Below are 144,179 nucleotides of genomic sequence, written 5' to 3' on the forward strand. Positions count from 1 at the left end.
CCCATGCAGGCCCATTACACAAGCCATCATACTGTACAGTTAGGATGATATAGCAGTGAAACAGATTTTTTTAAATTCAGTTGCTCAGTGTACACATTCTTGACCATATCCAGCAGTGACGTGCGGTCAGGAGCCTATCACGATGACAAATACAAAGACAAATGATATTTGTCCATTGAACTCTATTATTAATGTATTTTCTGTATGATTGTCATGGCGCCTGCTAGCTTCAGTTTGTCAGCATGTCGCCAATAATATAATAACAAATGTCGCAGAAACATTTATTATACACCGTGACTTGCTACAGCCTGTATAATGCCTTTAATGTAAGAGTGTCATTATTCCTGCTAATCAGACTACAAAGAAATATCGTATGGGAAGGACTTCAGCAGATACATTATTGATCACATCTTCAAGGAATTTGTTTTGTCGTGGGAAAATATTGTTTTTTTTGCTTTTTTCTTATAAACTGATTATTTTGGCCAAATTTTTCATCCACAGCAATAAAAAAGCCAGTTTCATGAAGCTGATTTCAATGTTTTTATTTGATGTAACCCCTTGCTACGTTCTTTGATTGTATACTTGTTTGCTACTAACAAAGATTATTACAAAATAATTGCAGTACCGCTGCATCCTGAACAGGTGGAGGCGTGCGTGAGCTGCAAGGTGCTTCTTCTCACTCACGTCCTTCCACAGAAGAAAAGCCAGCGGTTTTTTTTTTTTTTTTTTTTTTTGCTACTACGACTTAGCACAAAATCAAATGGTGAATGAATGAATTTGACTGCCAAGATGGAGGATTTATCCAAACTCACCAGGCCGATCAGACTTTTACAAACAAGTATCAGAACTTTTCCTAGAGAAGGAATGGCTGCATGTTCTTCATATACAAATAAAAGGTAAGAACACAAACGTTTTTCAGTTAATTCAAAAATAAACACATGGGACATGTATCTGAAAACAAATAGATTTTTTTTTTTACCAAAATGAATTAGTCTCTTCAGATTTTTTTTTGTTATCTTTTTAATGAGCAACCTGTATTAACATAAATAAATAAAAAACTCCAAAGGAGTCAATCACCAGCCATGAACCTCACTGCATGTTGCATGTCAATGCTGCAACCAGTACGTTCATCTTTCCACTGCAATTTAGTTTCCATGGTTTTGTGCTCCTTTCATTCATCATCAAGTTCTGCTTGTTTTATTCATAAGGTTTGCCACCATGCTTTAACAAAGTGCTTCTCCTCGGATGTGAGCCAGTCTTGATTTGTGCTTTGCGCTTATGTGCACACTTACCTTCGATTTAAATCAGTTGTAGTGGAGTTGATTAAGCGTTTGCGTCCTTGCGAATTTTCTGATTTTTGGGAAAACAGAAAATATAAATACAGTAATCCCTTGTTTTTGCAGTTAATTGGTTCCATGCACAACCATGATGAGTGAATTTGAAGTAGGATTCCTTATTCATAAATGGAAAAGTTTAAAATGCTTAATTTAGATAAATAGTACATACAATTTGCTTAAATATAGTTAAAAAAAAATAGGCCATGTTCAACCATGAAAAAAACATTTTTAAAAACGCAAAAGAGTGACAGTGCGGATTTTAAAGTGCGACATAGCGAGGGACGACTGTACGCCGCTTTGAGACAGCTAGCTGGGTCAACACAGCAGCCACTGCTAGGCGGCACCACAGGAGACGGAAGTGTGGTTGTAGCGCTAGCATGATGACCAGTCTATAGGCAAGACAGTGACTGATTGTATCTGTTCCATCTATCATCTTTCATTATCATTCATTAGTGGTAAGTAATAAGTGTGTGAGGCATATGTAGGGCTTTAACCTAGATTGTGGTACTATGCATTTAGTTGTTAGCTTCCTTTGTTGCGGGCAAACAAAGGCAATTGAAGAGTGACAAGGAGTGTTCTGGAGCTCAAGCTGATCTAATGATTACAACAGTTACTTTTATTGCAGATAATCAGAGGCAAACATCAACATTAAGCTAGCGTAAGAATAAAACACCGAAACAAGTTGTTTTAAGTCAAGTTGTTTGGTTTTTATTTTCTTTTGCCGTGTTCAGCATGCCTTCTGTAAGCACCTTCTCCTGCCGGGCTACTGTGGTGGGAAGAATGACGAGCTGCGATTGCAGCGCTCCTATTCAAAGGACGAGTGGACCACCTTCTCTTCCTTTTCTGTTGCAGCAGCAAATAAATACAACACAATTCCACTTCTTCATGAAGTGTCGCATTGTTGGAAGTCAAGTAAACAATGGCAAACTTCTTCCGCTCTAGTTTAGTACCGTGGTAGACGTGTGTTTTTGATACACTGCCCCCTGCAGTTTGGGAGCAGACGCCGCACGGAGTATAAAGTCACACACGATCTCTCCAGCGGATTTCCGCGCGGCTCATTCGAGCGGAAAGTATAACCCAGCCTTTAGAAGATGTTTTGCCTCTCGATCTGAGCAGGCTTCATCAGTTCATGCTCAAAGACTAGGTGGAACACACCAGACAGACTAGACAGGGCAGCTCTAGACCAGTGATCCCCAACCCCCGGGCCGTGGGCCGCTACCGGGCCGCACAGAAAGACAAAATAATTTCCATTATTTCATTTTTTAAAATGTTTTATTTTGAAAAGTGGCCGGATTCTTTGTGTTGCATCCGTCTCACTTGACGCATGTCCATTGTGCGTGTGCTAACTTTATCTCATGCAGCACAGATAGACTACTACAGTATTTTTACCATTTTTCTTTCACCTCATATTAGGTCTCAAATGCTGATACTATGTGGGAATGCATAAAGGTAAGTTTTGATCACTTATTGAGTGTTAATGTGCACATTTGTCTCAAGTTGATTCATGCTAGCGCACTGCCTTTTACCACACACATCAAACAGCGATGGAATAATCTTTCTGGAAAAACTTGAACTGGTGGATGGTGGGTCGGCATTCATTTTGTGCTTTTAATTTGATGTTATTCATGTCTTAGTTTTACACAATACATAATAAATAAGATCAATTAGATCGCTATAATGTACGAACCCCCCCACCCCCGTCCGTGGGATGTGGGAACACAAGCTGGTCCGTAGGTCAAAGGTTGGGGACCACTGCTCTAGACTACAGCTGTCCTAGAATAGAAGCAATGTGATTCAAGCAGTATGTAGAAGTAGACATCAACAACATGCTGTATATGCATTCCAGATTTGTGATGCTGTTATAATGCCCACATCCATCTATCCAAGCATCCATCATGACCCCCCCAGCTCTGTATCTACCATCCAATGTTGCATGCAACTGCAACCATCAATGTTTCCATTCTGCACCCCCATCTCTCTGTTGGGTGCTGAGGGGAGGGGGCTGCCCTTGATCTGCGCTCAGAACAAACAACTTGGTAAACATCATGAAACATTTAGAGGAGGCAGAGCTTTCTCTCTAACTCTAACGACGGAGGCTGCTCCTAAAGCTCGCCTCTACAAACCCCTTGCATACCTTTTATATGTGCAAAAGTATTCAATTACTCAATGGCGTATTGGGTTCAACCAGTCACGTTCTGCTTCACAATGTCACAGTACATGCTGGAATTTATGTTTGTGATGAACCACAGCTCGCGAGTGCCGACGGCACTCATGCAGCCCGACACGGTGTAGCAGATTTGGAATGCAAACAGGGTTAAAGAATTCCGCAGACACCAGCAATCAGGATATTTTCTACAAGAATTTAAGGTTAATATGTTCATCGAATGATAAACTGTATGTCAACTGTCGTATTTGGTTTGTACAAATAGAATATAGGATAACGAAGGAACGGATCAGCATCTTCCAGAGAAAACACCCCTCCTGAAAGATTCATTCCAACTCAGCCGACTCAGGAGGATGCCTCATGCTCATGTATGGTTATTTGTGAATCTGGATTACCTCCGAGGTTGGGTAAATGGAGCAGAGCTGCTTTGGGATCTAACCTGCATGTAAACACCATACCTCAAATGTTCTTATCTCCCATAAGCCTAGAGATATTTATGTCAAAATATGATTTCCCAGTGAAATGTTCTGCAGCGTGTCTTGTAAAGTTAATTAGCTCCGAGGAGGTTATATTTTCCGTGTCGTTTGTCTGTCCTGTCAGCGGGATGATTTTGGAAGGAGGGGTGAGGCCAAGTGGAGGAATCACAGGTAGTTTTTCACTGTCTTTAACAGTGTGAGCTTTAAGAAGAGCCAGTTGGCCTTGGCAGAAGATTGCAAGTAGACAATTCTTGTTGTTTTCTCCTCCAAATCAATATGTTGATTACCTTGAAAAAAATGTTTTCTTTGGCTCACATTGAATGTTGGCCAGTGGACCGATTTTCTGCTCTTTCCCACCCATTCACACTATAGGAAATATCCACTGGAATCAATAAGTAATGAATCCAGTCAAGCAGTCCCACATTTCGTTTCATAAAATGCCACAAGTGGAACAGTTTATCCAGGCAATCACACCTAATTAGCCGTGGTACCATGACCACCTTCGTGAAGGAAGACGCCTGACCTGCATTCCTGATCTTTTATTTCCTGGTCATTTCATCCTTTTGTCTTTGTCGTACATGTGTAACCTGCCAGCCCCGCCTTCTGCCCAGGCTCGGTCCGGGGTACACAGATTGAGAGTGAAGATGGCACACTGGACAACTCAGTGTCCAATAAAAAAAAGATTTTTGGTCCTTGCGATTTTCAACACATGCCCATGCGTGATTACGTAATCGTGAAGCAGCGTTCGCACACTTCTTGAGTAAACTACGGTAAAGCTGTCTTTGCAAAACGTAAGCTAGTACACTACCATTGGACACTATTCCTATTGCATTCTATATATTGGAATGACAATGAGCATTTTGCCGTTGAACCTGAACACTGTATGATATGATTGACATTGCAGCATGGTGGCACTGCTGTGTGGGCTTTGGCTGTAAAGCCACAGCTAGTCAGCTCCTGACACAACAATCAATGCTACTAGGCTCTGTTGGGAGGCAATCGATCAACTTAGGGCTGTGGAACAGTCTCTTTCTCTTTATATGTATGCATCTCTCTATATACTGTATATCCAACGCTCTTTCTCCATCGGTCTTCCTCAGTGTGCTTCCTCTCTGCTCTCTCGTTCCCTCTTGCACGCCATCATTGATCTTCAGCCATGATGGTGAACATGGCTTCAATGCAGGTGGAAGACGTAGCTGCTGCTTATAAGCTTCTACATTGATAATAACAGAATGAATAGAGTCAATATGATATAATTACTGTGTGCTAAGTTGTTTTCAGTGGATAGTAAATCTGTATTGCTATACCAGCTGTACACTGACTACTCTAAAGTATATCCACGCTTACTGTAGTATTGTGCTTTTGAGATACCCTGTGATAAATATGGTTGCTGACATATGAGGGGTGTACTGACTTTCTTGTACAGCCCTGCCTGTTCATTTATTTGTTTCCTCTGAAATTAATTCTTTATTGTAAAATAGTGAAGGAGAATTAGGAGCAGAGGTTGCAGTGTATCCAAAGTAGGGATAGGTACCGAAATATGGCACCGGTGCCAACGTAAACAGTAAAACTATATATCTGTGCCTCGTTTCAGTACTAAACTAATACTTATTATTAATTTAGTGGCAATAAAAATTAGACATAGATACCTCCAAGTCGACTGTCGTGACGTTGTTACGCTTGGCATTAGTTTTTCACTTGCACAGACAGTGGCGAGCATCTACTGTAGCGGAAATGCTCAGGCTGAAACAGCTCAAATATGGTTGTTGTTCACCTGAAAAGATGCAGACTCAGCGACCTGCAACAAGAATTGTGCAGTTAACTTTGTGTCAGTAACTTTCTTTTGCTCAATTAATACGCGACACTTGTAGGATTAACTATCAAACACCCTTAAAATGGTAGTCTATCATCACAAGAATTGTGTATCAGCTATCAATTTCTGCCAGAATTGTGTGGGAGGTACTGTCAAATCTTGTGATTTCCCCCCCTCTCTGTTTTCTGTATTGCTGCAACAATACAGCAATACAGCAGCAAAATGCAACTTGTAATGTTAGGTTATTAGTTCATAGTGTGTTGATTGTGCAGGTCACAACTTGTCGACAAGTGTTTTGGAGTTGTCGGATTATGTATTTGCTGAGGGTTTTTTTCATGATATTAACGTTAACATGTCAAAAATGTGCATAAACTGTGTGATGTGCTTACACATTAGTTCGAAAGTTGCAAGGCCATGTAAAATAAACACGAAATCCCCACGCTACGGGATGCAAAACTAGGGCACACGTCTCGTCACACCGGCGCCGCTTGATGCTAACGAGGAAGCTGCACGGCAACCACAGCTCATGTCTGTGAGGAATAACACAGGACATGACCAAGTATTTCTAGGAGCGGACCTCCCCTTTCTAATACCGCACAAACCACAATATTAGTGGTTTTGAAACCGTGGTGTTTTCATACGGTGGTATACCGGTAACATGCCCATGCTTAGTAGTGAAAGCACGTTTTTTGGAGAAAAGTGAAAGACAAGTGTACTGAAATGTTGTCAGAAGCAGTGCTTGACAATTTGACACTGTTTTACAAAAAAAGCTGTTCAAAAATAAATTAAATAAAATTGCTTTAAAGATGGCGAGGAAATAACTGCTGTTGTAAAAAGTGCAGCAAATTTACTTCGGTCTTATAAATGGCTTTCCTTTTGGCTTCTACCAAAATTCTTCCCCAAATGCCCATATAACCGTACAATTCATAAATACAACAAATAGCCTTAAGGCAGTGTTTATGTAAGCGTTATACAGCTCTACAGAGACTTTCTGCACTGATAGACTTGCTGACCACATGGTTGCAAACTCCAAATACAAATCTCAAAAGTTTGGCTTTAAGTCAGTTAGCTGTGGCCTCTATTGGAGTGCAACACAGTGCCCCTGCCTACCCGTAATGTAACTAGTCATTGATTTAATTAAGCCCTCTTGCATTAATTGCAAGAAGTATTATGAACTCCTAGTGTGCCTTATGTACTTGGAAAGAAGATCTAATTAGCCTGAAGTTGTGTGTTTTGAGAATGTAGACCACAGTTCATGCACGTGTTCTGTTTCCGTGTGAATATGGTTTTGTTGTAGCCAAAAGGGTTCCCCAGTCTTTGTCCCTCTAGAAACTTCTGCTGCTACTGATAACAAACATAACACTGACTTTCCACTCCTGTGATGCACAACTCTGACTTTGCTTCTATCGATTTTTTGTGTGTTGCAGCTCAACATTTTGTTTTATTCAGCTGCGTTCTGAAAGTGCTTTATGGACTGCGGGAATTAGCTACAGAGCCTCTTGAGGATGTGGAGGTGCCTTTATATCCTCTTTATATTGACCTGTAAAGCTACCCGTCATAGTGATTTGTTTGTGCAAAAACACAATACTTTCACTGTTCTACTATCAGTGCATGTATTTCAAGTTTCATTTTAGCAATCTCTTTAAGTGCAGTTTCCCAAAGAAATGCAATTAGGCCAAAGCAGACAGTCCCAGTACTCCTCTGGCTGTCTCAAGCCTTTTGAATTAACATTTCTTCTTGAGCGCACAGACAGAATGATATAAAAAATGACTTTTTCATTGTTCTTTGGCTCCCTTGTGCACCTCCAATGCTAAATGCAATACGGTTGTTAGGCAACTATAGTGAACAAAAATATGCATGTAACAATTTTGTTATTGCCGCCATCTTTCATGAGCTGAAATCATTTGATGAATTTGATGTACACAAAAGGCCTATTTCTCTCAAATATTGTTCACAAATTTGTCTGATGGTTATTGAACTGCACTCGGCACCAGTAACAACTTTCATTTGGGCCGAGGATCGTCCCACGTCTTGACGGACAGCCAATCGGATCCCCCGGCTCAGTGCCGGTGCCATTTTGGGTCAACCACTTGAGTTTTTTGTTGTGCGTTAATGCTCCAGCTTACCTACGACCTTAATGAAGACAAACGGTATAGAAAATGAATGGATGGATGGAATGTATGTCAATTGGAAGCAGGGGGTAATTTATTTCCGGAAACTGAAAACTGATTATACATACCAACATATTTTTTAACTTTGATGATAAATGAATACTTTTTGAACATGCTCAGTCTTAGGCAAAGCTGAACAAAAGAATAGTTTTGTATACCATATTGGCAAATTTTGCAAAAACCTGGAAAAGAAGGGTTGAATATTTGACTGAAAGTCAGCAGAATCTGCAATAAAACAATTAAGAAGCCTAAGGGGTAGACACTACAACAACACAAGGAAGGAGGAGGGGGGAACTTAAAACAACTGAAAAAAATTGCACCATCTCTTTCTCGTCCAAAATAGAAAAATAGTACTACTGTATTCCTTTTGCTCTCTTTTTGCCTCATTGTGACTCACCCTCTTTCTCATAGCCACTCAGCATATTCCATTCACCCTCCCCCTCCCTTGACTTTGCCTTTCCAACCTTTTCTGTGGATGGAAAGAATGAGAGGAGGGAGACATTATGCTGTTTGTGGGAATATGTGTCAGTTGGCCAAATAGACTCCACATGTTGCTCCACATGGCCCATGTACAACATAGTAATGCATTTTTTTGCTTTTTAATCGTGTCTTTGTTCCTCTTCTCCCTCTGTAACTTAATTTTGCTCCTCTCTTTATGAACGCTTTCCTTCTATTTTATAGAGCTCTATTTTGCACTCCCACCGCCCCAGTGTCACAACAACAAAATTAGACTTTAGTAACATAATACGATATATCTTTCCGGCCTTAAATCCGAAGTGCTCTGGTGTGTGATCACGTTGTAACTTAAAGCGGTCGGTTTGCTACAGCAGTGGGAGTCCTTCAGCTCTGCTTGGCATTTTAGCTTTATTCCATTTCTTATTGCAGCAATAATGCAGACCAGCAAGCTGCACAAACACACTTTTATTGATAGAAGTCTTGGTTACAGTCAGTCAACAAGTGTTGATAGAGAGAAGTGTGTGACTTTACTGGGTACACATATTTTTTAGTGATGGTTTTAAAAAGCAGGGGCCCTCGGTGCTCATTCAAGGGCAAATGCTGAAGGATGGTTTGCACATCTACAGCCATTTGCAGTTATGTGTCTAATTTTCACTGTGAATGTTTAAAGCTTGAGGGGAATGGATTGTGGAAAAATAAGCAACAAAAGGTTTGCTCCTTTTATTTCTGTAATCTAACCACAACACCCCCCCCCCCATCAGCAAGCCTTACCACCGTTTGCCCCCTTAGATAACATCCCCCCTGCCCTCTTTCACAACCCTCTTGCTCCCTCATCCCTCATCCTCTTAGTGGAGCACAAGAGCATGCAGTGGAAATAACTGAGCCAATAAAGACACTGCCAGAATCCATCCATTCCCTAGTTACTAAGGAAACGGGTGGGTATGAACGTTGAACGGGGTCGGTTAAGGGGAAAGACCCCTTAATATAACTCAGTGCTATGGATCTTGGATGATGTGGTGGAGGGTAGCAGACAAATGAGGGCAGAATGGAGACAAATGACTGGGAAGGATGAGTATGAGGATGACAAGAACTTGAGAAGGAAATATCACCAATTTTTAGAAAAGGTCAAACACCCAAAAATGGTAGAACTTGCTTTTCAGCCAAAGCTTTAAAAAAAATCCAAACAAAACTTGGAGTTGCAAAGGCTATTCCTTCTCTTTAGCCTTCCTTCCTTGTTGTTGGGACTGCATTGCCATCAGAGAAGTTGTCAATGATCACACAACTCAAAAGGTTTTCAAATTGTATTTAAAAAATACAGTATATTATAAAAATATAATATATTGGTTACAGCGCCGTACTAGACAAGGAAGACTGATGAGGAGCCCAGAGTGAAAGTACACATAGTAACTACAGTATATACAGCAGTTGCCGTGCCCCTCTAGAAAGTGTGTGTGTCTGGAAAGTGAAAGTTAATTTTGTGCGAAAGAGACTGGTTGTAATTATGCTCATAGCATGTTAGTTTACTTTTTTACTATACTTTTCCATGGGTAATCTGTGAGTGCTGTGCAAGTTTAGTTGTTGTGTGAGAGTGTGTCGAGAATGAGAATGATTCAAGCGAAAATGCAATGAGCTAATACACTGAATTTAAAGGTGTAATAATAATATCTTACAGAGTTCAAGCTGGCCTTATGATGTCGCTAGCTCTCTGCTTTCCGTTCAAGCTTTATGCACCCAGCAATACGTTTGCATTAAAGTGACACTTTTGCACACAACCATGCTCCATGCTTCCGTCAGGAAGTTTTTTATAAATTAACTTTGTTGCCGACGCCTCTCATTGCATCGTTGGCTCTCCATCTATTTGATGAACGGAAGACACGTACATTTAAACAGGAGCATGTTGTGAGCCCAAATTAAAGCCTAGGTCATTTTTTGGCCGTGTGAGTTGTGGCGTTCCGGAAATCACGTTTTTGTTGGGTTTTTTTTTCCTTGTGGAGAACGTAGTTGTGCTGACCATGAAGGAGTAACATCACTGCGTACCCAACCACGCACAAAATGTGAGGCTGCTCGGACATACGGCTGTCTCTTCATTCGTACAGCCAACACATGTAAGTTGTAAGACCAACTTCCGTCAAACTTACAATAAAAGTACTGACCTTACATTCCATGCAGGCTTCGTATGAAGGTTGTAAGAACTGCGCGCAAGCTATACGTTGTGCGTTCCAACAACGTAAGATCCATACCGGGAACATGATTGGTTCTGCACATGCATGCGTTTCTGCAATTTTTGACGACAGAGCTTCTGGGACATCATGTGCCGTGATATTTAGTATTATTTTTTTCTGTGTATGAACATATTGGGGGTTCTTTTCATTGCAACAGGAATCAACTTTTGCTTTATATACCGCGTTTTAGTGCGTTAATGCACTCTCGCCGTAATGGAAACACAGGACCGACTTACTCATCACCCATAGAGCACGTAAAAAATATCTGAAAGTGCGTTAGCTGAACATATTACGTATGTGGCGCATGACACACACACGGAGTCCGCAGGTGCGAAATACGAAAAAATTTAAGTTTTAACCAAACCAGACACCAGCAAAACGTCCGAAAGACACACGTTGACTGTACGGACGATGTACGAAGTGTGTAAGTCTAAAGTAATCTTACAGTTCATTCACTGTGTGGGGATATCTCTCATAAACCTTGTTCTTGACTACACCCCAAAAAAAAGAAATCCATTGGTGTCAGGTCAGATGAACATGGTGGCCATTCAACGCTGCCCGCCTTGCAAACCAATGCTGTGGAAAGGCTTGATGAAGATACTCTTACTGTCTGGCATAATGTGGAGGTGCTCCATCTTGCTGGAAGTACAGTTCAGAGTTGTGGTACTACCACGTCACGAAGCATTTCCAAATAATTGTGTCCAGTAACAGTTCTATCAAAGAACACGGGTCCGATAACACCTTTGCTGGACAACCCTACTTTTGGCCCACCCTGTATTTAGTATTTAGTAAGTATATATATTTAGTTATGCTGTTCTTTTGTTTTCTGTTTTATTATTAAGCATTTATGATCATGTTTCTCACGCTTGTCATTCCAATTTAGTCCCACCAGGCTAGAATATGAAAGGCTCCAATGCCAGTAGAGGCTTGCAGCATTTACATCTGTTCTTGTTGAAACTGTAGGTGCATGCTGTTATGTGGCCCGATTTCAGGGTGTAGACAACTCCATCACCATATGCCACTCACAGAGGGTGTCTGGAATTGCATTCATTGATATTGAAGTGAAAACAAAAAAAATCATTGGAAGCTCTGGTCTTCTCATCATGAACAGGCACTGATTACATAAGATTTTTTGGGTAATACATTGGGTATTGAGCTCTACAAAAAAGACACCAGTAGCAGAGAGATTTATCTTTGCTTCCCAAATCAATGTGCTCTCTCATTCATTTATCGGATTCTGATTTGGATTATAAACAAACCACAAACTCAGTTAGGACTTTTGTCTTTGTTGGTTTTTACTTTTTAAGTGTTTGCTTTGTTTTTATGTTTTCAATCTGTTTTCCTGCACACTGCGCTCAAAGGACCTTCCAAGCTTTAAGAAGTATAATGAGTCAACTATTCATTGGAGTCTATCGCTATTGTTGTAAGGATAACCTGAGTCTAAGATATATTATTAATAAATAATATCAATAGACGGTACGATCGATCGGCCACCAATCAGCATCGACCGATTTCTGTGAAAAATCACGTGATTGGCATATGCCAATAAATGCCTTGTGTATGATATGTTTTCTTGAAAAAGTAAGTAAAATGTTTGTTTTTTTTCCAAATTAAGGTGATTTTATGGTTCCATTTTTCATATCAGATAGCCAGTAGCAGTGGTGCAGCCAGGAATTCTGGGTCCGGTAATTTCCTATGTTTTGGGCCCCCGGCAGTCAAGGGACCTTGTAATTGTCCTGACTTTTCATCATTATACGGCACCCATGGCCAATAGCACTCATCATAAATACATTGATAAATGTATAATTAATCCATATGATCAATATCTGTATTGGCCAATTTCAGTCCTGGATTATCGGTATCAGAATCTGCAGTATAAAACCCTGATCAGAGCATTCCTAGAAAATACATAATATCCCTGGAGATCCTAGAGAGATTTATGCCAGTCTTTTTTTTTCCAAGCCATTTTGCCATCAGGACCAATTAAAAAATCATTATGACAAAAAGCTATGTAAATGTTATGTAAACATACTGGATTTTAAAGGCTTAAAAAATGTAATAAAATATAATTAGCATTTTATATGTATATTTGAAACTGATGTAATTTTTAAAGTGGGCTTGTTTAAATTTACTATACTGTACTGTACTGCATAATTGTACTATATAATTTCTTTTAGCAATTTTTGGAAAGCTAACATTTTTTGTCGTCATGGCAAATGAGTGAGGATATGTGAAGGACTTCTTTAATATTAATATATAAGCCACAACACAAAGTGCAGTATCATTTTGTTGTGTTTAAACATTGAAGTATTATTTGCCATGCACTGCATCACATAATATCCTCCATCGTCCTCATGTGCAAGCCTATGCAGTAATTTAAATATTTACTGAGCTAAAGGTTAAAGGTAATGAAAAAGCACGGAGGGCCCCTCACCCTGGTATATAAATAAATATGATATGAGCACTTCTCAGTAGCTACGCAAGGACACGAAGATAAATGCCAAAGTGGTATTTGCACATTGAACAATTTACCAAACGCAATTGATGTGGCTATTAAGGGTCTCTACATGGTCATGGGCTGCAAGTGGGGGCTCTATGGATTGCTTCAATAAAACCCAGCAATAAACAATATAGACACAAGAGCCATCAATCCAATGACGGTATGATGTATTTATAAATTATAATAGAGTGAATTCTTCTTAATAATGCAGCAGCTGTATGATCATAATCATCTATATAGTGTGCTTGAACCCAAGCCAGAACAGGAACATGTCTGCTTTAGCCTGCAGTCAGCTATGAATCAGACAGTGAGAGGTACGGAATAGGGAAAGGAAAGGCTAAGGAGAGGGCACAGGCCTAGAGGGAAGGATGCTTGCGAGATTAGAGACATGCGCCCAAGGCTCTGTGCCATGGACACAGTGACGTCATTAAAGGATCTCCCTCCTGAAAAGTCGGAGAAAAGGGGAAAAAAGCCACACGGGGGAAAAGAAGGAAGTGGAGACAGGGGGAGGAAAAGTCAGGAGATAGAAAAAATAGAAAAAAAGGAGAGGGAGAGACTTGGGAATTAACAGGAGAAAGGGGAGGGGAAAAGTTGGACACCCACTCTCGTTGTGACTTTTCCTCTTCTTCCTTTTTCTCCGTGGAAGAAGCCTCAAGACAGAAAGGAGCAAAGAAACACTGGATTACTTTGGACTTCCATTGGATTTATACATGCACATTGGTTGAAGGATTCATGTGTTTAAAGTTTGTGGACTTAATCAAAAGTTGAAGGTATGTCATTAAGTTTCTTAAGTTGTAACATGCATTGCAACAGGTTAAGTGTGTTAGGAAAAAGTATAATTAAATATTAATGCATTAGGCTTTGCCTTAAATGCCTGCACAAGATGCAAACTTTCACATCACCAAGTTTATTCTGAAGAGCTGAACTGAACTTTCAGGAGAAAAAAAAGCACATTTCAGGGTACAATGACTTGTCTCTTATCGAGTAGAGTTGACATAATTACCTTGAAGTCCATTAACTAGCTCTGTGGGAGGGCATGAATGTAGATTGTACCTCAATGGACAGAACTAGACTCATTTAGTTCTCACAGTAGTAGAACTCCTGGCGAAAGTGATGATGGTGGCAGCTTTTCCCCTGCTCTGTTGTCTAAGCCATATTTGATGTAGCCAAGATGCATGCTGCTGACTAAGGCTTGCATCCATGCCAAAGTAGTATCGTATTGAATGAAGCATTGTCTGTGTGAATGACTGCAATGAACAGAGAGTGAATGTCAGGCTCGTAGGAAAAAAGGATACCACAGTCACATCTGTTTTCTTTATTAGTCAGCCTTTTCATGTTTTCTGGCTTTTGCATCAGTAATGCCCGTGCAACTCCCTCTTCCTGGTACATCCCAGAGTACCAGAAAATAGTAACAGTTGCGTATGGCTCTCCGAGGACTCTTGACCCAAGGTTATGCAGCCCTGTGAACATGACACATTTCTAGCTATTAATTTAACTACACATTTTGTCCTTAACTTGCTGTGGGCCAAGCAGTCACCGCTTGAGTAGCCTCTCTTAGGGCTTGGAGCCAAAGTCTATTAGCCCTTTGACGTTTTGTTTATCTGGGTCAACAGTGAATAATATCATCAGAAATCAGCTTAAAGTCTAGAAATACTTGGTCAGGTTGATCAAACCATGCTCATTTTGGGCTCCGGGCCAACCAGCTTATGTCATCAGAGTAGTTTCATACTGTAAGCCGACATATTGAACGTCTTTGGTAACTTGAGACAGTCTGGACTAGACTCGCTGCGATTAACTGTCCTGCTTTTTTTTCCCCCTTTCTTCATCTTCTGCAACTGTGCTGGCCTGTTTCTCATTACCGAATATTCAAGCTCTTGGACACTTACCAGAATGTAAGACTCGTGAAAACTTGCCTCAGCTTCTCCTGAGCGTCACACACTTTGGGATATTGCCTCAGCTAGTTTCTATTACTCCCAGTTATTGCATATGTGGAGGATCTATCATAACTTCGAAGTAGCATAGGAAACTTTCAAGTTGAGGTGAGTCAAGTCCAGGCCAGTAAGCATTAAGCCTTGTATTTTCTGTCAGTACTTCTCAGGAAACAGCCCATGAAGTCAGTCTCTTACGGAAGATGCAAAGAAACGTGATACATCCTAAAAGGGCCTACACTTACTCCAGTGGAAAATCTGCCTTGCAACAAAAGGGCCCATGGGATGCTTCTTTTAAATGCACTAGCTGCATCTGTGTACTTTAGTGCATGTCCATACCTGTGCACAGTATTGGCTTGAGCTTTGCCAGTTTCCATCTGTTACTATATTTTTGAAAGTGTGTGTGTGTGTGTGTGTGTGTGTGTGTGTGTGTGTGTGTGTGTGTGTGTGTGTGTGTGTGTGTGTGTGTGTGTGTGCATGTACGTACATGATGGCCCTTTGTGTTGAACTTTTAGTGCACTCCCTGCTTTCAAGAGGTCATGAGGGGTCACAACCCCACAGGGTAATCAGGAAGTCGCTTATCATTGCTGAGCAACAGCTGCAAAACATCGCCTTTAATCTGACTGACGCATATTCACAACCCCTCCCCCAAGCATAGAAATACAGTATCTCACAAAATTAAGTACACATCTTACATTTCAGCTACCATTCATGACTCGACACACAGCCATTACTGTCCAAATAACTGGTCGTACAGTGGAACCTGAGTTAGCGAATGCCCTGGTTAGCGTGTTTTTCTTTTAACGTTGAAAATGTACATCACAATTTTGCCTCTTTTGCGTATATTCTCCAGTTAGCAGACAATATGGGGTGCATCTCGTCGTGTTGTTAATACACTGCATGAGTCCAACTGTGTTCTTAATGTTTTTTGTAATCACAAAACATCCTTTCTCGTTAGCATCCCATTAGCTAGCTAAACTGGCAACTGGAACCGGACCTCCGCTGCGTTAAGTCGCCCGTCTATGATGTCATCAGTGGTTGACTATCAAAAATGTTAACACAAAACCCGTTTTTATAGTTTTACAATTACAGTTTTACATGCATAAAATACTAAATGCCTATAAATGACGAATGTACGGCGTTACTTTTACTTTAATTAAAGATGTAATTTTTGACATGACTGTTCCCAAAGACACGATGTGGCAGCAAGATCAACCACCACCATCTTCCTGTTTTCGGTCACGTCCAGAATCATATCTTCAATGAAGGTAAAAGCAACCTTAAATATTCATTTATCCCTTTCAGTCATCATTTATATGTATTTATATGGATTTGAATTGTTTTCTGCATGAAAACCCCCAACTATAAAACTACAAAAAGTGTTCTCTGTTAACATTTTTGGCTTTCTGGAACCAATTCATTGGATTTACATTATTTCTTATGAGAAAAATTGATTCGGTTACAGTATGTTTCGGACCTTCTGGAACGAATTAATGACCCTAACCAAGGTTCCACTGTAATTTGTGTGAGCACCATCGTTTTTTAGCACACCTGTGATCCTTTTCGGCATGAATTTCACCAGAGCTGGGGGATGTTAAACACCTCCACCTTCCAATTGATTCCCCACAGGCGCTCAATTGGGTTCAGGTCTGGAGACATACCTGGCCATTCCATCACCTTCACCTTCAGCTTCCTTGAAATTCATGATTCCCTCAATGAACCGCAGAGCCGCAGTGCCGGCAGCATTCATGCATCCTCAGACCAATTCTGCCACCACCATGCTTGACTGTAGGCAAGACACAATTATCGTAATAAACTATTCAGACTTCACACATTAATGTAATGTTATAATGTGTGTTGATTCATTTATATTGTAAATGTACTATCTTTCCAAGCTGTACGCTGACTACTCTAAAAACTGTCCATCTCTCAGCATTTCTGTTGACACGCTGTAGCATCCTGACACTTTAACAGCTCTCCAGGAATTCTAGTAGAGAACTGTAAGTAGAAAGAACTAAATAACTAACTGCTGTGAGAACTAAAAGAAGAATAGAGGTTTCAGGTATCCAGTTTATCCTTGGTTATCACTCTCCAGCTTTACTCTCTTTAGTGCTTCTCTTTAGGCTTTTGCCTAAAAACTGGCATCTATATTGGCTTCACTTGCAGCGGCCTAAACATTCAGTGTTCTTCTTAATGCGCTCAGGGCCAGCGTGGCAGCAGAGTCCAGTGGCCCAACCGCATTCCGCTTTATCTGCTCCGGCCAGCTTTGTTGCCCTGAAACTAGTGGCTCGTGGCAGGCAACGAAAAAAGAGACATCATTTGCAACACATATCAGGAAGCCTGCAAAAATTGCTTTGGATTGTGGCCAGAAAATTATAGCAATAAAGTTTGCATCAATCTCAGTTCTGTGGAACATGATGCATTATGTATCGTGTGAACTTGCTTATTATTATGATTATGTGGCATCAGGCCTCCTATAATGCCTGCAGTGTTCAAATACAGCCATCTGAGGATTTGATTAACCATGCAGCTGGTAGTTTCATGACGTTTCGCTTGCAGTTACTTTTAACATAAAAACGTTTTGCAAAGGGATGGATTGGGCCTTAGGATGTACGGCAATCAAACATTTCATTAGGCTTTAAAGTGGTAAGCTGGCATTTTAGTATATAAGAGAACAAGACAACAAAGTTTAAAAACATGATGATGATGATTCAGACTGTGCCTATTTGAATAAATGTTCCTAATTGATCATTGGGAAATATAGCAAGCATTTATCCATTCATCATTTATTGCTGTTAAGTGTCATTAATTCATTTTGTATTTAAGTACCTTGAAAAGACAGCAGAACTTGAACCTCGTAAAAATCCAATGTACAAAATCCAACTGTTAGAAAACAAAGTATCGTGATGACCTGAATATAAGTACTTTTTCAGAAGAAAGATGGGTTGTGTTATATTCGGGGGGTCTGTACAAGTTAGCAAGCATAGGAGTTATGATGCTAAGACAAGCTAAGAGATAGAATTAATTTTTAAAATAATTTAAATAATTTAAAAATATAATTGTGTAGTTCTGAGCTGCTGTTTAGAGTGTGGGCTATAGAGGGCAGTGACGTTCTGCACGCTGGGTTATAGCTAGGTTTTAGGAAATAAGTCAGAAGAAGAAGAGAACTAGGACGTGTTGAACTATTCATGCTGTGTTTTGAGCACCTATTTACCTGTAAGACACGGTGGCCTGTGTCTGTCAAATCAAAAGGCTGACTAATTTACAGCCATCCTGACATAGTGTCTTTCACTGCCATTACATTACATTGATGAGACAATAGCCACCGAAGGAAGTACGCTGTCCAGAAAAACCCCCAACAAGAAACACTACCCAATGAGTGAGTTTATGCTATGTTTTATTTATGTCTGTGTCTTATTTTCACTTCCTATGTCTACTATATTTGGTAATATGAGTGCAAAGATGACTTTAGGGGTGTTATTTCATGTCTAGAGTGCTGTAATAATGTTAAAAATCATATTTAGAAGGTCGTAAGCAGGTTTTCTATGCTAACTACAATAATATTCCATTTATAAATAAAAAATCCTACTTAGTGGAAATTGACTTATCATGATCGGGCCTGGAACCAATTAACTGTGATAAACAAGGGATTACTGTATTAATATCCATCACTATTGTGATACAGTGTATTGTTGGCAGCATGTAGCTGTTCAGGCTAAATAGTAGTATCCACTATGAGGCAGAAGTGGCACACTGTGTAACCCTTGTGGACAAACTAGGTGGAGGTCATTACTTTTGGTAGACAGGACAGGTGTGTAGATGGGGGACACAGTCCGCCCCACTGCCTGCCTTGAGGGTCCCACTGTACCTGTTAACACTTCAGAGTTATGACTGCTCTCACACATGCTAAGGGTGAGCCTGGGTCAGTCGGTAATGTGCCCATGTGAGTCAGAGGGGGTGTGTGTGCAATCTCATGTTTTTCTATGAGGAAAAATGTAAAGGGACCGTGGAGATTGCGTGTAAATGGTTTTGTAAAAGTGGCATCTGGGCTTTCTCGTTGGGTCACATGCAAGCATCTGGTGCAATATTACCATGATAAATCCAGATGTCTAATTTGGACTGGACCGACTCTAGCACACATTGCTTATTTTGCACTTCTTTTCACTTCATACTTTCTCCAACATCACTCTCTTGGTGCGTGCACATGTCACCTCGTATTAGCATGCATGTGTCATTGTGTGGCTGCAGCCTAGTGAAAGCAGAACACATGGATGGCTTAATGACTATGATCAGGCCTCATCGACTTACACTCCTTAATGAGCGACATTGTGGGTAATTCATATGCCATGAACAAAGCCTGCATCATATTACATCATGAACGTATTGACTGTGGCTGCTCATACATACACATCAACATCCATGCCAGACTGACAGAATGGAGCATAATTTTACAGCTGTCAACAGTCAGAGGGGTGTGCAGGAATACCGGGAGGAGGCTGACGTTTTGTGTCCGTTCATCCATCAGGTGGTGGCTGAGGTGAGGCGACGCGTGTGAAACCATGTGGCTTCTCTGCTCCTGCCTGACACTGCTGGCCCTCAGCCTTAGATCATGTGACACGCTGGCGTCAGAAAAAGGTGAGAGCGATATTGTTTTCTGGATAATTTTTTAAATCATTACTTTACATAGTCCAGTGAGGTTCATTTTGTTCTAACATTCATCCATTCTAAACAGTTCTTTTTACAGACCAGAGAGATTATTTTACTTGCTGTCAACACAATACATGTTTTTTTATAGTTTCACATGCACAAAACAATTCAAAATCCATATAAATGCATATAAATGACAAACTAAAGGAATAAATGAACATTTAGGGTTACTTTTACCTTCATTCAAGACGTGATTCTTGCCAAAGACATCATGTGGCAATGGACACCACCTTTGTGTGTTGCCGATAGTTATTTTTTTAATTCAAAGATCTTTCTCTCATGCACTCCTGTTCATGTATCCCTTTCTTTCTTAATTTATATGATTTTAGAATTGTTTTATGAATGTAAAACTATAATTGGAAAACTAGAAAAAAATGGTTTTGTATTAACATTTTTGAGACTTGTGTAACTGTATTAGTTAGCAAAGACCTACAAAGTCAAGCACTAATAATGGATTAGATTTTATGTAGTGCTTTTCAAGGTACCCAAAGCACTCCTAAGCACTGGTGGTGGTAAACTAAATCTGTAGCTACAGCTGCCCTGGGGTAGTCTGACGGAAACATGGCTGACAATTTGCGCCTACGCCGGTCCAGTCTGAAGGCAAGGTGGGTGAAGTGTCTTGCCCAGGGACACAACAAAACAGTCCAAGCTAATAGGATGCTAACGAGGAAGTTTTTTTTGATAAAAATACATTAACAACACAGTTGCATTTACAGTGTATTAATAACATGTCATACTGTGCGCTAACCAGAAAATGCACACAACATTTTGGCATATATTTTGACATTAACCGTACTCTAACGGAGGTTCCACTGTATAAGCCATCTCTTCCAACTGATGGCATCACTGCTAACATCATTAAAAGAACAACTTATATTTTCAAGCATGTGTTTCTTGACCAACCAGTCCCACTATATAACGCCTGAGCTGATGTGGCTCAAAACTCCACATTATAAGGAGCATAATTATGGCCTACTTTTGTTGCAACTGCTGGCTGTTTGTGGCACGGTGGTTGGTCTGTGGCTCAAGTATGCGGTATGCCTTTCTCCTCATGAGCCCTCGATTATTCCCACTGTGATTTGAACAAAAGCCGGACCCTTTTTTATGACGTGAGTGTGTGCACGTGTGTAAGCGAGTCTGTAGGTTTGTCTTTGCAGCAGCGAGGTGACACAAATCACTTGTTTTTCTGAGCTATATTTATTTAACACACAACTGTCATGCTCCCTCATGGTGCTTTCGGGGGCCTACCCTGCCATATCACATGTCAGTCCCTCGTAGTTCTTTGAGGAACTCCTCTTGGGAGACCCTCATCATTGGCTAGTCAGACGAGACTGCGCCAGCTTGCAAGCTCCCTCGACGCATCTTCCTCAGTGGTTTGAGAGAAAGTACTTTCTCAAGTGCAGCTGTGATATTTTGCTGCACCCAAACATAGACCCGACTGTTCCTCTGACTCATCCAAGTCTCTACTTACTGGTAGTTTGCTGACATTACATCTGGGGAGCAGGTTTAATTAAAACTCGTGTTGAGGAATCGTGCTGCAGAACCGCAGCGTATCGGCCTAAGAGACTGGCCCTCTCGGGCATATCAAATTGCTTCGGTAAGGTGATATGTTTTTGTGCACCACAGTTCTGCCGCAGTCTCAAGTCTTATATTTGCGTATGGATTCATGTAGAAATCCTTTGGCAGTGCTTCAGCTACAATACATTGACTTTTCTGTTGCCAAGTGTGACAAACATTGAATTAGCACAACTACACACACAATTAAAAAGTCTAGAGCTCATGGCTTCCATGAAATAATTTACTCCCCTGAGGTGCTTTTTCAGGCCTTTACTGTCACTACCTTCAATAGCTGCATACTGTGACTTCCTGCTTTGTGAAATGTGAGAAAGCGCCCATTTGGATTCAGGATATTTGAAGAATGTTTAATTTCCGTGCATGAGAAGTTTACGGTTTGCTTTGGAGGCATGTTTCGGATCGTTATCCACCTCCACTGCGAAGCATATTTGCTATCAGTTTGGCAACATTTGTTTGAATGTAAGCAGATTTGGACACGTTCACTATTCATGATGTACTTCTATCAGCATGGGCATCATTAATAAGCATGAGTGAGCCAGTTCTATTCATACAGTAGCTAAGGGTAACGCAAAATACTGTGGCTATGGATAGTCCTTTGGATGATCTCCTCTACATTGTTCTCTTTCCTCAATTTAGTGCAAGGTAATCACAGTTTTAGCTGTCCATATAATATTGTTTTAAAAATAAATTCTGCCAAATCTAATCTGGCCATTTCGTTGAGACTGTGCATAGCAGTTTGCGGTAAACCTTTCATATTTTAGTCACAAATACGTCTTTTGATTGCAGACTGAGACAATACAGTACCTCCTTAAGTTGTTGTAAGAGTTGTTCCTGACCTCCTAATTGTGAATGATTGATTCCTCCATGAACTTACTGACCCTTTTTGTTTTGCTGATCTCACCAGTTTAATGCATTTTTGTGTCACGAGTGTATGTTGACACAGAAGTTCTGTTTAGTAGTGTTGCATTCTTTGGTTGGTTTGGTTATGGAGGGTTTATTATGAGAAACTGCATTCTAAAGCTGGAATCAACCCCCCTTTATCTATACAGTTACAGTGTTTAGCTTGCAGTGAAATAATAATCACGTCAACTTTCCAGTTGCTTTTACACATCCATCATAAGTCAACAATCTTATTTTTCCAATAATGAAGCCTCAAACCTCTATTCTCCAACCTGTATACACAGAAATCCACACTTTATTTCTAAAAATATGGCTATAACCACTCACATTTTCAAATGTTTATATTGTTGTGCAGGTCAACATTTGTGTGTTCTTATATAAGAATATTGAAATTAGGCCAGGGGTCCAAAAGGGGATGGTCTTTCCACTCCTCTGTACTGAAGTTTTATCTTTGGGAAAACAACCAGGAATGTACACTCTCGTGCATCTCCTTTGCCTGGAAGCACAAATGTCAGATACTCCCCTTACAATATTCTTATATTCCTCCATCTTATTGCCTGCTTAGTATGTCATTTCCCCCTTCATTTTCGTCTAATGTGGACAATTTTGAATCATTGTATTAAATCACTGGCATCACACATCAAACATGACTTTAATGGCCTGTGGTACTGGAAAGGCTGCAAGAAAGGCTGCTTTTTGCTGATCAGCAGCCCAGTCCAATTATCTGTGAATGCCACACTGTAAAGCATGTTCAATAATTCAGGAGCCTCTCTTGTTAACAAAAAAAAAAAACACACACACACACTGTGTGAGCACACTTCTGACCTCGTCTCCCTAATGAACACACACTTTGCAAGTGTGTTATCCAAGGGGAGCTCAATGAGAATGCAGTGGGTTTCAGCAACTGTGGACGTTAGCTGATAAAGCTCTTTGTTAAATATCACATCCTGCAGGTGTAGGTTGTGCGTGTGTGTGTCTGCTTCTTTTGCTTTATGTAACTATGCATGTACATCAACCTTTTCTACACAACCTCCATGTTCATGTTCCCTCACCCCTGTGAAGACCTAAAATGTCTTTAGCAGCTGTGTGTTGCATGATTGCGGCAGTGTATCATTACCTGGTTTGGCAAACACGACTTTTTAAAAAGGAGGAGAAGCTTGCCAAGTCTATCCCATCACTTCAAGGATGTATGCATGCCCCTGCTAGTAGGATCTTAGAGTGCCCTTCCTAATTTCCACTAATAAGCTTGTCAACAGGCTTTTTTTTTTTCTTTGATCGTGGCTAGACTGGAAATGAGGTTTAAATTCTGCTTTGTGTCCTCTGCCAAGTTCAACAGTCCTCTAATGTTACACAAAATAGGGTCGACTCCATGCCGTTCGGTCCTTGTACAACCACACCAGGAGCCTGGTTTGCTTTGCCAGCAAAGTCGAGCCTGTTCTCGGTGAACATAGGCCTCCGCCAAGGCTGCCCTTTGTCAAAGATTCTGTTAATAATTTTTATGGATAGAATTTGTCGACGTAGCCAAGATGTTGAGGGTGTCCAGTTTGGCGACCTTAGGATGTCATGTCTGCTATTTTCAGATGATGTGGTCCGAATGGTCTCATCAGGCTTTATTTAACCTTCAGCATTTACTGGGTGTGAGTGTGAAGCTCCTGAGATGAGACACTGCACCTCCCAAATCTGAAGCCAAGGTTCTCAGCCGGAAAAGGGTGGATTGCACCTTTTGGGTTGGGAATGAGATCCCAGGTGGAGGAGTTCAAGTGTCTTGTTCATGAGTGATGGAAGTCTGGCGCGTGAGATCAACAGGCAAATCGGGCAGTGTCTGCAGTAATCGCTGTACCAGACCATTGTGGTGAAGAGAGAGCTTAGCAACCTCACCTATCGTCATGACCTTTGAGTCGTGACCGAAATAACGAAATCGTGGATATAAGTGGATGAAATGAGTTTCCTCCATAGGGTGGCTGGACTCACCCTAAGAGATAGGGTGAGGAGTTCGGTCAACCGGGAGGAGCTCAGAGTAGAGCCGCCGCTCCTTCACATTGAGTAAAGTCAGTTGAGGTGGCTCAGGACGCCTCCCTAATGAGGTGTTCCGGACATGCCCAGCTGGGAGGAGGCCCTGGGGCAGACCTAGGACAGGCTGGAGGGATTATATCTCTCAGCTGGCCTGGGAACGCTTCGGTGTGGCCCCGATGGAACTGGAAGTGATGGCCGGAGGTGGAATTCCTTCCTGAAACTGCTGCCCCCGGACCCGGATAAGCGGAAGAAAATGGATGGATGGATCTTACATGATTTAGAGTTGGTACTGTAATTACAAAAACACACAGTTAACTCAAAATTAAACAAAATGTTAACTCACCGAATGGTCGTAGGCCAGTTATACTATAGGGCAAGAATAGGAATAAAGTTTGTTATGTAATGTGTGTTTTGAGGACAAGCTCCTCCTCCCCAAGTGGCCCCTCCTTTATCTTCTGCTGATTACCATTCATCTTCCCTCTGTCCCATTCTTTTTTCAGCTGTTGTTCAACTTTTCATGGTTCCACCTGCCTTGCTCGCCTCTAGTCAGGATCTCTTTATGCCCGACAAGGCTTTCATCTCAACTGTGGTGCTAAAAAACTAAAGAATAAAGAAAAAATAAGTAGTGAACTTTAGATTTCTCTACATCAAAATGCCACAGTTGGGAGACACTGAATGAAGATATAGGCTCTGTGTTTATATGTGCATGTCTGTTTGACAGGCAGTCTTTGAGAGGCTGCGGAGATGTCAGTTGGCGCTGACTTTGCAAAAGGGGTAGACCAAGTTAAAAATACAGTGTTTTGATTCTCTCTTTTTCTCTTGCTGTTTGTGTTTCTCCCTGTTTCCCAATGCATCCTTATGTGACATCTCTTATCCACAGCTTGATTTGTGCGTGTAGACAGCACCAACACAACGACTCGCCGAGCATGCAGACGGGCTAAAATGTGCTATGCTGTGCATCACTATCTTGTGTCTTGGAAACGAGATGAGCAGATGCTGCAGGGTTTCAAGATGAATGTGTCTGCGAACTAAAATCAATCTTAATTACCTTATTTCCTCAAATAGCCGCCGTCCCTCTAATAGAAGCCTTGCCCCAATTAGTCGCTGCATGCGCCATCCACTTGAAACAAACACCTGCCACACATAGAGGCTCCTTTTTTTTATCTCAAAAAAGGGCAATAACTGTAATTACCTCAGTTCATAGACACTGTTGATCATGCATTGCTGCTTAATTGCCCAGCCCATTTGACCTCCTAAGATAGTCTTACGTTAGATGAATACGATACCTTTTACGGCAATTTGTGTTCTAGTAGACTGACAGTTGGTCACTCTACAATGTTGTATGCACAGCTACTGTACATTACTTTGTAGTCAGTAAACATATATTTCTAAAATACGTACACCTTGGTTAGCGTGTTTTCGGTTAACGTCGAAAACCTATGCCAAAATTGGTCACATACATTGTTCAACTAGTGTACAATATGGTGTACATCTTGTTGTCTTGCGTGAATCCAACTGTGTTCCCTAATGTATTTTTACTACAAAACATCCTGGCAGCATCCTGTTAGCTTACTACTACATGGAAACAGATACCGGAAGTCAGGTCTGTCTATGATGTCATCAGTGGTTGATTCTGAACACAGTTACGCCACAAGTCTCGTTTTTTTTAATCACAGTTGCAAAATAACCCACAATTGAGCCAAAGAGAGTTGCAAGTGCCAGCATTATGATAAAGAAGATGAAATAACTCATAGCAAACCACAAAGGTAGTGCACAAGTGGATCTCGCTGCCACATCACCATCTTTGTCAACAATTACGTCATCAGTCTTGGTAAAACTGACATTATATGGTCATATATCTCTTTCATTCACCATTTATATATGCATTTCTGTAAGTAAGTGTTTTCTGTATGGAAGACTAATTGTAAAACAATAAAACGGTGTAGTAGTACGTTTTGATTAGAGCAAGGGTGTATAAAGTGTAGCCCAGGGGCCATTTGCGGCCCATGACTCGTTCATTATTGGCCTGTGGAAACTTCGTTAGCGTCAGTAATTTGTTCCAGAAGGTCCGACACTAACCGAAACGGACGCTAACTGAATCAATTTTCCCATAAGAAATCATGTAAATCCAATTACTCCGTTCCAGAAAGCCAAAAATATTAACACTTCCAATTAGAGTTTTACATCTAGAAAACAAATTTAAATGGTTATAAATTCATATAAATGTTTTGCCATGAGTTATTTCTTGAATTCGGTCGTATTTCTCACCTCAATAACCCAAGATGGAGCCAAAGAAAGTTGCAATGTGCCGGAATTTTGATAAAGAAGGTGAGAAACACTCCCACATTCCCAAAAACATGCAGGTGAGGTTAATTGGCGACTCTAAATTGCCCATAGGTAAGAATGTGAGTGTGAATGGTTGTTTGTCTATATGTGCCCTGCGATTGGCTGGCGACCAGTCCAGGGTGTACCCCGCCTGTCGCCCGAAGTCAGCATGCCCCCGCGACCCTAATGAGGAAGAAGCGGTATAGAAAATGGATGGATGGAAGGTGAGAAACACGACTGAGTTCAAGAAATAAGTCATGACAAAACAGGAAGGTGGTGTTGAAGAGGAAGGTGTCTTTGGGAACAGTCACGTCTTCAAAGAAGGTAAAAGCAACCTTAAATGTTCATTCAAACCGTAAACATTTTTGAGAATGAACTGCTAATGACATCATAGACGGCGACATGGCTGACTTCCGGTTGCCATTTTGTTATCGAACTAAGGATGCCAAGGTATTGTGATCGACAAACATCAGGAAGATAATTGAACTCATGCAATGTATTAATAACATGACAAGATGCGTGCTATATTGTACACTTACCGGCAAATGCAGTCAAAACGAGGCAAAAGTTTGCCGGAAATGTTGAACGTTAACCAAAAAACATGCCAGCTTGGGTGGACACTAACCAAGGTTCCATTGTAGTTCTAAAAATGTGTGTAAGTACTAATAAAGCCCCCAGTTCAGTAAATAAACTCCCCTGGTTTCTACGTATATTAGGAAACACAATATTCTTTTATTTTAAGAGTAATTTTAGGTCTTAACATGATTAAAAAGCATTTTGGTAGCACTGCTGGCATACTACAGAGAAACCTAATGTGCCCTGCACTTGCTATTGCATGCAAAATCTAAATTACTGATTTTACATCCTCAATACATTTGGAATTCATCATCTCAAATTCATCTCAAAAAAGGGCAATAACTGTAATCACCTCAACTTGTGTTCTAGTAGACTGACAGTTGGTCACTCCACAATGTTGTGTGCAGAGCTACATGCCTAAAGAAAAATACATTTGGAATACAGAGAGAAAGACTTTGACTTTTCAAATTGCACCCAGCAGCAGTCTGTTGGCAGCTTTAAATACAACAAAGTTTCCACCCGAACACCTTTTTATTGTATTTTATTGATATTGGGCTTTTCACCATTAGCAGATTATTAAAGAATGGCAAAACAGAAAGAATGTTGGGCTCACTGCAATGTCTTGCATAGGCCCATGATACCCGGCCCCAAAGAGATCAATTAACAGCAGATCACAGTGATTCACAGGGTCCATGTCTACCTGTAATAGCCCAGTTTTTCCACACATCTCACATTGACCTCCCTCACCCCCTTTTAGTCTGTCAGGCTCAACTGACAGGCACTAGTTTCCCAATGTAACCCCCCCCTTGACAAGGTGAGAACTTGTCCATCAAGCATGGTGCGAGACAACCTGTCAGACCAAGCTGTGTTTTTCCCTGCACAGCTTTGACCTCATTTCATCTCGCTCAGAGTGTTTTACTCTCTTTTGGACTCCCCTCACCCTTCTCAACCCTTTCCTGCACATCAATATTTTTGTACATCTCACATACACTAGACAACGCTGTCTGTCTTCTCCAGGAGTATAGGTGTTACAAGGCAGCTCAAGAACGTTTGAATTGAATGTGAGATGTCTTCCTTGTCTTGACCTTCAACCCATTCTTTGTCTCCCCAGATGTACAGTGCCCATCCTTACAAGTGGAAGAATGGAAGTTTCCTCTTTCATTCGGGGACAACATCACAGGTGATGCTAGTCTTTGCAAGCCCTGTTCTATTTAGTTTTATTTGCCAGGAAGTTGATGGAGGCCAATGCTATCTGCAGGTTTTAATGTGATGAGGCGGTTCTTCCTACTCAAGAATCCAGATGTCAAGAAGATCCGCAACCCTCGTGGACCCATCATCCTCCGCCTGGGCAAGACCCCCCTCCTACGCCCTACTGAGTAAGTCTCCTTATGTCTTCAGCACTCACCCACGGAGACCCACGCACAAAAACCCATGGTTCACAACTGTGGGAGTGAGCGATTGTGTCATTGAATATGTTTTTTTTTGTTCTGTGTTACGGTCTTTTCACACCATCTCTGACCAAAGAAAATGCCGATCCTCCAGTTAAGAAGCCTCTGAACCTTCACTCAACATATTAAGACTGTGCAATCGCGGTACTGTACAATGCAGACACTTGGAAAAAGCATACCCCCACAGGTCGAGCCCTGTTTGCATTTCCAGATAAACCGCTTCCTTTCCCTCGCCACTGACACCGGCTTGTAAAATTGGACATAACAGCCCTTTTGGCTTACTTTCATATCTGACTTCCCTGCATAAGAACATGCAGTGGGAATGAGCTATGCCTGCTATTTAAAATGTTGTAAAAGGAATAAAGGTTTCAATGTAATAGAGGCATTTCAGAGCTTGCTTTCTCATGGGTCGTAAGAAATGGTATGAAAAGTTTAGCACTGTATAAAGTTCAAACTGGCAAACTGAAAGCAGAGCGATCTCGGTTACATTCCACCTGTCACCCTATAGTGCACATTTGAGAAAACACTTCTGTTATAGTATATCTCCTCGAGGGACAGTATTATAGAAATTAAACGTGCATATACTTTTGAGTAGTCAGTGTACAGCTTGTATAGCAGTATAGATTTACTATCCACTGAAAATGAGTCAACACACGGCCATTATTTTCTAAATAGCTGGCAACACAAGTGAGTACCAAGATAATTGCATTGCCTACAGTCCAGCATGGTGGTAGCATCAAAGTTTGGGGTTGCATGCTGTTGCGCTGGGGAGCTGCTATTCATTGGGGGAAACGTGGTTTGCAACATGTACTGAGGATGACTCCCCCCCTCGGGAACATTTTGAAACTGATAATGTGCTTGATCACACCTCCAAGATGACATGAGCGTTGCTGAGAAAGGTGAAGGTGATGGAGGGGTCATGTATGTCTGAACCCAACTGAGCACCTGTAAGGAATCCTCTAGTGGAAAACGGTGGCGTGCCGTAATGTTATCACGGAGGAATGGAAGAGGATTTCAATACCAACCTGTGCAGCTCTGATGAATCCCATGCCCAAGAGGATTAAGGCAGTGCTAGATAACAATGGTGCTCACAATAATATTGACACTTTGGACACAATGTGGACATTTTCACTGTGAGGTGTACTCCTTTGTGTTGCCAGATATTTAGACAATAATAACTGTATGTCGACTTATTTTCAGGGGACAGGCAATTTATTCTGTGTTGCAAGCTGTCCACTGACTACTCTTACTTATATTGAAGTTCCTCTTGTATTGTCCCTGGAGAAATGTGAGGAGTGTACCCACTTTTGTGTGAACTTGTATGCTTGCTGGGCTAGGCTCCATCCTTTATATAGCCCTAAACATTATAAGTGGTAGCAGAGAATGGTTGAATGGATGAACAAATGCACATTTTCACTTACTAGTGTGTTTACATTGCACCATGTGTTTGAAATATCAAAAATAGCAGTTATGTGCTGCCTTGATAGCTGAATTATAACTGCTCCTCAGACAGCTCTGCCTCTTCCAAGTCAGCAATAAAGCACTCTTCACAACATGACAATTGTGTCTGCACTGAGTGGTTTATCAGTCTGTCCAGTGCTGCTAGCTCTGCTCACTCTACGGCCTAATAAAGCTGTCTGCAAAACATTCTTTTTGTCCAATGAGGCACTTTGTTCTTTAAGTATCTCACATATTGTTAATATGTTAATATGTTAGTATAGTTAGTATTTGCAGCCTGCAGCACCGTTCTTATGCCTACTGAATGATGACAGCATGCTGCTTTCGTCTTATACACTATTTTTTGTCCATTTGAAGAGTTGAAGTGTTCAAAATACGGTCCGCCACACCTCGACGTCCGGGCCAAGAGGCAGGTGGTACGTAGCTGAGGAGATACACCGGGTCAGAGTTGCCTTTGTGCATCGCTGACACGGGCGGGGCTCCGTGGCTGTTGTAGCTTCTACTCTTTGATGTATACTCGGTCCTATACTCCATTTCGGCCGCTTTTAGGCCGACTGTCCCTCACTTGAAATATGTACAGTGTGCGAAATGAGACATTACGACGCTGGGAGGGCTTTTCACCATGCATGCACACACAAAACAGAATGAGGTGGATTGTACCTTGTAGGGCGGACCAAATGGTACACGGTTTAACCGTAGTAGACACGTGTGCGTATACGTCATTGATCAACATATTTTAATAACTTCTGCAGCAACTAGGTATATCCAATCTGACCCATATGAGATTTTGAAGCACATTTAAAATATGCTTGATTCCAATCTGATAATTCAACATGTGAATTTGTCTTAATGTTGTCATCGCCTATATTCTTAAAAAATGCAATTGTGAGTGTTAGAGATGAAGGAATTTTCCCTCTCAAGACTTTGATAAGCACCAAACGAGCGTACTGTAATTTTCCCTTCATTTATTTATTTGCTTCTCTCGTTCACCCTTGCCCATACGCTTTGGGAAAATGCCTCTGGTTTTCATAAAACAAGAGTGGAGGCGGGGAGCAGATGATGATCAAAGTACAAAAATGTTAGTGAGTTAACAAGAGTGTTAAAGGTTCCAATCCAGGCAATAAGTGAAGGGATGAAGCCTAAGGTGTGTTCTATGGCTTACCTGCTATGTGTGTTGAATCTGTATCTGTGTGCTGAAACCATATTCAGTAGGACATGGCGTGCTGTCCCTCAAGTAGCTTTTTAATTCATCAGCAGTGTGATTAAGTGAAGGCTGAAATGTGTGTACAGTAATTGGAGACCAATGGTTTGGCTTTGTATTCGAGACTAATCCATTCTCACACAAATGAGCGACAGCCACATGAAGACACTTGTTTCTTGGGCCGTCTCAGTTGTACGTTGCCAGTGAAATGGGCACCACTCAGCAAAACTGGGTTTCATTGCTTGAGGCCAGTTTCTTTTATGTAGCTCTTGTGCGTCTAGAGAGGAGGGAAAAGCAATTCTCTGATATTATGGCTTGCGGTCCAGATAGCAATCAAAGAATTTCACATGTATTAGCACTGTGATGTACAATTCAGCACAGAGAAAAGCCTTGAGGCCAAACATCCTCTGGGATCTAAGGCGAGATCAACTGCCCTGCATGATGTTTTTATTTGTTTATGCATTAAACATGTTTAGTGAGATTGATTGGAGGATTAAAAGTCAGTAGGAGTAACTTGTCAGATACATTTTTCATTAAATAAAAAGTTCTGAAGAGTCTGAATAACTAAATTGTATGATCATTTTTAAGGTCTCTGTGAGTATAAAAGAGCAAGAAGTAGGTGTGGATTAAAACGAAGTGAAAAATTAAAAAAAATTATATTTACAGAGGCGCAAACATAAGCCACCTTCAGATGAGCTTTCCCCTTGGACAGTATTAGCACCACCAACATTGGATGGAATTATTAATTATGAGCTTCACTTTCTTTCCAGCGCCCAGATTGGCTCTTATGAACTCCAAAATAGAATTTGCTGATGCATGTTTGCAGTGAAATTACTACGTAGCAGCATTGCAAATGGATGGATGGATAATCATAATAATAACACAGGCTACTGTTGTGGCCGTAACCCATGCCAAGGTAAACTCTCAATCACCGATGTTATTTCCTGTCCTCCATACATCCATAACACATTTATTGCGGCACAAGCACAAGTCTTATTTATGTCTTAAATGGCCTACTTTGTCTGATTATATCTACTACATTGGGTAATACTAGTGTACAGGTGACTATAGGGGTGTTATTTAATGTCTAGAGGGCTCTAATAATTGTGGCTGTAGCCTGAAATGGTCAGCAAATCTTACACCATACATTTCATTTGAAGTCATTCCTTATTCAAATATGTGCAGACTATCAAACATATGTATTCATATACTGTATGTTTATATTGTACAGTATGTATGGTGAAACCCAAAATTATGCATATCCTCATGGAGTTTAAAGTGAACTTTTATTTATTAAATTAATATATATCTGTGTGGAAATAAGAACAACAAAATGGCAAATGAATTGTTGCATATAATAATGAAAATATTCATCTTCTGGTGAATTCCACTTGCTATAATGGTGCCAACACGCTATGTCGCTATGTCGCCTTGTGATATACAACTTGACTTTTATTGTCCACCCCTTCTCCTGACATTAATTTCCTCAGACAAAAATGGATTTGAGATCTGAATCTTACTGGTTTATCTCCCTATAGCATATTTTTGTGTGCATACTGTATGTACACAGGCCTTATACTTTTTTTTTCCCTCGTGTCCTGAATGTAAAGACGGCAAGTCAGGTACCTTCAACTTAAAAAGTCAATAACTTGTGAGTGCTTTTGTGCCCTGAAGCTCACATTGTAAATCAACAGGACAAAACAAATCAACTTGTACTGTCATATCGCAAACATCCTCAGAAGGTCTAGCGATATATGTGGAGAATATTAATCCACCATCAGAGTTGGGAAGTTTTGAAACAACTCTCCTTGGCCGCTACATTGTTTGCATTCTCTCTGTCTCTCACCTTTATTTCTACCCATCCTCACTTTGTTTTGACGTCTTGTAGCTGGACGTTTTCCCTTGGATCTTCCCTCTGTCATAAATCACTGTCACCCCACTTCAAGGGGTAGGGAACCAGCTTGAAGCATGGGCCATCTATGTGTATGTGTGCTAAAACACACACACACAGCAATATATAGGAAGAGAGAATATTTTATACTGTTTGCCATCTCAGTGAACATGCGTTTTGCTGGGGTTGTTTGTGGACCCTTCATCCCTCAATACACCTTCATGCAGTGAATAATTGTCTCTGTGAATTTGTGTGTTTAGATGCCCTTGACCAAAAGTGAGGGATGCGGCTTGCTGGGCTGTATCTGCTATGAAAATTAGTGCCAAGGGGTTACTTACTCAACGTGTGCTTTGCATTGTAATGCTGGCTCGAGCCACAATATGTGGGGGAGAAAATAAACGGAAATAACCAAACAATCATTGCATATCAAAAAGCTCACACAGGCACAGACCTTATCATTTTACCCTCAAGCACATCAGAGGAGGCCATTTGCATCTGAAAGTCACTTTAATTTTTAGAAAAAAGCCTAACCGAACGTGATGTAAATGCTCAACTTTTAATAGTACAGGGGATCGCCACACATTCGCGATTCACCATTTGCAACCTTTTAAATTTGTGAATTTTTGTACAAAATTTTATAATAATATTTTTTTTGTCCAATAATAAGCACCTTTGTCCACAGAAAACACATCTCATTCATCCTAAATTGGTAGTAATTTATACATGTGATAATACAGGTAATATGTACAGAATACATGTACCAGTTTCCAATATTTTACATGTTTATGTCTTCACTGCTAAAGGTTTTTCACCAAGCGTTGAGATGTCGCACATTGTTCGGCTGTCCTTGAATGCACCATAGTTAGCTGCATGCTGCAAAGCAACATTGACACTAGTATAACTTTCGTTGATGCTACCACAGCTTAATAAATCCATCTCTTTACCGGTCATCTTACATTACCATTCATTACATCATCTCCTCTTGGCTTAATGCACAAGCCCAGCCTACCGTCTGAGTACACTCAGTGAGTGCACTGCGTAACATCATGACACCTGACAGTTTCTGTCAGTGTGTGTCGCCAATAATATAATGTTGCAGAAACATTTGTTATACACCATGACTTTTTACAGCCTGTGTAAAGTATTTGATATAAGTATGATTAGTCTGCCAGTGCATACAGCAGAGTCCTGCTTTTTCCCTAAAAACGTAATTTTATCACTAAGTATACTTATGAACGTAGGTAGTGGTTATGGTCAGAGGTGTCTTTAATTTTCTTAGTTTTTACCCACAGGCTGTTTATGACCTCCTGAACCACTGCAGACCTTGCACTTAGGATGATCTTGGCTTATACCTTGTCTTCAAGAAATACATCCCCATGTGCTCTAAGTTATGTATTCAGTCAAAACTTTAGTAAAACTTTTCTCAACGAAAGCAGAACCTGTCAAAATTGTCTCACAGCTAAAATAAGTTCAAATGCTGACAACCTCACAACATTGCAAAGTGTTGTGCTACGACAGACTTTGCCATTGTATTCCTCGCTTAAACATTCCGTACTTTTTCCAGTGACGTTATGAAGTGGCAACTACATTCCTAAGGCTTCTGAACTTTCTTGTCGTAGCGAGGTGTTTCCTGATGGTCTTCCCGAGGAGTTCACGCTGATATTCACCTTGGCATTAAAAAAGGCGGCCCTGAGGGACACCACCTACCTAATTCAGATATCTGATGAGCAGGGATACCCTCAGGTGCAGTGCCTTTCCAGACATCCCTACATCCCTTGCCTTGTCTGTTCTCTTTTTTTCTATGTGTCCCACACTTACATGATTCTTTCTACCGCTCCTTATGTCTTATACAAAAGCCTTTGTCATATATTTTATGCTTCTGCCCATCCTTCCATTGCACAGTCATCAAATTTGCGGAACCTTTTCAATTCTTCCCAGTTTCATTCCCCTATTCTTCATCTGAACCTTCCCTCATGTCCTCTTCTTCGTGTTCATCCTTTTGAACATCCTTTTTTTGCATTCTACCTTGTAGCCCCCTTCATTGTTATTCATGCATGTGTGTTGCATGATGAAGCACAGGGGTTCCTCGGAGTACATATAATCACTAGAAGCCAGATTTAAATACTCAATATGTATGATGAATAGAGGCCAGGTCCCCTCATTAGGAGTGATTTATTAGGTTACTGCTCTTGTGTGTAATTATTACTCTATGTCTTCCTTTTTAAAGCCTCCTCGTGCATGTGTTCAACAACTCTGAAGTGGTTGCTGCATGTACACATTACTCTTTGTTGACACTGCTTCTTGTTAGATTAAGTAGATTTATTACTATCTCTTTTTTTAAGACCCCACACCTACATTCCCGATGACATCTCTACCTTAAATCTAGCTCTCTGTAGACCTGAACGGCCCAGATGGCACCCTGTCATTGAGAGCCAGAGGGGAAGACCCTGCGGCTGATCTGGTGAGCTGTGTCTTCGCCAACGAGGGTGTGGAGTCTCTGATGGATCTACGCTGGCACAAGGTGGCCCTCAGCGTGCAACGAAAATCTGCCTCCCTCCATGTGGACTGCAGCTCCACAGAGACAAAACCCCTGGAGCCTCGTGGAAGATTGGCCACTGATGGACATACTCTTCTGGGCATTCGAGCTTCTGATGCCGGGCCTGTACAGGTATGTGCAACAAGAAGATCTGTTTCTGAAACAACTGTGCTTTTCTATTAGGAAAAGTTGGTACTACAGGGTACTACAAGGCACTGTTTCTGTCACAAGGGCGACACAGCCTTGTGTTTGGACCTCATAGCAGACAGACAGGTCAGGTAGCAAAAAGATGAACAAAAAGTGTTTGCAACAAAACGCTGTAGAACAAAACACCACAGCCAGACAAAAGTACAAAGCAAGGCAATCATACAAAGTACAAAATGGCAAGTCAGGGAGCATGTGGTCATGGAGTGGTGCAGAACGGCATCTGAGTGTGGCAAACACCAGGATACGAAAGACCTGATGCAAGATGAGCAGCAGGTGGCTCTTTCCCAGGAACTCCAAAAAAGTACTGCAACAGAGAAGAGAGCGACAGCAAACCCAACTCAACCAGGATCATGACAGTTTCTTGTCTGGTCTGATTCAACTTGAGTGATGTCAGTCACTGCATTGTCACTGTATACTGCAGTATTACCCCCCACAGTCTCCATTTTGCTGCCCTCAGTCTCCTGTAGGAAGTGAAACCTGTGTCCTCTTGGCCAATAGCCTCTCATCCATTATTGTTGTTTATTAGCATATCTTGTTTCAAGACTTGTTTCAAAGTGGTGTGTTTTTCACTGTTTCAATGCATCTTAATGCAAAACATAACTCAAAACAACAGCATTTTAAGCTCTAAAAAAACAGAACCAGATATTTACGCACATCAGCTTTGACTTTGGAAAACAGTGATCAACATTTTTGCCTCTTTCCTGATACGTTGCAGACTAATCCACTAAGTTTGTGTTTGGTGCATACTGATTTGGTCCATCTCGGGCCTAACCGACTACTCAATTATTGAAAACAACAAGCTTCAGATGAATCGACTCAGAAAAGAATTGTTAATTGCAGCCTTTATACCGTCAGTGTTTTTTATGATTTGTTGAACTGTTAGACATTTTGTTCTTATGGTAAGCTTTGGTGTTGGAATTTTGAAGTATTTTCTTGTATTGGGCTTACTGGTGACAACATATCACAGTCTGTCATAGTTTAATAGCCAGAATATTTGAAGAATGACAGAATAACATGTTTGTACTCAGATAATAAACTCTTTGTTCCCAAGAAATGTCCCCTCTGTGTGCACATGTGTATATTAGTATATGAGTGTGTGTTTTGGACCACATTGTCTGCTCCTGGGTGCAGTTTTTTTGATGAGGCAATCTTGTTCAGTCATGATTAAAAAGCAAGCCGACTACCTGGGAGAATATGCCTGCCGTGAGCCAGGGCTATTAACGCTGAATAGATCCTGTAATCCCGGCATTTATATTAGTTTAAAGATCAATTAACTTCATTAGTGAGAAAGCATGCAGGGTGTTTGGTTAACACAGGACTGAGGTACTCACACATACACACAAAAAAAACTCCCAACAAAGTGCTTTCCTAACACTAAATATAAATGAACACTTAATTGGCTCTCAACTATGTTTACCGCCTCATTTACACTTGGATTATCTCTCCCCTTCCCGCTGTCTCCCTCTCAGATGGACATTCAGCAGGTGATGCTGTACTGCGATCCATCCCTTGCCAGTCAGGAAGCCTGCTGTGAGATACCAGGAGCTCGGGTGAGACTTTTCATTTAATGATTAATGACACTTGTTTCCAAAAATCAAATTATTGTCACTGCTTTTATCTTCACCTGCTTATTCCGGAATGTTGATTAAACTTCATATATGCACAAGATAGAATCGAATGAGAAGTAAAAGAAAGGTCAACAGCAGCCAAGGGAAATGCTTTCATATTCTCCAAGACATGTAGCTAAAGAACTGACCCTTTGTAGTTTGCTAGTTCAGATGCAGTATTACATGCACTAATACACAAGTATTAGCTTGGAGCAACTTCCCACTTCATATGATTATTGTATCTGAGGCTTTTTTGCACAGAAATTATTTTACTAAGACCTAAAAGTTCTCTTTACTACTTAAACTCTTCAAAATGTAATAGTTACCTTAAATTGTCCAAATGCTGCCATCTGTCGGTCATGAACAAAACGGCTCTTGGAGCCGGCTCTTTGAAGTGAACAAAGTGAAGAAGCCATTATTTTTTTCTAGTATTTTTTTCCTGTTAAAGCCATAAGTGATTGATTAAAATATGTGGTGCCGTATGTGTTGACGCTATGCAGAAGTGGGAGGGAGGGCTTACACACACAAGCAAGCTGGAAAGGTGAGGACATTGAGCAGCAGGAAGCAACAGCTGATACACTTAATACAGCAATACAGTCATCCCTCGAATACGGTCTATTATTAGTAGAATAATATGCATACTGTATCAAATTGTGTGTATTTTTTACCTAAATTAAGAATTTACTAGCGTTAAAATGTTTAAATGAACTCACATACATATACAGGTATGTGAATAAGGTATTCAGAAGACGCAGTCAACGACCCTGTGAATGATATGTAGTAATCTACACTTGTCACTAGGTGTCAGTAATGTTACTGTACTGTTCAGTGACATGCACAATAACCAGGCTTAATCGCCGGTACAGGCTTTTAGGTTTGAATTATCTAACAACAGGCACAATAACTCCTATTAAAAATCCCTAATAAAACAGGCTACTGTTGCGGCCACAATCCATGCCAGGCTGAAATTTAACTCTGAAGCCCTGACGTCAGTTCCTGTCCGCCCGCCGCTCAGCTCCCCTAGGTAACACATTTACAACAACACACAGATATATAGTCTTATATGTTTACTATATTGGGTGATACGAGTGTAAAGAGTGACTATAGGAGTGTTATTTCATGTCTAAGTAATGAATTCTACTTTGTGGAAATTCTCTTAACACGGTCGGGTCTGGAACCAATTAACCATGATTAATGAGGGAATACTGTACACTTAATAAATTACCGTGTGGTCAAAGAGAGTGTTACAATCTTCCTCGTGCATTCCAAATCATTAATAAAGCAAAATAATACCATTAGTGCTATGTCCTCTTTGCAGCTTAGGTAAATAAATGCCCGTGCTAATAATAATTAGAGCATTTACGGTATTAGCATTAACATGTGTATTAGAAGTCCTGGAAAGTGATTGGTTTCAGTTGAACGGTTTGAAGCCACAGAGGGACAGAGAAAAAGAAATGTAAATGAAGCAGCATCATTGTGCCATTGTGTTCTTATGCACAGCAAACCTCCAATTTAACTTGTGGCAATATGCATATTTTTGAGTGGTGCGTGACTTATTTAATTTGATTAAACCCAGGCAAAAAGTCAAACTAATAACAATTGTTTATTTGGAGCTGCTTCACAGATGTCTCAAAGGTTTTACTGCAACAACAGCTCCAGGACAAGCTGAGTGTGAATGAATTGCTGAATTAAAACAATGAACAACTCTGCATTCGCCTTGCGGGCCTTCAAGTGTTGTTAATCACTACTACTTTATCCTCCTAATGTATTATACTTTTTTTCACATTTTTCTGGTGGTTCAACTATACCATATGGGAAATCGAACTTTGTTGTGCTCAACCTGTTACCGACTCCCAAACCCAATATCTTGTTAACATACTGTAATATTCTTCCGGGTCTTTTTATACAGAAATGAGGATGTACACCCACTCAATTGGCTTGGGAGTAATTCCATAGTGTGCAATTATGCCACATCAGACGTGGATGGCCAATTTGGGAGTGTGAAGTGACAAAAATTTGAGGATTTTCAATTGTTTGTTCTGCCCTAATTCCTTCTGAACTATCCATATGTTTTTAGAGCATATGCGACATCCTGGTACGTTTCTCAAGATGTTTGAAGTGTTGAGTTGCCTGTACAAAATGGATTATAGCGCAGTAATGAAGAAAGAAGCATCCTTACGTCAGCTATTTGAAGTGCAAACTCATACAAGCTATTATCGTAGTGAGTAAGGATGCTCCGATTGATTGGCCACCGATCAATATTGGACAATTTCCATGAAAAACACGTGATCGGCATAGGCCGATAAATGCCTTTCAAAGCTATTCACAAACAATGATCGCCGTGCAGCAGCAAATCCGACATGTCTGCTGTGTGACGTAGGGTTGCCAGCAAAATGAGGCATCACGTATTGAGCGGGCAAGGGACGCATTTTGTCCGGTATTGCAATGAGAATCAGAACTAGTCTGTAAAACCTCAGTGGCTTCAGTTTGACACCTTCCCACAGGCTACACCAATCGCTGCCAGCATGTTTAATCACTTTATTAGCAAACCTATTGCCATTTGACTTTTCTTACATCTTTGTTTGCATGCTTTGCCCAGCTGTCACTGGCTGTACCTTACATTGGGGCAGGGGCGGACTTACCATTAGGTAAACGCAGGCAATTGCGTAGGGTACCGAGATTTCCAGGAGCCCACAAACGTCTCATTAAAACTGATTATTGATTTGTCCTTCTTCCTTTTTGGACATGCAGAACTACGAATTGTGTTATGTGATGTGCGCCAGTGTGCGCATGTTCAAGATGAACCATTACCATTACCACTGTGGCCGAGTGGTTAGCATGTTGGCCACACAGACGAGATCTGGAAGATCTGGGTGTGAATCTTTGTTAGACATCTCTCTGTGGTGTTTGCATGTTCTCCCCGTGCGTGCATGGATTTTCTCCAGGAACACCGGCTTCCTCCCACATTCCAAAACATGTTAAGTTAATTAGCGATTCTAAATTGTCCATAGGTATGAATGTGAGTGTGAATGATTCTTTGTCTATATGTGACCTGCGATTGGCTGGAGATCCAGTCCAGAGTTTATGCCCAAAGTCTGCTGGGACAGGCTCCAGCATAACCCGATTATACACTGTTTCTGGTAATATAAGCACAATCAATGTACCGCATTTGTATACCAATCCAAAAATAGACCACACCAAATAGATAGATGATTAAAGTAGACATGATGTGGTTGAAAAATTTTATTTATACTATGAATTGGTATAAATCATCATAAAACATCATAATTTTGTTCAAATGTTGGCGATCCATATGACCTGTACTATATTGTAGAGAGTGTTCGATATTATTCGTTACAGTCTCTAATGGAAATGTCGCATGGAGTTTATGGAGACAGTTGTCAGAGTAGTGATTGTGTGCTACATTTGATACAAAAGAGTGTTGTTTTGAATATCTTAATGAGAATCTGTCGCAGGATTATGTTGTCGTCATGCTGTATTAAATGATTTCTCATTGCATGATTACAGTGTCCGCCAGATGCCTCCAAGAGCCGACGGGCTGCAGAGAATGACTTGTGGGAGAACTCCTTTAACCAGGTATTCCACATAATTTATATATACGAGCCCATTGGCTGTTTCCCAAGTATCATAGTTGTTGTTGTCCCTTGAAACTATTGCACCTCTCTCTTTAGAAATTATTGTTGGGTTTAAGTTGCAAACAGCAATTGTTCAGTACCCGCAGGCCATGTCAAAACATTGCAAATGGTGCCTTATGCAACCTATGGGAGTTATTTATCTCCACTAATTTCCATGGTCAGTTTTATAGCTGTCAAATGTTGATATATCAAGTTCTTCCAGAGCAACATAGAGGCGATTTATTTTTTTTGCAGTCCCGCTTTTTTCATCACTCATACTAATGTTGTACAGAGTATATCCAATTATCTATTCATTACAAGCTGATGTTTATCTTGTAAAATCCCAGTTTGCCTTAAAAACTCTGGAACTTCCAGAACCGCTAGTCAATCCCAAGTACAGTACCGGCAAGCAACTGGAGTGTCCCTCACCTGTCACCCTCTTCCCATCTCCAATCAGTTCCTGAAGACTCCGCCTGCATAGTAATGCCGTCATAAGCCTTATATAGTCAAATGTTCCAGGGGGCTTCCTCTTCCTGACATTACCACAGATGAGTGCAGCTGAGATACAGTTCTGTTCCATTTCTATTCCTTTTCCTTTTCATAAACATATGTGCACACAGAAGGAGATGTAATTGACTTATGTGTAGTTCCAGTAAATTCTAAGATATGTTGAAAACATTGAAAAGTGGAAAAATTCAAATTGTTTACTGTTTGCTTGTTTGTTTATGGTGGATTAACATACATTTATTATTTTAATACATTTGTTTCCTGCATGACATGCTAAGCTAACCAATTTATTTCAAAGACTTTTAACATACTTGAATTATATGTTTTAAATATTTTTATTTGAATCAACACATACAATAATAATAATAACCCAAGATTCTTTTGGTTTGGTTTGAAAATTGAAAAATTGAAAAAAAAAACAGTCTTAAAACAAAATCGGTACAGTGGTACCTTGGTTTTTGAAAAACAAAATCTTTCGATTTTTCCCTTAAAAAATAATGTAAATCCAATAAATCTGTTCCAGGCACTCAGAAATATTAGCAAAGAATAAATTTTAATAGAGAACAATTATAGTTTTTTACGATTAAAGCAATACGAAATAATTATAAATGATAAATAAAAATACCATCACCTTTATTGAATCTTTATTGAATACTTTATTGTTGGCAAAAAGGAAGAGGGGAAGGGAGAGGTACCTTGTTGTTTGCTACAAGTTCATTCTTGAATTCAATCGTGTTTCTCACCTTCTTTATCAAAGTGCTGGCACTCACAACTTTCTTTAACCCCATCGTGGGTTGTTTTGCAGTCATACTCAATTAAAAAAGAGGCTGAGTCATTAATGTGTGGGATGCTTTGTTTAGGCACTCCATTCTTTGGAATCGAAAAGAATGTTAAAGGCATAGTTTGGATTTTTTGACATGAAGTTGTATGACATCCCCATCAGCAGTGTAGCCCAGCAACAGCGACTTACCCCCCAATTGGGCTCCAAGTCTAGTTTTCGTCAGATTTTGGTGATGAAGAATGTAGTTGCGCTTAGTTGCTGGCGACATTTAAATAAAGAGTTTGGCTCCTCAAAACAGTGTGTGTTCAAAAGAGAAGACCCAGTGGAGGTATGTCGCTGTTGTTCGACTACACTGCTGGTGGGGATGTCATACAACTTCATGTCAAAAAATCCAAACTATCCCGCTAACATCAAACCAGCAGGAGGAGCATCATAGTGCAGACTTTACTAGAGTGTCAGAAATATACATATTTATGGGTGTTTCAAGTACTCACCTTTATTTGCTGTTTGTGGGGCTCGACTGTATTTATTTTCTTGCTATTCTGATGCAATGAATCGTGATGACAGCACACGTTCAAGTGGTGCACTGCACGTGTAACAGGAACATCTCACCAATGCCAAAGATGCTGTTTGATGGTGATACTTTGACTCATGAACGACTACAAAATTGCTACTGACGAGGAATGCGAATAGCGCACTTGTTTCAAATTACTGTTTTCCTGACTGAGCTTTCTCTATGATTTTTTCACTGATAGGAAGTCTTCTCATCCAAGGATCTAGCTGAGAAAGTAAGTCTCACATTTATCACAACCTTATCATTTCATTGAATTTTGCAGTCTACAGTTTTTGTGTTGTAGTGTAATTCTTATATACACATTTTGTGTGGCTTCAGGTGACCTGATTTAAGGTGTATAAGTGTAGGTGATGCATAATGTTACAAAAATAACTAGTCCTCTATTTTTCCCTTTGTGACTGACTGAGGACTGATATACACCTCATTATGCGCCACCCTCGGGATTTTTGACTACCTAATAAGTTTTTTTTTTATTCACCTACAATAGGAATGTTATTTTCACAAATAGAATACAAAACTCTAGATGCTTCATTATGTTGCTCCTGTGTGTGCTTACTAGTAAACCTGGCCAATATAGTTGGGGCCGTGTCACTAAGGGAGCCTGGTACAAAAAAAAAACAAAAGTAACTTTATATTCTGACATGTATTTAATGTGGACAAATTGCACAGACAGGTGTTTTTCAGAGCAAAAATAAGCATTGCACCTATAAGCATCTGATAACATACTTGATATATCAAAGGCAAATACCCCAAGCAGGCTTCTCGTCTGTACTGTATTAATGTGATTGTTTTCATAAATCTAATCTGAGGTCGATTTGGCTTCTATTGAGCCCCCTCTAAAGTGCAGTCGGAAACCAATTTCCATCACAGTGTTCTTGTCAAGTTGCTCAGCAAACGTTTAATAGCATCACTGACTTCATTATATAAGCCAAAAGGCTGGAGTCCACAAATCAGCAGGAATCTGTTTACAAAGGAGACTAATAGGGGAACAGAACTCCAGACTGTTCTTCCTTTCTTTGCAATCAAATAGTTGTAACTTACAGTAGGAGCCAGATCACGCTTGTATTGAGTGGGATTTTGCAGTACAGTAAGGAGTATTCCGCAAAAGTTGAATTGTGGCATTTTGACAACATGATTATTTTCCCAGAACAACTTTGAACATATGTAAAAAAAGAAAGAAAAAAAATATCTCCTGTAGCATATAAGGAATGTAGTGTTTTAAGCAAAGTGCAACTGTACTGTACTGTATGTACTGTATTATATTATACTATATCACGATACAGTATAAGCAACGTGTACTGTGCAATTTCTACCTTACTATACAATGCCATATTATACCGTAAATACTACACCCTATAGTGCTACACAGTACCTTGTTATACCATACTGTTAGCCTGTGCTGTACGATACTATACTATACTATACTACTACTACACTACACTGTACGAAGAGTTTAGTGATTTATTTTTAGAGTTTATTTTTGTAACCTTACTCTTAATGCCGTACTATACTATTTTATACTACACTGCACTATACTATACCATACTATATTATACTACAGTATATTGTTAAAAGCAAAATCTTAAACATTAGCAATTTTCCCAAGCTAAACCTAAGATATCACAACTTCATATCCCCATTTTTCAGAAAACTATAGTATAGTTAAAGTACTTAAAGCTGATCCACTAACAAGGTGCACTGAGGATTGCATCTGTCAAATGACCAAATAATACTGTCAATCCATTTTGTGCCTTTGCCTTCATGATTATGCTGTATATGATATGTGCAGATTATCAAAAAGTGCAAAATAGTGGGAGGACCATTTACTGCCCACAATGTAATTTATCAAACCGAAACCTGTTTGAGGTCGGCGTTTTTGCGTCTATATTTACCACATGTGAAAGGCAGGTGCAAACTGGCACAGCGTTACGCACAAATGGCTGCAGTCATTGTGGTGAGAAGGAGGCAGGTACAATGACAGATGATGGAGAGAGAGAATCTTCCGTGCACTTGTGAACATATTTGGACTGTCAGAAATAAAAATAGTAGCGGCATACAGTATCATCTATCCAGGAATGCCATTTTAGAGCTGATTTGAAGACAGTCACAAAAATGAGCCATGCCATATCTCCTGTGGAAAAAAAAAAGCATTTTCTTGCGTCTGGATCATTCTCGCACACCATCGCAGTTAGTGCCAGTGTAATAATGACACCCTGTGCACCCTGTTGCCTCCCTTAGCACAATAGTGTGGATTTTAGTGTGGATTTCAGCTGGCTATGCCACCATCGAACTAAAGTGTAAGTAGGTAATGCTATATAAGTACATTTTCCACATATTCACATGAATATCATAACCTAATAAATCTTAAATTTAGGTTGTAGTGTAAACATGTCATATTGTAAAACATGTACAGTATATTAAATAACATATACGGTAATATAGTATTATTATTATGGTGATGCAATGCTGATAGACTTCACCAATGTGTTTATTTGCATCCTCCACTTAAACCTCCAATTCCGTCGCTTCAAACCTCATTTTTTGTTTATTAGCCACACTGCTCTCCCAAACTCTTCATGATGACAGCCGGTAGCAGACGCAAAACCCTTATTTAAATAGGGCGTCCGCTTTGCTTTTGCACCGGTTAAAAGTTGCGCAAGCAGAAAAGTAGATCACCCGCAACACACCCACTGGTGGTTCGTGTAATTTTTTTGTTTGGTCATGCAATGTAGCGCTCGTTATTTGGGATCTTAGTCGATCAGGCCCCAAGTGTATATAACGTTACAAAGTTTATGCAGACTTTTTTTTTTTTTAAATCAAAACCATCATTATTGACTAAGAGTACTTGATATTCATAGCATATACGATGAAAGCTGCCTCCCTGCTCTTCCCTGTAAACAACATTGGCAAAGCCTCTGAGGTTTTAACTACAAGGGCCCGACTGAGCCCACTATCAGACACAAGAGCCCAGGAATAGTGAGTCATCTCACCATCCATTGATGGCTTTAGGTGTAGATTTCAAAACAAAGAAAGAGGAAAGCAATACATTGTGTCTGTGCTGCCTTGCCTGCTTGGGTCGTCCTAGCAAGCCCACAGTTGCAGCGTCAATAAGCTGACTTTATGGTGTGTGGAAGCTCACACAAACAGCAGGTGGAGGGTGGGGGCGTAAGTGACTGATTTAATTACTTTATTACGCTAAAAAGACTTCAGTTATTTTTTTAATGGCTATCCAGATTTGGTGTTGGCACCCTCCTGTTGCATAGCAGCTGCTCCACTCAATCGTGTATTGAGGGAATCAAACATTCCCACTGATCCCTGTCTCCCATGGGTGCTATGTGTTAATGTGTGAGTGCCCACCTCATATCCCTTCCAACACATACTGTAGCAGAATAGTTTTTTTTTTTTATGAAATAGTGCCACCACATGGTTACAACATTAACTGAAACACTCTCGCCTCCTCAGTTAGGCTTTGAATGGGGAGAGTGCATTATGAAAGAGCATAATTGTGTTAAAAAGTGTATGTCACGGACCATTCATGATAAACTTATAGCAGAAAATGACCTCAATTAAATGTCTGCATATAATTCACAAATGTTTTCTAGACATAATAGGAATTAAAATATCAATATAAATGATCTATAGCTCACATTTAAGTCATTTTACATGGCATCATTTGATGACTTTGGGGTGTTAACTGTGTGGTATCATTTGTGTGTTTCAGGTTATAAATCTTGCAAGAGTTTCTGGGCTCAAAGGGGAAAAAGGCGACCGGGTGAGTCATATTTTGTGTGAAAGTGTGTGCAGCAGGGCTAATACTTGTATCAGCGGAATGTGTGACATCATTACATGCCCTGACATGCCTTGTGCTGTAAAGTGGTGCATTGAACCAAAGAAGTCGTACGTACCCACACACACACTCGAATGCATATAAAAAGCAATAGCTATTTTGTTTGCCTTTCTATCCTAGGGTGATGGCTGTTCTGGCTCACATTCAGGTTCAGTAAGTAACTTTCACCATTTGATCACAGACACACATACACACTGCGTCATGATGTGCCAAAAAAAGCTTTGTCTTGTTATTTGGCACGCAAAAATCTAGCCAAAACCCCATCCTGCGTTAAACATGCCAACCATGTGTCTCTAACCTCAGTGTATGGAGGGACCTAAGGGCCAGAAGGGGGAGAGAGGAGAGATGGTGAGTGCCAATCCTCTGCTACAGGTCACCGCGCCACCGCCCACTGCATGCCAATCCTCCTAACCCAACAGTAACTTAGCACTACATTTATTTTCATTGTGAATGATTGTGTGCTTTATGTGTTTATTCACTGGTGAGTCAGAGTGGCCGCACCGGAAGCTTGAATATGATTTTACTGCATCTAAATTGTAAAGCATACCTTAGTTTCATGCCTGCATTATGCATTCTTGCTCACAAGTTGTGTGTGTAGCATAAGTTTCCTGCTGGTTGTTCTCCAGGATGGCTGACTGGTTGCAGCGTTGTCTGCTTTGCACCAGCGGTGTGTGTGATATGCCCTTTTAAAACCAGGTCATTGATTTGAGCCGTGGACATGTTTCTTTTTTCTGCAGGTGCTTCCTGCCAACTGGGGTGAAGCAGCTGAGTTCAAGGTGAAAGGTTTAAGAAACTATAACTAATCAACGATGGAGACCTGACCTTGTTCTGATCTGTTTCATTTTTGACCCTGTATTTTTTCTTCCTTCCTCTTTTGGTATATACCTCACCCTTTTCAACTGCCTCTTGCCAGGGAGTAAAAGGTCAGAAGGGAGAGACTGGACCACAGGGCCTCACAGGCACTCCAGGGAAGGATGTAGGTGTTTCTCTCAATTTGCTGTTACTTTGTTTTCAATATATTCACAAGTGAATTGAGTAGGAAATTGTATAAAAGCTACTAAAAGACCATTTTCCAGCAACATGAGCATTACTGCGCATGCATCAGTGCACAAAATACCATATTCCACAACTTCTACAAGAGGGGTGTCCAAAGTTTTTCCACCGAGGGCTACATACTGAAAAATGAAAAGATGCAAGGGCCACTCTGATATTATGTAAAGCAACAAATATAGTTATGCTAAGAAGTTATTAACATTTTAAGAAAAAACTGCATATCAGCGTTGTGGTGAAAAAGCATATTATCAGTACAAATGTCAGTCTTTGCTCTTTTTCCCTGTTTATGCTGTACATTTTCCAAAATAGTTCTACTCTCTACTTTCTACTTTTCATAATATTGTAACTTTATTCCTATAGTATAACTTATTCCCCAACCTAATTTTCCAAATATTACAACTTTATTTTGTTTTGTTAGTCATAATTGTATGACTTTTAAAAATAACATTTTTTTTTTTATATATTTCATTAAATGAGTTTATTCTTGTGAAATTGCGACTTTTTTTTGTTAGAATGCAACTTTGTTCTTTCTGGGTTTTTTCCCCCCCATAATGTCATGATGTTATTCTCATAAAAGTACACCTTTTTCTTGTTAGATTTCTTCTTTCTCATTTTTTGCTGTTTTTTTTTTTTTTTTTTTTTTTTTTTACTTTTCTTGTTAAATTATATTTTTTAGAATGTGCCGTGGGTCAATAAAAAACAGCTGTGGGCCACAAATGCCCCCCAGGACACCCCTGCTTTTCAGGTATATTTTGCAACGGAAACACTTTATTTTTCCATTTCCAAGCAATTTTGTGATTCGGATTAACATATTAAAAAAAAACCATTAAATTCCCAAAAATTCATTTTTGTACTAATTGTAATGCAATACTTTTTTGTATAATATTCGTATCCAACTACTGTGAGAATAGGCTCTTTTTTCACTAATGTGAGCTTGACTTTTGGCAAGTCAAATTGATGTTTGTAATGATAATTGGATTCCCCCAGAGTGACAAGATTCAGCTTGGTCTGTCTGGAGGTAATTGGGGTCAAAGATCAATCAGTATGTTAAATAAAGTCAAAATTAAATCAGTGTATTTTCTTGTCAACTCTTAAACGCTCACAATTTTTAACAGATAGTCTCCAAACCCTCCCAGTATCTGTGGTCAAATGTCCATACAGTTTTTTTAAGATTGCAAATTTTAACCAGTTTTTTTCACATGGATTATAGCCTCATTATAATATATCAGTTTTGTTGTTTTCACAACCAAACTGCTTACAAAGCGCACTCATAGGCAGACATGCACTTTTATCAGACTTAGAGCAGATACTCACTAAACTTATTCAGCATTACTCTTTTAAGCTCAGACTCCCATTGATATCTCTCCATTCCCGTCTGCCACAACTTTAAGTCAGCTTGGTAATGCCAGTTAGATTAGACTAGAGCAACAAAGCTTGCACAATCAATGCTGCCTCATTGACCGGGCTGTTCGTCTCGCACGCAGGCAGCCCCCTATTCAGGAAGATTTAAACCTTTTAATCTTGCCCGTTCAAAGCAGTGATCCTGCAGACGCAATGGAAAGTTTTTAGGAACAAATTACAACGTGGGCGCCTACAATGAGATATTCCCCTGGTTCCTGCATCGCATTCAGCCGTTCACCAGGCTAAGTGGGTTTTTGCGAACATATGGATTTGGCTGAGGATAGATTTTTCTTAAGCCCCTATCCATCCAACATAGTGAATATGAATGTGCTTGCTGATGTGATAGGAATTAGGCAGGCAGAAGAGGTTACAGATTCTTTGCTAAAGATAATGCTTCTTACATTTCCAATTTTAAGAGGAAAATCAACAGATGCCCTCACAATTTTGGGAGATTGAGGTTTGGAGAGCCTGTTCCCTGACTCGGGCTGACACCGATTATGTCACTGACCTGTACTGATGCTGTCACTTTTCTGTCTGTCCATCATCATTTCCCAGGGTCGAGCAGGCTCCATCTGTGTTGTCGGCCCCAAGGGACAGAAGGTCTGTGTGCATTAAGTCTAACACTCTGAGCTACAGTACCTATCTATCAACCTGTATGCAACATCCTCACTGTTGCATTAGCATGAAACAGCGATGTGAGCTTTTTTTTTTTTTTCTCAGGGCGCCTCTGGTTCAGTGGGTCCTGAAGGCTTGGCTGGGGAGCCAGGGATGCCTGGACATCCAGGCCTGCCGGGGATTGGAAAGCCAGGTCCAGCAGTGAGTAAATTAAATGCAAAAAGAAGCCTCATCACTGATTTTTTTGTTTTACATTTTTGTGATTCCAATTCTCATGAGCATAAATATATTGTAAGAAAATAATTGTGTCAATCTAATTGAGGGCCCTCCCGGTGAGCCTGGTGGTGCAAAGGGAGACAAGGTAGGTTTTCCACTTTTAAAATGTTTTTACAGTTATCACTGTGCTAGTATTAGTATTGCTTTACTGGTATGAAGAAAAACATACAGTGGAAGTCAAATATAATCCCATCTATGATAATAATTTACCATCAACAAAATAAATAACAATCATTTTAAGTTGCATCTAAACATTCATCACACAGGTGTAAAAAGAAGTCAACCACTGTAAAATAAATCTCAATACAACAAAAATAAAGTAAAATTACTCCTGTCTTGCACCTGACAGATGTAACGGTGAGGAGGACAAGAGGGTGTTTGCGTACTGTCACCTAATGGTCTTTTCTTGGTATTGCTGAAATAAACAAATGTCTGTCAGTCGACAGGCAGAATAAAGACACATCTTGATTTTTGTACTTGTTTTGGTGGTACAATTGTCCCTCGCCAGTTTGCGGGTTGAATTTTGATTTTTCACTCTATCACAGTTTTTCTCAAATATATTAATTAATAAATAATGCTATTTCATGGTTGAATATGGCCTATTATTAATAAAAAATATGCATATTTAAGCAAATGTTACATATTTTTTGCCTAAATTAAGCGTTTTCAAGCATAAAAATTGCTATATGAACAAAAATACAAATGTAAGGCTTTCAAAAGACGCATTCAAAGATGTTGATGAAATGTAGTATTCTCCACTGGTCACTAGGTGCCTGTACGGTTCGGTCAAACACAAGGGGATCAGACTCAGGCTTTTATTTCAGGTTTGAATGAAGTCATAGTAAGCACAATAATCACTAATAAAACGGGGTACTTCTGCGGCCGTTACCCACGCAAAGCTAAAATTCCACTCTGAGCTCCTGACGTAACGTACTATCTGCCCCTTAAATGTCTTATTTACTTTTATTTAGTCTACTATATTGGCTAAAACGAGTGTAAAGGTGACTATAAGGGTATTATTTCATGTCTAGAGGGCCCTAATAATGTTATAAACCGTAATTAGAAGGTTGTAAACAGGTTTTTTTATGCTCTAACTACAAAAATATTCAATTTATACATAAAGAATCTTACTTCGCAGAAATTCACTTATTACCCATTAAACGCGATAAATGAGGGACTACTCTATCGGTACCATTTCCTTAATTGTATGTTCAACATAGAATCAGCTTGGTAAAATGTAATTGTGTATATAATGGGTTGAAGTAGTCTCATTGTTTCTTTCCTGTGGCTCAGAAATTAAAATTTCTGGTGCTGTGGTTATGGTCACACCTTTTATCATATTCGTTGTGCACCTCTGTAAAGTTAAAGAACATATCTTTCTAGAAAATCTACTTTAACTCCACAACGTACAACTTTTGGACTGTTCAGCTTTGGATGTACTCTTGTCCACATTCATTTCAACATGTATAATGCTGTGTCCTAACAGGGGGACATAGGACCTCAAGGAGATGAAGGATTGCCCGGAGATCCAGTGAGATATCTTTAAGATTACATCTCAGTAATGTATGCATTAGCTTCAAAAATACGGTATTCAGGCATTCTGCCAACTCTTAGGGGCCGAGAGGACCGGCAGGGCCTAAAGGAGCAAAGGTATTACAGTCAGTAAACATTGTCTTTAATCATTTTTCCTGCATATCATATGTTTTTTTCTTTTGTATAATATGTGTTTGGCTCCTATTTCCAGGGTGACCCATGCGAAGTGTGCCCCATGCTACCAGCTGACATCAGCAACACCGTACCTCTGCAAGGTATGCCGGGTCAGAAAGGAGAACCCGGATTACCAGGCATTGGAGAGATAGGACCACCTGTAAGTGGAATAGATCCACAGTATTCTGCACCTGCCCTTTCTGTTATGTTTAACATTTCTACAGTCTAGCTGCTGTTTTCATTAGACCTAACCAGCTCAAGCGGATCTTTGAGCATTTGTCTCTGGAACATATGCTTTGCATTTTTCTTACCATTCTGCAGAAGGATATTGGCCTTGGGCTTCTACCTATCCTTAGAAATGTCACTGTGTTGCATTGGCTCTTAGGAAAGACATTTCTTCTTGTGTTCATTTAGTACCATCCAAATGGAATGGAAAATGATAGGTGTGTGTGGGGCCTATGCGATTCTCTGCAATGATTTCCAATATTGCAAGCATCCATTTAGAACAAGACGTGCAAAATTTGGGATTTGAACTCACTCACTGACAACCTTGACAAGTGACACATCTTTTTTATGTTTGTCACCAGGGACTTGAAGGTCTGGATGGACAGAAGGTATATATCTCCTGTTTGTTCATTTATAACCTATGGTTCTTTCATATTCCATGAAAGTGCTGCATAAACACACTCATCTGCATCCTAACACATTCAGATATGCATTGGCTTTTGCAGAGGGGATCTCTTTGCAAGCAGATGGAAAGTGCAATCATTCCCTTTTGAGTGCACACACACATGGCTGACTTGCTAGATGTACACATATACCCACATGTGCACAAAGCCCACCCATGCACTTTGTCATGCTCGCAGACTCCCACATCTGCCTAATTACAGTGACCCGTATGCTGTCGATGCCATGTCTCGACACGACATCCCGAAGCAAACATGTTCATCAAGGGGAAGTCAGCATTATAAATTATATCTTGGATGTTTCTTTTGACAGGGACAACCAGGATCAGATGGCGCTAAAGGGGAAAAGGTCAGTGTGGCGTTGTCATAGCTACAGTAGATGTAAGATGTTTATTTTGTATGTTTTGCTAAAATACATTGCTACATAATAGCAATAAGGCCTATGATTCATTACCGTATTTTCCGGACTAGAAGACGCTCCGATATATGTAAGGCTGGACTATAAGTCGTTTTTATTTACAAATTTATTTCACAAAACAGAACAGACATTTCATCTGGAAAGGCAAGTTATTCAACGACACAACAGCACACAGAACACCAGGCTGAATACGTGTCTGGTATGTTGATGTAACACATGAACACTTATTCAGTTATACAAAAGCATAAAGAACATACCTGGGAAGCTGAATAGGATAAATTAACATAACAAGCCAGCGAGTCCAACAAGCAAGTTTCCGGTAAGCGAGTTCACCAATCTCCCGACCTCATTTCACATCATTGAAACCATTGATTTCATGGCTGAAGTGCTGTCGACGGTAATGTTCACTCCTTAGTTCATGTCAGTCAATATGAATTAGCATTTAAAAACATGTGAAATTATATATATTTTGATCTATTAAGTCACAGGACCAGCCAAACTTGGGAAAAAAGGGCAACTTACAGTCCAGAAAATAAAGAAAAATGCCTGATTAAATAGTTTAACCTGTTATAATGTGGTTAATTGTAGTTCCTGCATGAAAGGCCAATTGATCCGATGTGTCAATTGAGGTTTTGAGATTTTATCCAAGCTCCTTTAGACTTTCAGGGATTAGATTCTCAGGGCAGGACCCCTATGAATTTTAATGAAATTGGACAGAAGATGCCCAGGGTAGTTGGGGTCAAAGATCCAAGTTTTGTGCCTGTTCAACGAGCTAATTATCAGACTTTTTAATCACTGCGTGTCTATTTAGGGTCAGTGCCCTACTTGCAAAATGTAACAAATTCTCCAACAAATTGCTTATCTGTGATTGGCTTGTAGCGACGGCGCTCTCTGGTCTGTAGCCATGTTCCTGTTATTCAAAGGCATCTCTGACCCACATCGGATTTGTCTGTAGGGTGAGCCCTGTTCTGTGTGCCCCACCCTGGGAGAGCTACCTCCAAACCTGGTCCCAGGTGTCATGAGTCAAACTCTGCAGGTGAAGGGCCAAAAAGGGGAAGCAGGCTTTGGAATTAAAGGAGAGCAAGTACGTATATTTGTTGAGTTCTGTAATAATTACCCTTGCTAGTTTGTAGAACCTTCCAGAAACAACAAGATATGGTAGCATGGAATTGATTGGGTAATGGTCTTTGGACTATACAGTATGCATTTTTTGTTTTTGTTTGCATCAGTGGTTTTTCTTGCATGTGTGAGCCGCAATAAGGACCTTCATTAAAATGATGCATTGTTTCACTTTTTCTCCACCACAGGGAGAGGTGGGAAATGTAGGACCACCTGGTCCTAGAGGAGAGAAGGCAAGTAAAATAAATAAGAAACAAGACGTGGAGTAGGTGACCTCAATAGCAGGATATGCTTAAGTCTTGCATAGGGGGAATTCATTCAGTTGGTTGCTAAATGGGTCTTTTAATAGACTACATGAGCAAGATATTCACTGTGGGGCAATAATTTTTTGTCTAGACGGTGTGCTATAGGGATTTGAAGTTAGTAAAAATCCTAGATAGTGAAGAACTAAATGCATTTGACATGGTTTCCTGTGGGGTGCATCTGAGGATGAAACATGAATTACCAATTCAAAAGACCCATCCCTTTTCATTAATTTTCGGAATTCAGTTTTTTTTTGGCTTGTCTGCAGGGTAATGCAGGGCGAAGAGGAGCTGATGGTAAGCCGGTGAGTTCAGATTAAGCTCCTTTAAACAGAATGTTCTGCTTCACATCAGTCAGTTGTAAAAAGATGTGCATCCGTAAAACAGGGAAAACTTGGGGTGAAAGGATCTGCTGGAAAGAACGGAGAGAAAGGTGAAAAGGTAGGAAAATTAGAGCTGATTCTTCATTATTTGCCAATGGTGCCAACTCATTTAAAAGACAAGATAATATCTTGAGTTATTATTTGCAGGGAGATACTGGACTTCCTGGTTTTAGTCTTCCTGGCCAGAAAGGAGAGAAAGTAAGATGTACTTGTCCTTTCTGTGCATTAGAGTGATTGTCATGCACACTAACCATCCTTCCTCTCCCTCCATCTCAAGGGCGAATGTGGTGTGTGCCAACCATACGAGGTTGGCAGCGGACCGGCCAGCATCAAAATACCTGAAGGAACAAGAGGCAACCCAGGCGAGCCAGGCCCTCCCGGTTCCCCGGGACCTCCAGGGCTTGGTGCAGAAGGCAAACAGGTTCAATGATCTTGTCATCTTAACAGATCTCAACAAGAAAGCGCTGAGAGATTTCAGAGTAAAGAGTTCGCCTATGATATAAAACAGTCACATTACTGTGTTACACCCACACAGGGCCCCCCAGGAATTGCTGGAGAGAAAGGAGATAAGGTAATCTCCCTAATAGATTTTCTCCCAAAGCTGCCATGTGTATTCACTGATACCTGCAAAGACACATTAACCACTTCAAACAACATTAAGCAGGTCTTGACAAACAAAATGCATAAATGAAACATTTTCTTCATAGTCTGAGTATCTTTTTGATACATAACAGTCCTGATATAACCAATGGATCAAGTAAACTAAGGTGATCTAAACTTATAATATGAAACTGTGATTTAGGATGCTTCAAGAAACCCTGCCCCATCATAGATAATGATATCACCAAGCCAGTCACATGGTATTACCAACTGGTAAATACATCATCAGCCAGGCTGCATTCTATTGCTGTGAATGACTCTCCTTGAAGTTAAAAGTACTCCAATGCTGTGGACATTTGCCATTACCGATACACGGTATATTAAAAATACAACAAACCACACTATACATCGGTATGGTGAAAGGTTTTGAATTGCATGCTTTTTTATCAGCTAGAAATAATGTTATAAGCAAACACACATTTCAAGTTTTATACACATATCATATTTTTGTTATTTTTCACATTATAAAGATCAAAGAACCATACAGGAATGATTATTTTAGACTGATTTCGACACTTTGACTGTATTATCAGGGTGACCAAGGAGAACAAGGAGATAAGGGAGATGATGGCGCTCCTGGAGTCCCAGGACTGCCTGGAGTGCCTGGACGAGATGGACTAATGGGCTGGAAGGGGGAGAAGGTACAACCACACTTTTGATATTGCATGCATGATGTTAACAGTAACGTTCAATATTTGTCGTAGAACTTCATTAAAATGTATATGAAATGCCAGTGTTAGATGTTTGACATAGATGGCCTAAATGGGGTTGCTAACTATAGTTTGTTCCTCAAGGTTTCTGGATCTGAATTTGATCTGATCTGTTTTGCCAGGGTGATGCTTGTACCAGCTGTTCATCTTTGGGCACTGCGGCGGGTGATGGTGTAGCTGTGCCTGGGCCAAAGGGAGAGAGAGGAGAGCCTGGTGCCCCAGGAGAGGGGAAGCCTGGCAGAAATGTCAGCCAAGCATTAGTTTGAGTTTTTGCTACTTGTACCTTCAAAATAGATGACGATTTGATCACATATATTTGTTTTTTTAAGGGTAAACCAGGCTTACCGGGTATACAGGGGCCTCCTGGTCTCAAAGGGAGCAAGGTATAAGTGTCCATTTCTTGTTGTTTGAAAGCATTTAAAGTTGGGATTACCTGACATTGACAGGATGAAACGATTGATAAGAGAAATATTTAGTTCTCAACATGCAGACATGCAATTTTGTGAAGAAGAACCAAAATCGAAATGTCACTGGCTTCTAAGTATTTGCATCCTCTGCCCCCTCCAGGGAGAATCTGGACTTGCAGGAGTTGGCCTTCCTGGTCCACAAGTAAGGCGGAATTCTTAATAAAAACCTAAAAACTTGTAGATAGATGTGACCCTATTTATATTTTTACTGAATACCACATCCCTCCATGATATCGGTGCTTACATTTTTCATATCTGCCACATGTATTGAATTGGGCTGTAAGATTTCTGTTATAAATAATCTCTCTTACAGGGTATCAAGGGACCAAGAGGACTTCCGGGTCTTGTTGTAAGTTTGTCAAATCTTGAATGATCTACATTTTGATACTTTAAAATTTGGTCTAAAATATGTGTGTTTTCTTTAGGGACCTCCTGGATCCATTGGATTACCCGGCCCTGCTGGTCCTGCTGGTGAACAGGTTGCATAAAATTACTTGGTCGCGAAAGGAGACTTTTAAGTAAAAGTAACACATTGGTGTTTTCTTGGTCACAGGGCATGAGAGGGGATGCTGGACCTCCAGGACCACAGGGGCCAATGGGCATCGGTGTAACAGGGCCCCCAGTATGACATAATTGCATGTTTTTGCAAGTGTAAAAGTGTGACCACTGAATATGCATGTGTTGTTGTCAAACACACTTTTACTTATCTCTCGCAGGGTAGAGACGGAGCCCCCGGCTCCCGTGGGTTGCCAGGAGCTGATGGAAGACGTGTGAGTCTTTATTTAAAGTTATATTTACATATTCTGTGTGGCTGTATCTGCAATTCAAAAATATGCTATTTGTAATTTGAATTGTTGCCTCCTTCTGTTAGTTTCTGTCAAGAGTGTACTTTTTTTTTTAGCTTCAGTTAGAATTGCCCTTGATTTTAAGTTGCATTGGTAACCAAGGATGTCTGCCTCTAGCAGACATCCTTGGTTACCAATGTCTTCCACCATCTCATCTTGTGTCCCCTGATCTGTGCTCAGCTCACGGCCCTGTGATCTTTCTTCTGGATTAATAAACAATCGTGTGTGTGCATTGTGTGTGTCTCCTCTTGCAGGGAGTTGATGGAGCTAAGGGGGACAAGGTAAGTCTACCATTTTGTTTGGATGAAGTGATCTCTGAGGGGTTAGAATATGAGAGGGTGGAACAGATGGTAATCACGCACACACACACACACACACACACACACAGGCACACTGGCTGTAGGGCATAGATAGAGAAGCAGCAAAGGTGACACATGTGTTGTAGCTGGCAGACAAGAGTCCTTTCATGGTCTGTTGTCAGTAATTGTGTAAGACCATTAATTACCATATTCACCAGATTCCCCAATCCAGGCTGTACGTGAGTAAATTAGTCAAGAAAATAGTGCCAGTTGTACTTTCAACAGTTGTACGGGTTAACATAAAGTTCTGTATAAGGAGAAAAGTTAGCTAAACTCAGCAGCAAAGCGCAAATGATGTTTCGTTAATACATTTACTTGATGTATTGTGAAGGCACGCTGCTGTTTGGGGGGTTTACACCTGTTTTGCATAGTGCATTTTCCGATCCGCTATGTGCTTGCACAGCATAGTTTTGGTTGACAATTTCATCTAATGCAACTCTGGGAGGTAATGAAGTGTTAAAAATATTCAGAGTGTTTAATCTTCCACAGTTATGAGCGTCACCTAATGCCTAACATTGCGGGATTAAAACTACTTTTTAAAAAGTCTAGAGTTGTATATGTAATAGAATGCATCTAGTTTTGAAGGCTATACTGCACTTTAATATGTTTTGTATATTCATATCTGTATGTTTTACATTTTAGGGCGACCCTGGAGAGTGCAACTGTATAATGCCAATGCACTCAGGCATTGGTGGACCAGTGAGTATAGTCATAAGCATTCATTTTAACAGCACCAGCAGTCTGTACTGACCCGAATATAAGACAGGCCCTCTTTTTTGTAAATAAAAAAATTCAGACAAAATCAAACAGAATAATTAAACAAAAGCATCCCACTTTTGTCCAGCGGGTCTCTGCTGCAGTTGTCACTCCAGATCACTAGTGTCTGTGTGTGACAGGAAGAAAAGCTCTGACTCACCATGACTAGTCTTTTTGAGATGTTAAGGAAAAATGATACTGTCTTATACTCGGGCAATATGGTAATTATTAAGGATGTAACGGTACACAGTAAAACCATGTACTGCTCCGCCCTTATGGTTCACGGTTTTTCAATACATTTTACACTGTGAGTGTGTGCGCCAGCCTGGTTGAAAGCCCTCCTAGTGACGTAATATACTGACTTACATTGGATTGGCTTCACCATCTGTAATGTACACATCAAAGTGGCCCCCGCATCCTTCAATTGTTCTGTATGCTATATCAATATTTGTATTTTTTTACGGACCGAAACTGGAGCCCAAATACTGAGGTATGGACCATACCATGGATTACCTGTACCGTTGCACCCCTAGTAATTAGTGAATGCACTTATATACATTCTTTTAGTAAACGTACTCATGTTGCTCTGAATTTGATTCCTCTTGCCTTCTAGGGAGCTCCAGGAGCTGCAATAAGCCCATGGCAGCCTGGGCCTCAGGTCTGATTTAACCATCAGAATTCATTGTTTTTTTTAACTATGAATATGCAATGTCATGTGTTAGTTGTCGCAATATGTGCGTACTTATGTGTTGCAGGGACCTCCAGGACCTCCAGGCCCCCCTGGTCCACCTGGGCTTCAAGGTTTTGATGGACTGCAAGGGCCACAGGTAAGAATCATGGGCGGTAGGGTGGTGAAGAATTCTCTCTAAAGTTTAATTCAGCCGACAGTCCATTCGCCTGAATTGAACTTTAAAGTTAAGGGTTTGGCTTGGTTGTTTGGGATCTTTAAGTGAGGGTTGACATGCTTTGCAAATTAGAGGTTGATAAAAATGCATGTTGAACTGACTTCACTAAATCGTAGATGTGGCCAACAGCTTCATTTACAATAAAACCAAGTTAAGCAAGATGGAACAATAAAAATGCACTAACCCATCTGGTGCTTCATGCTTTAATGCATGTAGACAGCAACTGAGGAACTTTGGGAAATGTCAGTCAAGACATAAACAACTATTTGAAGGTCTTCTGTAAGATGTTGGCTAAAAGTAAGTGCATTATTAGCTGCTGCTGTCGTAGTTTGCTTGATTTTTGAAATGCCTTCAAATAAAGTGTTACTGTGGTGAGTCAAAGGTGTAAAAAAGACAGCATAAGTGGCGATAAGGGTGCTTTTTTAATAATGACTAAATTCAAACTACTACAGGATACAATTTGTTTTTAATTCATTAAAAAGTTATTTTATTATAACCCGTAAGAGAAGGAACAGGTTTAATCATTTTTCACCTTGACCCTTTGACTCTGCCTCGAACTCTGGTGGAGATGGGAGCGGCTATCCCTCGATTGGCAATCAGTTCAACCTCAGTTCCTTCTTTCAGGGTATCCCTGGAAACGACGGGATACCGGGGAAACCGGGTTTGCCAGGATACGTTGTAAGTAAAAGTAGAGAGAAAAGGAGGAGAGGTGGCACACTATTGTACTGGTTCCCTATGTACAACAGACACCCAAGAACAGTCTACCTGTGAGTGTGTAAAGGTAGTCCTAGGGTTTACTACGTACGAGTTCCGTTCCTGGATTGTGATGTAATGAGGTTTTTATGTAAATCGGATACCATAAATTGACTTCGAAGTTACTCACACTGTACACAGAATTATCCCTGCGGTTTTCTTGCACACTGGGGGGGTCTTACAAGTAGTGAGAGACTTATTGAGAGGAGGTTGTCTCAAGAATGAGACCGCTTATGCTGTTATCACAGTTTATTTCATAGGAGCAGCTCTGTTTACATGTACCATCTTCATGATGGTCATCGTGTTTCATCGTCTTGGACTGGGCATGTACCAACGTCGACGATGAGCGTCTTACGTCTTATTTGAATTTCACTTTCACTTTTATGTGCTGCCACAGGACGAGGCTGATTCACTGCCTGTCATAATGGAGATTAAACATATAGATATGTAAAAATAACAAAAGTAGTGTAGTTCTTCCTCTCAGTGTAGTGACATGACTACGTGTTATCCCGATAGTCCGCTCATGTATTCATCCGCCTACGGATCACTCCAGTACAGTATTAATAATTAATGGCAGTGCGTACTCAACCACAAATTTGCAATGCCGTAAACCGAGGACCACTTGAATTAGAAAAACTCAGTGGGTACACCTTTCACATTTCAGCAGTCATTTTATAGCATCTTCTGGCTAACACTCCACAAATGAAACTCGGAACTACTTGTATAACTTGGGGGGGTCAGCCACACACAGACTGTTCATGATTCTCTCACCAACCGTTATGAGGAGCCTCATTCTTCTACACATCAAAACTATTTTCCCATCTGTGGTATAACTCTGAGGGATCAAATTGCTGAAATGTGAAACACGTTTTGTCTTGGCAATTTCCCCCATAGGTGGACATGACATTCCAACAAAGAAGCATCATTTGAGCAGTCAAATGCACAAAGGAGTATTGTTAGGCACTTTACAGTCAATAGTAGGCAATATAAAAAAATGCTCTGATCTGTATCTGAACAATGTCAAATGGGTTAGTAATGGCTTTGAAAGCAGGCCAAAAGCTATTGATACACTCTTAGCTGAAAAGATCTCATTGCTTTGATGGGGTGCAACCTGCCTCTTACAGTAAATGTTGCTGGGCAATCATGCTGTAAACACACAGTGAGAGTGAGGGTTTTTTCCTCAGTTTTTATACTAGTCCATCATTTTTTGTGTGTTTTGGAGACTATTCTATGCGTCCCTTTTCCGGCTGTTGTTTCAATTTTATTTTGTTGCTCAGGTTTATTTGTTTTTGTTTAAAGCAACTCACAGTGCCTGGTGATAAGGCAAAAAAACAATCAGCGCACAGCACAGTATTGTTGGTGTTCTATCAAATCTCATGGGTTCTTTCTGAAGCTATACAGCAACTCAAATTTTCTATTGTGTGAGGTGTGTTTGTTTTGGGTAAGAGGTGTCACTTTGAAGTTAAACTCGATACTATATAATGATTAATGGTTCTGAATTAATAGTGTTAGGTATTATTATAACATCTTTAGATTCAGTCTATTAGCTCAGTGCATTTTCAGTCTAGTAGCTTCTCATAAAAGGCCTTCTTAACAAACACACACACTCACATAGCACAATCAGACTTGTGCAACACTTACGTATGACTCATGGAAAAATACTGGGACAAGAGGCAAACACACAACAGGTGTGTTGTTATGTCTCTCTCACACACAAGCCTAACTTTCACTTTCTCTTTCCTGAAGGGTGTGGCGTCTGCTTTATGTGCTCTGGGGTCTTTCGTCAAAGTTTCTCGCTGTAAACAAAAATATATTGCTCTTACTGTTTAATACAATTTGAAAACCTTTTAAATTAAAAAAGTTAAGGAAAATAAATAGCTTTTACAATAGCAAGGCGTATTACGACATTGCATGTATGTGTAAAAGCAAGGTATTTCCTTTAGCTTTCAAATTGTATTAAAAAGTAAGAGCAATACAGTACAGTATTTGGTTATGGCACTGGTCTCAAACATCAACGAGGAGGTTTGACAAAAGATCCCAGAATGAGAGTGCACAGAACATATGAAGTAGTTGCAGCGCCCCTCAAGAAAGTGAAAGTTAAGCTTGTGTGTATGTGTGAGAAAACAACTGTTTTGTGTTTGCCTTTTGTCCCGGTGTTTTTCTATGAGTCATATCTAAGTGTTGCAGAACTCTGATTGTGCTATGTGAGAGTGTGTGTCAAAAAGGCCTTCTATGAGAAGCTATTACACTGAAAACATAATGACCCACTAGAGAGAATCTCAAGATGTAATAATGCTATCTAACATATGTATGCTATTCAATTATTCTGTACAGTCGGGTACTAATACGCTATATTTGGTAATAGCCCTTTTGTATTGTTGCCCAAACATCAACAAATCACTCAACTTTTCAAATAAGAACTCAATTGATCTAATTAAACTTTGTTTTGTTTGTCAATTTGGTTGATTTAGTAATAATAATCTTTAATGCCATTCAATTTTGAAGTAAAATCTTAATTTTTGCAGAAGGCTGACCTGCAGATGCCATCCCAGGATGCCTCTGAAGAAGATGTAAGTGCATCCTTTTTTTCCCCTTTTGCATGCATGATGAAAAAACGTTTTCCATTTATCCATTTTCCATGACGCTTATCCTCATTAGCATCACGGGGGTATGCTGGAGCCTATCCCAGCTGCCTTCGGGTGAGAGGCGGGGTACACCCTGGACTGGAAAAAAAAAATATTTTCTTCTTCTTATGTTTGTGTTTTTCTTCTATTCTGTAATACAGAAGGCATGTGTTGGGGACTGTTCCCAAGGGATGCCGGGGGTTCCAGGTATGGTAGGTGCCAAAGGAGAAAAGGGAGACCAGGGCAAGCCGGGTGTAACCCCTGTGGAAAACTGTGACAGTGTAAGACATTCATGCATTCAAAGGGTCTTTGTTATGCGTAAATACAATAATATTTAAATTAAACTTATAACTTGTCTGCTTGCAGTGTGCGGGCAAACTGCAGGCAACTCAACCAAGGGTCAGATAAGACTCCCAAGTCACACAAACACATACACACCACTGCATACAGATGTCGTTTTTATTCCATTCTTGGACATTGCAGGATGACTGTACCTGTACTGGACAACCTGGAGTTCCAGGAGTGCCTGGATCACAGGGAATAAGAGGGGAGCCTGTGAGTTGGTGCTTGTTTTTCACATTTTGTGATTTTTTTTAAAAATTGGATTTATTGTATTATTTGTTTATTGTATTTCATTTCTTATTCCTTGCTGCAGGGTATACCAGGAGAGAGAGGCCATGCTGGAATTCCAGGAATGATGGTGATAAAACCAGATAAAACTTAAAAACATGTGGTCTTTAACAATGTGCAAGTTCAATAATATTTGACATGAAGAAAACATGAAATGCTGTTAGACTACTGTTAGACTGCTATTATTGTCTTCCATTACTTGTCAATAATGTAATAGTAGTAATTACTTTTGGCAGGAAATGAATGTACTACAGTAGTTAATAGTGATGCAAGGCTTGCAGCCATATGTGTTGATATTTTATGCATGCCGTCTTTTCACAGGGACCTCCAGGTTTCGCAGGTCCCCAAGGCCCACCTGGTTCACCTGTAAGGTTCACTTATATGCTCCTTTTTTAAAACTCCCTTGATAATAGTAGTAAAGGTCTGAAACATTTGCTTCAGAAGTGCTAAAATGTACAAAAAAACCGACAAAATCCTTAATCTATATGAAGCCTCCTCTATAATTTTTGTTTCATCTGAAATGCTGATCATCTTAGGCCTGTGATTATGCAGCGGCATCACTCTATCTTCTGCATTTCCATGTGGCTTTTTAATGAAAAGTTATTTCAGATGAAGGACTGATTGAGTCATTGCTTCTTCCTGATGAGAGCGAGAGCCCCCCCAATCTGTTCCCCTCTTGATGCAGATTTATAGTGTTCGTCGTGTAAATGAGTGAGCTGTCAGAGTGGATGTCATTTGCAGTGTAGTAGCACTTGAAAGCACCTGCTAGCTTCCTCTGCATGTGTTGGTTTGCACTGTTTGGGTGCGACAAGGAGAAAAGCCTCACCTGAATACATTAGTCATCATCATTGTTTCTGAATTTGCTCACAATGGCCAGCTGCCAATCCTCTGACGACCAATTAACAATCACTTTCTCTAAATTACGATCATCAGTAATCACATTGTGATGAAGGCAATTATATAACACATTTTTTGTGATGTGCATGTTTATTTTCCTTTAAAAGTTTCAACAACATAAAAAAAAATCTAAACTGCTCATTGCCAATACATAAGATCTAACCGTTTATTGCGATTAATTGGTTCCAGACCTGGCTGCAGAAAGTGAATTTCCGCGCCTAGTTAGAGCATAAAAAACCTGCTTACAGCCTTCTAAATACTGTTTTTTAACATTATTAGAACCTTCGAGACATGAAATAACTTCACTATAGTCACCTTTACACTCATATTAGCCAATATAGTAGACATAGTTGGAGAAAATAAGACGTATTGGAACTAAATAAGACATAAGAGAGACTCACATGCTAGCATTAGGAGAGTTCCTTGTTGTTATTCTTTTTTTTACTTTGGGTTTCTGTACAGTACTTCCTGCGGTGGCTATTGTCTCATCAGTATAAAATTACTGACAACTAGCGACTAGTGTAGAATACTACATTTCATCACATCTTTGAATGCGTCTTCTGAATGCCTTATATTAGTATCTAAGTTTATTTAGCTATTTTATGCTTGAAAATACTTGAATTAGCTTAAATGTGTGTATTTTGGGGGTAATAATAATATGTATTCAACCACAAAACAGCAATGATTTTTTAATTAGAATATATTTTTGAAAAAACGTGATAAAGTGAAACTGCGAAATTCGAAGAGTGGCAAGGGATTACTGTATACGCAGTCTCAGAGAGGCTAACAACAATTAGCAGTCATGGCTGAGCAGGAAGATGGTGGAGTATAGTACTTTGTACATTGCAGTAGTACCTTCAATTCCAGTAATTCCCATGACAGTGACAGTATCACTAGAAAACTTCTCCATTACAACTCTGTCAGGCATCTTCAAAGACTGGGAAGTTAGCGTTATTATATTGTGGTTTTTTTTTTTATATACTGGTGTAACAGTATAATGTCTGTAACTGTAACTTAACGTCAAGACTGAAGGTTTTACGAAGGCAACAATGTGAAATTGTAAACAAATAATTCACTGTCCATTTACTGTATGTTATTTTCAAAGGGAATAGTTGAAAGATGCCCAATGCTAAGAAATGGATTGTGATCGACTTTTGGAAGTTCCACTGTAGTATATCTTGTATAATCTGTAACTTTCATAAAGGGTGAAATTTTAAGGATGTTACACAAGTAAAACAGTATTTTCGTTGGGGGAAATGTGCTTCAGCTGCTGATTTTGGTTGAAAACCTCTGATGATCACCGTTATAGCAGACATGAAATCCCATCCCTTTCATGTCGACCTGACTTGTTCTTGCATTTTGAACCAAACATACATATTACGTCCTCTTCGCAGGGTCAGCAAGGCGAGCAAGGGTCATCAGGACTGGCTGGACTCAAGGGTGAACAGGAAAGTATCTGCCAATCAATATCTCTGAAATGATATCGTGTAGAAAACAACTCATTATTTCCATCCATCATCTTCACCTCAGGGCCCTTCAGGGACGCCTGGGTATCCAGGTGCCATGGGGCCTCCTGGAATGCCTGTAAGCTCTTTTCCTAGCCTCATTATATAAGAACGATGGGGTTGACAGTGACCTGATACCTTGGATAAATGCATTGATGGTTACTTTCATATGTGACCTGGAATTGATTATCTGTGGCTCTCTTCTTTTCTACAGGGATTGAAGGGGGAACGTGGGAACCCAGGGACCAGCGGTGAGAAAGGAGAAATGGTACGTCACAACACCGATGATCTCTCTTATTAAAAGCATTGTAGCTGTAGCTCGTGTTTTACATTTTCACCTCTGCTGCAGGGTCCCGCTGGTCTCCCCGGGTACCAAGGACAGGCGGGCGCACCGGTGAGTCTTTCATTATAATTTTTTATTTTTTTTTGGTTTTACCTTTCAGTCGATGCAAAGGAACTGACCCCTTATTTGTTTGTAGGGAGGTAAAGGAGACACAGGACCAGCAGGACCTGAAGGACCAAAAGGGGATCAGGTAGGTGTGGCCAAATAGTATAAAAAACAAATTTCAAACTATTTAACTAAAACATATTGTGTTTTCTTTGAAGGGCTTCCAAGGACAACCAGGATTCCCAGGACCACCAGTATGATTTTAGGCTTTCACTCATAGATACAATATATGATCCACTTAATATCGCTGTTCATTTAACCACCGAGTCTCTTATAGTCGCTGGTTGCATAATCTACAAAAGCAAATAACCAGCCGGATCTCTAATTAGTGCCACGTCAAAAAATATTGGCATTTACAGCTGTGACTGTAGGCAACCTGATGTACGTTTTTAAAAATGTTTTAATAACTCCACAAGTTGCATTTGAAGAATGGAAGTCCAGCAGCTTAATTTACCTCTGCAAGCGCTTTAAAATGTTGGCTGGGCTACTCAGTTGTGTGAAACCCATGCATGTTACACGTGTGGTGCCGTTTTTCACGATCAACTCATCAGTTTGCTTCTTACTGCTGTTACAACATCGGTTCTGTTGCTGCAGTGTTGTGGAATACAGTGGAACGTTGATTAGCGTACACCCTGGTTAGCATGTTTTTGGTGAACGTCGAAAAGGTACACCTCGGTTTCCTCGGTTTGCATACATTTTCCGGTTAGTACATTAAGATATTAAGGTACATTAAGACGCATCTTGTCGTGTTATTAATACACTGCATGAGTCCAACTGTGTTGTTAATGTATTTTTATCATCAGCTAGTTACCAGACGATTAGCTTGTTAATTCATGGAAACAGGAACCAGAAATCAGCTCTGTCACCTGTCTATGATATCAGTGGTTGACACTGTAGTTCTTTGCTAACTAACAGGCCACAAGTCTCAGCTTTTCAAAAGTGAGAAACACTAGTGCTGTCTTTATCAACAATCACGTCTTAATACTTATTAATAAATGACCATGTGAGCTACATTTTCCTTTCCACTTTCTCACACGCTTAAAGTGAAAAATGTAAGTTGTAATATATAATGAGTTTCCATATTTTGCCATCCTGCATTTATTGGCTGCTTTCAGTTATAATTACAGCCTTCACTGATTTACTCTATATTACTTTCTTTCTCCTAAATAACTAATTCATACTCAGGGTCCACCAGGTCCTGCGGGCAAAACGGGAAGGGAAGGACTCCCAGGGCTCAAGGGTGAAAAGGTGATTACAAATTGTGGATGCCATATCTGTGATACCAGTATTTGTAATGATTATTTCCTTTCTTTTTCACTCCCTCACAGGGCAATGATGGCAACCAAGGTTCTCAAGGACCAACAGGACCTCCAGGCTCGCCTGGCTCCCCAGGGCTGATGGTACACGCAGTAAACTATGAAAAAACGTTTGTTTTTATTTTGCTGTGAGAAGTCAGCTGCTTGTGCTTGTGCTTGTAATCAAAGGGTCCTCCTGGCATAGAAGGAATAGATGGCAAAGATGGAAAACCAGGGCTTCGAGTAAGTAATTGGCACAAGATGGGATTTAAAGTACAGCTCATACGCTTGCTGTAAAAATGCTTAATTGTGACTGTTTATTTCCTTGTCAGGGAGAAGCGGGTCCCCCAGGTCCTGCAGGTCCACGAGGAATCCCAGTAAGTATCGCATTGCAACTGATGCATCACTTTATCTGTCTCTTATGCTTTAAACCAGGGGTGCCCCAACTTTTTACACAGAGCGCCACATACTGAAAATGCTAAGAAGTTAATTATATTTCAAGAAAAAATAGCCTGCATCTCTGCTTTGTGATATAGGTGAATTTGGTCTATGCTCTATTTTTCCCAATTTTTTCTCTTGTTTTTTTCCCAAATAGATTCTTTTTACATTTTCTTCTCGTAATATTATGACTTCATTCCCATAATATTGGAACTTTTTTCCCAACCTCATTTTCCAAAAATTACAAATTTATTTTGTTTTGTTTGCGTCTCACAATATTATGACGTTAAAAAAAATAACAATTTTTTTTCTTTAATATTTCAACTCGCTTATTTTTCCTCATAATAATGTGAGTTTGTCGGAAAATTGTGACTTTTTTCTTGTTTGAATACAACTTTTATTCCTCTTCTTGTTTTTTTTTCTCATAATTATGACGTTATTCCCATAATATTTTGACTTTATTCTCGTTAGATTATAACTTTTTCCGCAACCTAATTTTCCAAAAATTACAACTTTGTTGTTTGGTTTGTTGTTCATATAATCGGGACTTAAAAAGAATAATGTCGTTCTTTAATATTTAAACTTTATGCTACTAAAATGACTTTGTTTTCATAATATTAGGTTATTGTTGTAAAATTACTGCTTTTTTTCCCCCATTTTTTAATTTTATTATTTTTTTTTTTCTTGTTAAATTCTATTTTTAGAGTGTGCCAATAAAAAACAGTCACCGGCTGCATATGGCCCAGAGGCCTCACTTTGGTCAACCGTGTAGGCTAATGATCAGTAAAAGAGCTGCAATAATTGCAGCTGTTCATTGCACAGTGTCTCAAGCCCATAAAGTAACAATGATTGTGTGTTTTCAACAACAAACTATCAAAAGCAGGGGTGCACGCTTAAAACATATTGTAAATCATGACTGATGGAAACAATGCACAAAGGTAATAGCGATGTGATCGGTTAAGCCAACATGCCAATCAAATTGAAACAACATGATTACATATGCACAGCACACGTTGTTCAATTTCCCGCTTGCGTAAAACAAATGAAGCATGTTGAGTTGTTGTGTACTAAATGCAAATAAGTGCACTCTGATGATTAGTACAATGTTTACAAATAGGGTGGAACTGGCACACACGGTATAATTCTCATTGAACTGAAAAGTCATTCAGACATATGTGGAACCAGCTCGTTTTGTTTGCCTTGATATTTAAATCAGAACTTATATTGCATCACTAGTAGACGGGCACACACGGCAGACAAGCATACAAATCATTGTGTGTAAATAAACAAATTTACATGCAAGTCCTACCTAAACCAGACGGCAGCACTGACACGCAGACGACATGTTTGTGTCCTTGAGGTTTTGGCTTGTGTTTCATTTTATTTCATGGCCCTTGCAAAAAGGCTAATCCTGTTTGGTGTATGGTCAGTGTTTTATCACCAAATATTTTGTAATCTAATGAGCGTCACATCAGCCTCAGCTGCAAGGTATTGTGTTTTGTTAGCAATTGAAAGTGTGCAAACAGAATCAGGGATGGATGACCATCATGTTTGCAATTATCAACCAAGCATTTGCATATTAATAGTTCTTTTGACCATAATGGTGATGCTAGCATTAGTGCTCCTGGCAATTTGTGATTAACCTAACTCATCTTAGCACATTTTTCCTGACAGTCACTCATATATAATCTGAATATTGCCTGCAAAGGACTATAAAGATTATTGGCCTCATGCTCTTCATTTGCAGTTATTGTTATTGTTGCTCAACATGCTGCAATTCATTCTAAACAGCAAAGCAAGACACCTATTGATTTTGAACAGGTTGGACACAAGGTAGCAAAGGTAGCTGAAGTCAAAGCGTCATTTTAAGCACTTCATTTAAACTTTCATGGATTCATGTTGTGTCAGAAGTCACATTGATTTAGAGAAATCCCTTGCCACTTAACGCTTCGAATTTTGCGGCTTCAAAAAAAAAAAAAAATTAACTCATTCAATCCCAGCCATTTTTCAAAAATCAACCACTTCAGTACTGGCCATTTTTGACGATTTTGGACTGATTTTTCAAGGCAAACAGAATATTGTGTTCTATGGCTATATACTGTAAACATGCAACCTACCAAAAGAAAGATTAGAGAGACACACAAGCGTCAGATGTGATCATCGGAACAACAGGCTTTTTTGCAGGTTTGAATTATCTCACAACAGGCACAATAATCCCTAACACAGGCTACTGTTACAACTGTCACCCACACCAAGCTAAAACTCAGCTACACCACCGACATCACTTCCTGTCCACCCCCAACTCAGCTCCCTTAGCACTGAAACACATTTACAGCACACATTAATGTCTTAAATGTCTCATTTTCTGTTATGTCTACTATATTGGGTAATACAAGTGTAAAGGAGGCTATAGGGATGTTAGTTCATATCTAGAGGGCTCTAATAATGTTAACATCTGTATTTAGAAGGCCGTAATCAGGTTTTCTATGCTCTAACAATGAAAATATTACATTTATAAATAAGTAGTCTTACTTTCTGGAAATTCACTCATTACGGTCAGGTCTAGAAGCAATTAACGGCGATAAACGAGGGATTACTGTACCGTCACCAGCCACTTCATTGGGTACCTACACAATGAAATCCAATGCAGGAGCCACTCTTATGAGCTAAATTAGACCAGACTAAAACAAACAGCTCTGAAGAAGGTGCAGTGCAGTTGTACAACCACAATAATAAACATATTGTTAAATAAATGTTGCACTTGTGCACTCAAATATGAGCATTCTTATCTTTGCTGTAACACTTGTATTAGATCTCATTTGATTGTGCAGGCCTACAAGCGTATGTTTTTACATGTATTCATATCAATTTCTCTCACTACTACATGTAAAATTGCTTAGTGGAATCAATTTAGAGGTGTGTAACTGCTAGTGTGACACCGTTTGAACCTTGGAAACGTGTGCTCTTTAAAGTTTGTGTTCTCCTCAAGAGCCTGTGTTGATGATTTCAAAGTCTTCTTAGTCTGTTGTGAATCCTGTACCAATCTTGTCCTCTCTCACATCCTCCCTCAGGGATTCAAAGGCAAAACCGGCCACACTGGCTTCCCGGGACAGAAGGTTGGCCAATGTTTTATTACTTTATTTGCAAACGGTGTCGTTTTTATTACACTAGTAATCGTGTAAAAGTGATTCCAGGATTTTGATAGGACGAGTTTATCACTAACACAGTAAAATAATTTGATCTCTGCTGTGTTTTCTATCCAATTCTTCATTACCTGAGGTATGAATTCCACTCATAGTTTCTATGTAACATTTTTATTACCCTCTTATACCTCCAGGGTGATGTTGGACCTTCAGGTCCACCTGGACCACCAGGTAGACCAGGACATGAGGTCAGCTTTTCTTTCTACTTGAAAGAGAAAATCAATTATCTATGCAGACAAAGGCCCCTATAGTAACGGCTGTGATCTAAATCTGTGGCCTTTTCAGGGTGATCCTGGAGCACCGGGAGCTCAGGGACGACCTGGACCATCTGGCCACATTGTAAGTTCACTGCTATTTTTGACTCCCGTTTTTTTAACCTCCAAATTTATGTATATTGTTTGATTTTCTCCTACAGGGTTCACCAGGTCCGGCTGGACCCCCAGGACCTCCTGGTCCATCAGGAGTGGTGAGACTTGTTATCATGATGACCTGAATGACTCCATTCAATTAAATGAATTTGTGTTTGGCAGAGGGCCAGAGCGACAAAATACGCTTGAAATGTTGCATAGAAATTAGTATTCACTCCATCTCTCTGCAGGGTGTAAAGGGGGATAAGGGTCAGGCTGGAGAGAGGGGTCTCCCGGGAATGTCTGGAGCCCCAGGTCCACCTGGTCACCCAGGGCTTATGGTCAGTCCTGAGTCATATCCAAGTATATCAAAATATGCCACTTAACTTGTGTCCTGCTTTGTCCTTCAGGGAGAGCCAGGCAATGATGGTTCTCCTGGTAAAGATGTGAGTCAGAGCGGATGTTTACTTTTTGTGTTCAATTCTTGCGTGGCTATTTAATTTATTTTTCTTCCCAGGGGTTGGCAGGCCTGCCAGGAGGAAACGGGCAGCCAGGCCAAAAGGTAAGAGTCATCTCTCCACCTCATCTCCATCACCTCACTGCTTTTAGTTATGCTGAAGCTCAGGCTTAAGTCGAAGCGCTGCAGTGCTGAACATGCTTTCTCTCAACAATTCTGCCCACTCAGCGTCCAAGGTTTACATAGTTGTCAGTTCTTTAACCCTCAGACCCTCCCGCCGACAACATCTTCACTTCTCACCCCGCTTTACCTCTCTTCACACTGGCAGCCGGCCACCTACTTCCAACAACCTCTTCTTAGACGTGATTCCAGTCAGTGTATGCAGTGATATAGCTATTCTCTGCCTCTGGGATAATGCTATTAAGCATGAGAGGAGATGCTAGATGAGGCTATTTGTCATGCTGACAGGACGCCATTGTCAGGGTTTTAGCAGCACAGAGGAGAAAGACAAGAACGGACTCCTCAATTCTTCCGCACACTCTCTATTTCAAGAGCTGCTTGTCTGCGGGTGACACGTAAACATTGGATGTCCATTACGGGCTGCTTTGTCCTCGATAAATCACTATCACTAATGTGGCAAGTCTGTTTTTCACTGTGTTTTTATGCATACTGGCTGAAGGGTGCTGTTGTGGGGAAATTTATATATATAGAATTTATATTCTGGCCAAATTGGGTTGTCTTTTCTTTAAAACGACATTCAAACTGTTCACTTACTATTTTAAGTTGACACTAAAAGTAAACAACGTAGGACACATGTAACTTTAATGTTCTCCAAGGGTGAGCCGGGGGCTACTGGTCAAAGAGGACCAGCAGGGGAGCGAGGCAGACCGGGGCCCCCTGGTGGAGGTTTGGGATATCACTCCAAAGACGCACAACCGATAATCGGCCCGGTCGGACCCAGAGGGGAAAGAGGAAGCCCTGGCTCAGCCGGTCCACCCGGACCGCCTGGATCTCAGGGAATGCCAGGAAGTGATGTGAGTTATAGTTTCATCACTGCTGCTTCACTTACACAATTATTGTAAGAATATTTTGTATTTGTTTGATCCTTTTTACCAACTACTGTATGTCCATCATTTCCTAGGCTGTGGTCAATTATGATGAAATCAAGAACTTCATCCGCCAGCAGGTCATTAAAATCTTTGACGGTGAGGAAAGACAATATTATAATATTATAATGGACCCAAATATAAGACAACCTCCATTTTTAGGACCCGTTTTTGGACAATCAAAGACACAAAGACAATGACTTCTTTTATTAGAAACGAAATGTCATCAGTGAACTAACAACAGGTAGCTTGCAATAACAAAAGGCTGCATCTGTGTGAGTGACAGGAAGAAAAGCTCTCAGTTGCTTGGGGAGAAGTTGTTTCACACCACCTGCTGATTTGCATGTACCGGTGCATCTCAATAAATCGGAGTATTTGAAAAGTGACCTTTCAGTTGTTCAATTCAAGAAGTGAAAGGTTTATATTCTATAGCAGGGGTGTCCAAACCTTTTTCCACCGATGGCCGCATACTAAAAAATAAAAGGATGCAAGGGCCACTTTGATGTTTTGTAAAGCAACACAGTTACAGTATATATGTTACAAATAAAGTTAGAATATTTCAGTTATAATATTCAAAAAACTACATCTGAGCTTTGTGATGTCGGTGAAAAAACGTACTAGTAGTACGAATTTCGGTCTTTTGTCTTCTTTTTCACCCATTTTTGTTCGTTTTTTTTCAATTGTCCAAATAATGCATAATATTATAACTTTTTTCCCCAACCTAATCAAAAATGATAATGATAAAATGATAAAATGATAAAAATCAAAAATCATAATAGTATAACTTTAGAAAATATTTATATATTATATTTATATATTTTCACCTTATTCTTGTAAAATTATGGCTGTTTTTTTTTCCATTTTTGCTGTTCCAAATATTTCAACATTTTTAATGACTTTATTCCCATAATATTTTGACTTGGTTTGTTGTTTTGTCCTGATAATGCAACTTTAAACTATCTCAATATCTCATGAAATTAGAAAAAAATTCATATTATAAACTACTAGTTGATGCTCTAATGTACACGTGTCAAACTCGCGTCCTGGAGGGCCGAGACGCTGCAGGTTTTCTCTCCAACCAGTTTCTTCAGCAGGTGATTTAATTGATGAGCTCCTTCCCTCAAACTGAAGGTGTTGATCATTAAAATCACCTGCTTTAGTGACTGGCTGGAAGGAAAACCTGCAGTGTCTTGGCCCTCCATGGCACGAGTTTGACACCCCTGCTGTAATGTAACCTGCAAAAACTTCATGGCCTTTTAGTAGATCTTTTAATCTGAACTGCACTTTTGCACTATATTCAAATTTGGCTTTGGCCTTTAGCTTTTTCAGACTTTTTTTCTTATAGTCAGGTGTGATGGCTGTCTTATTATTTTATTATTCAGGTCCATACTGTACGCCCCGCACATTTATAGCACTCACTTTCTCCTGTAGGCTTGAGTTTATGTTGTTACAAATCCTTTGAATGCATCTCTTCCCCAGAGAGAATGGCCTACTACATGTCTCGCATGCAGATGCCTGTAGAAATGGTAGCATCTCCCGGTCGACCCGGACCTCCAGGGAAAGACGGCATTCCTGGTAATCCCGGGGCACCCGGCGCACCTGGAATACCCGGGCATATCGGTCGGCAAGGAAGGTCCGGACCCCAAGGACCAGCTGGTGAGAGGAGAAGACGCACACACAATGTAATTGTCACCAGAAGTTTAAAGGTTTCACGAGGTCACAATATTATCATTCTCTTAGGGCCGAGAGGACCGGCGGGAGCAAAGGGAGATAAGGGTGTAGGGGAGATGGGAGACGCAGGACCACCAGGAGCACCAGGTAATGTGTCATAATGGACAACTCTTAAATCAAGCATACTGTAGCTGTTCTCGATAGAAAAGGTAGGGATCACAGTTTATCCATGCTTATTACAGTCATCCCTCGCCACTTTGCGGTTTGAATAAATCATGCTGTTTTGTGATTGAATATGGGCTATTATTCGTCAAAAAATATTAATATTTAACTCATTCACTCCCAGCCATTTTTCAAAAAACAACCGCTTCAGTACCGACCATTTTAGACAATTTTAACTGATCTGGTCAAGGCACACAGAACATTGTTTTCTATGGCTATGTAAACATGGAACCTACCAAAAGAAAGGCTCCCGTCTTTCATCAGGAAAAAAAAAAAAGTTTGTGTCTCCGTTTATCTGTTTTTTAGTAATCAGCAGTAGAACATACAGTAGGTAAGTTTCAGGAAAGTATCAGTTCCTGACTAGAAAAGGGAGAAAATCAACTTTTTCTTGAAGCATAACTTTGCACTATACACATCGAAATAGCATGCTAACAATGTAATCAATTGGTGGCAACGCTGACGAGGCTAACTGAGCTCAGCAGTTAGTGACCAGCTCGGCGGCTGGATGCTTAAGGCACACAACGCATACAATATCACGGTGCAAACAGCGTCTAGCATTGAATGAAAGAGAAATAACCAGGTCACTCACACTGTTAGTTGAACATCAAAAGCAAGGTCCGTGTTACAACAACAACTCCCAAGCTCCGGTGCATTCATGTGCCCATCTCGCGTCGTAACTGGGAGATACGTTTAATCACATGTCAAGTTAAAGGAACATAGGAGAATGGACACTGCTAAAACAGCCCTTGTACAATTTTTAAAGTGTTTTTTTAAATATATTGTCTTTCCAGTTTACATGTAAGTGTGATTTGAACAAGAATAGCAACCAAAATAAATTTGATGCAGCTCGCAGGTAAGTGGTACATTTGATCTGTCTTTCCAACAGGCTGGCAAGCGACTGACGTGGTCCTTAGGGGGCACCTGGTACCCGTTGGCACTGTGTTGGTGACCCGATTTAGACCACACATACATGCATAATAAAGGAGTGTCTGTGAATGGATCTCGCAGTCTGTCTAGTGACAACGAGGAAGTGTCGTTGCAATGACGAACGGACTCGAGACGTTTATTTGGTGTTTGAATTGCACTACTGTTGATGTGTTCGGGTCAGAATAAAGTTATAAAGGAGCGACAGACTCTGTGGGGAGCTACACTGTGCTGCTGTCGGTCGTCATAACAGAGAGCAGTGCCTTGCCATGATGCGTATGCGTTAAATACGCTAATAAAATGAATGTTGACTAAAAACTAATGTCTTGCAGATCACTTATACACATACACAGTAAACATAACGCTGATTAATAAGAAATAAATATAGCAACTTCGGAACAATCCATGTAAATTTCACTTAAAATAATGTACAGCTTTAAGCCTCACCCAGTTCTGATTAGACCACGCCCACGTCCGGCTTATGCCCCGCCCATTCCGAGTACACGGATACAGATCATTTAGATGGGTGAACAGATACAGATACAGATAGTGGTGTACTCGCACATCCCTACATAAAACTTGACTAAATGAACTAAAATACAAATATAAGGCATGCAAAAGACGCATTCAAGGATGTTGACTTAGTGGTCTAAACTGGTCACTAGGTGTCAGTAATGTTACTGTAATATTCGGTGACAGACACACACACACACACACACACACACACACACCAGACATGACTGCCGGCACAACAGGCACAATAATCTCTCATAAAAGTCCAGAATCAACACGCTACTGCGGCTGTAACCCACGGAAAGATGAAACTCAACTCTGAACCTGAAATTGAGCAATCAAATCTCCAACAATTGCGTGCTAGTTGTTCACTGAACTTAAAGCATGTGTGGAAACAGCACCTGACACTTATGTTAATGCTGCTTTCAGAGTTTGTGCCGTCGCTGATTAGAAATTGCCAGCGTGATTAAGCCGGTCTGTCTTCATCCTCAAATAGTCACGATTACCATCATAATTAAGTCAACATCTGGGATGCTTAAATCACAGACTTCACAGAGCATCGCCTCTATTTACAAGTAAACATCTGTAGTCACTTATTGATATTGTTTTATCCATTTTCAGACCATCATCTTGTTTACGAAAAGCATTCCGAGCTAAATGGAGTTGCACCACAGCGTCATTAAAGTCATTAGAACTTTAGGGGAACGGAATTTACATGTATCGAACCTCAGTAGTTTTGAACATGAATTTGAAGCACAATCACTATAATATATTTCTATGGTGTTTGATTTTCAGGTGTCCCAGGTTCCCCAGGCTATGGTAAAATGGGACCCCCAGGTTCGGTTGGCCAGCAGGGAGTTCCTGGAATCCCAGGCCCACCTGGACAGCCTGGCTCGAAGGGAAACGACGGCCGGTGTAATCCTTCAGACTGCATGAGCCATCAAGTAGAATACAGCCCCAAAGGTCCGTCTGTCAAGGGCCCCTGGTAGATGAGAGGGGGACAGAGGAGCAGAGGTGGGGGACGAAAGAGGATAGCAAGGCAAAGACACAAAGGTGTTATTTCTGACCACAAGGTTAAATATAGGAACTTCCTTTGTTGTTGAACACATACCCTTCTTTTCGTGTAGTGCTCTCCACATTACGTTTTCTCTCCACTGAGGCCTGTCACGACACATCAGCAGTATATTTTTATTGCATCGTTCTTTTTCCTCCTATAAATTCCTCTTCTTTACCTTACCGTTACCTGCTCTTTTTCCCCCCTCAGATTTCACTCCCTTCTGGAGGTGAAAAGGTGCACGATGTTTTCATTTTTCAATTTTCTTTATCAAGTTCAGGAAGCAGAAGCACGTAAACTTACTCCAGCTCTTTGCTGACTTCTTCCATATCTTTGTCTTTTCTCTCAAAGTAATCGAGTGCTTCCAATGCATTTGCAATAGCCACAGTGCTTGTGGTGCCACCCATATAGTTGAATTTGGTCCGTAAGCGATGGATTTACTGTTTTGTATATATTTATATTTATATATAGCAGCGTTTTATACTTTTTTTAAACATTTGATGAATAATGAAGCTATTTTGATAGCCAAGTAAATTTGCCAAACATGCTTAGATGATTTGTGCTTGGATTTTTACTTTAACATTTCGGACATATTTTTAAACTGGTCTGTTCAGCAGGCACAAACATTAATCAATATTTGAAAGCAAATGCCTAAATTCACATCAAATGATTATGCTTTTATAAGAAACCACTTTTAAAAGGGCTGTACAATGTCACTATTGTCCATGAACTCAACATCCTGCTGTGTATATGTTGTTTAAGGTCATTGCTGTGCAACCCACCATGTTTCTTCCGTATGTTGTTTTATAAGTCACTAAGAGAAAGAAAACACTTTGAATGCAAAGCAAAGGTTTGTTGTTTTTCATGCAGTGTGCACACTACAACATACAGTATTAGTAGTATACAGTAACTTACCATAAGCGTGTTGCTTGCACTAAAATGTACTGATTTCAATTAGGGCTACAACTAACGCTTATTTTCTTAATTGATTGATCAGAAGCTTGTGGTTTTGATCGGTTAGACCCGATACCAGGGGTGTCCAAACTTTTTTCACTGAGGGCCGCAGACAATAAATCAAAAGGTTGCTAAGAAAAATGTTTTTTATATATATATATATGGCAAATTGTACATATTCATGGCCTAAATTAAGCATTTTCAAGCATGAAAAAGGCTAAATGAAGGAAAATAAGGCATTCAAAAGACGCGATATGAAGTGTAATACGGTGTCTGTGACTTGTGTGCGCCTTTTTTATCGTTACATTTATGAGGCAGTAGTCACCAGGAAGTACGCTGTCAATGCTAACATGAGTCTATCTTATCTTATTTCTGTCTGAGATGGCTTATTTTCTATTATTTTCTCTACTGTATTGTGTAATACAAGTGTAAAGGTGACTATAGAGGTGTTATTTCATGTCTAGAGGACTGTAATAATGGTAAAAAAAATTATTTAGAAGGTCATAAACAGGTTTTAAATTCCATTTATTTTTATTGAATCCTACTGCACTTATCATGGTCGGGTCTGAAACAAATTGATAAACGAGGGACGACTGTTTTTATTTTATTAGCTTTGTGTTTTTATTAGTTATTTGTATTAACATTTCAGCTATTTGTCGTCACATTCTGCCTTTTTGCACTATTTTTAAAATATTTTTTTGGCCACAAATGGCCCCCGGGCTGTACTTTGGACACCCTTACCCTAGACAGATCAAATCAATATAAACCAATCACAAACAGTTAGTGCTTTGGCCCGCAACATATCAGATAAGTGGGGGGAAAAAATTCAATTTCCCTTATCCAAAGTCAAAGCAGATGTGTGTGAATATCTGGTCGTGCCAAAAACACAAAGATCATACTTCTGCTTTCATGGATGACGAAGGAAATTTTCAAATATTGACATTTGAGAGGCTGAAATCAGAGGATATTTACTCTTTTAATTAAAAAAAAGATTAATCAAATACCCAAATAGTTGTCAGTTAATTGGATAATTGATTAATCATCAATTAATCGTTTCAGCTCTGATTTCAGTGATTTGAAGACAATTTCTACATAAAGAAGAACATTGGATTTTATAAAAGGTTCCTTTTTATTGGTTTGGGTTGACTTGAACAGCCAGAAAAGAAAAAAAAGGCTTTTACATTTGATTATATTTTAAGGACAATAAATAACGTCTGTTGATGAATAAAAATCAGTCATTAAACTGCTGACACCTTGTGGAAGGTTGACAAGTGGCACATGAGGAAGCACACTAACAGAAATAAGAAATGATCTCTGGAGGAACTTTTATTAATCTCTGGAATCATTCACCCAGGATTCTTTGTTGGTGTATATCGTAACCCATTGCTTTTTCACTACATAATAATCAACACACATTTACAAAGATTTACAGCACTGCATTGTGGGAGATGGGAGTGCTCATTGGGATATGCCGTTGCCGAGCAACAAGAGGAAGAGATAAAGTAGTCGTTACTTTCTAAAATGAGACTTGGGCAGAAAGCGGGTAATGGAGAAGGGGGCATGAATGAGGGTCTTTGCTCAAGCTTAGAATTGGCAATACGACGCGTTAATTATTTATTGGTCCTTTGCACAGTTTTTAACGGCATTTGGATGTTGCATTGCGGGTTTTAACTGACTCATTTTTTAACAAAACATGGCAAATTAAACTGCAGCGCAAATGTATGGCACCTTTTACTTTGCCGTCAGGTCCTCTTAGCACATATTGTGGCACATCATCCAAGACAATGGAGGATTCAGAAGCACTTGGGTGGCTGTGACCTGCTGTTGTCATGGTGATGTAAGAAGAGAGAACACCCCGTCAGTCAAAACTTCAGGTGGGGAAGAGGGGGGGTGTTGTACATCCAGTCAATATACTCTCTCCCCCCCTTGCCCCTTGCTCATGATGTTCAAGCGAGAAGAGTGGTCTCTTTCCTTCTCTTCCTCCCCATTGTCATGAACTGTGGTGGAGACAGAACTCCTAAAAGTTCGGTCCTTTGATGGTCCCCGCTTCCTGTAGTCTTGGAGAGGTGTACGCCGACGCGGCCAGGCACATGGCAGCCTCGCAGAAGCCCGGGAGGCCTTGTGGACCTGCTTTACCGGGACGACCGGGCTCACCAGCCGCTCCCTGGGGGCCTCTCTCGCCCGGTCTGCCATCTCGAGCCACGCCGTCAACACCTGGAGGACCTGTGGAGGTAAGAGGATTGTTAGTACGCAGGCATGATGGCTGTTCTGAATTTAGACTACAAATTTAGGCACACGGAATGAGTGTGTTTTGGGAATCTTATTACATTCACATACAAGAGCATCTGTTCAATGACTGGACATAATGAAGCGTTTAAGATTCCTTCAAGCAACACCAACCCCTCAAAACAACAACTTTCCTCTTCCTTACTTGCCCATGGCGCATTTGAAAATATAATGACATTTTTAAAAAACAGCAAAAGTGGAATAATCAACAGTAATTTTACAAGTAGAAAGTCAATTATTAAGAGAAAAAAAATCTGAAAATAACGTAATATTATGAAGAAAAATAAGAGCATTTTAGGAACCATCCATCTTCTATGCTGCTTATCCTCACTACGGTCGTGGGTATGCTGGAGCCTATCCCAGCTGACTTTGGGCAAGAGTCTACATTTTAGTAACAAAGTTAAAATATTAAAGAAAAAAAACATGATTTTAATTATTATTATTATCCTAATTATTTGATTATTGATTTTTTTTGCGGAAAAAACTTCTAATGTTAGGGGAATAAAGCCAAAATATATGAATATATATGAATAAAGTCATAATTACAGGAAGAAAAGTTACAAGAAAATAAATGTTATTTTTTTGAAGACGGATGGAAGAAGCAAACTAAATAAAGTTGTCTTTTGGAAAATTAGGTTGGGGAAAAGTTATAACATGGAAATACAGTCATATATATATATATATATATATATAATTTTGTAATATAAGAAAATTTACAAAAAATATTTAAGAAGAAAGTTGAAATGTTTTGAAATTTTAAAAAACAGCAAAAATGGGGGAAAAAAAGAGCAAAGACCAAAGTTTGTACTAACAATAGGGTTTTTCATCTACATCACAAAGCTGATATATATTTTTTTCTTGTAATATATATACTATATAGATAAGTCTTAGCATATCTACATGTGTTGCTTAGAAAAATATCAATGTGGCCCCTGCAACTTTTCATTTTTCAGTATGTGGCCCTGTCTGGAAAATGTTTTGACACCCCTGCTTTCACTCTTGCCTTGAATTCCCGGGAGGCCTGGTGGTCCTTGGTGGGGTTTACCCAGATCTCCTCTCTCACCCTTTGCACCTCTCTTTCCTAAGAACAAGAAGAAGAAGAAGAAGAAGAAGAAAGAAAATGGAATTGGACGTTTCATGAAAAGCGACACCTGCCGTATCGTAAATGTTTTCCTACCTTTAAGCCCTGTATTTCCAATCTGTCCGTGAGCCCCGATCATGCCAGGAATGCCCCGAGAACCAGGCAAACCATGTGGTCCCTGTGGACCCGGTGCCCCTGGAGGTCCAGGAGGGCCTGGGGGTCCCATTACACCAGCTCCACCAAGCACAGCCCTCTTGGCGCTCACCGCCACTGCTGCCAGCCTCTCTGTAATAGAAGTGACACTGTCATTGACAAGTACACCTCCAAGGTCAATCAATATGGAGTTCAACCAAACATTTTCTGGGAAAAAATGCCTTAAAAGTCATAAGCAAGGAGTTGAAACGATAATTTTTTTGGCACCACATAAGGGTACCAGTAACAGCAAAGAGAAGAAATGTTAAAATACCATAGAAACAACTAAAACATTAGTATGCACAGGCCCACCCCTGGCCGAATTGGGCCCCATTAAACAATGTTATATTGGGGCGCCCCCCTGAGTAGCTGTGGTCACCACAACTCTTGGACCTAACTGACCCAATAACATCTATTTTAACACCATTTAACTTGAACCTGAATTTAGAATAAAATCAGAAAAGGAAGCAGCTGTACTATTACACTCCCAGGGACTGACAGGTCATATTCTCCTGCGTGTTGTCAATTATTGTGGCAACAAGCATGGTTTCAGATTACTCATCTCCCCTTGTGCAAAACGGGGGGGCCCCATGGATCTTGGGGCACAGTGTGGTCACTGTCTTTATGCTATTTTGTGGTAATTTGTCATAAAATAAAGGGATAATGTCGAAACTGAACAGTTACTTAAAAAATACTACGATTTGAAGCAAATATTCTTTGAGCCTTTGGTGAACTACTCAAAATCATGTGGCGAGCTACCTGTTGGAGACCCCTGCACTACAGTATTACTGCGATTCCAGCAATACCTATAAAACGCCACTTGGTGACTGGTCACTCAGGCAATACCTTCCTCTTTCCTCTTGAATGTATTTTATTATATAGTGGTAAAAGTTTATTAATACTTTTAGGACAGTCAGAAATGTCACTTAAAACATCACCTGAAGAGGTAATTAAGGTTTTATGATGGTAACGTTTATCTTCATGAGTTACTGGTTTTGTCATTTTGATTTGTAATTTTGACTTTGAACGATTTGTACGCTCACCTTGCAACATCTTCAGCACCACTTCAATAATATGCTGGTCAGATGCATCACGTCCCTGAAGAGAAGAACAATATCCATCACATGTGTCATCACTTACCAAAACAGTTGAGAGTATTTCTCAGCGTGCATCACACGCGTTCAGACAGGAAGTGGACTCACTGATGGACCCTGAATACCCGCCATGCCAGGCACTCCTCTCATGCCATTCAATCCCCTAGGACCAGGCAGTCCAGGGGGTCCTTGATCACCTGGCTTACCAGAGTCTCCAGTTGGACCGTTGTGTCCAGTGTCTCCCCTCACACCTTGCTACAAAGGGCATAAAGATCAAAGACACAAAATACTGTAAGTACGTTCTATATTTTATCCTAAAAAGTGATTAAATGTGTCAAACTCTACCTGTCCTTTAGGCCCAGGTTCTCCAGACAAACCCTATCACAGCCAAGGAAACGGTTTCATTCATCTAAGAGTCTGGTATTGAAGGTACCAAGGTCTAGTGATTTCTTAAATTTGACTGTAATTAGTGTTTTCTTACCTTTTCACCTTTCTCACCAGCCAATCCCTCAACACCAGGGTCACCCTTCAAGCAGAAGAGAGCAGAATATTTGCTGGCGTGTAAGAAGTATTGCGAATGTACTGTATATGATTCAGCCTTGAATGTACAAAAGCACTACTCACAATGTCTCCTTTGGGCCCAGCTTTTCCTTGGAAACCCTTTGAATGAGAGATGTTTTTCCGTACATGTAAATGAGGTCACAACTACAATATAATATCTTGAGAAGAAAATGTGAGTATTGATTCAGAAAAGCATCATCAGAGATGACAAGGCCAGAAAGATGGGCCACACTAATGTTTAAAACAAGGGCAATGAGGATGGTGAGGTGATTTAATACTGCTTGGATTTAGGACTTTTTTGAAACTCTTGGGTAAACACTGCCCCCCGATGGAGAGGCCCGTGTAGCTTTATGATGTTTTACAACACACCTTGTCTCCTTTGGTTCCACTTAGACCTTGAGCACCTGGAACACCCATTGGCCCCCTCTCGCCTTTGTTTCCCTGTCGACATACATGACAACAGTTAATTAGTGTATGGTTATGACACTTTAAACAGATAATGCATTGCAAACTTACAGGCTTCCCAACTATTCCTTGTGGGCCTACTGGACCACGCTGACCTCTGTCTCCCTGTTGTTGCAGATCGTATCTTTACAGGAGTCAGTGTTATTGTTGCTTTAATTAGTTAGGGTATTTACCTTGGGACCAGGAACTCCTTCCATACCAGCCTCACCAGGAACACCAGGCTCACCCTATAGTACAAAGTCATAAAAAGTATGCAACAGTGAAATGAATGAAAGTATACCATTTTTTTTGCCTCTGTAATTGTATTTACCAAAGGTCCAGGGGCACCGCTCATGCCAACATGACCCCTCTGTCCAGGCTCGCCCTAACAAGAGAAAAGGCTGTTAAGGTGACCTATGAAAATGTAAAATGTTTGATTTAATAGTGCTTACTTTAGCTCCAGGTCCACCTTTGGCCCCAGGACTACCAGGCAATCCCTGTTGACAGAAATAAAGCAAAATCATAGCATGTAGTAGGAAATCTTCCATGCTGTGTGCAGGGGTCCTCAGTTAAAAAGTGTTTGAAAATGAAAAACTTAACAAAACACAATAAAGACCAAATGTAAGCTAGTATACAGGGTTACATTTTGTTGGCAATGGGATCAGTTCTAGACGGAAAATGATAACAAAAAAGACAATTTAACAAAACATATTTGGTAAATAACTACATCAAATATTATGTACATTCATATACATTTTGGAAATAAGGGCTATTATTTCCATATTATATATACATTTTTAAATTATTTAAAAAATAATATAAAATCCCACTGCTTTAGCACGTTTATGTTGTTTTGTTTCATTGTGTTTTGGTGAATGCCACCCTTCCCACGGTCCTTGGACGCACCTGGACGTTTGCTAATTAAATACACGGATAACCTAATACTGTATTTTTCCCATTTTTTCCTTCATCACATATTTGTTACCGAATGCTGATACTGTGTGGGAATGCATGACGGTAAGGTTTGATGATGTTATTGAGTGCTAATGTGCTTATTTGTTCGGAGCACAACCTCATGTTAATTAATGCTAGCAGACTACCCGTCACCCACACAACAAACAAGAATGTTAAGTTCTCTCGGAAAACTGATGGTGAGTCTGTTTTCTTTTTGGGCTTTTAAGTTGAAGTTTTGCCCGTCATAGTTTTATAGGCAATTCGAACAAGTAACAAATATGTATAAAGCTGTCCACCAGAGGACTGTAGGGACACGAGCCGGGGTTCGAAAAAGATTGGGGACCACCGATCTGGATATTTTCAGGAAATGGCCCAAATCCTCCCAAAATCTGTTTTTTTATATTATTTCTATTTCTATTTCCATACGTCCTGTCCTGATGAACATTGGTACCCGAATGTCTGTCAGTCTGACGCAGTGGTGGTAGTGCTTATATTTTATAACTCACCATGGGACGCTACTAAGCCAGTTTTGAGGGGTTCGTACCCAGTACCCTTAAAATATGTACCCTTGAATGCCATTATCCCTTGTTTATTGTGGTTAATTGGTTTGCGTGAGAAGGGGATTTCCGCTAAGTGGGATTCCTTTTTTATAAATTGAATATTTTTGTAGCTAGAGCATAGGGAACCTGTTTACAACCTTCTAAATGCGGCTTTTAACATCATCAAAGCCCTCTAGACATGAAATAACACCCCTATAGTCACTTTCATTCTTCCGCCGACACGCGCTGTAACGAGATCTCAAGCGAAAATTCCGTTTTTAATTAATTTATGGGAGTGAGTTTGAAACCGCTCAACAGTGTAACAAGGAACACCGTAAACCGAGGAGCACCTGTAACGGAAATCCTGTAAAGAGATCTTAGATCTTACCGCACCGGCTGAGTGCCTTGTTAATTTCACCTATTTGATAATCCTTATGTCACCGTGTGACATAATACAGTATATTTGCGGTGAAAGGTGTCATTGTCACTACCATAAACTACCATAAATCAGGTTCCTTTGCAGTGCTTCTGCTGTACATCCCCACGTAGCTTTTTATTATGATATGCATCACAACATTGCATTTGCAGCAGTGTCACCGCAATGACCACACAGCAAAGCGTGCATCCCATGCTCCATTACCTCCGAGTCAGAATGCCATGCTCGCAAATAGCGTGTATAGCTACTGGTTTTCATTGTGATAAATCACTCTGTCGTGGGCGGGAGAAAGCTGTCTCAAGGTAGTTTAAATTCTAAAACAACTTAGGTCACAGGGTCAGCGTTACCCTGGAGGAGAGCCCTGAAAACAAAACAAAAAATACACCAGCTGCCTTCTGCTGGTGTCCCCTGCTTGTGCTGTTGATTCAGGGAGGAAACGTTGCCACCATTGCCTACGTGGCCCGAGTGACAATGAACATTTGCAGACATTTTTTGTCCATGTGCCTTTCATGACTGTTCGGTCATGAATCACTCACCGCTGTTCCGTGAGGACCGGGGGGACCTGGCATCCCAGCCTGGCCGGGCCCACCCTGCAAAAGGAGAAACCAAAAAAAACACCATTTTCTGAAGCGCCCTCTCATGATAACAGCTGGCGAGCCCTTACTTTGATTCCAGGAATACCAGGTGTGCCATCCTTTCCATCAATTCCAGGCAGGCCCTGAAAAAGCAGACGAATGAGCCAGTGTTCTTCTCTTGGCACCCGCCCTAGACATTGTTCAAACTGGCACGACTCACATTTTCTCCCTTTTTGCCAACTGCACCCTGCGGGCCTTGTATACCGCGGCTGCCCTGTGGAAGAACACCAAATGAATGTTAATGCAGTCGTGTCACACATTTTTAAAACCAAATATTCACTGGGATGGTCACCTACTTTATCTCCTTTGTCCCCTGCCTCTCCAGGTGGACCCTGAGGTCCCTCCTCACCCTGGAAATGAAATAGATCACCTCGAGTGTGTGCATAAAGTACCTTTTTCTATAGCCCCTTTCACACACAAGTGTTGCAGCAGAGCCAGAACAGACGATCCGGCATTTATTAGTGCCTTGTATATTGAATACAACAACTGGCAATTAAATGCTTGTCAGACAGCAACAGTTGCTTTCAGCGGCACAGGGCGGGAGGAGTGAGTGCCAGGTGTTGAAGTTCACACCCCGTTCAATGAATGAGAATGTGGGATATCCTTGTGCACAGGTAGAGTCCCGCCTCTGTTACGGCTCTGGTTCTACCTCTGAAAGTGTAACGTCATTCCAACAGAAAGATGCGGGCTTTTTTTGTGTGTGCTTGTGTGGATTCTCACTGGAGGTCCGGGAATCCCTACAGGTCCGTTGATACCCTTGTAACCACGTGGTCCCTGAGGGAATAAAGAAAAACACCAAAAAGTGCTATTAATCGCTTGAGATAATGGTAGCCTACTCTTCATTGTGATGAAAGGGCAATTAGTGCTGAACTCAATCTACTAATGGGAGCTACAAAGAAAGCAGAGGAGCCATTTTGGCTTTGGCGCTAACTTGGCTAACGCGGCTAACGTTAACTGTAAGACAGATTGCTACGGAGGATCATTAACTACAGATGGAGGCACTGCGGACCCGGATAACCCCGACTCATTAGAGGAGGCGAGAGATGTGCCATGGCATCATTTCCATATGTCCCCATTGCTGGTAATGGATGTTGTTTGTATAGCGGGGCAGGTCCGACTGTGCCTACTTTGGAACTCATCTAAAAATGAGAACAACCTTTGCCTTGAAAGAGAAAGTGGACAATAAAGTTATGTGAAGAAGAAAAGGTTGTGTGACTCACCGCCTCTCCTTTGGGGCCCATCATTCCTGGATAACCCCTCACGCCCATTGGACCCTTAAAAATATAGTTGCAATATTGACCCTTGAGACCCTTAAGACAACCGCAAAACAATCACTTTATAGACATACAGGAGGTCCGGGGATGCCTTGTTCTCCAGAGAGTCCCACTTCTCCCTTGATTCCCTGGCGGAAGAGAGAAAAGATTTGTTTTTTGAGAAGTTGTTTGTAAAACATGTTCACAATAAGCCTGTTTTTATGCTTGTTTTTAGCATTTAGGAGAAACCAGCTGCTTCTGACCATTAAAGTGATCATAAGATAGCTAGCTACCACGAGCACACAAAAAAACTCAAGTAAATATCTAAAAAACGATTTTACGCCAATTTAAGATAAATAGGCTTGATATTCTCAGTTTACCACACCACTAATTTTAAATGGAGGCTGTATGCTAGCTAAGGTAAGCTAGCTCAAGCTAGCTCAATTGTCATTTACAGACATAAATATCTTTATGTATGTCTTTTATCTTGTTATCTGGGTTGTATTAGTAATATTACAATATACAAACATTTTTTGTTTTTTTTTCCCCAGATTTCACCACAGATGGGACACCACTAATTCTAAACGGAGGCAAGTAACTTGTTTGTGCTAAGCTAAGGTATGACAGTTTAGGATACTCATTACAGACAGCTTTAATTCTAATTATCTTTAGTGAGTAGTCATTTTGTTAGTGTAATTTTAGTTGGGCATTGCAGAAATATGAGCTAATTTTTGGCATAGATATGGAGCGCAAATTGGTACATCAACAACTCCTAAGCATTCTGAAGGAGCAGAAACATCACAGTATGTCCTCGAGTCAATGTTCTAAGATAACGCTCTATAAGACAAGGGGAGGTAGCTTCTTTCGTGTTTTCAGTGTTGAAGTGCCACTACCAGACTCCTTGTGTGGCTAATTCCTGCGCTCTGACTTGATTCTCCCCAGGATTCAGCAATGTGCTCATTAGCTGTGCTTAATACAGCGAGGTGAAGGGAGCGCATGAACCCTGGCTGGCTCATCCCTCTCCTCCGTGTACCTGGCTCCTCGCTGCCCTTTTATCCTGCTCACCCTTATGCCGACTGCACTGCCAGGCCTGACTGCTGCAGCCAGATTAGCGGCCGCCATGCGCCTCAGGAGGCTTCATTAGAACTAATCCGTGCCTCTGTCGGCTCTAAATGGTGGGTGAAAATATGAGACTGTGCAATATTATGTACATGGGAGATTGGGTAGCTTACCAGTTTTCCAATACTGCCGGAATCTCCAAGAGCACCGGGGCGTCCTTTGTGGCCCTAAGGAGCAATTACATAAAATTCAGTCAGTAGGATGTCATAATACAGAGTATTACATCTTAATGGGCGGCAGTGGCTCAGGAGGAAGGCCGTCCAGAAATCAGTTCGCTTCCTCCATCCCAGACATTGCTGTTGTGCCCTTGGGCAAGACATTTTACCCACAGCCTCCGGTGCAGCCCACACTGGTAAATGAATATGAATGGATTCTTGGTGGTGGCTGACAAGGCGCGAATTGACAGCCACGTTTTTGTCAGTCTGTCGGAGGGCAGCTCTGGCTGCAAATGTAGATTACCACCAGCAGTGAGTGACTGGAAGTATTTGAGTATTTGGGCGTCTTGAAAGGCGCTACAAATGTTTATAGGAGATAATTGGTTGGTTGGAATTTCTGCAATAAATTGAATATTTTTGTAGTTAGAGCATAGAAAACATGTTTATGACTTTCTAAATTTGGTTTTTAATATTAGTAGACCCCCGTAGACGTGAAATAACAACCTTTGCACTCTTATTTATTGTTTAAACCACATTGTGTAACTCGTATGCTGCAGGGACTCGAGACAGCCACGAGCTAACAAGCTAGCGAGCTCGGGAGACAACCAGTTAGCCTCAAATGTATTTCTTCTACACATAAACGTAATTTCTGAAAACACGCAGTATAGCGAGGGAGCGATAATCGAACCGCAATATTGAGAGGGCGACTGTATAGAGATCCAATCCATTATTACTATTAAAATGTCCATTGCTTGGAACCATGGTTGTGACTTGACATTGGTTGGATTGTTTATTGGTTTGCTCGGAGGGCTACGTTAAAAACGACATAGCAGATTTACTACATTTTGGTGATAATCTGATTAAAGCTGTTGTTACAGTCCACTTGCATTGGAATAAAGTGGTGCAGTGACCAACCAGGATGGACCAGTGTCATCTTTCAAGTCAGATGGACATGTTTATGATGTTTCCACCTTGCTGCTTGACTGAGTGCTATTATAGATATACAGTATATAGTCCAATGTGCTGTTTCCTCCTGAAGGACCTGACACAGAAAAGCAGGACACTCACTTTGACACCTTGAATTCCCTGTGGGCCCTTGGGTCCTGCTGGACAGTTAAGAGGACACTGTTGTAGAGAGAAGGACATGATGAGTAAAGACATCCATTTACAATGCATTAGATGCTTTTGGATTACCTGGAAATCTGCACTTCCCTCCTCTCCGCCAATGAACTTTCCTGGAGGACCCTAGGTAGACAAGAAGAGGACAGAAGAGTGGATGGTGGGAGTCACCTGGTCAGTTTACTTCTGCCTCCATATTTCCGTTTCTGTGTTTATAGATTGTGTGAGGAGGTAACATATCTCTACAGGGGTTGATGTATCCCTGCTACAGTCAGCAGGGACAGCCCACTGATCTAATAGTGGTGTTTATTTACCCTAGGACGGCACTAAAGCTAAACAAATACACTCCCCTGGGTGGGGAACATCACTCTCGTTGAAAACACCCCCCTGGATGCACGCAACAAAGTACATCCACCACTGGAAAATATACGTGAAAGCCTCCTACACTCAAAACTGCTCGTATTTCTGTGCAGTCTCTGCAGGGGTGTGTGCAAGAGTCACGGAGCTCTGTATGCAAGGTGCATTTTAACACCCCAGTGATTCTGCTGAATACATTTTTGACTAAGGTAGTTGTTAGCGTGGGTTACAAGGGGAATAATGATTGACCTGTCACAAGGTACCCCTTGTGTCACTGGGGTTGTACCCTTGGTGGTAGAATGGGTACAGTAACTTGTCATCAGGTTGGTTGATACCTTCACAAATGAGTAAAATGACTTGCCACTGGAGTGGTACGCTCAAAGGTACGAGGGGTACAGTGACTGGTCACTGGGGCGGTACCCTCACAGGTAAAGTAGGTGAAATGGCTTGTACCCTACTCTCAAAGGGACAAAGCGTATAATTACTGTTCACCGGGCTGGTAACCTACCCTCAAACGTACAATGGGTACACTGACTGTGGTGGTACCTTCCCCCAAAGGTACTGTATAAAGGGGTAAAATGACACATCAGTTGGTTGGTACCATAGCCTCAAAGGTATAGAAGTTATAATAACCTACTTACTTACATTTGACATTTTTACCTTTGAAACCACACTTTTGGGGCATACCTTTTTTTGGTTCTGTTACCCACACAACAATGGGTTAATACTTACCGGCTTGCCTGGTGGCCCAGGGAGCCCCGGAGGTCCCGGTGGTCCCATTAAACCCTATACAAAGCAGGGGAATCCCAATGATAAGTATGGAGTCTGGTCATGTTTGTGGTCATTCATTCACAATATGATACTGTAAGCATTTACCTACCTTTGGTCCGATTGGTCCAATATTACCAGGAAGACCAATTGGTCCTGGAGCTCCCTAGACAGAAGCAAGTGAGGCGTTATTCTCTACAGTTCCAAGTAGCCAGAAAGCATAATTGTCACCACAATGGCTACTTACAGCAAGCCCTGGTAGGCCAGTTCCCTGTGTGCAACAGAGGGACAACGGGTTATACAACTTAATGACATGTGGCATCAACTGTCTGTAGTCTCTATTTCCTGCAAATCTATAATAACTTTCACAAAAAACACTTTAGGGTAAATTGTTCACCACATAGATGAAATCAATTCACATTTGCTGTGTATTTGGCTTGCAATTAACTAGGAACAATGCAATTGAGTATGTAAGTCTTCCTGCAGGAAGCACATGGCACAAAATCTTGTGTCTCTGCCTTGCCCAACTCACAAACCCTCCTCTTCCCCACCGTGACATTGGATGAACTGACATGGGCCTGTATAGTGGCTGCAAGATGGAGACGGAGCACCCCCCAGTGGTTATGGACTGTACTTACAACTTAACAAGATTAACCACGGGATGCTGGTGGTTTGCATTTAGTGATACTTTGATGATAACAATTGACATGGATCATTAGGGACAACAATTGGGGACTGTCAGATGTTGAAAGCATATGCCACATCTGGATGAACTCATTGCCAAAGAGAGGACAGCTGGTCAGGCATTCAAGCATGAAGCAAAGGGGACCTGATAGGTTTCTGGTAGGTTAGAATAGGGAATGACAACATAGCTATTTGCATTGGAATCCTTGCACATTTGTAACTTAAGATGACCTTATTCGTTGTTAATCATTATTAATTGTAAAATACAAATGCATACTTACAGGGCGGCCAGGCTCACCGCTTAAACCAGCCTGACCCTGCAGATGAGATAAACAATAAATGGTAACAGACAATAAGGTAAATTAAAGGACTTGCTGCTGAACAATTGGGAGATACAATGATTGGGGAAAATACATCATTTAATGCTGTAGTTACCATTTTTAATTTCTGCCCTATTTAGTTTCAAGCACAAGTGAAAAGTAATTAATTACTCAAGGAGAATGCGGTGCACACTATTTCACTTCCATGCCTCTTTATGCTTCCACTCCATTACGGCTTTTTACGTTTTTTTACAATGTACTCCAACTGATTAATGTGTCATCTATGCAGGTTACTTTGCAGATTGATGTTATATATGAATATGATTGCGTTATAAATTTTAATAACACAGCAGCAACAGTTTGAAACACCCTTAACGAGCATCATTAAATGCCGGGCGAATAAATCAGTTCTCTAAGTTAGAATCAAAGACTCCCACAAGGAGTCCACTGTGCTGCATCCTTTTTTCTTTGACTTTTGAGTTCTGACAGAGACAAAGGAGTAAATTTTTCAATATGTTTTTCCTTTTACAGCGCAGGAGAGCAGCACTTGCCTTCGGGCCAGGGCTTCCCATTGGACCTCGGTCACCTTTTGCACCAATCAAACCCTGAAGACGGACAGAAAAGGATGAAGAAACATACTTGGGGGGGGGGTCATGGTAGGTATGATGCAATGCTTGAATTCACATTGAAATAATCACGGCCCCTGCAGGTAATTAGGAAACAAACTAGCGATTGAGATTCCAAAGAGGATTACTGGCTCAAGCTCTGGAGACGGCCTATGTTTGCAGTTTATGTGTGTGACCATGGTGCACTTTCAACTTGCATCAATACAACTACCTTCAGAAAGGTTTTACCAAAAAATAGTGAATCAATTTAGATTTATGCTCTTTGTTAAACACACTGTGGGTCACAATGACCTTGTAAATACAAATAAGCTTCACTTAAAGCGAGTCATTTTGTTAAGCCACTTTATTTTCAGCCTTAAAACCTTATGAAAGACATTCCACCAACCTTGAAGTCCTTTTCATTTTTACTGGTTAAATTCAACATTCATGCCTCAGAAAAACAAAAGTTTTACTCGCATTTGACTGCGCTCTCTTTTTATGTGCACATAACAGCATTTTGCCACCACCAACATGCCTTATGTTGCAGGAGTCAGCCACAAATGCAACCATCCATGAAAAACATAGCTCTGCAGCACTACTAGTGGTCATAAACGCAGCCATTCGCCTCGTAACTTAAATGTCATATGACTCCAAAAAAAGTCCCAAAAATAGACTGTTTACTTACATCAATGCCGTTGTCTCCGGGTGCTCCATCACGACCTGGCTGTCCTGGCTCTCCCTTTTGCCCCTACAGTAAAACAGATAGTTTTAGACAGTTAGTAACAAAATTAACCTCAAAATAAATCATATTTTTTTAATGAATTAATTGTAATAAAAGATTGAATAATGCTTACTGGTGGACCAGCGGGGCCAAGAGGTCCTTTGTCTCCCTGCATACAGAAGATGGTTTATCATAATGAAACATAAATGCATTGAATACATGCAAAACAGTAAATGGATAGTAATTTATATGTTAAGAATTTAATCCGCACAATTTGTCAAGCAAATTGAAAACAGGTTGTGTTTGTTCTGTTATGTGTATGCTTAAAAGGAAACATATGAGCTCAAACAATTGTTGCTTTATAAGCAACTTGAATTTTGAATGCATGAGCTTTTAGCAAACCTGTCTGCAGCGAACCCTAAAATATCTCAAATGTATCACATTACTGTGACACAAACCCAGACAGTCTGCCTTCTGAAAGACATCTCTCTGCTGTGCAACAGAGCTCTTTTGTAGCACTGTGTTTGCATTTACACTGGCCTCTGCTGGTAAAACTTCAGTACTGCACCAAACTGCTTGGTTGGTATTTCTACCAGCACAATGATGCTCTTTGTGACAAACCTGGTGGGGGATACTCACATCAATGCCGTCTGACCCGGGAGTACCAGAAGGGCCTGGTGGGCCCGCCTGGCCCTGAGGTCCAGGTGGACCTCTCTGAAACCAAATACAGCAAATTAGCCATTATCATTATTTCATCAAGTCCAATTAGTGCATTGTATAAAATACAGTAACACGATCAAAACACATAATATTCACCACAAATAATCGATTTAACCAAACATATGCTTCTAAATAAAAGTCACTGGCTTGAAAATACACCAAAAACACATTTTTAGTGATGCTTGGTCAAAAACTGTGCATCTTATATGAAATCACAAGTGTAGCTTTAACTATAAACTTTGACTAATATTACCATAATGTAGGTCATATTATAAATAATACATTCTGGTAGTTCTTGGAAACAAATCTAACATATGAATGTCAGAATTATTATATGCTATATTAACATGCAGACACAAAGGACAAAGGAGGAATGTTGGAAGGAGGGGTCATGAGACTGGCACTTCCGCCCGCACCTGAACCCCCCACCCCCCCCAACTGGAATTTCATCTCCATGTATCAGCCAGTCCACGTGAAACTGCTTTTTAAATCCAGTTTTCCGATTCTTCAGGTGTTGAAAAACAAAGTCCTTCCGTGTAAAAGCATCCAGGAGATAACATGAGTCTGTCAGTTTGAATAAGGGCTTTCACACTCTGTGGTCAAAGTTTGTTTTGTGTGGGTGTGTGTGCGTGTATGAGTGTGCCAATGCTCATAGAGTTCTATCCGCCATGGCTGCTGTAGCTGTTGACCAAAAAAGTGAAACTTTCTTTTGACAAATGTCATGAGAAAAAAAATCAGTCAGAAATCTTCCAATTAATCCTTCATTTCAACTTCCGAGGAGAAAGGGGTCCAAATGCGATAAAGATAATAATCCAAAGAAGAGCAGCCCATTTTATTTTGTCCTCACTGCAGAAAATCCATTTAATGCTCATCTTTCTTTGACAGTCGCCTCAGGTGTTCCAAGTGTATCACAAATCAATTTTCGACCTTACATAAAATCCCTCTAAATGACACCCTCTGCCTTTTTTTCAAGCTTCCCCTAACAAAAGCAGGTGTCCTCAGTCCACTTACCACTTGGGCCAGAACCAGGCAGAGTGTTTGCAGTACGACCCAGGACTTCAGCAAGACCGAGAGAGAATCCATGGTCTCTCTCCCTCCTGTCTGTCTCTCCTTGGTTCACCAAATCTTCTCTTCTTGCTCGCTTATTCCTCTCCTGGCCGGCACAGCGAGGAACTGGTGGAGCAAATGCTGCCTGAGAGAAGGTGGGGGGGTGGGGGTCGTGGGTACGTGCACACTGGAGAAAAAAAAAAGTCAACTCAGTAGGACAGGGTACAGAGGGATGCATGGGGCAGGAGAGGGGAAATGGATTGAGGTGTGTACAGTCGGATTATATAATAATGGTGCAATATGTTATAATTTTCAGATGATGTAATAATGCCGCATTTTGTAATAACTTATTACTTATATTGCAAAACTTATTACAAAATGTGGATGATGCACTTTTTTGGGGAACAAAATGTAGCAATTTGTTGCAGTTTGTAAAAAAACATTTACAGTAAATTGATGCTTTAATTAGAAAAAAACAACATTATGCATGTTATCTTATTTAGAAATCATTTCTAGACACTAGTATGTTTAATTGTTCAAATCTTAGCCAAATGTAACACTATTACAGACATAAAAAGTAACAGTGCACTGAAATGTTGGAAGACATTCATACAGCTAATATTTTTGGATGTATGAAAAGTGTCGTTTCAGCAACTTGAAAAAATGTGATTCCGCGACCGACCCGTCAGAAAAGTGGCATATACGCATTTTACCTTTTTTGTGTCCTCCCGGCACCCCCAATGAATGTTTGGGGCGTTTGGCCCACCTCCCGGGACGGAAAAGTGTCCTTTCAGCAACTTGAAAAAATGCAGAAAAAAATGAAAAAACGGGGGAAAATTGACCCGTTCGAAAAGTGGCATTTTGTGCCCTATTTGGGTCCTGCCGGGACCCCCAATGGATTTTTGGGGGGTTTGGCCCACCTCCCGGACCGGAAAAGTGTTGTTTCAGCAAATTAAAAAAATGCAATTTCACGACAGCCGCGGCACTGAAAAAACGGGCGAAAATCAATTTGTCGGAAAAGTGGCGTTTTTTTTCCTTCTTTGGGTCCTGCCGGGACCCCCGATGAATGTTTGGGGGGTTTGGCACAGGGTGCTCTTGAAGCACCCAAAAAAGGCAGAAAATGCCACTTTTTTGTGGTAAAGTGGTAATTAAGCATTCTTTTTTTTTCCAAATTGCTTCAACTGTACTTTTCTGCTCCAGTACATATTGCACCGTTGTGACATAATGAGGCTCGACACCGAGGGGGTGTCATCATGTAATACATTTTCACATCATGTACTAACGCCGCATTTTGTAATAATGGTCACATTTTCTAATGAAATTCTTGAATGCATTTTGTCATATGGATAAAGGGTCTCCGCTGCCAATCTCCTCGATAAGCCACAGGAGTTGAACCACTGCTTTTCCAAACACTTTAGGCTGTTGCACCATTGTATACCATTCAGAGCAGTAAAATAAAATCTTATCTACTGAATCATCAATAAACTGTGAACTACTTGGCTTACTTCCTTCAATTTAAAAAGGTGAGAAAGTGGGTTTCCTCTTAAATGTTTGCTTTCCATGAACACATTATAGTGACATACAGTGGCTATTACTTAATTATAAATTAGGTGCTTCCCAAACAGGATTTCCTTTTCAAAAAAAGACGCTGTGGAAAAAAGACGTTCTAGTGACCCCTACAGTTGTAAAATAAAATGACATAGAAGTGCACTTACTCTCCACTAGATGGCGACAAATACAAGCTATACCAGTTTGTCACAGTTGTGGTTGGAATGAAACAAATAATACTTTGCAAAACATGCATTAATAGACTCCATTAATCATTCATTATTCAGCTGTATTGGTGTTTCCACGTTTGTTTCTTTTAAGATTATAAAGACAATAATGTGTCTATATGCATATTAAATGAAGATGTAATGCTTGCAGTGCTGTTTCTAATCTGATACTGTCAAGCTTTGCAAATGTTGGAAGAACAGTGAAGAATCAAACAGCTCAGACACGTTCATGGCAAGGGAAAAAAAATATGAATATGTTTTGGTTGGAATCTCATGCATGCACCCAGCTCCATGTGTGGAAAGTTGCAGGTTCCCACTCAGGTCAAGTGTTTATTGTCTGTTTACTTAGTTTGTTACAAAATGTCTGTTGCAGTGAGCTGGTCAAGACAAAATGAAGAGTGTCATTTTTACAATTTATTAATTATTAATAGATAATTTAGATATTTACTTATAATTTCCACATGCATGGTGAAGACACAGCACAACACTGTACATTATTGGTATTCTGCCCGCCCTGAATGTTGATGTTGACCTTGGCAGTTAGGTAAACAATCCTACAATTGACTGTAGAGACAAAGTTTACAAGTTGTGGTTGTTCATTGATTGCCTCCAAATGAAGTTGCTGTAAAACTGAATTAACGGAAATAAAACACATTAAAATACGCATTAAGTAAGTTGAAATCACAATATAGGATGGGATAATACAAAAAAAAAATAATAAAAAAAAAGCATCGCAACCCTGCAGGACAAAGTTAGCGATTATTCCTCTGGCTTGATGCTAACATATAATGGGAAACCTCACAGACTTTAAACTGGGATGACTTTAAACTGTTCCAAGCATTTAACAAGAGACTTTACCAGGACAGATTTGGCATAAAATATCATTTGTATAATTACTTACCAGCATATATTTCTTAAACTCTTCAGAAACACAGTTATGGCTGCTGGCCTGTTGGTCAAAACTCAAACTTTGAGACATGATTGCAGCACAATTGCTTACCTGTACCATCTTTTTCTCTTACATTGTACCAATTGGTGGAGCTCAAACCATACGTTGACCTTACGTTCTTCTAGCGAGAAAAAACTTAATTTATATCTGGCCCGCAACCAGATATTTTTCACGGGGGTTCAAAAATCTGAGTGAACGAACCTTTTGCGAGGGAGCGAAGCGACCGAACGGAGGGAGGGTGTGGGGTCCCCCCCTCCCAGAACAGGAAAAATTGAGCATTTGGAGCCCGAAAAAAATGTTTTCTGATGCATAATTTGGACAGACATAACGTTATTTCCTCCAAATTACAAGCTTAAGGGCAAAATGACATCAAGCTTGCCCTATTTAGGTAAGTTCATCAGTTTACTGGGCCATGAGCATGCCATGGCTTCAGTGGTGGATGCTGTTTACGCAGGCCTACACAATATGAATCACTACAATGTGTTTCACCCCTTCCCTATCGCAAATTAAACATCTTTCTTGGATGTGTCGTGGAAAATATGTCCACCACTTCCTCCAGGTTGATAACCCTTTTGTAGTGAATGTGGAGAAGTGGCAGTGAGGTCAGCCGCTGTTGCGTCATACTGACCCTCATGTAGGTGGTCAGACGCTTCAAGGTACTGGCACTTCGCTCACATTCACACGGTATTACTGGGATGGTACAGGAAGTGAACGGGATTGCACACCTTGATAGTGTAACCAATGAGTAATTAAAACAGACTCCTGATAGCAGTTTACTATCAATCCAGGTTTAATGATTTGCTGGACTGAAATGCATCTCTTCTTTTGCTTCACAAACTGGATATCAGCATACATAACAACATGCATGGACAAAACACAAAGAAAAAAAATATATCTATATATAATGTTGAATGTCCCTTCAACTGTCTTGAGCACAATTTAACTTTTGCTGGCCAGCATACAAAAATAAGAAGTCTCTAGAGCTCTATACGTGTATGTATGAGCAGTGTATGAGTGCTGCGGTGCCTGGGATGCTCCAGCAGCGGCAGGATGGTGACGATAACGATGACGAGGAGGTAGATGGTGTCCTCTTCCTCCTCTATGGCCTACAAGGAACTGAAACAGTCTCTCACATCCAATTCGCTAGCAGGAAAACAGCATAGTGTCATGCAGTGATGGATTGAGCAGACAGGCCTGGCACACACGTGCACTTTGACCATGTGCGAGCCTACAGCGATGTAGATAAGTATGTAACAGTATACTGTCATGCACATTGCAATATAAACTAACACACACGGAACATAGTCACCTGTATCATTTAAAATAACCTTCTGCTATGAACTAATAGGATTCAAAGTATCACATGTATACAAATGAATGGCAAACTCCGCCTAGCATAGCAACTACGTAATTAGCGATTAGCGATTGACACACTAATACCATTAGTTTGCTTATTTTGCATACATATTTGACATTCAACACAACTGTATAATATAAATGACATTGCACATCTCACATGAATGCTCACCTAGCAGGAAAACAGCATAGTGTCATGCAGTGATGGATTGAGCACACAGGTGGCTCTCCTACAAGCTTTCGCCATGTGGGAGCCTACAGCGCTCACTCGGGGCACCATGGCAACCAATTAACGACTGTCGCAAGACTGTCGTAAAGATGTCCATTTCTTATAAAGAGAAAAAGACAATCACATACAATTATGATAAAACAACTAATATATGAAATTTAGTAACACATTATTTAAATGATAACGACAGTGGCATTAATACCTGAACATTACATGCAGAAAAAAAACATTTATTTTAATCACACAAAAACACAGCTGGGTTACAACAGCAGCTTTTTTTTTTTTTTTTTTTTTTAACCCAGCGGACCTTTGGTCGCCCGCGGGGGTGGGGGGGGGTTCGTTCGAAGCCCCCGAAACCCCCCTGGTTACGGGCCTGTATATGGTAACTTCATATCATCTCAGTTGCAAAACTAATTGATATTCCTTCCTTCCTCCGTAAGTAAAATGCTTAGTGAGTCATTTCTTGTGTCATTCTTGGACTAAACAGCACTGTAAAGTAAGTGTGTAGTTATTTAATGATGCGTTTCCTCCTCCACATTTTTAAACCTGTGACCTTTCCTGAGAGTTAGCTCCACTGTTGATTGTGGTGCAGCAACTTCTACAATTATATCTCAGAGAGATATGTGCGAAGAACATGACGTGATACCACGTTACATACTGTATCGGCGACCTGACAGCGTCGTCCATCCGGATATTCCTGTGATGCATGTACAAAATTCTAGATTCACAAATGTACCAATGTTGAACTGTCCCGTGGCTTGGATACTCTGTACTTTTTGCCAATTGACTGAATCCACAGATGAAGAAATGAAAAACAATCGTGATTTATGGCACGTCAACAGAGTCTAGGTTTGGCTCCGAAACCTGTCAAACTTGTTTTTGTGAAAGATGTGAAACTTGGTGTTGACAGCAAACATCACAGTTAGTCTTCCAGCAAGTGTCGAGTACTTTGTGAGTGCTGCTGCTGCGTTGTTCGGGGAAAATGTGTCGTCGCAAAACAAGTTTGATTGAATTTTGTATTTTTAACTAACAGATATCAGACACATTGCTGCATAAACCTCAGTGAGAGTGGAGGCAGATTGGATTTCAGAAAATTGAATGATCCAGTTCATTGGAGAAAAAAAAAATCCTCCTGAGTGAATTTCTATACGGGTGACAAGTAAAACCAATAATCGCCAGGTTTTGATTTTTTTTTTATGCCTTTCATATTCTCCTCTCTCATAAGCAAACCACATTTTTGTACTGGCTAGCACACTTATCCTTAAAAAGTCACATTCATATTCACATTCGTAGATCGTGGGTCGCACGGTGGCCTAGTGGTGAGCACAGATTCAGGAGAGTGGGAAGATCTGGGTTCGAATCTCTGTTTGACATCGCTGTGTGGAGTTTCCATATTCTCCCCGTGTGGGTTTTCTCCTGGTGTTCCGGCTTCCTCCCACATCCCCAAAAAACAATGCATGTGATGTTAATTGGCAAACCTAAATTGTTCACAGGTATCAATGAGAGTGTGAACGCAGTCCAGCGTGTACATCTTATGTTAGCTGAGATACCGAAGTTTGCTGGGATAGGGTGCAGCATACTCCCTCGACCCTAATGAGGACAAGCGGCACAGAAAACATATGAATAAAGCACGTAGACACATAAACATTGTGTTTGAATTTGTAATATCTTAAAATACCTGGCATTAAAACACAAACTGAATTTAAAGACAAAAAAAGCCGCAGGTGTCCACGTTGTAACACGGGATGTTTAGTACACATGATGATGTTGCACACAAAGACTTTTTTAACTTTTAATTAAATCAACGCTTTTTTTCCAAACAGTGCTGAACAGTGCATGTCACATGGCTGGTGAACTCATGCAAACTCATGTTGTCATCTTCCCCATTTATCATTCAACAGACTAAAGAAGCAGAACAAAAGTATAAGACATACAAAAACAAGTTGACAACTATCTTGAGAGTGTGTAAGAGGGAATATTATAGTCACGTACTAAATAAGAACAAAAATAACATGAGAGCAACTTGGGGCATCTTAAATAGTATTATAAAGAACAACGTTAAGAAAGCAGACTATCCTCCCTATTTCATGGTTGGAAACACTTACAGGAATGACATGAATGCGGTAGCTGAAATGTTTAATGAATATTTTGTAAATATTGGACAAAAACTGGAAGAGGAATTTCCAAAACAAGACACAATTGATGAAGGGATTGATATTATCGATAGGAATCTTAATTCTATGTTTCTCACTGCTGTAACCAAAAAGGAGATCACTGACATTGTTAACCATTTTAAGGCAAAAACATCAACTGATTGTCATGGAATCGAAATGGAAACAATTAAAAGGGTCATCAATGAGATCGCAGACCCGTTAACATATATTAGTAACTTATCATTTCAGACTGGAATATTTCCAAGCAAAATGAAAACAGCCAAGGTGGTTCCAATTTTCAAAAAAGGAGACAAACACCAATTTACAAATTATCGACCAGTTTCCTTGTTACCACAATTCTCGAAAATTGTGGAGAAGCTATTTAATAATAGGTTGGACAAATTTATTAATAAGAATGAATTATTGGCAAGTAGTCAATATGGTTACAGAGCCAACATTTCAACTTCTATGGCACTGATGGAAATCACGGAGGAAATCACTACTGCCATAGACAACAGAAGATGCGCAGCTGCAGTATTCATGGATCTGACAAAAGCTTTCGATACAATTAATCACACTATTTTAATTTCAAAATTAGAAAGGTACGGAATTAGAGGTTTAGTCTTAAATTGGGTTAAAAGCTACCTAGCAAAGAGGAAACAATTTGTAAAGCTAGGAGAATATACATCTGGGAGTCTACACAATACGTGTGGAGTACCACAGGGGTCCATACTGGGACCAAAACTGTTTAACTTGTACATTAACGACATTTGCAAAGTAACTAACAACTTAAAATTGGTCTTATTCGCCGATGATACCACCGCTTTCTGTTCTGGTGAAAGCACACAAGAACTCATTAAAAAGGTCAAGGATGAAATGGTCATATTAAAGTCATGGTTTGACAAGAATAGATTATCTCTGAATTTAAGTAAAACTAAAATAATGTTATTTGGTAATAGTAGAAAGGATACGTACGACCAAATACAAATTAATGGAACGGATATTGAAAAAGTGGAAGAATATAAATTCCTTGGGGTTATAATAGATGAAAAAATGAGTTGGAAATCTCATATTAAATATATACAGCAAAAGGTGGCGAGAAATATCTCTATATTGAATAAAGCAAAATATCTTCTTGATCAAAAATCACTCCACACTCTGTACTGTTCCTTAGTATTTCCATATCTAACGTATTGTGTGGAGATATGGGGAAATAATTACAAAAGCAATCTTCACTCACTCACTGTACTGCAAAAAAGATCTGTGAGGATAATTCATAATGCCAAGTATAGAGAACATACAAACCCTTTATTTTTAAAATCACAGATATTAAAATTTGCAGATTTAGTACACTTTCAAACCGCTAGAATAATGTATAAAGTTAATAATAACGCGTTACCCAAAAACCTAATTAAGTATTTCTCAATCAGAGAGGAGAAATATGATCTTAGAGGAAAATTAAACCTAAAACATTTATATGCGAGAACAACGCTGAAAACCCACAGCATTTCCGTGTGTGGAATTAAATTATGGAACGGATTGAGTAAAGAACTCAAACAATGTACAGAGATGAGCAAATTCAAAAAACAATACAAGCAGTTGATGTTTGCTAAATACAAGGCAGAAGAGTCCTGATTGTTCTGTCAGGTTTGTTATTTTATCTTATTTATTTATTTTTTTATTTTCTATTTTATTTTATTTTATTTTTTATTTATTTAATTAAATTTTATGTTTTATTTATTTATTTCTATTTATTTATTTATTTATTTATTTTTTATAATTTTCTTTGTTGTGTTTAAAAAAAAAAAAAAAAAAAGGAAAGGGAAAAAAAAAAAAAGCTTTGTTCTTATTTATTTATTTATTTATTTAGTATTGTCATTATTATCATTATTATGAATGTTGTCTCTTTTTTTGGGGGGAGGGTTATCTCACCGTTATCTATTATGTGTTATCCTGACTATCACTGAAAACATGACATGGAATCCAGGAAGTGAACTACATGTACTGTAGTAGATGTAGAATGGATGGGGGGTAGGATTAAATAAGCTTTGCTTCTTCCTACTCCTTTTGGACATGTGGAACTGTCAAAAAATGATTCACGAGATGTATTCCATTGTAACCTTCATGTTCAAATAAACTAAACCAAACCAAACCAAACCAAAACCTCTTCCACACTAAAACCACGAAAGTCTTCTTTTTCAGTATCGGAATTGAACAGCATTCATTCACACTTTGCCATTCTCTCGCTCTTTCGTTGTCGCTCTCAGGGTCACTTTCGCTTTGAGGCAGATTGTGCTGTCCTCTCCTTTCAAAACCTGTTGCAGATAGTGGACGTTTTGACACTGCTCAACACCGTCAAGATCCAGACTCGAGCAAAAGTTACTAGCCTGATCGCTTTTAACTTGAAAGCTGCATCATATGAATTTCTTCATGTGTTTACCGCGATGAGGGTGTGTGCATCAAGCACAAAATGAATGTTCTCAAGCATACGAGATGTTGCAAGATTAGAACATAACCATAAATTAGCCACATCACTGTATAAGCCGCAGGGTTCAAAGCACGGGATAAAATGGATATATTGCATTGGTATTCGCCAATCTGCATCCTCCACACTGAAGTTTCCATTTGACGATGAAACTGTCGCGAAGGGGAGAATGGAAGTCATCCTTAAAGTCAGACATACGTTCAGAAAACACGACCACGCCACATGCCGAAGAAAGACAAGGCAAATATTATGCTGCTGTGCAGGTGTGAGGAGAGTGGCGGCAGAGTGATAACAGAGGCGGCTGTGAACAACCCTGCTGTGTTTGAGGCCGACCCAAAAGACCAAACTATTGCGCCATAGTTAAGAAGTTTATAGTCAGTAAGGGGTTGACAGGTTGATGACATACAGGCCAAGAGCATTAGCCTGTCTGGTGTGAAAGATATTCATTAGGGTGTTTCATGCTTCGAATTCTGGCATGAAAATCACTTCATCCGTTGAAGGCTACGGCTTATTTGACAGGTTAAATCAATAGGGGATTGAGTGGCTGGGGACATGTGATTTGGTTGTCAGTCATGTCCGTAGTAGACAAGTACACTTCAGTTGTTTGCTGAATTGTTCCAGTGACATTTTATATTAACTCTATTTTTTTTTTCTCCACTGTTGCTCTCTAGTCTTTCTGTCAATATTTTTCTATGAAAAATGTTGCTACGTCGTCATGTCATGTCATCGTAAAAACAGCTGCATACAGCGATGCTTAGAGGCTACCAAACGATGCCATTAAAGTTAATGGAATAATCATATTGTTGTTTTACATTTGAAGTGGTTTACTTATTTGTTCACTTGTATGATTGTATTGTTTCAATTATTATCTGTATCTCACAAAAGCGTACAGCACTTTGAGTCTAGCCTAAAGTGGCTGCATGAGTGCTGCCGGGATTTGGGAGCTACGGTTCCCAATGTGCAAAACAATAATTTTAACATGCGCTGTGATGGAGAGACTATGTCTCTCAACTAGCCTGAGGATCCGCCGGGGGAGCTGGAGAAGGAAGTCTGGGCTTCTCGGTTGAGGCTATCCGTGTGTTAAAGGCTGATAAACTGCTAAGAAAGTTTTTTGAAAAATATATCTAATTAAAAACAAGAATACATACCACTTAGCAGCATTGGCATAGCTTTACGGCAGTGTTTTTTAAGCAACACAAACAGCCCACATTCCGACTGAGACGACACAGCGATGATAAGGGTTATTATGGATAAAGTTCAGGATTATGTTCAAGTTGCGTTTACAGGCCTTTTAAGGAATGGCAGTAAATAAAACAATGTAATAATGTATGTACATTCTGCAGACTAGTCATTATATTTTAGTCAGTAGACTAAATAGTTGACGAGGGAGCAGATAAGTCTGGAGTGACTGAACCTTATCAACGTTGTGAAGGGCTGGTCACACTCTGAGCTCGATAGCGGTGGTGCGAGTTTGGCTGTGAAGTTCCGGGAGGAGGACTTCTGAGGAACTCGGTGAAAGAGCCCATCAACAGCTGGTTCTGGTCGAACTAGAGGTGCACGATGTGAAGGCAGACAGTGTCGAGAATAAATGAGTACGAGGAAAGTCTTCTTTTGAGTAGGTCAAAAAGTGCACCCGTTACTTTCAGGCCATCCAGTTGAATACATTGAATTGTTTCCAAACCAAATTTCCTGAATATAGTATAACTTTATAAGTATAACCCCTTCTGACATAGTGTGACTTACTTTTGTCTGATGCTGACAGACAAAAATTGGATTTTACATACATGCTGAATCTACAGCAGTAGCACGGCTTACATAGTAAGTGTGCTTAGTTCCCAACCCAAAGGTTGTAGGTTCAAGTGACATTTATGCATTCATAATGTCGCATAAAATTCTATTACAGATTGATGTAACTGTCCTCTATCACCACCGTCTGTCGCCTAATTAGGGGCTATGGTTTAACTGAGAAGACAGTAGACTGTTTGACTATTTTTTTTAGCATATTTCCACAGCATTTCAGTCAAGCTTCAGCTTACAAACTCCTATGTTCATTCTAAATTTCGATTTTCGTACCTTTCCAAAGCATTTCAGTTTTGCTTCAGCTTTTCAGCAACCACACGCAATGTGATCATCTAGTGCATCATGGAGTTAATATAGGAAGTTTGGCTTGTTGAATGCTTAATAATAAGTGTCACACATGGCTCCTGTCACTGCCTCTCAACCTTTAATTGTGTCCCTCCAGTAATGTGTTGCACCTGGAAAAACACTTCCTTTCCCCTCCTGCATCTTTTCAATGTTCTTGGGACATTTTTTTGCTGCTATAATGACTTTGGTCACTCATACAAGGCTTTTGATAGATTTCTCTTCCACTTGGTTATAACCTTTTTTTTTTTGCCTTGCTTTCAAATTTTGGACACTGTTGCCTGTATTGGATGAATCGTGAATTGTGTCGAACCTTGATTTCTACTTAACGACTGTTCCAATTTTCCACTGTGGACAGATTTATGCATTTTGTTTTTCTGACAGAAATATCTTGTATGTGACATCATTTTTATTGTCATTATTATTTTTTTCTAATATGCTTTTGCTTATCTGCCTCTAACCATTTGGGAATTTTTTTTTTGTATGTTAGAAATAATTACCTTTAGCTGATTGTTAATATAAACTGTTTCATCATACTGAAATACGTAATATTCAAACGCATCTTGTTGAAGACAAAAACATTTTTTGACCCACACCAGATCCCATGCTGACGCGCTGTTTTTAAAGATTCAAACCACACTACTGCTGGCTTGCACAGAGCTCCAACATGCTCTCAACAAATTGAGCAATCCTAAAAATCAGGCAGACAATAGTTACGTTCTTGTTCTTGCTTCATGCAACCACATTCTTCTGTAAACTAATAATGTCTGCTATTTATCTATCTGTGGTCTGTGGAGGGAAATAGTGAGCCAGGCTGAGCATATGGCCTTCTCACTGTTTCTCATTTCTCCTCTTTGTTATTGCTTATTTCCTGTGGACGACCGCATCCCACAGACTGATCTTGCGCGACAACACTTTCACACCTTGACTTTTTGGCTTTGTCACAAAATCGGCCTCCTCCAAGCTGGCTTTGTCCTTCTCGCACTCCCCAAACTCTTGTCTCCCAGCTTGTCTTAACGTGACTTATCTCTGACCGTTCCCCTCCTCAGACTGCAGTCCGGCTTCATCCATCTCTTTATCTTCCAATTTTCATTACATGTCATTTTGACCCTTTTCTCTCCCCAGTAACCCTCAGAGGTCTTACGCTCTGCATTTGTCAGTGACAGTTTGGACACACCTTTTCCTCTCACACTATTGGGTTGATTGAAAACCTCTGCGGCCAGCGATCCATAATGCTGTCAGAATTATAGTTGAACACCTAAATCAGTGCACAACACATTGTTGTATTACTGACTATGCTGATGAATGAATGAATTTTGCTGGGAGTTGTTGGCAACTTTTACTCTGACCAGTTTTATTTAATGGATTACATGGCCATTTATGGACTTAAGCCTTGTGCATTTTAAATACGGCATAGACGTTCTCACTACGAGCAATCCAATACTCTCCCAAATTGTATTCATTACCTATTTTAGGAGTTATGGGACTAGCATTTTGGTTCCCTCATACAGTTGTTGGTAGTTTGAAATTCCCACGATTAGTATGGTTTTTCCCAGTGTTCCCAGTCTGGGTAAGACCACATCCCTGTTTCAACTTAGCAGTACAATATCGGTGTCAAAAGCTTTAGAAGAAATGCAGTGAAAGAAGTTCCTCAAAGTTTTAGAATCACTAAACAAATGGTCTAGTGACTGACTTATAGACAATTAGGCTACGTTCATACTGCAGGTCAATTCAAATGTGACCTGTACACAATTCCTTTTTTTTTTTTTAATCTTTCATATGTAGATATGTATTCAATCTACTGCAGTCTGAACGGTCAGGTCGCATATATCCGACCTACACGTCTTCAAAAGGCGTGGTTTCGCGTGCGAGACTCACCGATGTGGGCAAAAATTCTTGTGCAATGCCGTCCCATTGTTAATGGCAATGTCCCACCAGTCCTGCCACCCACGCAACATCGCAGCAAGTTCTCCACGAACCACGCCAAAATTCTTGCCGTCTTTCTTCATAATCTGGGAATCATTTGGTTAAGACAATATGGACTCCCGTTGCACAAAATGTAAAATGTAAGAAGCGCACACACTGCAGCAATCTTGACTTTTGTAAACACACGGAAATGTGTGACGTGCTTTTGCGCACGCGCATCACTTCCCGGATGCTTTGCGCTCACATTGATAAGTCACACTTTTTTTGTAGTGTAAACAACCAAATAAAAAATCATATTTTCACAAAAAAAATCCAAATTGGGCATCAGACCCTGGAGTGTGAACGTAGCCTTAGCTGCTATGTTTTCCAACCAATCATGCGCCAATTGTATAGATGTGGTTGTCAGTCCCCTAAAGGTGTGCAACCAAACACCCAAAAGTTAAAGTATATGTTTCGTAGAGCGCATTGAGCTGTGTGAGAAATTTCAATCCAATCCGACATGATGGGTCAAACTGAATTACTTTAATAACAGCGCGTTTAGAGCACACAGGGTGTATTTGTCAGACAAATAATAGCACAGGCAACACAGTAGGGATACATGTTTTTACAAATTTTCACCCTTTTGTGTGTAGCGGTTCAGAAGTAGAAGAGTTGGTTTACACAAACAAATGTATACAGTACATGTAAGTGGGCCATTTTGTTGACACAAGTTTTTTTTCTTTAAGATTTGCTGTATGGATTGCAATTAATATGCATCTCTATATTCTTTTTCTCACGAACCTCCATGATTATTGCATCTGATGATTGGATTTGGTCATCCTTCATCTTCTTTTACAATGACATCCTCCTCAAAAGTGATGAGTGACTTTTGAACCACCAGCTGCTCTTTGTCAGTGCGGATTTAGCCCTCCTGTTAGTCCAAGGTTCCCACATTCAGTGTGTTTCACGCAGGCCCTCTCCTGGGGTCTGCTCTTCAAGTAGCATTCCAGGTTCTTGGATCTTGTCCATGAATGTCTTGTTGTACGTTTTTACAGTTTTCTATTAGTTGTTCTGGTACCACCACACCTGACATCTTCTTCTACAATGTCAAAAGAAGGTTGACCATGTTGATTGAGTCATTGGTTTATTAAAAAGTGCATTATTCCAGCACCTACTCAAAGATATATGTGGATAGACGTTTTCAGGCTTGTTGCAGGACTTATTTATCCTCTGCCGCCAGATGCTAAGTTACCGGATACTAGAGGCAAGAAGTGCATGTACTGACCCAAAACATACACACCCCCTGCAGTGAAATGGTGCAAAGTGCGAAACTGCACACAGGTAACAGGAAAACGAACCTGACTACTGAGAAAATGAAGGGTTAAAGGTCTTCTTTAATGCGATCCACACAAAACCTAGTCACAGTATCTTGACAGTCCTCACAAGAACTCCCACAAATATACTCAAGTGTACAGTACATTTCTGTAAGTATTTTCTTGGTAGCAAATGAGATGAACAGTAAATGTTTAATGAAGCCACTGGCGACAGGCAGTGAAAGGCAGCTGCTTCCAATATGTGTTTAGTCCATAAAATACTTTGTATTACCTAATCTCTGCGCACAACAAGCAAAGTGCCTCCTAATCATTAACATACAGCCCTGTCGTTTGAAATCACATATGTAGGACATTAAAGGCTTTCATAGTTTCAGTGCATTGGGGCACCTGCTAAAAAGAATGGAAACAGACACACTAAAGGGCCAAAGGTGGTATGAACTGCAGCCACATGAAAAGTGTGCTTTTCTCATTTCCATTTTCCCTTGACTGCTTCCAACATGTCTTGTTGTCTTATACATTGTCGGCAACTTGAAGGAACCAGGCCGTCTATATGATGCAAACTCACTGCTCTACACACGTAGTTGCCAACATTGTTGAATTAATGTGACAGTGTCAATGTAAACATAGCCTTTTGTTTCCGTTGTATTGTAGATGCAACTGCTCTTGTTTTGTTGTCGATATTACTTTTAGAATTCCAAGTTAGTCTTCTTTGTAATAGGCTATTGTGTTGATTGGCGGTCAGAAGTCAGAGTAACAGTAACTATTCTGTTTGTTTGGTTGCCATGGAGGTGAAGCATGCCATTTTCTAGGCAGTCAGAAGAGTTCACAGGGAAACTGCTAACCATTTGAGTTCAGACACGATTCCCGTCTCTTGGCTCTGAACATCAAGCTTTGTTTGTTTTGGACTTCTTCACTTGTGTCATCCTCACACACCTTGATTGGACCCCAGGGGGCCTGAACGCATCATGAGTTTAGTTGCCTTGTGTTCTCTTTAATGAGCATTCACTCTTTGGGTTTGTAAGGTTCAGTTCATCCAAGTTCATCTTATTTCTAGCTCAAATCAGTGGAGCCAAACTTTGTTTTCTCATCAGAAAACCCCCCTGGGCTTTCTGTTGCTGAGTTGCCTTGTTCTGTGTAACAGTAAAACTACACTACTATAATAATAATAATAATTATTATTATTATTAATACCACCAATTGTTGGTGCAAACAAACAAATGGTCAAAGGTTGAGTAGTAGTGGAAGGGTGTTGGATTACTCAAATAAGAACATTTTAAGAGCAATCCAGGGCAATCTTGTTCTATCTTGCATTCCTAGGAGGAAAGTTTACGTTGTGGTGTGGAGGCATGGGTCCCACTGCTGTACCACAGGCCGATATTCCCTCCCACTTCATTTGAAAAACAACAGATTGGCCCAGAATAGTGAAAATTTATATCCCACTGGGATACATTGGATTTACTGTGTCTGTCATATCATTTTTTTTAGTATGCAGACCACAGTGTGCTTATAAGAGTGCTTCAGATCTCAGCATGGGCAAAAAATTGTATCCCCCCCTCCAGTTTGGTGTAATAGTTGATAAAACTGTAATTCACCAGCTTCCCCTCTAGGTGGGAGAAATACACTTTAATTGTGCTTCCATCCACTGTGGCTTGAAATGCATGAGACAATCCGAATGATGTCCAATGGAATACACTGTGGTCGTCTGTGACCATGAATTTTTAGTTCCTGACAATCTCCAGACCTTTCCCATGGGGGTCGCCTATGGTGACAAACGATAGAGACGTGAGAAATTTAGATGATCAAACAAAACCACAGAGAGAAGCGGTCTTCATCCTGGTGCATTATGTAAATTATACTCTTATGGATAAGCAAAAAAACTTATAATAACTAATTTGGTCATTTTCTTTTTCTCAGCCTATATACACGTGAAAATTATGCAGTCCAAACTGTTCCGTCTGCATATCGCAATGTAAATATGTGGTGTCCTATTTATTAATCTTATTCCATGCATGCTGAAAGAACTCATGTGTTTCAAACGTGAATGCACATAAATCATCTGTGTGGGAATGTTTTTTTTCTTCTTCTTCTCCAATCATCTTGTAATGGTCATATCCAACTTTCCAGATTTTTGGCAACATACTTAAAAGTCACACTTGATTATTATACCTGGCAAGAATATTGTTTATATTATCAGCTTTTCTTGCTGCCGTCAGAGGGACGTGATGTGAATTCAATTATACGATGTTTAATCAATGTCTATGGAGAGATATATGAATGCACCACATCAATATTCAAACCATGTTGTGCTGGGAGATGGTCACGTCATGCTTGTTGCCACATACTGCAGTTGATGATGTGGCCGCACACTGGGTTTCAAAGTGCCTGGGTCATTAAGCATCCACACAGCGATGGCAGTGTGGAATGCTGACCATGCTTGAGAGGTGGCCTGTGCAGAGCATGACTAGAAATACAGTATATGGAAACTTCCATACTGTACCCTTGTCATCTAATGTGTAATTATCATTAGAAAGAGCAAAGTGTGTTTGTTAGTTCTTTGGGAATAGGGTGCAAAAAGCATGATGTTTGACGAGCAACTTCCTTTCTTGTAAACTGTGTATCAGGAAACAGCTTGTTGATATTTAACCATAGTAAAACAAACCGGCTACTTGCTTTAATGCTCCAAAATAAGTTACTGCTAAAATCCATACAGCAGATATGCATCACCATGGCAACAACACCCACAAAGAGAATACAAAACATTGCATAACCAAGGTTATTTTCCAAGGTTCTTGTTGTTAGAAGGGAGTTTTCTTGTAGCACTATCACCAAAATACATTTTCATGTTGGCTTTCTATTGGATTTGTTGTCGAAGGAGCATAATCCATAAAACAGTATTTTAGTAGAAAACATTGCAGCATATAATCCAAGGCCACCAAGTGTGATCCCCCTGACCACCAAACCCCAATCATGTCTGAGTTGCCCTTGAGCAAGGCACCTCATTCCCCCAAATGTCTTGCTGTGTATTACTTGAATGCATGGCTTGTCAAAGTGTGAGACGGGACAGCTTGAGCAAAATAAAGACAAACTGAGGGAACCAAAATGCTTACAATGAGCAGAAAACCGCTACATATGCTTCAGAAATTAGTTTTTTCAGAGCATCGCCCCAACTGCAGGTTATTCTGTGCTACACAAACCCCTGCTGTCATGGGTGAAATGCTTGTTAACAAAGCAAATCTACTCGGCAAACTTTTCTAAACTATTGACAGAACTTTTTCTGCGTGTATAACAGCAAAAAGAAAGAAAGGGCAAGGGAGTGAGTGGGAGGAGGCAAAAAGTTGCCAGAGAAAGTTCCTACTTGAGCTCCGCTGGAGAGCAACATGTGTGCCTTGTTTTAACTCTTGCAAACTGGAGTGGTGTAAGAGGGTGAAAGTACCAGAGGGAAGGGTCACTGAGTGAGAGAAACATCCCTCTCATCATTTTCAGAACGTTTCTCTAAAAAGATCTTAAGGTTCACGCCTGACTTCATCTTGATTCTTTTACGGAGCACATGGGCAGCAGCAGCTGGGCACAGCAACTTACACCACCGTTGTTTCCAGATGGATTTGGATGCTGAGCACTGGAGTTAGAATGCATCCTCGTGTGGAAAAGCGGGAGAAGGAACGAAGGCCTCTGGATGGAAGAGCTACCAGAAGAGCAGAAGAGAAAGTTTTAGTTGACAAAGACGGAAGCAAAAACACGCTTGACACGTTTGCTTTCTGAAGAGTATAAACCGTATTCCCTCCTCTCCAACCTGAGATGGGCTGCTTGCTGGGCCTGACGCTGGCCTACCTGGCCCACCTGGCAGCCTGCGTAATGGGCTTGGAGCGCCAGCAGCACCAGGTGCAGCACGGCCCCTGCAGCTACACCTTCATCCTCCCTGAGGTAGAACATTGCCAGCCACCGAAGAACTTTGAGTTCTCTAACACTCTCCAGGGGGACTCCCCAGCCAAGGTCAAATCTGGTGTGAGTCAGTCCACTCTCGGCAGGACCCAGAAGGACAGGTCCTCCTGGCAGGAGAGGAAACTGGAGCGTCTGGAGACTGCCATGGAGAATAACACCCAGTGGCTGCAGAAGGTAAAGTTGCTTGATCTGTTAACACATAACAATGCATGGCTTATTTATATTTAAATGACTTATTTATGTTTTCTGTGCAACTTTTTGGCTTGGTTTGATGTATTGTATATATTTATTCAAATGTGTTGGACGATTTCCACATTAAATTTGGGTCAGAATCTGACTTGCCAAAGTCCTTGAGACCCTTGAATGGCCCTATATAAATCCTAATCGTCATTATTATTCTTATTATTTAGCTGATCATTTATCATGAATGCAATTTTAAAAGATGATATCATGTCATGGATCAGTTAATTCACCATGTTAGAATGAAATCAGGTTGTTTATGTGATGCATTGTCTGCCTTGTTGTCAGATGCAATGCCAGATCGAAATCCTGATTGTAGTTTTAAATTTACAGCTTTCTCTTGTGACAAATGTTTGAATCTTTGCGGTGGTCTGCGAATTCTCAGTGCTCTTGTTTTTATATGATCTATTTTAGTATGCAGAGCTTCAAAAGACCCCAGGAAAATAACCCCAATAAATCCAAAGATGACAACATCTGTAGACAAACTGTGATTATTGATAAGTTCCGGGTTTAACTGAGACTTCCTGGAAGCTCACTGCACGCATGTCTGGCTCAGTGTCAATGTCTGGTGTATGCATGCGTGTCTCTTCATTCAAGAGCCCTTGGATGTCAGAAAGAAATCCCTGTTGCATGGAAGCGAAGAAAGACAAGCCTGCTGATATGATATGGTGCCAAATATGTCCTCACACTGTTAAGCCTTTTAAATCAGTATTTAACCGCCACGGGCAACAAATAAACAGCAATCTTGACTCATGTTTTAGCACCTCTTCAGCCAAAGTTGAATGAGCTTAACTTGGCTCCCACAGAAATGTGACATAATGGTGTTTATTGGAATGAGTGTTTATCTGTGGGAGGCATAGATTGCACATCCTCTCGCTTGGTGTTTGGGAAGTGTGGTTCTATTTAGCCTGGATTATGACTCAAACGAAGCGATGCGATTAAAAGTTGGTGCACAATAGTGTTTGCGTTGCTCAGGTCATCAGAGCACAGAGCACAGCATTGGCCTATTGTGCCGGATAGACGCCATTCCTCTCCACCCGTCTCTCCATTCTTGTCTGTAGCACTGTCAATATTTATGCATTAATCCCTCAACCATTCATTTGCTGGCCCGGGAGCAAGCGTTATCATATTTCAGAATTTTAAAATAGAATATTATGAATACCAAAGCTAACTACCCTGACCAAAACAATATTTTTTCTTTGCATTCTCTCCCAGCCCTCACATGCACTTCAGAGATAATAAGTCCTTTTAGCCCGCACCTTGACTTGTCAGCCACCAGATTTCCTATACTCTTTTTCTCTCCTCATGGCCAGCATCCACAAACACATACGTAAAAAAACACTCTCCAAATTCCCATGTGCACACTCTGTCTGAAGCTCAAGTCTGTGAACCGAGGACCAACCTACCAGGCCAAGCATCCCCCTTGAGGCCACACAGTATGCATGAGAGTCTGAGAGATGGCGAAAGACCGAGGTGAAGCGCTTGTTCTTTATGTGCTTTGTGCAGATAACATGGCTAAACTATAGAATACACAAGCATTTTATACCATGCATGTATATATAGTAGTTTAATTCCTTATAGATGCAAAACATTCCCCATAAAACCACCTCCAGTCAGTCAACTGGTAATCCCCACCAGGGGATACGTAAAGGATAACATAGACAGCCTTCTTAAGAATGTGCATGGTGGTGTAATGCCCATTAAACAAGTCTGCAAAGCTGTTTTAGAACCCCACAGAGCCCTTTTAAAGACATGCATTCACTTCAGTTTGGTATGGTACGCATTTCTTTAAAATGATATTCTTAAAAGTTCCGTGCACTTTAACACAACTGTACAACTCACAAAATGTGACTTTCGACAACAAAGTTTACAGTACATTCTGAGAAAAAAACTTTTAAAAAAAACGGAATGTTGTATGTCCTGCATTGCGGTGCTGGGATTCTGTCTGCTCCTTAATAGGATGAACTAAAGTAGAACTTGGTACAAATGCAGCGTATCAACTACCCAAATGCTAGAGGCATGTGTGTGCCTGTGTTTCTGCAACAGATCTGTGGGATACCACTCAAAGCTCCCCTGGGACGCTATGACCCTTACTGTGGACCATCTAACCAAGACTATTTGAAAGAACCCCTCAGCACACACAAACCTAACAGCGCATATCCTCCACAAAGTGAACGAGTGCAAGGGGACTGGATTAATTTCCCAAATTCCTTCTCAGGAGTTTTCTAAGAGGGAAGTCAAGTTTGTTTTCTTTTTTGTTCAAGCCCCCAACGTGACCTCCCGCCTGGTCCTCTTTTACTCACTCTCTCTGCTGCCTTGACGGGTTGAGGGGTGGGTGGGGCAACCGCAACAGAAGGGAAGTGAGCTTGTTTTTGTTTTTGCTTTTAATAGTCTCTCCCGCTTATGCAAATGTCGACATATTTTGCAGCGATCAGGGAGGCCAGGTTAACCTCACTGAACCGGTATCCTGTGTTAGATGCAAATGCTTACACTTTGTTATGTCGTGTAAAAATGCAAAAGGCAAATGCATACACCTTGTTATGTCGGGTAAAAATCCAAAAGGCAAATCAATTCTGTCCCAGACCGTTGCCTTCATAATCACCATGGTGTGCCTCCTCCCTGGTAATTGTAAGTGAGAACAAATGGGTCTAATGGCGAGACAATTAAGATACAAATGCATCTCTCTTTCTTTTTCATTTGTGCCGTTTAGAAACATTAAGAAAGAATTAGGCTTCATCCCAAATGTGATTTAGTGGGTGCAGGGTGCAGTGGGCTACAAAGCAGCAATTAGTGCAATCCTGGACTTGTGAATGGCGCTCCATTACAGAAAGCCCTAATAAGAGGGCTTGGACTTGGACAACATGGCTGGCTGATTACGATACAAGGATCTTGGGTTCTTCCATCAGAGCAGGCTTTAATCCGTTTGGTCATCACTTCACATGTTGCAAAAGTTGGATTTAAAGAACAAAAGGAAAGGTTAGAGACACAGCAAGAGGACAGAAGGGACTAACAGAGAAGAATTACTACACCACAAAAAATATTATTGCCAATTCATCTCCATTTGCTTCTTTGGGTCATTGTTTTATACTTCATAAAATATTGAGCAATTTCCATTGGATGCAGTCTCATTTGAATTCATGCAGCTACCCATTCATTAGCTGTATGGAAACCTTTGAGACTTGATATCCTCTGATATGTCCCTTTTGGTATAATGTGTGAAGCCTCACGCTCAAATGTGTGGTATATTAACGAGGCAACGTTGTTTTGCTTCAGCTGGAGAACTTCATCCAGGAGAATGTTCGCTCCGGTGTCGAGGAGATGAAAAGAACGGCCGTGCACACTCACACTGCCGCCATGTTGGAGATGGGAACCAACCTCCTCAGTCAGTCGGCAGAGCAAACTCGCAAACTGACCGATGTTGAGACCCAGGTGAGGACGCTGGGGAGGCTTGAGCTAGCTAAAAACAGACGCACATAATTTTTCTACATCCTGTATAAATATCTGCGTCGCTGTTTTTTTTGTGTGGTTTCAACTGTAACCTCAAATCATGGCGGCCCAAGTTCCCATGTGAAATTCAAATTTTAAATCATGGGTACGTTTCACAATGTTCCATATGTTCTATTATAACATACAGTACACCATAGCAGTTAATCTCATCTCTCTCCAAACACTGCATGTACCGTAGGTATTAAACCAGACGAGTCGGCTGGAGATTCAGCTGCTGGAGTACTCACTTTTTACCAACCGTCTGGAGAAGCACATTCTCCTGCAGACTCAGGAGATCTCACGCCTCGGTGACAAAAACAGGTGAGCACACATAGACGTGCTTAAAATATAAATCCAGCTTGAGCCTTTTTTGGCAGCGGAAGGAAGCCATTCAGGGTTGGAATTTTGATATCCAGCACTCACACTACTTTTAGTCCATTATGCCATCGTGTCATGTTGTTAGTTAGTATGCTTTCTTTTCCATAACAGGAGCCCGCTTTAAACCGTATGTCCGGCACCAGTTAAATATTCTGAATGATCTGAAATGGCTCGAGTAACTGTTGAAAGCAACTGTTGTCATATGCAACAAATGCTAAAGTCTCAAATTAGCAAAATCAAAAAGACAAGGCACATTTGCACAGATTAAAGATATGCAAATCAAGAATATATTTCACAAATTCTGCTTCATATAAAAAAGCTTTTAAAACGATTAAAAAAAATATAATAATTCTCACTTTTTATTATTTTGACCATACTGTTATTTAAATGTTTATGTAAAAACACACTAAAAACTGTTTTATATGCTTCTCGTCTCTCATACAGCTGCAAAATATCAATATAACAAGTCATATGTGATCTTCATAATAATAATAGTAATTATTATTATTATTATTGCTATTATTAGATTCAAGATTCAAGAGTTTTATTGTCATATGCACCGTAGAACAATGAATGCAATGAAATTCTTGTTCTGTTCATTCTCCCAAAAAAGAAAGAAAACACAAGAAAATAAATAAGAACATAAGAAACATTAATACCAATAAATTAAGCAACAAGAACAGAAGAGACATGAATACCAATGAACAAATAATTAAATAATTATGAGTGTGTGTGTGTGTCGTGTGCGGCGTGTGTGAGTGCCTCGTTAAGAAGCCTGATGGCCTGTGGGTAAAAGCTGTTCGCCAGTCTTGTGGTCCTGGGCTTCAAACTCCTGTAGCGTCTGCCTGACGCTTATTATGCATCAAATTAAAAATAATAAACAAATGATCAGAAATAAAAATGACAAATGATAACCAAAGATTATTGAAAAAATGTTCTTTCGTGAAAATAGAATGCTTTTTATATTCTATAGTTCTTATATTATCCTGTGAGTGTACTGTACGTGCAAACTATTTCCTTTTGTTACAACTAGGAAAGAATATCAGCATGAACCCAATCCAATCTGACCAAGACATCGCACTCACAATATAATATGAATTGTGTGAGCATGTGGAAGTGCGTGTGTCTGTGCAGCATAAAAAGGCAAAGCTCGCTAGGAGGGGTTTCCTGCTCTTCTCACTAGGAACACAGGAACATGAGGTCAGCTTTTGGTCACGGGGGGTGAAAGGTCGGTCAACAGTCAGCGTGAAAATAGTGGGTGTTTTTGTTGCGCTTGTGTGCTGATTGTTTATCATTCCATCTTTTCACCAAACGCCACCGCCAACGTTGTCACCTGTTACACATCTGGTACTGCTTGTTCCCGTTCTGCCCTATGGCTCCTTTGGTTTATTATAATACAAATGAATAAATAAATATATATCCGTGGCTGTACACACCATAGTAGGGTGTGTGTTATTCGAAACGTCTCGTAGACCTACTGAGAGACAGCTGTGAAATATTGTGCAAAGGCAGGGAGGTCACAACATGCATACATATTCCAATGTTGCGGGTTGTTCGCTATATGATTCACACCCCTGCAAACTACAATCACAATGTTTATACAATTTCCCTGAATATTAAAAGACCACTGCTAAATTGCTCATCGTTCATCCATTTAAATTTGTTTATTTATTCTAACCGAACAAAATGATGGACAATATGCTTCTAATGACTTGGTTTTACCTGTGACATTGTTCAGTTTTCTGGAGCAGAGGCTCTTGACGCTGGAGGCCCGCTATGGGATGGAGTTGCAGGGCTTGCAAAGAGAAAAGCAACAGTTGCAGGAGCTGATGCAAAGGCAGAGCCGTCTGGTCAGCCAGCTCCAGGGCGAACTGGGCAGCGCAACTCTCAACAGCACGTTGCTGCAGAGACAGCAAGCTTTGCTCACTGACACAGTGGGGCAGCTCCTGGCTTTGGTCCATCATTGCAATGGTAAGACTGGCTTTAAGGAGACTTAAACAAGCGAACAAATATGGTAAATGCTCAAATTATGGCTTGGGAGTTGGATGTCAGGGAGGATGGGTGGTCAATTAGAAATTGCCAGTAATTGGAAAGAAACTCTTATTTTTTTAATTTAAAAAATTCCATGTACAAAAACTAAATTTTAAAACTTTTATAATGATTTTGAGTGCATGAGAACGTGGAAATGTTTTCTTTGATCACATTATAATTAGCAAGCATAATGCACAACACAGCAGTAACAGAACCGATGTTGTAATAGGAGCAAAGTGAAAACTGCTCAGCCAGGAATAATGACTTCATTGTAAAGACCAGTACGCAGAGTGGAATATGCATGAGTTTCACACCAACAGCTGAGCAGCACAAACACAGACCGTGACAGAGCATTTTTATGCTTGAAAATGCTTAGTTTAGGCAAAAAAAAATGTAAAATTAGCTTCAACATGCATAGATTTAGACTAATAATAGGCCTTAATCAACCACGAAACAGCATAATTTATTAGTTAACAATAGTGATAGAGTGAAGCCGTGAAATTCGAACCACAAATTGGCGAGGGACGACTGTACTTCAAATGCAGCTACAGCCACCTCGTGTACTTAATAAAAATAATAGGAAGTTGCCCACAGCCACAGCTGTTTATAAATGTTACTTATGTTCACCAGCGACCAGAGCAGAATCTGTGATTCATTGAATAGAACATTTACAGTAGCATACATAAACATAACTGTATTTTTTTCTTCAGAAATCTCCAATGTACCCAAGGAGGAGCCGCTAACTTTCAGGGACTGTGCAGAGATTCTGCAGTCGGGACAAACAGCAAGTGGAATATATAGCATCCGCCTCCCCAACTCCACTCACTCTGTCAAGGTAGAGCAACTCTAAAGGTCATTCATCTTCTCCGATAAACGTCACCTAAATGTCCGTGACAGGAACTCGTGTCAAAATATTTAGTATGGACTATATTTTGGAAAATACGCCATGCAGTTTTGTGAAAATATTAAGCATGACTTCCCGAAGGCTTGATTTTGAGGTTGTGTGACAGAAGAACTCAGGAAAACTGCCACAGAATTTGCTAACTCGACTGTGGCCTCCTCTCAGTCTGGTTAGGATTCCAGGCTGGCGTCGTCAAGATAGCGGCATTTTTATTATTCATTACTTTTACTTGCTAGTTGGCACCAAGATGCCTGTTCTACTGCTTCAACTCCTGTGGGCAAGGCAGCCAGGTGTTAGGTTGTTGTGCCATGTGTTTCCTGTCAACAGGGGCCAGTGTGCACTCCTAGTGATGCAAGCTATTACGGCCCGAATCATTGCTGCTTTCAGCCTATGCCACATATGAGCCTGGCAAGCTGGGTGGCTTCTATAAAGTGAAACAGATACACTTCTGCTATATTTTCCACACATGCAAACATGAGATACAGACACACTTGCAAAAGCAATAAACATGTGCCTCGTACAATGTACATTGTGTTCCAATGGACACACTAGATTTTCGAATGCACATAATATATAGAGACATAAAATGAATTCAAGGTACTCCAATGAGACGACATGCACTGGTGTGAATGAAAACATTCGACTTTCTAAAAGTTTAGTAACTCCTTGAGCTTGTTTTGAACCAGTAGCTGGAAACTGCTGATTTGCAAGATATATGCTTTAACGGTATGCATTTCATCGTAGGTGACTCAATGATGGCCAAATAGAGAGTATTTGAGGAACAAAATGTGCAATTTATAATCCCACACAGTATATGCAGAGAGTTCTTAATGGTGTGGTGGGCACATTAAGGCAAAGGACCAGTCTGCTTACTTTTTTCCAAGACAAAAGTCCTCGGTCTTATTAACCTTGATGTAGTGATGGTGGGAAAATGCTGAAAATATTTTCTTCAATGTCAAAAACCGCTGAAGTCCCAAGAGTATCTGTGCACATACCCGCATCCATACTGCATGACTCCTGAGACAAGCCATGCGGTTTTCCATTGCGCAATATTTACCAGCAATCCTCGTCTTTGTCCATGTTGCGGTCACAAGAGTTATAAAATAATAAATCTAACATCAAAATATGTTCCTTTGGAGTTCAATAAAATACATACATTGACATGCTGTATTTTTTTACATCAAATAATGTTATAGTTTGCTTTCATTTCTCAAGGTTTTCTGTGATATGAAGACCAGAGGAGGGGGGTGGACGGTTTTGCAGCATCGCAGAAATGGCTCCGTTGATTTCCATCGCGGATGGAAGGACTACAAATCGGTGGGTCCTGCGGAGGGTAGGGTGCATCATTATTCATAAAGCTGCTACGGATCAGTGTTCTGACACGGGGCAGGAGGTTTCGTTAACTATTCACATATGGTTTAGCGTGGAGTGGCGTGGGATCGCCGCCATACTGCGTGATCCCAGGTGACCTGTGGTTGTTGTGTTTGGCAGCCCTCGTGGTTTCTACCACTGCCAGTGTTATTGCACCTGCTCCTGCTCCCTTCTCGCTGTCGGACTCCCACACGTCCAAACATACACACACAAAACATGCATCTCAATGACCCACAACTCCACTTTTGCATCCATCATCATGATCTCAAACACACAGGCTACGATTATTTAGTTCCGCTGGCCACAGCTCTCGGTCAGCTTTTTGATTGAGTTTCTTAGCCACGCCAACAACAGTTTGGTCTGCAAGCAGAGGTGGGGGAAGACTTTGACCAGAGGGAAAGAAAAAACATGACAAATCCTTCAAGAACAATATTTTTACAAGGGATGGTAAATATTTGGCTCCAGTTGAGGCAAAGAGGCCCTGTAGATGGCAGAGAGCACACATTATTCTATCCTGGTCCCTGCTCCTAATCCCACGGACTGCAATCAATATCACTAAACTGTTGTGCCTAGGCCTGCAGGTCACTTGATAAATGTAACCTGACTCATACCTAATCCACTCTATATTCAGACCAATCACGGCAGTCAATGTGTGACAAAGTAACTCAAAATAACAAACAAGGAGATCACTTCCTTCATTTTTTTCTATGTAAAATACAAGAAAGATGTCAATTTTAAATGTCTCGCTGTGGCAGAGATCTGTACGTAGATAGATCAGTATAAACATGCACAGATACTGCTTCCAGACCACATTTTATCCAGCTCTGGTCTGATAAAGATTACCTCGAATGCACAATAAAGAAAATTCAGCTGTTTGTTTCCAGCGCTCTTCCACTTTTTTCAGTTCAATTTTTTTTTCAAGCCTAATTGTTGTGGAACCCCGAGGCCCTTGTTCATATCATATGCTTGCTTGCTGGTAGGTTTCATCAGGTCTTTATACTTGTATGAAAATAAATTATTGTGATTTAAGGCAACAATAGGTCTTTTCATTTTGCACGTATCTCATGGTTACAGTTTTTTTTTTAAATTTTCCTGCTGCTAATTGAGTTCAGAGTCGAGTTTTAGCTTTGCGTGGGTGACTACAGCAACAGTAGCCTGTGTTTTCCGTGCGCGTTCCAGCGATCAAGTCTGCCATTTGTGTGTCTACCAAACATTCCAGTTTAATTACTGACACGTCCTATGAATGCATTTTCTAAATGCCTTATTTTACTTTATTTAGCCGTGTTTCTGCTTGAAAATGCTTAATTAGGCATAAAAAATATGTAAAATGTGCTTCAACATGCACATTTTTGGATGCATAATAGGCCATATTCAAGCTCAAAACTGCATAATTTTTGAAAAAACGTGATAGAGTGAAGCCGCGAAATGCAAACCGCAAAGTGGCAATGGACGACTTTATGTCCAAATTTTGCCATTGATATACCCTGTACTTGTGCTTGTGTATAGTTTACAGTGAATGTACCCACAAAGTAATTGTTTAAAGTACTCAGAGTGTGCATTGAAAGTATATTAAGACAAATCTGAGCCTCAACTGCCTCCACACTGGAGTTGACTACTTCACTTTGCCAAGTCTCCTGCCATCGGGATGATAAATGTGACTAAATTTAGTTACATTATCTTATTAACTGCAAAGACACTTGGCAGGTCCTTGGCAAAACCACGAGCTCATTAAAACATGTTCTTTCTCCTCTTTGTCTTTGTGGCCGATCCAGGGATTTGGAGAGCCTTCTGGGGAACATTGGCTGGGAAATGACATCATCCATAAGCTGACCAGATCCGGAGAATATAGTCTGCATGTTCAATTGAAGGACAAAGACGGGAATGAGGCCTACTCGCACTATGACCGCTTCTACGTAGACGGGGAAAACCGTAACTACAGGTTAGAAAATCTTTGCAAATACCTTAATATGACTTCACTTTAAACAAACAGCCATTGTTTGACTCATTAAAATCCCAAAAGCAATTAAACAGTGAGATTTAAATGATGAAAAGCGCATTCACATGCACAATTCAAAATGCTCCTTTCACGCTGTTTGTGAGGTTCAAAGTATATCAAAAGATAAGAAACAAGTCTACATCCTTTCCCCCCCTTTTCTGAAACCTCAAATAATTTAAGAATGGCATTCAAAAGGAAGCACACACATGTGGGAACACCTTTTAGAAATATTTTCCCTCACTTCAGTTACCGCTGCCCTTGATATCCCCACAGTAATTGGAATTTAACACGGGAGTTAATGCAGGATGTGACAAACCACAACTCAAACAAATACTTCAATGACTCACAAGATTATGCGTGGGTGCACCGAGGCAGAAATGACATCAGAACTCCAAAATAGCGGCATTTAGATTTTACGTGCATTTCAAAGTGATTGTTTCTGACAGTACTTACGGAAGGATGACATGGGGGTGCATTTTCCAAGAGCTGTGGTAGTGAAGATAATTCAGTTTGGTTCATTTTGTGCAACATAATTAGCTCAATAAAAGTCTATGTCACAATATTGCCTCGGGGCTGTATTGTGTGAAGCGAAGCACCTGAGTGAATGTGCTTGCTACTTGTCAAATCTTATTTTTTACTAGTTTAGTGTTTACCAGATGGGTTCATATGCACAAGTTAGGTGACGAAAACATGTAATTATTGATAACTAACACATTAATACTTTCTAAAGGGCCATATGAGGTAGTCTGATAGCTTTTTTTGACACGTTCTTTCTTGGCTTTCCCTGGAAACATACAAATCCAAGAGGAGGGTTATTCATTACCCATCACAAACATTCGCCCTGCGCTGTAGTGGAGGTCACATAACTTACAGGGTGAGAGTCCTGTACTAATGAGAAGGCATGACAGGGTGGAAGCCAGGCCAGACCTCCCCCGTCTGCACCCTTCAAAGCAGCGCTGACCCACGCAGAACGACACAAAACCACACAGAAATGGGCATATGACACATGAAAATGAGTGACTAAGAAAGTTTGTTCCAAGCAGCGCTGCATGGAGGAGAAATAATGAGAACTTGTTTGGATTTTGGTTTTGGATTGATGTTAGCTGGCGACAAACCACATTTTGAATACTGGACTGTGAGTCGCATGACCTATGAAAAATAATAGACGTTACCAGGCAATTATGTTTGCTGACATTTAGAGCTGTCAATGACTTTAATGTAAATGAAAGTACATTTCTCTTGTTTTTTTTTATGAATAGTGTGAATTGTACCCCTCCTTCCCTTTTTTTTCCCCAACCCAGCCTTCACACCGAGGGTTTCAGCGGCACAGCTGGGCGGACCAACAGCATGACCCACAGTGGCACCCAGTTCAGCACCAAGGACAGAGATAACGACCGCTGCACCTGCAAGTGTGCACAGCTCGCCTCTGGAGGTACGGATATTCCATCGCAATGCACCTAACAATGTCGCTCTGTTTTCAACATTTCTATGAATCTCTCTTTGCATTTTCACTATCCTTCTTCTGCTTCCTGCTCAGTTTTTTATTTTCACTCTAAATGATGTCCTCCAAAAGCTTATTATCTGATTCAAATAGCCTCGGGTGTCTCGGCATGTGAGTCTGCCCTTCATTGAGATCACACCTCCCCTTGCATATGTGGTTTCCTATATTTTAGCATGAATAGTCAGAGATTTTTTCTAGAAGCCATCTGTTCAGGTTTTATTGATTTGTCTCCTTGCATGCAAGTTTTATTACATTTTACCTCTCATTAGTCTCAAAAAACGTGTCTTCATGCTCATCTGTTTTAGAGCCAGCAGCAGATTTTCCCTTGACATCAGTTACATCTAGTTTGTGGAGGAATATAAGTATAGTAGTACAGTATATTGGCCACTGTCAGCCGTGTCTTATTGTGTCCAATAAGTCAGACTAGATCCCTAAATTTTGCTGTTTCTTCCCCAGGTTGGTGGTTTGAGGCTTGTGGACCATCCAACCTGAACGGTGTGTATTACCCCGGCTCATCCAATGTGGTGCGCTACAACGGCATTAAGTGGTACTATTGGAAAGGGCCAAATCTGATGGCTACCATGACGACCATGATGGTGCGGCCAGCAAACTTATGATTGACTGCTATTTTAAGTCAGACGTTCCTCCCTGATAAATGTAATGGATATCGCCGCAATATTGGAACGTGTGAGACGCTTAAAGACTCCCGGCAAGGAGACATGGTCCAAATAACCTCCCGAGAGTGGACTTGAGGGGTTCAACTGAGAAAACAGTGTAGATTAACTGTCTATATTGAAACTGAAATAACAAAACTGAATTATACATTGTAACATAAAGTTCACAGGTATAGCTTTCACTGAGATTTTGATGGCATTTTATAATATGACATCAGTGATTTCATCATTATAATACCAGTAAAACTATGACAGCCATAATAAACACGTCTGCCCTTCCGAAGGGGCTTTACAGAGTGAAACATCCCACTTCTTTACTGTCCTGGCTCTCATAAAATTCAAATTTGTGAGTGATTTAGCTTGTAAAACGTACATCAAGTGTGATTTATAGTAGATGATAAAATGTTATAACATCTTGGGACAGTTAAAAAGAAAATAGCATGTGTATTTTCCGTGGCTATAGGGTGGCCTGATACTCTTGCCTTGCACAGCTGATGGCATAAATTACCTAGCAGCAGCGGTCCCTGCAGTATCTATTAGCTTGTAAATGCTTTCCACCTGTGCACAGTGAGCGTGGCGACACAGGAGGACAAGGACTGCTAATTGTTTCAGTTCATCATGGACAGAAACAACACGTCTGACTGACATCTGGTGATGTAGCAGCCAGCTTAATGAACTGGAGAAGTGACATGTTTATTACAGTCAGTTGGTGATATTGTCCACAGAAAAGAAACCTCCAGCTTACCGATTATGTAAAAATATCCGCCGTCTTCTCTGCAAATTGACGTTCTGTGTGAGGCCTCACTGAACCTTCGAAGGACTCAACCAGGCTTAAACTGCCTTTGATTTACTGCTCTATTAGGAAAGATGCAAGCAGATGTTCACACTGTAAAACTGCTGTAAAGAATGTGGCACTGTTCTAAAGCCTGAGTCAGTATTATCAGCATGAAAATGTGATATAATTACACCGTAAACTGTGTAGAAATACAGATGATACAAACAATCACACATGCAGCACTGGTGACAATACACACCGCACACACGCTGCTGACATGCAGTGACCCCGTTGCTAAACAAGTTTATTAGAGCCTCCAAGGACTGGACAGGCGATAGATCACAATGGTGGGGGAGCGAGGAATGAATCCATCAAAGCGACTTTAATAAAGTCTAGATTTGGCCGACTGTCTCAACAGATGAAATGGTGGTGTTCAGGTCCAATGAAGCACACGCTCAACTTATCCCAATCCCTGTTTATTAGACGGGTTATTTGACGGAAATAAACGGCAAAAAGGGAATTTGGAAATAAGTGTTTTAGTAAAAAAAAAACATAATAATCCCCTAGTATTTTGTGTGCCTTTGTGAGATCAGTGTCGAAACCCCACATAAATCAAACCACATCTTATATTTTATTTAAATCATGTCAAATTTAGGGTGGTGAGTTCAGTTCATTTTAGGAACAAATTATTTTCAAGTACTCCCCAAAATACAGTGGAGCCTTGGTTAGCGTCATTAATCCATTCCAGAAGGTCCGACTTAACTGAAACGCATTCTAATTGAATACATTTTCCCCAAAATCCAATTAATCTGGTCCAGAAGGTCAAAAATGTTAACACAAAACACATTTTTATAGTTTTACGTGTATAAAACAATTTTAAATGCATCAAAATGATGGTTGAAAGGGATAAATGAACATTTAAGGTTGCTTTTACCTTCATGAAAGACGGGATGACATGTTGGCCAAAGCACAATGTGGCAGCGAGATGAGTACACGTACACCACCTTCCTGTTTGAGTTATGGACTTCAATTCAATCGTGTTTCTCATCTCAACTCTCTGCTTTTCTTTTGATCATGGCTGCAAAATAACCCAAAATGGAGCCAAATAAAGTTGTGTTTTGATAAAGAAGGCGAGAATCCAAGAAATAACTCATAGCAAAACACGGAGGTGGATGTTTTATGATAAAAATACATTAACTCATTCAATCCGAGCCATTTTTTAAAAAACAACCCCTTCAGTGCCATCTTTGACTGATTTTTAAAGGCACACATATTGTGTTCTATGGCTATATAAACATGGAACCTACCAAAAGAAAGATTAAACTCTCGTCTTTCATCAGGAAAAACCTTTTTCCATTCTAATCATGCGTTAAAATTTCCCTCTGCACGCTACACTCCTCCATGTGCTTTCACTTCCTCCTTGCTGTGGAGTGTGTTTTTACATGCAAATGACCCATGCCGAGCTCTTATCAAAAGCACTTCTGCCACCTTGTGGACGTTTTTATGGCTTAAAATTACAGTGACTGTGTGCAGTTGCGTCATCAACTCTTTTTGCCTCCCGTGCAAAAAAACATAAAAGACATATAAATACATCTTTGTGATAGGGCGTTCGGGTTTGTAAAAACGGATAAATTCGCTTTTGGTATTGAATGAGTTCCGAACACAGACGTGCGTCAGATTGCATGCTAACTGGAAAATGTATGCAAAACAACCCAAAAACACGCTAGCCGAGGTTCCACTGTATGTCTTTCACACTATTTCGGTATTTGTATACAAAACCTGACTAAAATCCCATGAGAACACATTCACTTGTACGTTCAGTGATATTTTTAAGAACATGCTAGCTTTCCAGCAGTGAGTCTGTTCCACTCTGACCTCTCACGTGTTCATCTGATAAAAATCAACACTTCTAAAGAAGTACTGAAGGTTCCCGAATGTTGACAATTCAGTCAAATTGTCAAACCGTCATGTTGCAAGGGATTTTTAGGTCCAAAGCAGGTAGGATTCAGGTCTGATGGGTGGTGAAAAACTGTTGTTGTGTATGAATGTTGTTGCTGTATCATAAGAGACGAAAAACTATCATCCGACTCCAGCGAGACAGATAGATACAAGACAGGAAGAAAATTCCTCCTCAGACTGGAGGAACGAGAGAGGAGGAAGTGTGTGGCAAGCGGCAGAGCCAAAATGCTCATAAGTCCTTGTCTCTCTCCTCTTGTGCTGTAGCTCCTTTGATTCATAACGGGTATTTTGGCTGGCCAGGGCGAGGCCCAGGTATGCGTTGGCAGGCGGAAGTGCTGGCGACTGATTTGTAACAGTCATCCTTGCTGTGTGTGGTTTACTGTGTCAGCATGCAGAGCATTTACCTGTGGTCATCAAAAAAGCAATACGGGCCATATATCAGCCTGCCACTTGCAATACATCAGCTACTATTTCTTTTGGAGGTTTTCTTTAGAGCAAAAAGCAAAGCAACACTCTGCTTGCCTTTGTGATGAAGGAAGGTGGTGGGGGAAATTATCTCGCCACTTGGGGGCGCTGGTGCACAGATAATCTGCTTTATTGACCAGAACACGCCTGTATTAAATTACTATGCATGCATTACGCTTTATAGATACACGACAGTATCTACACAGGTACACAAAAGTCAAACTGAAGTACACTTGTATTTCAGATATAGAAATTCACGCAATACAAACACATCAAAAGATGTTATCTTTCTTCTTGACATTATCAGAGAGGAATTCATGTAACAAGATGTGCATTAATGTGCAGTGTGCACCGCATCCTATTTGACAGGTGTTCCTAATATTTTGCACCTCTTCTGTCCGATGGTAAACCAATATACGGCGAAACTACGTCAAATGGCAACCACAATGATTGACATATTGTTCTGATGATACCGTATTGACCCATCATGTTATCAAAATCAGTGACAAAACTGGTAGTCAGCGATGGAAAAGACAGGAAGACAAGCTCATTTGGCGCCACCTGTTGGTTTGCTTTTAGAAATCTGGAGACAACTTTTCAGACTTTTATCTCGGGAAGAAATACAGCAGTTCAGTATAGTTTATGGTTTGTATTATTCATGCATAAATAATAGTATACTAATAATAAAATGGTATAATAGTTCATATTACCATTACAGTGGAACTGCGGCTATAGCGTTCGCCCCGCACCGGTTAGTGTGTTTTTCGGTTAAGTTCACGGCATAATTTTGTCTTGGTTTGCGCACATTTCCCGATTAGCGTAGAATAGCGTGCGTCATGTCGTGTTATTAATACACTTTGAGTTCTCAATGTATTTTTATCACAAAACTCCCTGTTAGCAGCCTATTAGCTTGCTAGTACATGGAAACAGGAAGAGAAAGTCTGCTCCGCCGCCCGTCTATTACGGTATCAGAGGTCACCAGTGTTTTTTTCTCTCCTAAATTTCCGAATTTATTCTTGTAAATTTCCGACTTTAGTCGCATAATGTCAGACTATTTTCTCTCGATGTGGCGCTAATCATACTCAGTCATAACAGGCATTGCCTGGGACAGCTATGAAAAGGGAGGACTTATGTGACCTTTGGCTTTGGGCATGTGGAGGGAGTGGGGGAAGTGAGAAGAGCTAGACGTGCTAATCTGTTTGTGCTCAACTGTTCTGTTTTGGTGCCACGTTATAAATGCTTGCCTCAGGTAAGAGGAACGTTTCCTTCCTTCCTGAAGAGCTATGCTCTATGTTCCCTCTGACACGTATGACACGTAATATTACGACTTTATTCTCGTAAATGTATGACTTTATTCTTGTAATATTACGACTTTTTTTCTTGGAAATGTGCCACTTTATTTTTGTAAATTTACGGCTTTATTCTCATAAATTTACGGCTATTCTTGCAATATTCCAACTTTTTTCCTGTAAATTTACCACTTTATTTTCCTAAATTTACCACTTTTTCTTCTAAACTTACCACTTTTTTTTCCTAAATTTACCACTTTATTTTCCTAAATTTACCACTTTTTTTTCCCTAAATTTACCACTTTATTTTCCTAAATTTACCACTTTTTTCCTGAATATACCACTTTATTTTCCTAAATTTACAACTTTATTTTCCTAAATTTACAACTTTACTCTAAAAAAATTTACGACTCATTTTCTCGTAAATGTATGACTTTATTCTTGTAATATTACGACTTTTTTTCTTGGAAATGTGCCACTCTATTTTTGTAAATTTATGGCTTTATTCTCATAAATTTACGGCTATTCTTGCAATATTCCAACTTTTTTCCTGTAAATTTACCACTTTATTTTCCTAAATTTACCACTTTTTTTCCCTAAATTTACCAATTTATTTTCCTAAATTTACCACTTTTTTTCCCTAAATTTACCACTTTATTTTCCTAAATTTACAACTTTATTTTCCTAAATTTACAACTTTATTTTCCTAAATTTACAACTTTACTCTAAAAAAATTTACGACTCATTTTCTCATAAATGTATGACTTTATTCTTGTAATATTCCAACTTTTTCTCGTAAATTTACGGCTATTTTCATAAATTTACGACTTTATTCTCGAAATCTGAGTTTGTTTGTTTTTTCAATGCCCAATACTCCGTCGTAGATCTTACTGTGATTCAAGTGAAAAGGCTGGCAACATTTTCTATTGCCATATCAGCTTGCTTGCTTGCACTCATCCCTATCTTCCCAAAAGGACAAAACGCTGATTCGTGCCTCATTTTGCTGTGTACAGTTTGCCCTCCTGGACCAAGTGACATGCAAACAAGACATAAAGCGTCCAGACAGAGCTGAGAGGCTCACTTGAACTCAATGTTGGAACGGGCAAGATGTGAGATTTAAGTCACTGCGGATATGATTTGATCATTACAGGCGTACTTGTTCCACAGTCTGTGACAAACAAGCCATCAAACTGGGGTATTCTCCCATTGGGGAGATAACCGAATATAGCACAAAACTAAATAAATAAATAAATAAAAAGCACCCTGACAGCAGCAATTCTGAGGATGGAAATGCTACATCGACAAAAGGAGGCACGGGTGAGTGGTGTCACAATTGTAAACTCATAACATGAAAGCTCTGCAAAGACGATACGCTTCACTGCTGGTTCAGCTTTGCAGTGATGCAACTGGCAGTACCTTCAGAAGACAAAAATGTCACTGTGGACAACGTCTCCCCATCAAATAATGGAGCGCCACTTTACTCCACAGTATAAGTCGTGATCGTCACAATCTAGATCTTTATGTATGGATGCATCCAGCAGGATAATGGTCCATCAAAATGCACTCATAATATTTGCAGGGAATGTGCAATGCTATCAAAGTCAGAATGGGCCGAGATCCCTGGGGGAGCTTCAATCAGTGCTTCAAGGAAGTCAAAGTTGAGGGGAAACAGCCTTGCCCATTAAGAGAAAAGTCTACACTGTTTGTACCTCTGTGCTGTCAGCTCCTTTTATTTTCCAAAGCCTTTAAACTCACAGGAGTGAGCATATATTCTCTTTAAACGGGGGTGATTTCCAGTGCACCATTCTGAAAAAACCTGTTATTGGAAATAGTCTAACAAATACTTGCAAATAGTCATAAATTCACCACCTGCTAGAAGTGATTGCACACATTTTTGCTCCTTTCCTTTATAAAACAATACGATGGAACCTCCAAAGTCAAACGTTGCAAAAGTTGGGGAATTTGAAGTGCAACTTCATATTGTAAAACTTTAATACACTTTAACAGCCAGTCTGTTTTGATTTGTTTTACTTTTTTGTGTTTTGTGTGCCATACTTATTATATCCCTGAAGTTCATTTATTTCTAATGCTTGTTATTGTTATTATTGTTGTTGTATTGTTCTTGTCTTGTTTCTCCAGTAGATGACACTGTTGTTGATATCACAACCCTTCTCTCGTCTTCTTCTTTGGTAATTAGTTTTACATGGCAGCGCCATCTAGCAAGTAAGCAGCAGGCAATTTAGTGCAAAGTAAATGGCATTTTGATAGCCGCGAACACACTGTCACTACGCAATACGTAGTTAGAAACACTGAACTGAGAACAGAATATTAACGATTGGTTCCAGCATTGCCTATAAAAAGCCACTAGATGGCGCTGTCACTTTGTAAACACCTTTTTGGTAAAACCAGGGGTGTCCAATGTGCAGGTCACGGCTGTATTTTATTGGTCCGCGGCACATTCTAAAATTATAATTTAACAAGAAAAAAAAAAACAAAGGAAAAATATTAAAAGGAAAAAAATTGTAATCTAACAATTTTGCGAGAATAATTTATGAGGGCAAATAATGTCATTTTAGTAGCACAAAGGTGAAATATTAAAGAAAAAAGATATTATTTAAAAACAAAAAATCATGGACATGGTTCATTCTTCCCAGACTGTGTTTGCATGCAGCTCAGTGCTCAAGAGTCATGAAAATGGCAGCAGGTCTCTCGGGTGGTGAGCGTCTGGCCAGGTACGTGTTCAGAACAGAAAGGCAGGAAAAAAAAACACAGCGAAAGGAATACTTGTAGAAGCTACTTGTTATCAATTAAGCTGACTGACATTCTGCTGTTGTTTCATTTGGTCCTGATTTCTGGTTTAATTGAGCCCAACTGGTCAAAGATTGTTGTTTTTGGCGTTCACGGCAATGCTTCAAATGGGATTTTTGAGCCGGACCCCAAATAGATTCTTGTGCCACTTGTGTTTATTTCCCAGTCAGTCCAATCAGAGGAGATTTTGCATCACATAGGGTAAAATGCCAAATCTCTAACGTTGGGTGGTAATTGTCTTTGACTGGTCGTTTGCACTCTGCTTTGTTGAATCCAAGATGCATGCAGACAGATGCACATTTAATCAAACACCCCCAATTGGAACGCTCCATTTAAAATGACCACCGCAGCAAACCACTAGCCTCAGTGACTACTACTCTCTACGACTCTCTTCCCTCCCTGCATAGCCTTCACTTTCTACCAGAATATTTCCATGTCACACTAATAGCAACCCATTCCCCTCCACATGGTCTCATTAACAACAGCAAATATTTTGCCCAAAGCTTTGCAATGGGCTTGATCTATAAAAGATCAAAAGGAATCTTGTTACATATAAGACAGCGTCATGTGACTGCACATCAATGGTGTACAGTATCTCACAAAAGTAAGTACGCCCTCACATTTGACTTGTATCCATTTCTATTACGGTATACCTACTTAAGGGACAACACTGTCAAAATGAAACTTGGATATATGTTTAGAGTAGTCAATGTACAGCTTGCATAGCAGTATATTCCTCCGGAATAACAGACATTATGTGTCTAAATAGCTGGCAACACACGATATTTTTGTGTAGAGATGCAACAATTAATTGATGATTAATCGATTATGAAAGTCAGTGGCAATTATTTTGGTATTTAATCAATTGTTTTTGATTGAAAAATCTAAATATCCTCTGATTTCTGCCTCTCAAATGTGAATATTTTTAAATTACCTTAGTCATTCATGAAAGCAAACCTACTATGTGCGTGTTTTAGGCAAAACAAGATATTCACACACATCAGCTTTGACTTTGGAAAACAGTGATCGACATTAGTGCCTATTTTCTCATATATTGCGGACCAAACCACTAATTGTGTTTGGTTCATATTGATTTGGTCCGTCAAGGGCCTAACCAATTTCTCAATCAATCGAAACAACAAGTTTCAGTCTTGCCTACAGTCAAACATGGTGGTGGTAGCAGCATGGTTGGGTTGCATGAGTGCTGCCGGCACTGCAACGCTGTGGTTCAACTTTTTACTGCAAAAATTGCAATTCAAATTAAATATCTGAAAAGGCCCAAATATTTATGTTTGACATACAAGACATTTTCTATTCTATTATTATATCATTTTATGTTGTACATTATGTATTGTTTGACCAATTTACTTCTCTCAAGTAAAAGCTGTGATTTAAAAATATCGGGACGCGCAGATGGATGGGCCGCTGATCAGTATCGAGCTCTAATTTAATACGGTTTTTGAAGCACAAACACTTGTACTTCATTTTCGAGGCTCATGGTGCAGCAGAAGTCATGTATGTGCGTGACAGTCCAAAGGAGAAGCAAATAACCCCCAAAAATAACTGAATTCGTTGGACTAGATGACCAGCCTTTCTCTTACTTGGAGCTCCGCTATGTGCTGCCTGGAAGTCCTGCCATGATGTACTGCATCAGACAATGTACTCTCTCATCAAAAGTCTCCTTAAATAAGACGTTTCATCCTCTGTAGGTTTCTATGTTCTCATGGACAAAGTAGGTAAAATGTGTTCTTGTCTAAATGAAGATGATTTTGTGGTTCCTTTTTTCAGGTCATACTCTGTAGCCAATAGTACGAGTGCAGCCAGAAAAAAAATGGCGTTGAGCCCACCTTTTTTTTTTTTTAATAATTACCTTTTTAGGGGGGATTTAAAAGTGTACAGTTACTCCATGTGATCGCTATTGGCCTATCTCGCTCATGGATGATCGTATCAGAGTCTGCAGCATAAAACCGTGATCTGAGCACCCCTACTACAAACAAACCCACACTGATTAAAAATTACCTTGGTTGAGGTAAACAGCCTGAATAATGCCACGTAATTTGACACATGAATGCTTATTATTGTGGTTGTAGTTTGTGGTCTAGAACTGCACTACGTCATACAGTCAGTTAAGACTGAACAGCATCACATGTCATTTGATTTCTCGGTTGTGTAATGATGTGTCCAGTGAGGGTACATGATCAAGCTGAAGCACCCACACAAAAAATGACCCTAGTCTGCCTGCCTGTCCTTACCAATATACGTAAGTCTCACTCCTGCCAGATCATATACATCCAAGCAGGGACAACAGGCCAAGGTAACGTGTCACCTCCTGGGATCTTGAAATGTCTTAGGAGCTGAGCTCTAAAATGTCATGGCCTCGGGGGTTCAAGTGCTTTCTGATGAGCAATTTTACTGGTGAAATCTGTCGAGGTTCAGCGACTGAGCTGCTGCCACTTGACAAGTCTATTTTGTGGCCCGTGAAAAGGACATGTCGGGATGTCTCGGTCAATCAGGGTGCCTGTTCAGATGCAAAAAGTGATGCGCAACATAGCGGAAACTTTATTGTTTTGTTCCTTAGCTAAACAGAAACCTTTCTTTGCAAACACTCCCTTGCAGAATGCTTGCCTTTGCCCTTTCTAAACAAAACCAGGCCTGAGGGGACCCAAGAGGAGGCTGGTGAAACAAACAAACAAACAGTAGAAAGTAGAATACCAAGAATCGTTGGCTAGAACCTTTTTAATCTGTCTTCAGGCTACACGCTGTGTTTGAGCTTTTGTGCGTGTGTGTGTTTGTGTGTGGGTTTTCGACTTGCTTCCGTCCGCTTGTGAAGGTAAAAGGTGTGCAAACTGAGCGCGAGACAATATGTGTCAGCGAGAGAGGTAGATGACTACTGAGGGAGAGTGTGTGTGCATGGAAGGGAAGTGAATGAAAAATTCATACGGCTGCAGGTCCCAAAAGCCCTTCTGTCTTTGCCAGGAGTGTTCGGTTTCAAACTGCCGGGCAGGAGCGGTGGGACTGTGCCAGAGACATAGTAGGCATAAACACACATGCATGCAGAGGGAAGAGAGAAGAACAGGGCCAGCGGATGTTATCTTGGAATCAGAAGTCAGCACCACAACAACATCACTACTACATGGATAGTTCTCGACAGTCCCCTGCATTCCTTTCATGTGTTGCCCATCACTGCTTTTCTTCTGTCACTCCACACAGTGATTCAAAACGAGAGCATGTTTGCCTTTGGCCTTTAGCAAAATAGTGAAGAATGATTTAAATATGCACTGTAGAGAAGTCAAGGATTTATTGTAATTTCTGATATTAATATGCATACAGCCCTGAGATGGCAACACAAACGAAGATAAATCGAACGGTAGCAGTGTTGCCTTAGCCACAGCTACATCCTTACGATGCCAAGGCAGCACTAGGCTGAGCGGAGCAAAGAAGGCGATGCAACTTTTACAGCTTTTCCTCTTGCACTGTGCAAAACTGGGTCAGCAACACACACCAGGCATGCTCAACTCGTCTGCATGCTGGGATCAAGCACTTGGTGAAATGCCGTTGAAAATTTTTTTTCCTCCCAGGGCACGAGCAAACCATCGGAGAGACCACAACAGATGCTACATGTTTGACTTGAATTTTGTGGGGTCTATATCCACAGTGAAGCCAATCAGGCTTGTCAACACATTGCATGCAAAATGTTTGGTCATTTGATTTCCATGTCATGTACACTGCATCGATTTTCATCAAGCACTGCTTCAGGAAGTTAAATACTTTCTACTGACATCCAACAAATGCTTCTAGAATTAACCATACATATACCGTATTTTTTGTATTCATGGAATACGCTGTTTAAAGTTTATGTGGAAATCATGCAAAAATCAGCTAACCATTATTATATTGCCTGTCAGGCAGTTTACATGTTTACAAAGGTAATACCCGACCCTTAAGAGGCCCTTTAAATAACCCTACTCATTTGTCCCTAACAAAAACAGACTCACATTCAAGAGCCTAACAACAAACAATGTCAGCTTCCCCAAAACTGCTGTAAAAATATTGTTTATTAATATTTTTCCATATTCCACATTTACGTATTTTAAAGTTTTTTTTCAGTGTGAAATATAAATATCAAATACCAATTATATTTTTGGGAGATATTAACCTTTTAAAGGCTGCATGCTTTCAATGTGAAAAAGCAGCATTATGTTGTTTTTTTTAAATCTAATGTTATGATTGAAAGTGAAAGTCTCCAAAAGACAGATGGATATGTTGTATTAATATCGCAACAGCACATCATCAATTTCGTAAAACCACCCAGTCTCACGACGGTCTAATCTCAGCTCACGTATTAGTAAAGATGCTTAAGAGTCCATTTCTGTCACTCAAAATCCAAACTACAATAATATAATACCTAATATACTGTAATAATACACCAGATTAAAAATAAAGCAGTACCTTTGTGGCTACCACTGCAGTAATATGCTTCATACTCCTAAAGTTAAGGTGATATACAGTACAGTAGCCTACTTTCATTGACTTCTATCTCTGTCCAGGGTATAAAATACCTCACCGTTCAGCAGTGACCTGAACCTTTGGTCTTAAAGAGCTGAACCCGCAGCTATAGCCTTTGTTGACATCCCAACCCTTCTCCTGGTTTAGAAGTAGATCATAAAGTCATCACAGGGAGTGCTTACTTCCACGTGTAAGGACTGTAACTTTATCCTCATGGTCAAGATGGTCATTTCTCTGTCATAATAAAATCAGGCCCCAGAGAACTGGAAGGGCCCATTTGCCACTGGTCTAAGACATATAGCACATAAACAGACGACTACACACCCTGCACATACCTAAACACCCAAGCCATTTACCAACAGGACATTAACACAAGAGTGATGAGAGCATACCCACATGTCAAGGAAAATCATATATAGCAGTGGATGACCACATCTTTCTCTGTGACAGTGAGTCATGGTCTCCAGGGGGCCGGCTGCATGATCCAGAGGACCTTTGGGGAAAGCGACTGAAGCTCAAACCCAAGAGTCCCAGAGTCATCTCCTTTAACACGGACTGCCCCAGCTCCATAAATCTATTCACCCTGTCCCAGTGGCTCCACAGTGCAGAATTACATGAAAAAGTTAAAGTTATCATCACCAAGTTGACATGTTTTTTTCCCCACATTCTGTCCATCTCATGTTAGTTCCCCATCACCCTGGTCATCGTAACTATAACAGACTTTTCTTCCTTGCATGCCTTCGCCGACCCTCTGCGGACTGTGCTCTGTATATAGTCGAGGCCTTATGCCCGGAGCATCGCCAGGAGGTGCCACGGCAGCAGCTGTGCATGACACATGTTCACCGGAATCTCCTTTCTTTGCTTCATTTCATCCTCCTCACCCTTCATTTCACTGGTGCTTCACCATCCCACCATCTTCATTCCCCTTAGGCCCGTGTAGCACTCGGCTCTGAGCAGGTAATCCCACTGGAGGGCCAGTTTTGCACCCTTCACTTACTGTACTTGCACAGCTGCTTTGGCTGCACCTCCACTGAGTCAGTGTGTTGCTGACCAGCCGAGACTTCTGAAGCACAAACAGAAGAGCACGTCTCAAGGAAGCTGACCAAACTAGGCAAAAGGAGACAGCTGCTGAGGATAAGTTTGAGTGAACTTTTTAAAACTTTTCCAAAGTTACTTGCCGTTTATGTTTGTGAAGATGCCTTGTAAACGGTCAACTCAAAATGTATTTTGACTCTTCCAGAATAACAGACGAGCAAGCTATTACCATATTAACCCCCCCAAAAATCAATTCTTAAAGGAAAACTGCACTTTTTTAAAATTTTGTCCATCATTCGCAATCCTTATGTGAAACATGACCACACGTCTTTCTCTTTTCTGCGCATTATAAAGACAGAAAAACAGATTAAAAAAAAACACTGGGATGGGGGAGCTAACAACGCAACTATAAAGCCCATTGTTGACGTTTTTTGGAAGGTTTTTTTAACCTCCTCCAAAAAACGTCAACAATGTTGTATTTACATACCTGACCTGCATGTGAACCAAGCTACAGTGACATTGTTATTGTAACAGCTAACACGAAGAACCATTTTTCTGATGCAGTGACGCAGCGCCTTACGCCACTACCGAGGGGTAATGGGCCCACTCCAAAACAATGTGATAGGACACCAATCTGTACTGACTAGAAAACAGGACCAAGCATATGAACAACTATGAATAGACAACCAAATTATCTGTAAAGTATTAGCCCACAGTCCATGTTTTGTTTGTACAAGGCTAGACGGACTCTGTTGTGATATCATTTATCAGAAATACATATATTATAGCGACTTACTCGGTAGACATTTTTACGTCTGGTCCAGCTGGTCTGGGGCGTCTTTTCCAGTTTATTTTGGGTAGGTGGAACAAAGTTTCTATCACTGCAGGGTTTGTTAGCGCTAACAATTCTTCGTTAGTTGTGAAGCAATGTCTTGGAGAAATGTCCTTCTTGCCATGCACACGAAGCCTTTCCGTCGATGGTTACACTGTATGCCACCCATCCCTACTATTTTCACAGTCTCCAGGTAGCATATCGGCATTGTAGCCTGTAAACAGAGTAATACTCAGTTCTTAAGAATTCTGACAGCATTTGATAGAATTCCACTTATTTACTAGGGCAACTCATTTTAGAAACAATATTGCTGTAAGTAGTTTAATTGTGTTGTTTTGTAAACAGGCAAAAACCTATTGACCCATTTATTCATTCTATTCCAACCTATATATGAATTTCCACAAGTTACTGTTTCTTTGCCGATACCTTCTTCCTTGCTTTTTGCGGTGCCAGGTCACCTCCTCTCTGCTGTGCATTTCCTTGAAGCCGCTTGCCAGCGTTCTGCCTCCTACGTACTTCTGCCTACCGGTACTCTATGAACTGAGGTAGGACCGATTCACTAAAAAACCCCATCTTATCACATGCGTAAAGTAGTACCTGTAGTAGTCAAATACAATGCAATGTGGGGACAAAGACAAACCTACCAACATGATAATTGCTTGGGATAAAATGCCCAGAAATGAAATCCATCAGGTTTAAATGAACACCAGTATATCGCACCACTGAGCCTTCAATCTAGCAGTTTGTTCCATTCCCATTCTGGAGGGCTTATCTACGTAGAATATGCATTTTCCCACTCATTATGCCCACTTTAGGCTCCTGCAAGATCATTAATCCTAATAACTGCGTTCATTTTCACACATGCCATGCGAGCCATTACTCCACCTAACTTGGTGTATATTTTTTACCCAGATGTACGTTTCAGCCTGGTGTGTCTCTCAATCTACTTACGCATTCTGTTTGTGTCACACGGAATAACGAAACATGAAATAATGCTGGGAGAGACTGTTTCCATCATTTCACTATTGAGGAAAAAAGTTACATTTGTGTTATCATTTGTGAAAAACATTTGTGAAGTGCCTCGGCAACAGCTCTCAATAGAAAGATATCGTGGAACAGGAGCCACATGCATGCAAAAATTGCAAAACCTCCCACACTCTCATCCTTTCATCGGGTGCACTGGAGCCACCCAAAAATGACAAAAATTGCCACTTTTTTTGAGACGCTGACATTTGACAAAAGTGGTAAAGGGGACCCTTCCGCATTTACAAAAAAAATGCTTCAACTGTACTTTTCTGCTCGTGGAGGTGGTGGAAAACCTCCCACATCATCATCATCGGGGGTGGAAGAAAATTACACTATTTTTTCCTGACAAAAATAATTCCTTTTATTTTACTTTTAGGCCTGTTCGTTGATTTTTGACAAAAGTGGTTTCTGTTCCGAAACGTGGTGGTAACCTCCCACACTTTCATCAGGGGTCCCGCCCCGACGTCTTTTCCTTTTTTTTCACGGGAGCTACAGATCAAAGTCTTATTCATCTAGTGTGTGAATTTGAGACTTGCAGGCAATTTCTGTCCCAGTAGGGGGCAACTGTTCTCTTTTCCTCCAACCGGCAGCGACAGATTGGCTATGAAGAAGACGTAAATTGGTGGAATGCGGGTTGAGAGAGGAAAATGGCGAAGCGCATTCGGAAATCGTGTGGTGACAAAAAAAATTCTGACGCGATCTTATAAGACAGAGGTGACATAGGTGATGGTGACGTAGTTGATAATGATAATGGCGATAATGGACAATGACGTTGCTGAGCCATGTGGTGCCACACCCGAGCCTAACATGGGAAGCAGTTCAGAGTCGTACACACACACATACTGTAAATAGTTATTTTGTGTTATGTTTTATGCGTTAACTTCTGTGAATCTGTGAATAAATGTAATTAATTTGTCACAAAAATCCTTAAAAAGTTATTTTTGTTGTTTCGTAGACGTAAACAATTGTTCAGGTGTTTGAGATGTCACAAAAACTAAAAAATATGGACAGTCACCGTTCTGCTTGAATTTGCTTCTCTGCAGAAAAAGCTCGTTTTCTCTGTTTTTCGGTCAAAATCAGGTGTTTTTGCTGAAACTACCCCATGTTCTACCGCCAATGTCTAAAGACCCAAAAATGCTGGAAACAACCTTTTTTTTGATGAAAGAAGAGAGTCTAAAGTTTCTTTAGGTAGGTTCAATGTTTATGTAGTCCTAAAACTCAATCTGTGGGCCTTGAAAGTTCAGCAAAAAAGGCCAAAGACTCTGTCAGTATGGAGCTCTCTTCTCTGAACATGGCTGGCAGTCAAGGAGTTAAAATGTGTCAACTTCAGAATGTTTCTTGATCTTAAAACATCAGTTCCAATCCTGAGCTTCGATTATGATTTAAATCCAGAGTTGGGGGGGGGTCTTCTTCGGTTGTGTGGCCAACAGATTCCACAGGCCAAGCAAATATTTAAATAATTTTAATTAGCTTTCTGAAGCCAATGAGTTCCAAGACCTCATACAAATTGTTCTGTCAATGCCGACTTTGAGCCTGCTTCAATTATTTGGGTGTGAACTACAGTAAAAAGGACTTTTTAATCACGTTCAAATTCATTACCCCCACCAAATGAGCAATGTTTCCCATTTGGTCCATTATTTGGACATTTAGCTGCCTCTCTGGCCTTGAGTTGTTACAACTTTAATCATCATTAAACAAGACACAATTTGAGGGCAAAGAGCTATAACAATTAGAGCAGGAATAGAAGATGATTCTCGAAGAATCTGGAGTATACTAGAACCCAAGACGGAAATCTGAGCTTTTATTTTCAGGATGAACTATAGCACTCTGACCCAATTTCCTTCCCCACAACCCCTTTTTTTCTACTATAATTCCGCCAAGCACAAATGGGAATGGGTGTTGCATAAACCAATAACCCCCGTCGTGCTGTCAGTGACATTTTCAAACCGGTTTCTGAGGAATTGAATTCCAGTGGTCTGAGCAGCAAATGAGGATTTAGAGTTGTGCATAGGAAGAGGGGCAGCAGGAGCAGACGTGTTAACAGTTTGTCACATTCACAGAGACTGCATTAAGGCTTTGACCCACTTCAAGCTGAGCCACAATGATGCTGCCACTGGTCTCTTAATACTCCCTTTATGGCTATTGTCAACTTCATTCTCACTGGCATCGTCATAATATCCACGGATAAATTTAGCTCTTCTACTATTAGGCTGTAAATCTCATGATTATTTATGCATCTGTGCCATATTTCAAAATTACCTACATAATTTGAAACATGTGTGTGAAGATGGAGTGGGGTTTTAAAGGAGGAACGTTCTTATGCAGAAGCCATTATTTAGCGCCCTGAAGACTCTGCTTCTTGAGACTGTGACAGCTCAACATATTGCCACCCGCTGTCAGCTTCTCGCTAATAGAATCAACCTGGTTTACGGATAAACCTGGCAAATACTTTGCAACCTCAGGGTTGATAATGTGGTGTTTTATATTTATCATCTATCCATCTTCTTCTGCTTATCCGACGTCGGGTCGCAGGGGCACCGGCTTAAGCAGTCCAGACTTCCCTTTCCCCAGCAACTTCGTGCAGCTCCCTCCCGGAGGATCCCGAGGCGTTCCAAGGCCAGTTGAGAGACATAGTCTCTCCAACGTGTCCTGGGTCTTACACGAGGCCTCCTACCGGTCGGACGTGCCCTGAACACCTCCCCAGGGAGGCGTCCGGGAGGCATCCTGACTAGATGCCCAAGCCACCTCATATGGGTCTTCGCAATGCGGAGGAGGAGCGGTTCTACTGCGAGCTTTGCAACCTATCTCTAAGGGAGAGCCCAGCCACCCTACGGAGAAAACTCATTTGTACCTGGAAATTTGTCCTTTCGGTCACTACCCAAAGCTCATGACCATAGGTGAGGGTGGGAACATAGATCAACCGGTACATTGAGAGCTTTGCCTTTCGGCTCAGCTCCCTCTTCACCACAACGGACCGATGCAGAGTCCGCA

At 40.3% G+C, this 144,179-nt stretch overlaps 3 protein-coding genes across 7 annotated transcripts; 2 read left to right on the forward strand and 1 right to left on the reverse strand.

The window, feature by feature from the left end:
* Positions 1-751: 751 nt before the first annotated feature.
* Positions 752-79,533, forward strand: col16a1 (collagen, type XVI, alpha 1). 5 transcript variants are annotated; one of them, XM_054763632.1, is made up of 71 exons: positions 796-896; positions 2,751-2,786; positions 19,593-19,702; positions 28,275-28,343; positions 28,422-28,539; positions 34,781-34,904; positions 35,548-35,829; positions 37,374-37,454; positions 41,040-41,108; positions 43,190-43,222; positions 46,730-46,780; positions 46,976-47,008; positions 47,159-47,203; positions 47,593-47,631; positions 47,769-47,831; positions 49,865-49,909; positions 50,030-50,125; positions 50,247-50,285; positions 51,687-51,731; positions 51,815-51,850; positions 51,945-52,067; positions 52,495-52,521; positions 52,907-52,942; positions 53,967-54,095; positions 54,319-54,363; positions 54,702-54,737; positions 54,820-54,873; positions 54,963-55,013; positions 55,093-55,236; positions 55,351-55,386; positions 56,009-56,116; positions 56,308-56,430; positions 56,515-56,568; positions 56,753-56,794; positions 56,966-57,001; positions 57,078-57,131; positions 57,206-57,274; positions 57,369-57,422; positions 57,752-57,778; positions 58,499-58,555; positions 59,226-59,270; positions 59,368-59,439; positions 60,142-60,195; positions 62,796-62,840; positions 63,056-63,175; positions 63,261-63,293; positions 63,378-63,449; positions 63,550-63,594; positions 63,846-63,890; positions 65,816-65,866; positions 65,949-66,005; positions 66,141-66,194; positions 66,276-66,320; positions 66,406-66,459; positions 66,533-66,568; positions 67,560-67,622; positions 67,703-67,774; positions 67,859-67,912; positions 68,002-68,046; positions 71,179-71,223; positions 71,445-71,498; positions 71,596-71,649; positions 71,726-71,776; positions 71,909-71,998; positions 72,068-72,103; positions 72,175-72,219; positions 72,951-73,148; positions 73,256-73,319; positions 74,700-74,876; positions 74,961-75,038; positions 77,346-79,533. In XM_054763632.1, exons 3-71 carry the CDS (start codon positions 19,627-19,629, stop codon positions 77,537-77,539), a joined length of 4,797 nt encoding a protein of 1,598 aa, XP_054619607.1. In that variant the 5' UTR covers positions 796-896; positions 2,751-2,786; positions 19,593-19,626; the 3' UTR covers positions 77,540-79,533. The 5 variants fall into 5 exon arrangements, with proteins under 5 accessions (XP_054619606.1, XP_054619607.1, XP_054619605.1 ...); XM_054763631.1 differs by lacking the exon at positions 2,751-2,786 and having other exon boundaries at positions 752-896; XM_054763630.1 differs by lacking the exons at positions 796-896; positions 2,751-2,786 and adding an exon at positions 13,758-13,909.
* Positions 79,534-79,674: 141 nt separating this feature from the next.
* Positions 79,675-95,775, reverse strand: col9a2 (procollagen, type IX, alpha 2). Its single transcript, XM_054764645.1, has 32 exons — positions 95,613-95,775; positions 94,521-94,595; positions 94,015-94,050; positions 93,846-93,908; positions 93,107-93,160; positions 92,517-92,552; positions 91,799-91,822; positions 91,664-91,717; positions 91,516-91,569; positions 90,502-90,552; positions 90,376-90,432; positions 89,266-89,319; positions 88,129-88,182; positions 88,001-88,054; positions 87,501-87,554; positions 87,077-87,130; positions 86,941-86,994; positions 86,810-86,863; positions 86,682-86,735; positions 84,669-84,713; positions 84,548-84,601; positions 84,411-84,464; positions 84,289-84,342; positions 84,142-84,213; positions 83,836-83,871; positions 83,693-83,737; positions 83,557-83,589; positions 83,320-83,466; positions 83,161-83,215; positions 82,022-82,210; positions 81,848-81,925; positions 79,675-80,781 (listed from the first exon to the last, which is right to left on the reverse strand). The coding sequence occupies exons 1-32, from the start codon at positions 95,682-95,684 to the stop codon at positions 80,576-80,578; spliced, it is 2,076 nt and encodes a 691-aa protein (XP_054620620.1). The 5' UTR covers positions 95,685-95,775; the 3' UTR covers positions 79,675-80,575.
* A 17,974-nt stretch (positions 95,776-113,749) lies between these two features.
* angpt2b (angiopoietin 2b) lies at positions 113,750-127,226 on the forward strand. The gene is made up of 9 exons (XM_054764002.1): positions 113,750-114,089; positions 117,429-117,584; positions 117,841-117,962; positions 119,758-119,990; positions 120,761-120,885; positions 122,167-122,268; positions 124,095-124,261; positions 125,620-125,750; positions 126,276-127,226. The coding sequence occupies exons 1-9, from the start codon at positions 113,772-113,774 to the stop codon at positions 126,434-126,436; spliced, it is 1,515 nt and encodes a 504-aa protein (XP_054619977.1). The 5' UTR covers positions 113,750-113,771; the 3' UTR covers positions 126,437-127,226.
* Positions 127,227-144,179: the final 16,953 nt, after the last annotated feature.

This window comes from Dunckerocampus dactyliophorus, chromosome 20 (genome assembly GCF_027744805.1).
Source record: "Dunckerocampus dactyliophorus isolate RoL2022-P2 chromosome 20, RoL_Ddac_1.1, whole genome shotgun sequence".
Classification (NCBI taxonomy): Eukaryota; Metazoa; Chordata; class Actinopteri; order Syngnathiformes; family Syngnathidae; genus Dunckerocampus; species Dunckerocampus dactyliophorus.

What these genes read in the sequence shown, in the direction of transcription:
- col16a1 (XM_054763631.1), top strand. Translation starts at nt 19,627, where the DNA reads ATGTGGCTTCTCTGCTCCTGCCTGACACTGCTGGCCCTCAGCCTTAGA. An exon ending in ATGAGCAGGGATACCCTCAG is followed by an intron (nt 34,905 to 35,547) that starts GTGCAGTGCCTT and finishes CCTTAAATCTAG; the next exon opens with CTCTCTGTAGACCTGAACGG. An exon ending in AGGACCACCAGGAGCACCAG is followed by an intron (nt 75,039 to 77,345) that starts GTAATGTGTCAT and finishes TTTGATTTTCAG; the next exon opens with GTGTCCCAGGTTCCCCAGGC.
- angpt2b (XM_054764002.1), top strand. Translation starts at nt 113,772, where the DNA reads ATGGGCTGCTTGCTGGGCCTGACGCTGGCCTACCTGGCCCACCTGGCA. An exon ending in ACACCCAGTGGCTGCAGAAG is followed by an intron (nt 114,090 to 117,428) that starts GTAAAGTTGCTT and finishes GTTTTGCTTCAG; the next exon opens with CTGGAGAACTTCATCCAGGA. An exon ending in GGGGAAAACCGTAACTACAG is followed by an intron (nt 124,262 to 125,619) that starts GTTAGAAAATCT and finishes TCCCCAACCCAG; the next exon opens with CCTTCACACCGAGGGTTTCA.
- col9a2 (XM_054764645.1), bottom strand. Translation starts at nt 95,684, where the DNA reads ATGGATTCTCTCTCGGTCTTGCTGAAGTCCTGGGTCGTACTGCAAACA. An exon ending in TTGGCCCCGCTGGTCCACCA is followed by an intron (nt 93,909 to 94,014) that starts GTAAGCATTATT and finishes GTTTTACTGTAG; the next exon opens with GGGCAAAAGGGAGAGCCAGG. An exon ending in AAGGCATCCCCGGACCTCCT is followed by an intron (nt 88,055 to 88,128) that starts GTATGTCTATAA and finishes TATATTTTTAAG; the next exon opens with GGTCCAATGGGCGTGAGGGG.